Source organism: Littorina saxatilis, linkage group LG9 (assembly GCF_037325665.1).
Source record: "Littorina saxatilis isolate snail1 linkage group LG9, US_GU_Lsax_2.0, whole genome shotgun sequence".
In the NCBI taxonomy this organism is placed as follows: Eukaryota; Metazoa; Mollusca; class Gastropoda; order Littorinimorpha; family Littorinidae; genus Littorina; species Littorina saxatilis.
In genome coordinates this window covers 57,345,753-57,489,931 of record NC_090253.1, presented here as the reverse complement: position 1 = coordinate 57,489,931, position 144,179 = coordinate 57,345,753, and the positions used below count along the sequence as shown (strand labels likewise).

The 144,179-nt window shown below is 42.4% G+C and overlaps 7 protein-coding genes across 11 annotated transcripts in view; 4 read left to right on the top strand and 3 right to left on the bottom strand.

The window, feature by feature from the left end:
• Positions 1 to 7,269, top strand: part of LOC138976578 (ubiquitin-associated and SH3 domain-containing protein B-like) — a 31,076-nt gene extending 23,807 nt beyond the window's left edge. Inside the window, exons 12-13 of one of the 2 annotated variants that reach the window (XR_011459079.1) lie at positions 1 to 2,736; positions 3,151 to 7,269. The exon at positions 1 to 2,736 is cut by the window's left edge and continues 3,692 nt beyond it. The gene's annotated coding sequence lies outside the window, so the exon portion shown is untranslated. The other variant, XM_070349424.1, reaches the window with a different exon arrangement.
• Positions 7,270 to 8,463: 1,194 nt separating this feature from the next.
• Positions 8,464 to 18,063, bottom strand: LOC138976577 (uncharacterized). Of its 3 annotated transcripts, none has more exons than XM_070349422.1 (2): positions 17,873 to 18,063; positions 8,464 to 10,466 (listed from the first exon to the last, which is right to left on the bottom strand). In XM_070349422.1, the coding sequence occupies exon 2, from the start codon at positions 10,425 to 10,427 to the stop codon at positions 9,216 to 9,218; it is 1,212 nt and encodes a 403-aa protein (XP_070205523.1). In that variant the 5' UTR covers positions 10,428 to 10,466; positions 17,873 to 18,063; the 3' UTR covers positions 8,464 to 9,215. The 3 variants fall into 3 exon arrangements, with proteins under 3 accessions (XP_070205523.1, XP_070205524.1, XP_070205522.1); XM_070349423.1 differs by lacking the exon at positions 17,873 to 18,063 and adding an exon at positions 16,767 to 16,958; XM_070349421.1 differs by lacking the exon at positions 17,873 to 18,063 and adding an exon at positions 16,579 to 16,729.
• A 4,526-nt stretch (positions 18,064 to 22,589) lies between these two features.
• Positions 22,590 to 39,992, bottom strand: LOC138976575 (pescadillo homolog). The gene is made up of 17 exons (XM_070349419.1): positions 39,872 to 39,992; positions 38,522 to 38,601; positions 37,319 to 37,472; positions 36,817 to 36,926; positions 36,256 to 36,383; positions 35,671 to 35,714; positions 34,811 to 34,900; positions 33,531 to 33,647; positions 32,975 to 33,037; positions 31,581 to 31,637; positions 29,504 to 29,664; positions 28,616 to 28,741; positions 28,117 to 28,301; positions 26,303 to 26,383; positions 24,762 to 24,844; positions 24,140 to 24,301; positions 22,590 to 23,195 (listed from the first exon to the last, which is right to left on the bottom strand). Exons 1-17 carry the CDS (start codon positions 39,890 to 39,892, stop codon positions 23,112 to 23,114), a joined length of 1,746 nt encoding a protein of 581 aa, XP_070205520.1. The 5' UTR covers positions 39,893 to 39,992; the 3' UTR covers positions 22,590 to 23,111.
• A 102-nt stretch (positions 39,993 to 40,094) lies between these two features.
• On the top strand, positions 40,095 to 44,413 carry LOC138976576 (small ribosomal subunit protein mS23-like). Its single transcript, XM_070349420.1, has 5 exons — positions 40,095 to 40,242; positions 40,708 to 40,869; positions 41,434 to 41,508; positions 42,488 to 42,620; positions 44,139 to 44,413. The coding sequence occupies exons 1-5, from the start codon at positions 40,199 to 40,201 to the stop codon at positions 44,292 to 44,294; spliced, it is 570 nt and encodes a 189-aa protein (XP_070205521.1). The 5' UTR covers positions 40,095 to 40,198; the 3' UTR covers positions 44,295 to 44,413.
• Positions 44,414 to 53,677: 9,264 nt separating this feature from the next.
• LOC138976572 (uncharacterized) lies at positions 53,678 to 68,411 on the top strand. Its single transcript, XM_070349416.1, has 5 exons — positions 53,678 to 54,033; positions 56,098 to 56,273; positions 56,703 to 56,883; positions 57,619 to 57,824; positions 59,718 to 68,411. Exons 1-5 carry the CDS (start codon positions 53,730 to 53,732, stop codon positions 61,290 to 61,292), a joined length of 2,442 nt encoding a protein of 813 aa, XP_070205517.1. The 5' UTR covers positions 53,678 to 53,729; the 3' UTR covers positions 61,293 to 68,411.
• Positions 68,412 to 68,616: 205 nt separating this feature from the next.
• Positions 68,617 to 78,915, bottom strand: LOC138976574 (zinc finger SWIM domain-containing protein 7-like). Of its 2 annotated transcripts, XR_011459078.1 has the most exons (8): positions 78,732 to 78,915; positions 78,184 to 78,252; positions 77,107 to 77,128; positions 76,430 to 76,532; positions 74,258 to 74,336; positions 72,469 to 72,494; positions 70,996 to 72,115; positions 68,617 to 70,222 (listed from the first exon to the last, which is right to left on the bottom strand). XR_011459078.1 is itself a non-coding variant. In XM_070349418.1 (7 exons), the coding sequence occupies exons 1-7, from the start codon at positions 78,766 to 78,768 to the stop codon at positions 72,011 to 72,013; spliced, it is 441 nt and encodes a 146-aa protein (XP_070205519.1). In that variant the 5' UTR covers positions 78,769 to 78,915; the 3' UTR covers positions 68,617 to 72,010. The 2 variants fall into 2 exon arrangements, 1 of the variants encoding a protein (XP_070205519.1); XM_070349418.1 differs by having other exon boundaries at positions 68,617 to 72,115.
• Positions 78,916 to 79,283: 368 nt separating this feature from the next.
• Positions 79,284 to 119,497, top strand: LOC138976590 (beta-ureidopropionase-like). Its single transcript, XM_070349441.1, has 14 exons — positions 79,284 to 79,405; positions 80,166 to 80,337; positions 81,977 to 82,064; positions 83,591 to 83,685; positions 85,630 to 85,714; positions 86,877 to 86,953; positions 87,400 to 87,454; positions 88,628 to 88,742; positions 90,466 to 90,547; positions 91,362 to 91,404; positions 93,213 to 93,239; positions 95,383 to 95,423; positions 111,593 to 111,679; positions 114,034 to 119,497. The coding sequence occupies exons 1-14, from the start codon at positions 79,305 to 79,307 to the stop codon at positions 114,118 to 114,120; spliced, it is 1,155 nt and encodes a 384-aa protein (XP_070205542.1). The 5' UTR covers positions 79,284 to 79,304; the 3' UTR covers positions 114,121 to 119,497.
• Positions 119,498 to 144,179: the final 24,682 nt, after the last annotated feature.

Here is a 144,179-nt window from a genome sequence, read left to right as displayed (position 1 = left end):
TTGAAGGTGTCACCTTTCCCATTCTGTGAAAAAAGATTTGGCAGATTTGCTGTAATGAAGCCAAAGTTTTGGGCGATTTGAAAGAATGTTGGTGTTTAGCCGTTTACAACAATCCTGTGTTGAATTGTGTAAGTGTACTTGAGATATGAGTAGTTACATGCTTATTTCCACATGTATGACAGTGTTTTCTGAATGGTTTCTACAGCCATCAAGTCATTTAGATTTATGTCACGCTGTGCAATGCATTTAATGATAAACCATTTGACAACTGGCACATGCACAGCATTTGTACAGCAAAGCAAGAAACAGAAAGTGCCAATTTGTATATACATGCATCAATGCTTGCTTTAACTATTATGACTTGAGCGTTGAGAGAGAAGGAGAAGTTGCATGTTGCTTGCCAACGAAAATGCATCATAGAAAACGAGCTGTGAAATGTTCGCTTTAACTATAATGACTAGAGCGTTGAGAGAGAAGGAGAAGTTGCATGTTGCTTGCCAACGAAAATGCATCATAGAAAACGAGCTGTGAAATGTTCGCTTTAACTATAATGACTTGAGCGTTGAGAGAGAAGGAGAACTTGTATGTTGCATTGCCAACGAAAACTGAAAATGCATCATAGAAAATGAGCTGCGAACATCACCTACAAATATTACTTGTACCAATTGATTTGTAAAGATCAGCTCTTAATGTGGTTATTGAACTATTACTGGTAATTTAATCATATCCTGCATGTCAGTTTTTTTACCTTGATGAATAGGTGATGGCCCCAAAAGCCAGCGAAGAACTTTTTCTCTGTTTATGGGATGTACCTCTCATGTATGAATCCCGGACTTTCTGCTTAGAATAGAAAGAGTTAGGCACAGACTACCACTCATCAAGCTATTGCACCTGTTGTTCAAGTGGCTCTATCCCATCACCCCCCTTCCCTCCGTCGCGATATAACCTTGAACGGTTGAAAACGACGTTAAACACCAAAGAAAGAAAAGAAAGAACAGGTCTGAGGTAGATGTATTGCCAGGAACTTGTGTCATGATATTTGTCAAACTTTTGTGGATTTGTGGATGTTTGTGTCTGGCTGGCTGGCCGGCTTCAGGCTAGCTTTTTTTTATATCTTTTTTTCTTCTTTATATCTGTCTGAACGAGTGCTTGTTTTCCTGTTAATTACTGCAGCATAATGACACTGATTTGCTCATGTTTGTCTTTTTTATAATGTGTTCGCTCCCCCAGATCTGTCCTTACCCCAATGTTTTGGGTAATGTATTGATGCAAAGACAGCATAGAGTCATGTAAAAAAAAAAAAACTATGACTGCGTTCATTCAATTTTTGTTTCTTAGCAATGGGAGAAATATGTCATCCCAGGTAAAAAGTGACATATCGCTTTATATTTATCATAGTTTCTGTACAGTGTAAATAGTATGCTCAATGTACGCCCTGAGCACATTTCTGTGATTTCATCTTTCATTTAATTTGATGTTAATGAAGGTGCACATAACACCACAATAACAGTCAAAGATCTACTGGGATCTACTGCAAATTATACGAAATGGTCAGTTGTTTTTGGCATCACTTTTCCTCAACCAATGAAACAATTTTTTGTTTTAATTAGTTTTGGCGTTTCGCTAAATGTTGATACAAAACAACATTCCTGATTTAGATTCACAACCTTTATAGGTTGGCCTCAAACAATAATTCATGTGAGTACAAAAAAAACTACTCAAGCAGTAAAGTAATTTATTGCCACACTAACAAGTTGAAATGTTTGTTAATCTGAAAAGTGAGGAAAAATTTTCGATAAAAAGTGCGAAAAGATGGGTGGCCGAGTGGTAAACGCACTTGCCTCGGAAGCGAGAGGTTGCGAGTTCGACCCTGGGTCAGGGCGTTAGCAATTTTCTCCCCCCTTTCCTAACCTAGGTGGTGGGTTCAAGTGCTAGTCTTTCGGACGAGACGAAAAACCGAGGTCCCTTCGTGTACACTGCATTGGGGTGTGCACGTTAAAGATCCCACGATTGACAAAAGGGTCTTTCCTGGCAAAATTGTATAGGCATAGATAAAAATGTCCACCAAAATACACGTGTGACTTGGAATAATAGGCCGTGAAAGGTGAATGCTCGCCCTAATAGGCTTGAGGTTTGCTGGCCGATGTGAATGCGTGATACATTGTGTAAAAAATTCCATCTCACACGGCATACATAAATCCCTGCGCCTTGAATCCGTGGTTGAGATATGTGCGCGATATAAATTGCATAAAATAAAATAAAATAAAGGTGGGGCAGGAGGCGAAAATTTCAAAGAGACGTATTCTTGATCGACTCTTTGTTGTTGGATGGTGGGCGGAAGTGACCTTTTAGGACTTAGCATCTTTGGTATAGAAACGGAAACCTGGATTGGATATGGACTTTACATCTAACTTCGAGCAAACCTAGAAATTACCACCCCATCACACATTTCCGTACATAAATTCTGTATTCTATTGAATAAAGTGGCTCTGAGTAAGTATAGTGATGATTGTATATTGATCTTTTTTTAACGATGTCTGTGTTCACTGCCCATACAAAAATCTGTTGTAGATAGATCTGCATGAGAACAAAGCCATTTTTATAACTCTAATCTCATGATCATTTAGTTACACAGTGGAATCCCTGTTTAAAGACCCCATCCCCCCCCCCCCCCCCCCCCCCTCCATCCTAACCTCTGTAAACTTACCCCCATTTTAAGACTCCCTCCTTATTAAGGCATTCTTTCACTTAACAAAAGTCTTCTTTTCCACATCCTTATTTCTCTGCCCCCCGCATGTCGTAAGAGGCGACTAACGGATTCTGTTTCTCCTTTTACCCTTGTTGAGTGGTTCTTGTATAGAATATAGTCAATGTTTGTAAAGATTTTAGTCAAGCAGTATGTAAGAAATGTTAAGTCCTTTGTACTGGAAACTTGCATTCTCCCAGTAAGGTCATATATTGTACTACGTTGCAAGCCCCTGGAGCAATTTATTTTTGATCAGTGCTTTTGTGAACAAGAAACACTTAACAAGTGGCTCTATCCCATCTCCCCCCTTTCCCCTATCCCATCTCCCCCCTTTCCCTCGTCGCGATATAACCTTGAATGGTTGAAAACGACGTTAAACACCAAATAAATAAATCCTTATTAAGGCCTGATTTTCTCACATTTTGGAGGTCTTAAAAGGGGGGTTCCACTGTACTGTAGTTAATGCCTGCATGGGTCTTCAATGGAATTCATTCCATCTTGAAACTGTCTCACCGGCAACAAACTATGTGTCAGGGTTTATGTGTGTCTTGGGTCTTTGTGTGTGTATGTGTGTGTGTGTGTGTGTGACTGGGGTCTTTGTGTGTCTGTGTCTGTGCATATGTGTGTGTGTGTGTGTGTGTGTGTGTGTGTGTGTGTGTGTGTGACTGGGGTCTTTGTGTGTCTGTACATGTGTGTGTGACTGCCTCTGTCTGTGTGTGTGTGTGTGTGTGTGTGTGTGTGTGACTGGGGTCTTTGTGTGTCTGTGTCTGTGCATGTGTGTGTGACTGCCTCTGTGTGTGTGTGTGTGTGTGTGTGTGTGTGTGTGTGTGACTGCCTCTGTGTGTGTGTGTATGTGTGTGTGTGACTGCCTCTGTGTGTGTGACTGCATGTGTGTGCGTGTGTATGTGTGTGTTGTTGCATGCATGTGTGTGTGACTGCATGTGTGTGCGTGTGTATGTGTGTGTTGTTGCATGCAAGTGTGTGCATTTCTTAACGCATACTTTTGTGTTTGCCTAATGCACTTTAAAAAAAAAAATTAAATGCCAACTTGTGATATCTTTTAACAATACCATACATGTAGCACTGCTTTGACCTTTATTGTTCCTCCATCATGAAATGTCTTTGCTTGGAAGCGTTTGGTCTGTATCTTTGGAATGACGGGGTATGTTAATGGTTAAATTGTATATGTTTTGTGTGTGTGTGTTGGGGGGGGGAGGGGTTCGGAGTATTGAGTTTTGGTGAGAGAGCCCACATTTTACAATTTTTGTGGAGGAGGAGGCAAGAATTGTCTGTCTCGCATAATCTTACATTAAATAACAAAATGCATGCACTTCATATGTCACAACTTCATGAATTTCTTGAAGAGTCCTGAATTTTGGATGCAGACTGTGAATTAAATATGTTTATGATTTATTTAAAACGTTCAGGTTTGTTGTAATTCTCTTTGATTATTAATTTGTATATGTGCTTTTATTATAATCCTGGTATTTCTTGTAGCTGTAATCTCAGTACTTTCAGCAGCTACTGACTGAGCTACATCCCCGCCCTTCTCACTCACTCAACTCAATGCCCGTCACTCCTGTCAGGGTATGGGCCGCCAACAACAGCTCTCCAGAGTCCTCTGTCCTGGGCCATCTTTTCTATCTGACTCCAGGTGTAGCCCATCTTTCTGGTGTCGGCCTCCAGGTCGCGTCGCCAGGTGTTTCTTGGACGGCCTCTTTGACAGAAGGGTAGTCGGCTTTGTGGCTTCCTCTCGGCTTTCACCACACTGCGTCATAGGTCTTCTTGAAGAAGAACCTTCCTCTCCCAGGATAAAGTTTTCTGTTTCTTCTGTTGTTGACGTTTCTGTAGCGAAGTCTTTTTTACAGGGAGGGGGTGCTAACCCCACGCCCAACCCTCCTCCTTTTTCAGCCGGTCTTGGGACCGTCCTTGGCGGAGTTACCCCGCCCTTCGGGGGTCTTAAAAGGGGGGGGGGTTCCACCGTATTGTTTTCATACGATGCATTCAAAAGAAGCAACAACTAAAATCTGTTGCAATCTGCCCCAGCTATTGCTCTTGAGATCTCTTTAAATCACCCAATATCTGTGGGTGTTTTGTTTTTTTATCATAATGCTTGTATTTACATACTAAGTATGCCAAAGGAAACGTCTGTTGTTCAGTCTATTCCGTGCTTTGTTTTTTTCTCAACTTGCAAACCATAAGATGTACGTTATTCGCATAATGCTTCTAATCATGCACAGTGTACGCAAAATCAAACGCATCTGTTATAGTTAAGTCTGTCCATCCTTCCTTGCTGTAGGCAAGTATTGAAACTTTGTGATTTTATTCTAAGTCAATTTTCTGTATTTTGACAAGTATTTGACTGACATTGTTTATAGAATAATAACACAGGAGTACATACAGCCTTTACATTACCAGTCTTTCTTTTAACACCAAAGTATGCATGTCTTCATCTGTACATAATGTTACTAAATTAATGAGATTCTGTGCAAGTCTTCGGCCTGCATACAGTGGACCACCCAAAAATTGATCAAATCAGGTACCCCCCGCGGGTTAGGGGGAAGAAACCCCCCGCGGGTTAGGGGGAAGAATTTACCCCATGCTCCCCAGCATGTCGTAAGAGGCAACTAATGGATTCTGTTTCTCCTTTTACCCTTGTTAAGTGTTTCTTGTATAGAATATAGTCAGTGTTTGTAAAGATTTTAGTCAAGCAGTATGTAAGAAATGTTAAGTCCTTTGTACTGGAAACTTGCATTCTCCCAGTAAGGTAATATATTGTACTGCGTTGCAAGCCCCTGGAGCAATTTTTTGATTAGTGCTTTGGTGAACAAGAAACAATTAACAAGTGGCTCTATCCCATCTCCCCCCTTTCACCGTCGCGATATAACCTTGAACGGTTGAAAACGACGTCAAACACCAAAAAAAGAAGGATACAGGGGACCACCCAAACATTGATTAAAACAGGTCTTAAAAGGGAGGGAGACTTATAAGGCAAAAAAAAATAAATATGTGTGGTTATGGTAACATAGCCAAAAAAAATAGGGTAGGAAGGTAGGCAATCACTTTTTTTTTTTTAACTTTTTTTTCTAATGTGTACAAATTGAACCTACTTGACAGGGAAATAAGTGTGCGACTCGAGCGCTTTTGCTTTTATTGCGTTTTCTGCACTGGTTTTTGACTCACATGCGAAGCAAAAGTGAGTCTATGTACTCACCCGAGTCGTCCGTCCGTCCGTCCCCCCCGTCCGTCCGTCCGGAAAACTTTAACGTTGGATATTTCTTGGACACTATTCAGTCTATCAGTACCAAATTTGGCAAGATGGTGTATGATGACAAGGCCCCAAAAAACATACATAGCATCTTGACCTTGCTTCAAGGTCAAGGTCGCAGGGGCCATAAATGTTGTCTAAAAAACAGCTATTTTTCCCATTTTCTCTGAAGTTTTTGAGATTTAATACCTCACCTATATATGATATATAGGGCAAAGTAAGCCCCATCTTTTGATACCAGTTTGGTTTACCTTGCTTCAAGGTCAAGGTCACAGGAGCTCTTCAAAGTTGGATTGTATACATATTTTGAAGTGACCTTGACCCTGAACTATGGAAGATAACTGTTTCAAACTTAAAAATTATGTGGGGCACATGTTATGCTTTCATCATGAGACACATTTGGTCACATATGATCAAGGTCAAGGTCACTTTGACCCTTATGAAATGTGACCAAAATAAGGTAGTGAACCACTAAAAGTGACCATATCTCATGGTAGAAAGAGCCAATAAGCACCATTGTACTTCCTATGTCTTGAATTAACAGCTTTGTGTTGCATGACCTTGGATGACCTTGGGTCAAGGTCACATGTATTTTGGTAGGAAAAATGTGTAAAGCAGTTCTTAGTGTATGATGTAATTGCTAGGTTTAGCTGAAGGTCAAGGTCGTGTAAAGGTCAAGGTCAAGCATGTGAGTCGTATGGGCTTTGCCCTTCTTGGTTTTTTTGTTTTTGTTTTTTTTTGACAAATGTAATAAAAAGTTATAGGGTCGGCCCCTAAAAATAGGGTAGGTCGGGTTACCGTAACCACACCTATTTTTTTTTAGGCCTAATGGGGGTTAATTTACAGACCTTAAGAACAGAAAATCTGAGCAAACAGTCTTAAAGTGGGGCAAGTCTTAAATTTAATTGAATGATCTTGAAATGGTGGTTCAGTTGTGCAGTGGAACGCACATTTTGTTGTCCAGATTGATCTCCCTTGTCTTTGAGACCCTGCTTTCTCAGTGTTTGTAACCACTGTAAGCTTACCTAAGGTTGAACACACACACTCTGCTAAGAGCAAAGTTTCTTAGATTATTTTTAGGTCGAAAGAGGGGGGCACCTCTTTATTTGTTAGCACAGCTAGCCTGGACATAATGTTCATGTTTTATTCATTCCATCTGCCTTTGTACTTTAAAAAGCTATAATATTATTTGTGTCCCATATTGTGGTCACTGTGTTCTTCACTACTACTGTTGATAGATAAAGTAAAGTGATCATTATTGTGTTGTGTGGGATGATGTGTGTGGTGAAGATACAGGCATGTGTGTGTCTGTCAGTGCGTGTGTGGGTGTCAGTGCATGTGTGTGTCCTCTGTGTGTGTGTCAGTGTGTGTGTGTGTGTGTGTGTGTGTGTGTGTGTGTGTGTAAGGTACAGCGGATCTTTCATTGTGGCAACAGGACTTGTACAGAAAATTATTGCACAAGCATACACATACACACACACATTACAGGCACACTCAGTCAAAATCTGCAATCCTTGCAGGACAAAGTCCAGCCTTTTGTGTGTATCAAATGACACCACAAACAAACAAGCCCTGCATTCTTCATTTACAACAAACACTCAGCATTTGGCACTTTCCAAGGACATAGCTGCCAACTAGGATTCTTTTTAACTTTCAAAGTGTGCACGCACACACTCTCTGTCTCTGTCTCTCTTTCACACACATTCCCTTCCCCTTCTCTTCCCTCATTCTCTCTCTTTCCCCTGTCTCTGTCCGCCCCCCCCCCCCTCTCTGTCTCTCTCCCTCTCTCTCTCCCCCTCTCTCTCTCCTCTCTATATCCCCCTCTCTCTCTATCCCCCCCTCTCCGTCTCTCTCCCCTCTCTATATCCCCCTCTCTCTCTACCCTCCCCTCTCTCTCTCTCTCCCCTCTCTATATCCCCCTCTCTCTCTACCCTCCCCTCTCTCTCTCCCCTCTCTATATCCCCCTCTCTCTCTACCCTCCCCTCTCTCTCTACCCTCCCCTCTCTCCCCTCTCTATATCCCCCTCTCTCTCTACCCTCCCCTCTCTCTCTCTCTCTCCCCTCTCTATATCCCCCTCTCTCTCTCTCTCCTCTCTATATCCCCCTCTCTCTCTACCCTCCCCTCTCTCTCTCCTCTCTATATCCCCCTCTCTCTCTACCCTCCCCTCTCTCTCTCTCTCTCTCTCCCCTCTCTATATCCCCCTCTCTCTCTCTCTCCTCTCTATATCCCCCTCTCTCTCTACCCTCCCCTCTCTCTCTCTCTCTCCTCTCTATATCCCCCTCTCTCTCTACCCTCCCCTCTCTCTCTCTCTCTCTCCCCTCTCTATATCCCCCTCTCTCGCTATCCCCCCCCCCCTCTCTCTCTCTCTCTCTCTCTCTCTCTCATCCACACAAACCCACCCACACAGACTGCAAACACATTCAGTCAATCAATACACCAAAGTCAAATCTTCTGGCTTTTTTTCTTCCTTTATCTCAAAATGAACGAGTATTAACAAGCAGTAAATTGTAAGCAGACTGTAACAGTAAAAAAAAGAAAACTGAAAGAAAAAGAACAAAGAAAACTCTTTGACAGGCTTCAACCGCCTTACAACACAGATCTCTAAACTCCTTACATAAACCATCTCTCCTTCACATCCGGCTTCTAATAAATGCCTCACTCTCAGTCAAGCTAAAATTCAAACAACTTACAAAACCAGGGCCAGACCCAGGGGGGGGGGGGGGGGGGGTTCCAGGGGTTCCGGAACCCCACCCCTGGAAAAAGCATGTACCTTGCTTTGAGTGTTTTTTTGTTTTTTTTTTACTAGTTTTAGCACCAAAACAATGCTGCTCTTAACCCTCAAAACAAGGCCCAGAATGCACTAGATTGCACAGATTTTAACCGTTTTTAAAAAAAAATTTCGGGGGAGCATGCCCCCGGACCCCCCTAGTTCACGCGCCTGCAAATGTGGCTTCGCCACTTCGCTGATTTGCCCCCCCATAAAAGGAGGAACCCCCCCTTACAACTCATTTGGTCCGGCCCTGAAAACTGATCTTTCCAGCACACATTTCAAACATCTTACACTTACAGAAAACTGTGATCTTTACTTTACATCCTTCAAATAAACAAAACACCTCTCTCACACAAGCTTCTAACAATTACAAAACAGATCTTTCCTGCACTCATTTCCAACACCTTCCAGAAAACATCTCTCCTCATCCTTCAAATACCAGAACATTTCTGCTTGCACACATACGTCCCCCCAAACTCCAAAGCTGCTTGGGGGATTTCAGCTCGATCAACTTCCTCGAAATGAAAGTAGTTTCTTTTGTAGGCTCTGACCGAGGCAACGGCGTTATAGCTCTCAACACACGCTGGTCGGAAACCATACTTCTCTGGTCCTAGCAGACAATCGCTGAAAGACGACATGGGAGACGAAACTTTCAGCGCAAGTTTGTGGTCAACACTGGTGAGATTCAGGTTGAAAGCACCATTGCAACCGTCGTGAACGAAGGAAACCCGACTGTTGGCAGGAGTAAAATTCCAGACAATGTTCTTACCAGGGTTTCGGTAGCCGACGAGAAAAGCTGTAACATCCCGAATGAAGTGAACAATACCGCCTGACAGAGCTAAGTTGACGTTGCTTTTAGTCACACCTTGAGACCAGACCCAAGCAGTGGGGAAAGTTTCGCCCCAGTTCTTCTCCATGTGGAGGCGAGCATTTCCTCCCGATACAATCCTGCCGGAAGCAGCGTCTGTGAATTTGTACTGCGTGACGGTAGAGCGTAAACTGTAGACGAACCAGTGAAGGGGAAGGGGAAGGTGATCCAGCCAAGACTCGGGACCCTCGCCGTGCGGACCCCAGGGTACAGGGTTCGAGGCCTTGATGTAAAGCCTCACGTTTCCTATAGCAACATTCACTAACGTTCCATCCGCCGTGACCACAAAGGAGCCGTTGTTGCCCAACTTGACGGAAAAGTCCGGTGGAGATTCGTCGTCGGGGTTCTGAACGACAGGTTTGCCTCCCTGCACTGTCACAGAGTAATCCCTTGCCGGGAACGCTCCGTTGTACGACTGTAGCTTTTGGCTGACGTTGTTGTCTTGCACTAAGACACTGGCGTAAACCAAGGGTAGGCCTTGCTGCTTATGCATGGCGCAATGTTGAGATGAGAATTTGCATTTTTGAGATTCCGCTGGTGATTGAGAAGCTGACGTCCCAGCTGAAGAATTCTTGGCGGGCAAAACACGACCATGCAAGAATCCCAGACTGAACTGCTGAGCAGGGTCCATGAGACGCACGTACCAGCCTTCGAAGAAAGGCCCGTTGCTAGGATACAGATGGGGATCAAACTGGTTGCCATGGCATCCCGTTGCTAGGAGACAGAGGATAAGGAGGCAGGTGGCTGCAGGGGTACCTTGTCCTAACACCATCATCTTGGAGGGGAAGTTTTGTTGTGCAGCCGCTTTATAGACCTGAAGAAAAAAAAAGAATAGCAGCATGAAAAAGATTCAATACAGAATGTGCAGGAAAAAGCCCTTCAGCTTTAGGCCTATTATGTCCCATTCATCCCAGATTTTCTCATTTTACACTTGAAATCCACTTTTTTTAATTGTCATGAGAGGTTTTGAGGAGAAAAAAAGAACGTACATCACTTGAATTTGATTTGTACCAGGGATGTTGCTACAAATTTGTGCTGATGGGACAAATGTCCTGACTTAATCAACACGAATAGGACATTTGACCGGCTTAACAAATTTGAATAGGACATTTCAGGTGACCTACATTGTGGTCGTACACATTATCGTCTGCTATTAACTGTTCTCTCTTTATGTCGTCTTTTCTTCTCTTTTTCTCTTATTTGAGATGGCTTTGTTCCATATGATTACTTTTAAAAGAACCCCCTGCACTAAAACCAAGAAATTACTCCATACCTGAGAGAGACTGATTCTGTACCGGTGGGCTACATAAAGTGACTGGATATAATCAGGGACCTATCTATATAGGTCTATGATATAATGAACTTTTAGATACCGATGCCCTGGACCCCTTTTATCTAGCAGATGTCTTTCTCTCTCTCTCACTGTCTAACTAGCGTGTGTGTGTGTGTGTGTGTGTGTGTGTGTGTGTGTGTGTGTGTGTGTGTGTGTGTGTGTGTGTGTGTGTGTCAGTTTGGTTTGTTGCTGTGTCTGGTGGTTGTGTTGTGGAGTACACATGTTGCAGAATGATCTTGAGTACATCTACTGACCGATGCAAGCAAAATGTGATCGGACACAGTCCGTGTCGTGTTTTTCCTTTCGTCACTCTCAGTCGCAAAGGAGACACAACGATATGTGTAGGTTCTGTAGATTTATTAACAGCTGGAACAACGGTGACAATATCTCTCAGCACAGTGTAAGAAAGAACAAGTGCAAGACTGGTAAAGAACAACAATACGTGTGCGCAGCCCTACTTATATAGTTAATGGACATACGAGAATATTCGGGAAACATCGACACTAATCTGGTTAGATCTACACAGTTCCATCTGTTCGATGAGCGTCTACGCTTACGTCATGAGTGACTGCGCACTTAATCAAAGTAAGTTCCATAATGTTCTTTATCCTTCCATTCGATTCCAGTGGTATCTAGCGATCTCCACAACACCTCCCCACCTAAACTGATGCTACTCCTGAAGCATCAACAGCAAAGTCTCTCTGTGGGTTTGCGTGTTCTCTTTGACCGTCTTGGATTGTCTGGTCCATACTCTGGAACGGATGGAGTACCTTTGGGTTTGGTCTGTCTCCGAGTTTGTGGCACAGTTTCCAAGATCTCCATGGGGTGATCTGTTACAAGTTCAGAAACAGTGTCCACTTCCTCACCAGGTTCATTGTCTTCCTCAGTGGTGTAGCGTGGCTGTAGCTGTTCCCAGTGTCGTCTCCATACTGGACCATGAGGAATGACCATGACGTTGAAGCAGCGAGTACCCAGAGACTTCTTGATGACTGCTGGTACCCATCGGTGTTGTTTGTCTCGGCGAGGTCCATGGTACAGAGCATACACAGGATCTCCGGCCTTGTACTGTCTGGTTACCTTGACGACAGCTTTCAAGTCTGGAGTCATCTGAGACTTGGATGCCTCCTTGTGGATTTGGCTGTAGTTCCTTTCTGCAGCCGTGAGAGTCTTGGACACGTTGGCGATTGGGCGCTCGCTTCCATCTGGATAGCGATGAAATAGGACTGCTCCAATTCCAACGTTGGACGCGTCACAAGCTAGTCCCAAAGTCTTGTTTGGATCGAAGTGTACCAGAACTTGATCCGAGGAAAGCACATTTTTCAACTGTTCAAATGCTGCCTGTTCCTCATCTCCCCACTTCCAGGGGTTCGCCTTCTTCGTCAGGCGGTAGAGCGGCTCTGCCATGCTGGCCAGGTTAGGGATGAACTTCCCGTAAAACTGAACTGAGCCCAAGAAAGACTTCAAGCTTGAGACGTCCGTAGGGGCTGGCATTTTCAAAACTGCCTCGACCTTCGATCCTTTGGAGATCCCTTCGGCCGATAAGGTATGTCCAAGGTATTCCACACTGGCTTGTGCGAACTCGCACTTTTCACGACGACATCTGAGTCCTTTGTCGTTCAGACGAGTGAGCAAACGTTCCAGGTTGCTCAGGTGGTCGTTGGCGTCCTTCCCGCTGACGAGTATATCATCTTGGAAGACGGCAACACCAGGTAGATCACAGGTCAGGTTTTCCATGATCTCTTGAAAGTAACCAGGTGCTGACTTTATCCCGAAAGGAAGTCGTTGCTGCAGGAGTACCCCACGGTGAGTGCTGAGGGCTAGCCTGCGTTGACTCTCTGGTGCCAGCTTGATCTGGTTGTAGGCATCAGCAAGATCGATCTTGGTGTATCCGAATCCACCTCCTAGCTTCTGCATCAGTTCCTCTGGGAGTGGCATTGGATGACGGTGATCTTCAAGCTGATCATTGATGCCCACTGAGTAGTCACCACAGATCCGTAACTTGGGCTTCAGGGTGCCCGAGGTTTGTGCCTTACGAATTGGTACCGCTGGCGTTCCGTATTCGTTGAACTGGACTGGCTTCCAGACTCCTTTGGCGATGCCTTCTTCGTAGCCTTTGGCGAGGTCATCACGAAGAGCGAAAGGTACCGGACGTGCCTTGTGAAAAACCGGCTTCGCATCAGACTTGAACTTCACGTCCAGTTCGAAGTCCTTGAGACATCCCAATTCTTGTTTGAAGAGATTTGGGAATTTATCAGACAGTCTGTGACAATCTCGTTGCAGGGCAGCATAAGGCGCGTTGGAGGTCGCTGGATGCGTAGGTTTTGCACCCTCACTCTTAGCGTGACTCTCTATGCTCCTCAGTCCTAGAGCATTGTCCACAGAAATTCCCAGAGTCTGGATTGCGTTGCGTCCTAGCAGATTCAGATGAGGGATCTTGGTGACGATGTACGGAATTGAGCTTTGCTTACCAGTCACTGGATCCTTGGTTTGGCCCATGAAAGTTCCCAGCACGGGCAGGTCGTGCTTGCTGGCAGATTCGTAACGATGTGTGACGTCATCCAGCTTCGGTTTTCCTAGTTGTCTCCAGACCGGAAGAGAAACAAAATTTCCCGTAGTTGCGGTGTCCAGTTCCATGGTGAACTGTCGGTCCTGGATTGTTATGGGTACATCCAACCTAGGAGTATCTTGGGGAACTTCACCGAGGATCGCGTTGACAAGCTCTGCTTTCGTGACTCTCTTCACGGAAGCCTGGGAATGTCGTTCCCGATTCTGATGTTGCTTTTTTCTACAGACAGCTTCCAAATGTCCTGTGACGTCACAGTATCGGCATTTGGCGTCTTTGTAGGGGCAGTCTGTTGCTTTGTGGGCCTTTCCACATCGGTAGCACTTCCTGTCTGTGGAATTAGACTGCTTGTGGTTCTTTCGTGGACCCGTAGTCTTGTTCTGGTGGACCTTGTTGACTGGCATGGTCTTGGAACCGTAGACAGTTTCCTTGGCAACCTTCGCTGCGTCTTCAGTCTCAATCGCGACTTGGACAGCACGTGCGAAATCCAGCTCTGTGTCCTTGATCTTGAATAGAGCCTTTAAGACAGCCTCATTGTTGACAGAACATATGAATCTCTGTCTCAGAGCTTCGTCTTGTGGGTTTTTGATCGAAGGAAAGTCACAGGTAGCGGCGTCTTGGCGTATGCGCGCTGCTAACTCCTGGAGAGTTTCGCCTGGCTTCCGTTTCATGTCACTCCAGAACTTGAAACGTTCTCGCACTATGAAGAGTTTCGGGTCGAACTGTTCTTTCATGAATTTGACAATCTCGTCCATTGTCAAACTGTTGATGTCCTTGGGCGGATTTTGCTGAGTAGCCAGATTTGCCAGTTGTTTGTAGACCGTAGCAGTCTGATTCGTCAAGAAAACTTGAGCCTTGCGCTGCTCCGGTACGGAGTTGGCGACCACAAACGTGCAAAATCTTGACCAGTAGTCAGGCCACAGTTCCGATGTTGCATCAAACGCAACAAAAGATGGGATTGCAGCTGCCTGTGTAGTAATGGGAAAACGTAGATTCGAAGCACTCGGATCGTCGTAGCTTTCCTCCCTGGCAGAAGCTGCGGCACCACTGAACACTTTCATCATCAACTCCATCTGGTGCATGTGTTGCTCCATATCTTCCTTGTGCTGGCGTTGCTGTTGCTCCAACTGCTCCCTTAGAAGCGTTATCAGCTGCTCTGTTTCCGTCATTTTGCAGTAATAAGTCACTCCGAATAGACAAGGGAAGTAACTGTCGGCGACGCCAGTTGTCGTGTTTTTCCTTTCGTCACTCTCAGTCGCAAAGGAGACACAACGATATGTGTAGGTTCTGTAGATTTATTAACAGCTGGAACAACGGTGACAATATCTCTCAGCACAGTGTAAGAAAGAACAAGTGCAAGACTGGTAAAGAACAACAATACGTGTGCGCAGCCCTACTTATATAGTTAATGGACATACGAGAATATTCGGGAAACATCGACACTAATCTGGTTAGATCTACACAGTTCCATCTGTTCGATGAGCGTCTACGCTTACGTCATGAGTGACTGCGCACTTAATCAAAGTAAGTTCCATAATGTTCTTTATCCTTCCATTCGATTCCAGTGGTATCTAGCGATCTCCACAACAGTCCGCCTTCTACAAAGTATTATAGGACATCTGACCGAGACCTGATGATATGAATCGGACAGTTGAGGCACTTAATCGGTCTAAGACCGATGTCCGACGCCTAACGACATCCCTGTGTACGTTCAAGTCAAATAATAGACTTTAAATCATCATAGCATCTTGGCTGAAGTGAAGAATGTTAATTTCAAATCCAACTTTTGGAGGCTTGTATTATAAACAGAATATTAACAACACAAAACATGTAGAAACAAATCACATGAGAGCTATAAAAGAAGAAGCAAACCTTCAGACCAAATGGTTATTGAAACTTCTATTCTCTATTCTATTCTATTCTCGCTGTAATAGGAAAAAGGGGCTATCTCACTTTCTCAGCCGACACCAGAAAGATGGGCTACACCTGGAGTCAGATAGAAAAGATGGCCCATGACAGAGGACTCTGGAGAGCTGTTGTTGGCGGCCCATACCCTGACAGGAGTGACGGGCATTGAGTTGAGTTGAGTGAGTCACTTTCTCACTTAGGTAATTTTATTCCATGGGAGAACAATCATTCTGGTCTTCAAGGTGACTTCTCCTCCCCCCCTTCAGATATTATGCAAGTGATAGCTATGGCAAGCACTGGAGTGGACTCTCTGCTGGGAAAATTGCCTAACGAGTTATGATCATGGCATTGAGGCTTACTATCACTATCAGCTCTTATATGACCTGCCTCATACTTATACACGTGTCCATATTGCCTTTCAAACATTTTTCGACCTGTGTGTGAGTGTGTGTATGTGTGTGTGCCTGTGTGTGTGTGTGTGTGTGTGTGCAGGGGAGGATTGGGGGGGGGGGGGTTATAGACCCCCCCCCCCCCCCCGGCTGTCAAAAAAAAATTATTACTAACTTTAAAAGAAATAATGAGTGGCTGCTGACACCAGTTGATCATGTTTAAAATCAAGGATAAGCCATAAAATAGCTAAAACTCTTCAGCTTCTGGCCCCCCAGACCCCCCAACGGGTCCTTGCCCAAGTACCCCACAAGGGGTCTACCCCTGGACCCCAAGTTGTAACCCCCCCCCCCCCCCTGGCTTAACTGCTCCGCCCCTGGTGTGTGTGTGCACGGTGTATGTGTGTGTGTGTGTGTGCACGGTGTGTGTGTGTGTTTGTGTCTGCGTGTGTCTGTCTGTGTGTGTGTGTGTGTGTGTGTGTGTGTGTGTGTGTGTGTGTGTGTGTGTGTGTGTGTGAAGAAAAGAGAGAGAGAACCGAACTTTATCTTATAAGGATTGATGTCTCCCTGTCGATGTCTTTCTGTGGATGGACAATTAATTAAAGACTTTGATTGTGTGTGACAGTATTTCCACACACAATATGAACACGCACACACACACATAACACACACACACACACACACACACACACACTCACAAATAATGTGAAGAATAGTAGCCTGCAACATCACTTACCCTTTTAAATCTGAACCTCCTTTGTACCATGAGCATTGTTCACAGCAAAATTATTTTACCGCAGGAAGAACAATTAAGTATATTGTCTCTCTAACACATCATTCTTCAACAACTGCCTCACGCACAATAAAATCTTGCACATGAACGATGAATGTTAGACGCCAGTAAATACAGCACCCAATACTCACGTGACATGTAAAATTAACTTCAGACTGGCTGTTTCACCACCAATTTCAAGCGGTACAATTATCTTGAGGGAGAAAATCATGGCAAGATCTTGCAACTGAAGCAGATTTGTGATGTAATTCGATCGATTTTACCCGAAATTTGATTTATTAGAAAACGCACCAAGCGGTTACGTCCCTTGAATAAGAACAGAACTATTTTGCGTTGAAGCTAATTTCAAAGTCAAAATACCATTTGAGACAGTGACAAAAGGTCAGGTGTCATGTCTACTGTCCCGAATGACACACGGTTGCTGACATTTCACCATTGCCAACAGAATAAACAAATAAGAAATAGGTAGAAAATGAATGTGAAAACTGACTTTGATTGTTGATCAATATTTTCTATACCACTAACAAATAATCTACTTACACATAGCTGTTTGGCAAATGTATGTTGCATGGGACACACTGACATGAAAGTGGAAGATGTTTTCCCCTCTAGAGAAACTACATATCAAGTTACACTTTTTGTGCTCTTCCATTCCAGTTGGCAATCAATTGTTAACGCATGTTATTAGAAAAAATAGAACGAAAAAAGATTAGATAGAATGAAAAATGTACTGGTGATGTCATTTGGGACATACTGACATGAAAACGTCACCTTTTGTCATTGTCTCATTTATCATCACAAACAAGAATCCAGGGGGGGGGGGGGGGATACAAGGTCCAAAGTTTGATCAGCAGCACTGCTCGGTGCGTTTTCGAATAAATGGAATTTGGGGGATAGTCACAAACATGTCACGTAAGTAGCTCAAGGCCTTGGCATTATACAATGGAACCTCCTATTAAGACCTTCAAGAAAATAAAAATAAATCAGGTCTTGAAAAGAAGGGAGTTTTAATTAAAGTGGGGGTAATTTTAAAAATGTTATAAACAGACAATCTCGAAAACGAGGGTTTCAAAAGGGGCAAATCTTAAATCGGCGGGGAGGGAAGGAGGGGGGGGGGGAGTAAGAGGGGGACGGGTTCCACTGTACATAAATTGTCATTGAGAGGAAATCCGGCAGGCGCGTGCACAGGACAAGGACGAGGGAGAGATAAGAGACTGAGAGAGACAAAGTGACTGACCTCATAGCACACAGTCCGCTGAATTAATAACACTTGAAACACAGATATGAGTCATGTTGATGGTGTGTCGAAAGCTCATTTCAGACTGTCATTATGTCATCCGTCGTGAAATCATTTTCACATTGGGGGCATCCCCTGTTCTTGCGAGTTACACAACTTTGCATTGTTGTTGTTTTCGAGCGAAAGAAGGGAGGCAAGTCTCAAAATAGTGGACATATAAAGACTACGCTGATTATGTCCCTTGTTTTGACAAAAACGTACCCATTTATAGTGCGTTAGTGTAATTTTGGCTGGGTGTGTGCGTGAGTGTACATGTGTGTTGGTTTTAATGCTTTGTGTTTACTTGTGTGTGTGTGTGGGGGGTACATGTGTGTTGGTTTTAATGCTTTGTGTTTACTTGTGTGTGTGTGTGGGGGGTACATGTGTGTTGGTTTTAATGCTTTGTGTTTACTTGTGTGTGTGTGTGTGGGGGGGGTACATGTATGTGGGTATTAATGGTTTGTGTTTACTTGTGTGTGTGTGGGGGGGTACATGTGTGTTGGTTTTAATGCTTTGTGTTTACTTGTGTGTGTGTGGGGGGGTACATGTGTGTTGGTTTTAATGCTTTGTGTTTACTTGTGTGTGTGTGGGGGGGTACATGTATGTAGGTGTTAATGGTTTGTGTTTACATGTGTGTGTGTGTGTGGGGGGGGGTACATGTGTGTTGGTTTTAATGCTTTGTGTTTACTTGTGTGTGTGTGTGTGGGGGGGGGTACATGTGTGTTGGTTTTAATGCTTTGTGTTTACTTGTGTGTGTGTGTGGGGGGGGGGTGTACATGTGTGTTGGTTTTAATGATTTGTGTTTACTTGTGTGTGTGTGTGGGGGGGGGTGTACATGTGTGTTGGTTTTAATGCTTTGTGTTTACTTGTGTGTGTGTGGGGGGGGGGGGTACATGTGTGTTGGTTTTAATGCTTTGTGTTTACTTGTGTGTGTGTGTGTGTGGGGGGGGGGTACATGTGTGTTGGTTTTAATGCTTTGTGTTTACATGTGTGTGTGTGTGTGGGGGGGGGGGTACATGTGTGTTGGTTTTAATGCTTTGTGTTTACATGTGTGTGTGTGTGTGGGGGGGGTACATGTATGTGGGTATTAAAGGTTTGTGTTTACATGTGTGTGTGTGTGGGGGGGGTACATGTATGTGGGTATTAATGGTTTGTGTTTACATGTGTGTGTGTGTGTGTGTGGGGGGGACATATATGTGGGTATTAATGGTTTGTGTTTACATGTGTGTGTGTGTGTGGGGGGGGGGTACATGTATGTGGGTATTAATGGTTTGTGTTTACATGTGTGTGTGTGTGTGTGTGGGGGGGGGACATGTATGTGGGTATTAATGGTTTGTGTTTACATGTGTGTGTGTGTGTGTGGGGGGGGGGTGTACATGTATGTGGGTGTTAATGGTTTGTGTTTACATGTGTGTGTGGGGGGTACATGTATGTCGGTATTAATGGTTTGTGTTTACATGTGTGTGTGTGTGTGGGGGGTACATGTAAGTGGGTATTAATGGTTTGTGTTTACATGTGTGTGTGTGTGTGTGGGGGGGGGGTTACATGTATGTGGGTATTAATGATTTGTGTTTACATGTGTGTGTGTGTGTGTGGGGGGGGTACATGTATGTGGGTATTAATGGTTTGTGTTTACATGTGTGTGCGTGTGTGTGTGGGGGGGTACATGTATGTGGGTATTAATGGTTTGTGTTTACATGTGTGTGTGGGGGGGGTACATGTATGTGGGTATTAATGGTTTGTGTTAACATGTGAGTGTGTGTGTGGGGGGGGGGGGTACATGTATGTGGGTATTAATGGTTTGTGTTTACATGTGTGTGTGTGTGTGTGGGGGGGGGGGTACATGTATGTGGGTATTAATGGTTTGTGTTTACATGTGTGTGTGTGTGTGGGGGGGGGGGACATGTATGTGGGTATTAATGGTTTGTGTTTACATGTGTGTGTGTGTGTGGGGGGGGGGGTGTACATGTATGTGGGTGTTAATGGTTTGTGTTTACATGTGTGTGTGGGGGGTACATGTATGTCGGTATTAATGGTTTATGTTTACATGTGTGTGTGTGTGGGGGGTACATGTATGTGGGTGTTAATGGTTTGTGTTTACATATGTGTGTGTGTGTGGGGGGGGGGGGTACATGTATGTGGGTATTAATGATTTGTGTTTACATGTGTGTGTGTGTGTGTGGGGGGGGTACATGTATGTGGGTATTAATGGTTTGTGTTTACATGTGTGTGCGTGTGTGTGTGGGGGGGTACATGTATGTGGGTATTAATGGTTTGTGTTTACATGTGTGTGTGGGGGGGGGTACATGTATGTGGGTATTAATGGTTTGTGTTAACATGTGAGTGTGTGTGTGGGGGGGGGGTACATGTATGTGGGTATTAATGGTTTGTGTTTACATGTGTGTGTGAGTGTGTGTGTGGGGGGGTACATGACATGTATGTGGGTATTAATGGTTTGTGTTAACATGTGAGTGTGTGTGTGGGGGGGGTACATGTATGTGGGTATTAATGGTTTGTGTTTACATGTGTGTGTGTGTGTGTGGGGGGTACATGTATGTGGGTATTAATGGTTTGTGTTTACATGTGTGTGAGTGTGGGTGGGGTACATGTATGTGGGTATTAATGGTTTGTGTTTACATGTGTGTGTGTGGGGGGGGGGTACATGTATGTGGGTATTAATGGTTTGTGTTTACATGTGTGTGTGTGTGGGGGGGGGTACATGTATGTGGGTATTAATGGTTTGTGTTTACATGTATGTGTGTGGGGGGGGTACATGTAAGTGGGTTTTAATGCTTTGTGTTTACTTGTGTGTGTGTGTGGAGGGGGGTACATGTATGTGGGTATTATTGGTTTGTGTTTACATGTGTGTGTGTGTGGGGGGGGGGGGGGTACATATATGTGGGTATTAATGGTTTGTGTTTACATGTGTGTGTGTGTGTGTCGGGGGGGGGGGTACATGAATGTGGGTGTTAATGGTTTGTGTTTACATGTGTGTGTGTGTGTGTGTCGGGGGGGGGGGGGGGTACATGTATGTGGGTGTTAATGGTTTGTGTTTACATGTGTGTGTGTGTGTGGGGGGGGGGGGGTACATGTATGTGGGTATTAATGGTTTGTGTTTACATGTGTGTGTGTGTGTGGGGGGGTACATGTATGTGGGTATTAATGGTTTGTGTTTACATGTGTGTATGTGTACATGTGTGTACATGTGTGTGTGTGAGCACTTTAGTTTGAGCATGCGTGCTTGTTGTGAGTATCAGTATGTGTTTGTTTGCGTGTTTTGACCGTGTACTGTGGTGCACTGTTAAACAATTTGATTCTTAGTATTATGCATGCATGCATGTATGTGTGCTCTTTGATGAGTATTTTCCCTTTTTATTTGAGACCAATTAATTGTATTAATTGTATATATCGTGCTGTGTTTTGATTGAACTTGTAAAGCGCTTCGAGCTGTGGAGAAGACTGAAGTGCTCTATAAATGTTCCATGATGATTATTATATTATTATTTCCTGGGACAGTAGGGGCGACCACCCCCAACCAGGCGCGTTCACAGGTGGCGGATAGTGTGATGGCCTTCAGATATGGAGGTTAGCTGCGAAATAAGCCAGGCTTGCCAGGACGAATAAGCAGTCGCGGACCAACTGGCGGTGCTTCCAACAGGATGGGGCGAGGTAACAGGTGGCACTGTTACACTCAAGAAATACCCCAGGTGTCCAATGACGGGAGCATCATGCGAACAAGAGCCGCATTTTAAGTTCTAGCCCTGGGGAAGGTCACCTCAGATAAACAAACCAGCCAGCTATGGCCAAATAGCCGGGTAGACTGGACTCGACAGCCCTGTAAAGCCACCAGTCTAGGAGAAGGATCACTCCGATATAAAAACACGCTGAAGCCGGATGAGCTGGGCCATGTATGGCGCATAACGACAGCTCAACGCGTCAACGCTCATATGACAGACGACATATTATTATTTGTGTGTGCGTGCGAGTGAGCTTTGTCGTTTTTTTACGCCGTTGTGCACTAATGGTTGAAATACACTATTGAAGATATTAACGTGTGACATGTCAAAGAGAAACCTAATTAGAAGGGTTCATTGCTCTTATATGTTTATGTATTTTATATTTTGTAAGCGCCTAGGGCTATATTTAGATTAGGCGCACAAATGTTCATAATAATAATAATAATAATGTTTCAATGAGGGAAACTGGCGGGGATGTAGGTCAGTCGGTAGCGCGCTGGATTTGTATCCAGTTGGCCGCTGTCAGCGTGAGTTCGTCCCCACGTTCGGCGAGAGATTTATTTCTGAGTCAACTTTGTATGCAGACTCTCCTCGGTGTCCGAACACCCCCGTGTGTACACGCAAGCACAAGACCAAGTGCGCACGAAAAAGATCCTGTAATCCATGTCAGAGTTCGGTGGGTTATAGAAACACGAAAATACCCAGCATGCTTCCTCCGAAAGCGGCATATGGCTGCCTAAATGGCGGGGTAAAAAACGGTCATACACGTAAAAGCCGTGGGAGTTTCAGCCCATGAACGAACAAACAAAATGACAGAAACTGAGAAATGTATTTGTTTTGTCTTCTTTTGTTTCTGCGTGTCAATGACACTGAAACCACCAAATACAAAATGTGTCCTTTCATCTCAAACCTCACATGAAAAAATAAACAGAGAACAAAAGCATGTTTAAATATTTGGATGTTTATTTTACATCATCTCTTACATCATTTCATGCTCACAGGGTGTTGTATTTACATGGGTGAAACTGATCAGAAATGAAAATGAGGCCGGGATCCAGGGGCCACCTAGGCCCTGGTGGGGTGCAGGGGCAACGCCCTGCCAGGGGGCCCAGGGGGGCAAAGCCCCCCGGAAGAAAAAAAATCAGGCTTTTAAGGGTAAAAGTAGGCCTCTCCTGGTATCTCAAACACACAAATTTGCACATTAAGCAATGGTAACAAATGCCAAGCTTTAGTCCGATAATTCGCGCGCTCAGTGAAACAAAGACTCAGCGATGTCCGGTCACTGTGTTAGAGAAAATACGGATCGGATCGCCTGAGAAAAAAAAAGAAAGTTTTTTTAACTTTTTTTTTAAAGATTTTTAAAATAAGGAATTCCTTATTTGACCAATTTCATTTGGCGGATTTCCGCTCTGACGCGGAAAAGTTTCACCCATGTATTTATCGTTCTTTTCATGTAGTTCATTTCAAACAGACAGTTTTTTTTGTTTCCTTTTCTGCAGCTTGCTTGCTTTGTCGATGGCTTCTCTCTTTTCTGTCAGGGCCTTGGCCTAAAGTGAAATGGAGGAAAACATACATTAAAAACAGCCTGCTTGGCAAAAAAAACAACAAACAGCCTGCAATCAACAATTTTACTTCGTAATGTAAAACTTTACTGAGGCGCCTGAATAATCTAAGAGATATGAATTCACACCTGCATGGTGCACATGCAAGAGCATTTTAAGCACACGCACAAACACATAAACATAATACAGAAACAGACCAGGACTGATGTGCAACGAGTTTTAGCCAAGCACCACAACAGTTATACATATTCAAAGACAACTTCAACATAAAATCAGAATAAAAAAACAAGAATGGTAATTTATTGGAATATTTAAATTATGACAAAACAAAACATTACACTCACGGTATTTCGACCCAAGTGTCTCTAAATGGACACACAGACAAACACTGATGAGTGTAAGGTTCTTTTTGTTCAGAAATTAAATGTTCCAATCACTTTCCATTCTTGTTTTTTGATTCTGAAGTTTGGAACGTTAGCAGTCCATCTGTTTTGGGATGTTTACATAAAATCCATCCATCCATCCATCCATCCATCCATCCATCCATCCACCCACCCACCCATCCATCCATCCATCCATCGTTCGTCCATCCATCCATCGTTCGTCCATCCATCCATCCATCCATCCATCGTTCGTCCATCCATACATCCACCCACCCATCCATCCATCCATCCATCCATCAATCAATCCATCCATCCATCCATCCATCAATCGATCCATCAATCAATCAATCAATGAATCAATCAATCAAGCAAGCAATCCATCAATCTTTCAATCAAATAACAATCAATCCATCCATCAATCCATCCATCCATCCATCAATCTTTCAATCAAATAACAATCAATCAATCAATTCATCCATCAATCAAGCAAGCAATCCATCAATCTTTCAATCAAATAACAATCAAGTTACAACAGCAGCAACCCACCTCCTGAGAGATCTTCTTCTTCTTGTAGTTAATCTTGTGATAGAGGCGGCGGTTTTTCTTGGGAATCATCAGCTCTGCCAGACGTTTCTCCTCCGCCTGTTGCCGTGCCAACTGTTTGGTGACGTCCACTTTCTCTGCCTTGCCCGCCTCCACCATCTCAGGCTGAAAAAAGGAAGACAAATTACATATGTTTTTTTGGAACATACAGGACTTACATTAATAGTAGGAGTAAAAAAAATCAGGACTGAAAATTTGATATAAACATAATTAGGTTTATTATAAAATTCCGGTCTCGATTTTGTTGCTCCTATTTGTTTCCTACTGTTTATTGTCTTCTTCCCGACTCTCCATTTCTTATTCGTCCGTATATGTTGCAGATTTGCCACAATATTTAAAAGCGCTGATTTTTTTGCAACTGGTTCCTTGTGTGTTTATGCCAGAGTACAAGCCTGAATCTGCTTTCCTTCACCTCCTTAAAGACCAACCCTTATTGTCAAAAACTAAATAGCCTACCTTTAACTAAAGTGCATGCATACACAGACACACACACATCAACACATTCAGACACATGCACACACGCACGCGCACACACATTATGCGCACACACACACACTTCATGTACCTTCATCTTCTTTCCTGAAGCAGCAGGTTCTTCTTTCATCTTCCGTTTCTTCTGCTTTGGTGGCTGTTTGGAAGTTGCCTCCCCTGCACACGGACAACCAACGTTACATATAACAGCAAAAAGAGGGGAGATAAAGCAAACCAAACAACCCTTCTCAGTATGAAGAAAAAGCACACACAGCAAAAAGCCTATCCAACCCTCGTCTCCAAATAGCAAACCATATCATGAAACAATTGATTTTCTTTTTGTGTCAGTAGCTCAAGACTGTCTGAATAGTGAACCCAATGACTGTTTAGTTCTTTTCATGTACTTCCTCAAAATACTTCCTCTCATTTGCATTCAAGCTTGACATTTTGAACTCAAAGCCATGATGTTCCCTACACAAGGCTTTGATAACGAACGGATAAGGGGCGTAACTCCTTAGTCATATTACAGTTCAAAATTCAAAGCGGGCCGGCTTCACTCAATTTCTTGGCATCTTTGAATGAATCGAAACGCACGAGACTTACCACTCGTGCGTTTCGATTCATTCAAAGATGCAAAGATTTTCGTTCTTGATACAAAGGGACTTGACGCTCACTTTCTGCACGCTGAGAACGCCACTTCCTACAGTGACGCTGAGAACGTTCAAAAATACCATCAAAATATTAATTCTGCCCTACAGCGTTTTAGTTGGTCCATTATGGGTCCAACCATTTGTTTTCCTAATTTATGTCAAGCCTCTGATGCCAAGAAATTGAGTGAAGCCGACCCGCTTTGAATTTTGAACTTTAATATGACTAAGGAGTTACGCCCCTTATCCGTTCGTTATCAAAGCCTTGTGTAGGGAACGTCATGGCTTTGAGTTCAAAATGTCAAGCTGCATATCTGATGCCCTGGGTAGAAAGTTTCAAAAGTGGAAGGCCACAGAGCTTCACTGTGCTGTGTCAGTTACACCGCATATGGTGCTGATATCATGGAACTGATATCAATTTGTCGAGCCCCTATACCAGTGGATGTTGGCCTTTTAATACTATATCAAACCATAGACCATTTATCCTGGACCGCCAACTAGCTCTCTCTCCGCTCTTTCTCTCTATTACGAGGTAGCGGCCTCTCGCATTTAGGAACCTACGCCTACATGGCCTTTCAGAAATCAGGGGGATGTCATATCCGGTGTCGATTGTAAACAAGGACGAAGTTGCCGAGGTAAGTTCTGAAAATGCTAAAATAAACTCAGCTAAAGTGCATATAGAACATGTTTTTCGATGAGTTTTGTTAAGTTTAGTTTGGAGTTTTGGAAAATCCAGTTCATTGTCACCTCCCATTGTCACAAATAACTGGAGCGTGCTTTCTTTTCACTGTCTTCGAATCGCTGGCCTTTCAAACCGGACGCTAAGCGCCCCTGAAAGTCGAGCGTCGTAACCTCGAAGGGTCACGTGACGAGTTGGCGGTTCAGGCTATTTGGTGTATGATCAAACGCAAACAAAGCAGTAGTAAAGTATGCGAATGCAGTTCTACTTTGAAACTGTGTATTTTTTTCCAGGGACAGACAGACTCACCTTCTTCTTCCTCTGAAGATTCATCTTCAAGCTCATCTTCTTCTTCACTTTCTTCCTCTTCCTCCTCTGGTACGTCTTCCTCTGAAAGCACAAATTCACATCAACATTACACACTAATCTTCACCAGCCACACAAAAAGTGTTTGCTTTTCATTCTGGGCAAAGTACTCCTTTTTACATTTAGTCAAGTTTTGACTAAATGTTTTAACATAGAGGGGGAATCGAGACGAGGGTCGTGGTGTATGTGTGTGTGTCTGTCTGTGCGTGTGTGTGTGTAGAGCGATTCAGACCGAACTACTGGACCGATCTTTATGAAATTTGACATGAAAGTTCCTGGGAATGATTTCCCCGGACGTTGTTTTCTTTTTTTCGATAAATACCTTTGATGACGTCATATCCGGCTTTTTGTAAAAGTTGAGGCGGCACTGTCACAGCCTCATTTTTCAATCAAATTAATTGAAATTTTTGTAAAGTAATCTTCGACGAAGGCGGGATTTAAGTGTTGCATTTCAGCTTGGTGACTTAAAAATTAATTAATGACTTTGGACATTAAAAATCTGAAAATTGTTTGTTTGTTTGTTTGTTTATTTGTTGCTTAACGTCCAGCCGACTACGCAGAGCCATATCAGGACGAGGAAGGGGGGGATGAAGGGGGCCACTTGTCAAGCGATTCCTGTTTACAAATGCACTAACCCATTACTTGTGTCCCAGCAGGCTTTAGTAAAACTAAATTAATACCTACTGGAAGATTACCAGTTTCCAGTATGTTAAAATAGGCTTAACCTATCTACTGCTGGACTTACATCAGAACACTAATAGATTAAACTATACATGAATCGCGAGACAAGCGGCAAGAGAAGAGATTTTTGGAAAAAATACAGGTGAATGAGCAAGAAGGCAGAAAAAAGAAAAGAATTCATGAAGAAAAAGAGAGCATGACAGGAAAGAGGAACCAAAATTCTACCTAACAGCAAACTAGAAAGCTCCTGCGGTTCCAAAAACAGGAGGGGCCTTTAATTTCATAACCGCAGTGCCCCACTGCGGGACTGAAAATTGTAATAATTTTTTTTTATGTATAAAACGATCCAAATTTACGTTCATCTTATTCTACATCATTTCCAGATTCCAAAAACATATAATTATGTCATATTTGGATTAAAAACAAGCTCTGAAAATTAAAAATATAAAAATTATGATCAAAATTAAATTTCCGAAATCGATTTAAAAACAATTTCATCTTATTCCTTGTTGGTTCCTGATTCCAAAAACATATAGATATATGTTTGGATTAAAAACACGCTCAGAAAGTTAAAACGAAGAGAGGTACAGAAAAGCGTACTATGCAGCACAGCAAAACCACTACCGCGCTGAACAGGCTCGTCAGTTTCACTCCGTTTTGCACAAGCGGCGAACTACGGTCATTGTGAAAAAATGCAGTGCGTTCAGTTTCATTCTGTGAGTTCCACAGCTTGACTAAATGTAGTAATTTCGCCTTACGCGACTTGTTCTTAATATGTCCTGAGTTTCATTGTGTGTGTCTGTGTCTATTCTTATTCATGCATGAAAGTGTGCACGCCTGTGTGTGTGTTTTGCTATAATACATTGCCGTAAGCTCTTGCGAGAAGGGGCGATTATTTCGTGTTCATAAATTATTAAGAGTGTGGGGGAACGAAATTCAGATGTGGATGGAGCAGTGAGTGCAGGGACGGGGCGGTGTGAGAGCACACCAGGACAAGAAACAGGTGTTAAGACAGCAACAACAACAAAATAAAAGAAAATAAATAAAAAAATAAAAAATTCAACGCCTCCTCATACCTCCATCCTGCTCCTGCAGTCTTCTGAGCAGTTTGACTTTCTCCGGGGGAACGTAGTCTCCCTCCTGCTCCTCCACGAAGGGGGAGAGGTGAGGGGGGAGAACGGCGCCCACGAAATAGTCCTTGGCGGGGAGCAGCTTTCGGGCGTTGACGCTGTCTAGAACCCATTGTGGCTGCACGTAACACCTGTAATGTCACAGGTAATTACATTCAAGTTGCAGTCAGAAGTTGTGACACTGAAATACCTGAAGAAGAAAAAGAAGACGAAGACGAAGAAGAAGAAGAAGAAAAAAAAGAAGAAACGGCAAAACATACTCACATACACACACACAAACACACACACAAACACACACTCGCTCTCACACACACACACACACACACACACACACACACACACAAACAGGAGTAAAAGGAGGAGGAGGAGGTGGTAACAGAAGGACGTATGAAGAAAGGAACGAGGAAGAAGACGAAGACACGCCACGCTGTAGCTAGGTACTCACCTGGAGAAGCGCTGTGTCGCCAACTTGGGTCGGTCCACAACCTGATGCGTGATGCTTTCGTCCGATTCCTGGTAGGTGGCGCCAGGGCACACACTCTCGTCCCAAGACACTTCACCTCCACATGACCTTTAAACACAAGCACAGCAATCTGTCAAATCATGTGCAAAAAATACTAATAAAATGTTGAATTCAGTTGCAAGCAGAACTCCGGAAATAACTCTGTTGGGTTTGTATGGGTTGTAAAAACGTGAATACGCCTGCTTTTCTTGACGCAAACTTTCAAACATGCTCCTTGTATGCTTCTCGCTAGTGACTGGCCTAAAATGTCACGTGGGAAAGTTTGCCTCAATAAAAGCGAAAGTATTTACTCTTTCACAATCCACACAAACCCGACTGAGTTATATCAGAACATCGTTTAGTTTGAATAATGTCAGCTGCAGGAACAAAGGTATGACTGACTGGTTGACAGTTTCATGTCCAGTATTTTTACATCTCAACCAGTGAAATACAAAAAATGTCTGGTTAATGTGAACTGAACCGAAGAAAGGTCCTCATTCTTCTTCTTCTGCGTTGATGGGTTAAAACTTCCACGATCAACCGTGTTTTTGTACGACTGGGCTTTTAAGTAAGTGTATGACCATTTACACCCCACCATTCAGGCAGCCAATGCATATATATATACTCCGATTTTGGGTGAAACTGAAACCCTGGCCCCTACCAGATGATGCTGGGGTATTTGACGGTTTATACCCCGTCATATAGGCAGCCATATTGGGATTTTCGGGGGAAAGCCTGGCCCCTACCTGATGATGCAGGGGTATCTGACGGTTTATACCCCGTCATATAGGCAGCCATATTGGGATTTTCGGGGGAAAGCCTGGCCCCTACCTGATGATGAAGGTGAAGCACTCCCGGGGCACCTCGCGACTGAGGAAGAACTTGCAGCCCTTGAAGAGACCCTGCAGCTGCTTCATCTGCTGCATCTCCACCTTAGCCTGCTCCACCCGGTCCGGGTTGTCGGGGTTTTCAAACACATCCGGCTCTGCATCCTGCAAAACAAGGACAATACAGTAAGTCTGTGTCTTCTTCTTCTTCTTCTGCGTTCGATGCAAAGATAATTGTACGGCCATATTATCGTGGAAGCGTAGACAGCCGATTTTCTCCCCACGCCAAGTTGGCTGCTGTCTTCCGTCTTCGGTGGTTGAGGTTCTTACTCAGGGTTGCCTCCTCCCCAAGAGTAGCTGCCTTGCTGGGCTGTCGAGTCCACTCTACCCGGGTTTGTTGTCGAAGTTTTCCTTCTCGTAGTCTTTGCCTTTCCCAAGGCGCACACAAGGCAGTGCGGGTTTTGAAATCGGAGTTGTCCTTCTCCTAGATGAGCGACCATCCAAGGTTGACAAGCCCCATCTGCCCGAAGCAGCTGGTTTTAAGGCGCGAGGGACCCGCCTGCATCCCTTCTCCTGTTAGTCGAAGACAGGGCCCGCCACGTGAAGGCCAGGAGCTGGATTTGACTGTCAGAGGTGTTTGGAGACACGAAGCCATATGGAGCATTTCTTGGGAAGTAGGCGCTTATCTCTACTTCCACCCCGTCATAACAGTCCTTGGGCCCCAAGTCTGTGTCTAAATACGATTACAAGTTTGACTGTCTGTATTCATATATGATCACATGTTTGTCATGGCTGGCACTGCATTTTAGCGTGATTTAAAAATAGTCAAGGCAGAGGCTACTAACAGCTGCAGCCAGCACAGTGTGAAGCTTGCTTGCTTGTTTTACCCAAATGCTTCCAAGCTACACCGAAAGATGGTACTTATCAGTGTATAGGTCTGAGCAAGCCAGCACTGCTGTGCAGAGCGGCGGTGAAAAGTATGCTCAAAATAGCGCAGCCTGCCTGCAGCTAAGGAGGCAGAAATGAATCATTAGGAACAGCCGTGTTGTCTAACCGTATCCATATACGATAAGGCAACAACAAAAAAAGTCTGTTTACGGTAACCCGACCGACCCTATTTTTTCGCGCGACCCTAGACTTTTTTTTGGCATTTGGGGAGAAAAAAAAAACAAAAACTTTTGGGTTTTTTTTTGCAAAATAACGTACAAATATTGTTTTTCGGAAGAAAAAAAATAAAAAAAGAAAAAAATCCCGACCTACCGACCCTATTTTTTTGGCCTATGTTACCGTAAACAGACCTCTTTTTTTTTTTTGCCTAACATGTTTGTCTGTCTGTGTCCATATCCAGAGATGGCCAAATCTCAAATTTGTAACTCGCCAGCTGGGCGAGTAACTTTAAGAAATTCACTAGCCCGCCATAAATGTTGCGGGCTCGGTACATACAACTACATGCCTTTTTTAGCAGTTCATAAAACACAATATTACAACCAAAAGTGTTGCATTGGACCAAAATGTTCACTGGCCAGCCGGGCAAGTCACCAAGCGGTTTCTACTAGCCCGGCAGATTTAATACTCGTCCCTGGCGATTAGGTGGACGATTTGGCCATCCTTGATATCTATGCTTAGATTTTTCTTGTCAGAGACTGGAGGAAAAAGAAACTCTTTCTAAGCTAAGTTTATCATCTGTGTCTTAAGTGTTCATCTGTCTGTCCACTCTACAGGCCTTTGGGTCGAGTTACCTGTGATTGTAATGTTTTGTTTTGTCATAAATTATACGTGCCAATAACATACCATTCTTGTTTTTTGAGAGAGATAGACAGACCTGAAAGTGGAGAGTATTTTACTCGCCATGGCGAGTAGAAACATGTAAATGGCGAGTAGAAATGTTAATCTACCCACCAAATGCGAGTTAAGTTCCTGAAACAAATGGTTGGTTTGGCGAGTTAAATTTGCTCTCTGGATAGTAAATTATGAGAAGTACTAGCCAAAGACCAGTGCCCCATTTTCTGGACTTTCAGCGCTGACAGAGAGATGTAAAGAGAGAAAAAGAAAGAATGAGAGGGGGAACTAATAACACTTACTTCATCCACCACCTCTCCACCGGAAGTCATCAGTGTGTGAGTCAAGGCTTCCACTCTCTGTAACAGTTCAACATCATATAAACTCAGAGAAACAAAGGGAAGTCATCAGTGTGTGAGTCAAGGCTTCCACTCTCTGTAACAGTTCAACATCATATAAACTCTGAGAAACAAAGGGAAGTCATCAGTGTGTGAGTCAAGGCTTCCACTCTCTGTAACAGTTCAACATCATATAAACTCTGAGAAACAAAGGGAAGTCATCAGTGTGTGAGTCAAGGCTTCCACTCTCTGTAACAGTTCAACATCATATAAACTCACAGAAACAAAGGGAAGTAAGCGCTCTAAATGCATACAGCGTGTGTAACAAAAGTGAACAAGAGGCGAAGCCTTCAAGGCTCACGTAAGAAATCGACAAACAGTAACACAAACTCAATCACTCCGTCACACATACACACACACAGTAAGCATAGGTGAAACTGTGCAAGAAAGCGAGACACTGGATCTGCCAACTAGTCTCGGCCCGCTCACAATAACAATGACCGAGACTTTCAGTAATTCCTTTGCGTGACGTCTAACCCTCTTACGTCATAATGTGACGTCTTCAAATAGTTTCTATCACACACGTCAAACACTTTTGACCGAGACGTAATCTTCTTATGCGAGCTTTTTCCATAGACTCGGAAATGTTAAAGTTTCTATCACACACACACGCACAGACAGACAAAGTTTATCATCGCATAGGCTACACTTACGTGAGCCAAAAATATGCGAAACCAATCTCCTGGCACTTGAGAGAATAACAAGCATTGAAATGAACAAGCGACTTTCACGCTCAAAATGATAAGCACCTGCAATTAGTAGGTCTACTTCAAATACCCACTGGCTTCAATGGAAACAACCAAGTCAAGGTTGAAGAGAATGTGAACAAAGCCAACAACAATGCAGAAACGGTAGCGGCCAACACAAGGTGTTCTCTGATTATGATCTACTTGTTCTTCACATTAACTGCTCACATGCTATTGTTTGCTGATTTTTTTTTTTAAATCAGGTGGTTATAACTTATAGGTACAAAGAAAGTGATGTTGGCCAAACAAATACAGATGATAATGCATTGCTTCCTCCGAAAGCGGTGTATGGCTGCCTAAACGGCGGGGTAAAAACGGTCATACACGTAAAAATTTGTACGTGGGAGTTTCAGCCCACGAACGCAGAAGAAGAAGACGCATTGCTTGGGTCGAAAAAGAGTTGTTGGTACATGTACTTAGCAACGCCATACACGTAAAAATTTGTACGGGGGAGTTTCAGCCCACGAACGCAGAAGAAGAAGACACATTGCTTGGGTCGAAAAAGAGTTGTTGGTACATGTACTTAGCAACGTTATACGTTTTGCTGCTTACCTCATCTGTCTCGTCTTTTGTCAACCTTTCTTCATCGCCATCCTCATCCAGTTTCACAGTCAACTAAAAGGACATAAAGGAAATAAATAAACGAACAAACAAAGAAATCAATCATTCAATCAATTATTTTTTTGCATTCGTCATCTCTTGCTATACTATGTTCTTTAACATCAAACAGCAAGGCACGGCCTCAGTAAAAGAAGGTTATCTTCATTTTTCTATGAGTGTATGTGGGGTCCAAAACCTCTGGCAGAACTTTTGCTTGGTCCTTGTTTTACACTGCCTCTCGGATCATCTATCACAAAGATGGAATCCCTGCTTACAGCATAGCCACAGTCACACATGCGTTTTGAGGGCATACCAAGTTACATCACTTTGTGTCACTTCAGGAATATAATTTAACAAAACAAAAACCACACACACACACGCATACACACTTAAACGCACGCACACACTCACACTAACACACACACACACAACACACCCTTGCGCACACACCAACACATACACACACGCAAACGCGCACACACACAACAGAAAACAAGCAATGACAGACCTTGGGAGGGTAGTGAAGATTGAGACTGGAGTAGAGTCTGTAGTTGATGAAGCTGAGCAAGGTGACGTAGAACTCGATGAACGTTGCCATGATCCTGTAGTCCACGTCCGATGGATGCTGCAAGCAAAACGGAAGAAAAATAAGCGTTGAAGAAAACACCCGTTAGTGGTGGTAGAAGGTCTCCATTTGTGTAAAACAGGTTTAGGCATGTGAAAATGTACACTTTTCCCTCAGCAAACAGTACACCAGCCAGAAGCCCAATAAAGAATTGGACAACGTTTTGTCTTAAAAAGGAGGGAGTCTTAACATCTACAGATATAAACAGAAAATCTGAAAAAGCAAGTTCTTAAAACAGAAGGGGGGGGCTGTCTTAAAAGAAGAGGGGGGGGGGGGTCCCTGTACCTCTCTCAGTGTAACAATCTCTCGCTTTGTGTGTTTGGGCATTTCAAATTAACATATTTTCTTCAACAACAACAATTTTCCTCCCACAAGTTGCACATGCAATGAAGCAGTATACACAGGTTCCTCAACCCTTTTCAAGACATAGTCTCCTCCAGACAGACAGATTCTGCACATGTAACTTGAATGACACAAAATAACAGAAAAAAAGTCAGAAATGAAAACACACCGAAATGATGGTAACGAAACTTAAAGAACAGACAACATGAGCATCACCGGCATCTTGCATGCCAGATACACAGACAATTATGAGATGAGTTCATTACTTGTACCATAAGTATTTGTCTGTATGTCTGTTTAAAAGACCACTGTGTCGACGTAGTGTAAATGCAAAGTTTTGTTTTGTCAACAATTACATCTGTTTGTTTGTTTGTTTGCTTAACGCCCAGCCGACCATGCAAAGGGCCATATCAGGGCGGTGCTGCTTTGACATATAATGTGCGCCACACACAAGACCGAAGTCGCAGCACAGTCACCCAGTCACATTATTCTGACACCGGACCAACCAGTCCTAGCACTAACCCCATAATGCCAGACGCCAGGCGGAGCAGCCACTAGATTGCCAATTTTAAAGTCTTAGGTATGACCCGGCCGGGGTTCGAACCCACGACCTCCCGATCACGGGGCGGACGCCTTACCACTAGGCCAACCGTGCCGGTCAACAATTACATTCCAATAACCTACAATTTTTTTTCTTCTGAATTTCGGAACATTACCAGACTATCTGTTTTTGAATGTATGAACAACAAACATCAAATGAACAAGAAAAGAATGAACATGAAGACGAAGAAGTGCAAACGGATAGGAAGTCAGCTACTCACATCATGTCCAAATTTGTGTGGGACAATCCAGGTCACTGTTTCCCCGGCAACATCAGCCTGGTAGTAAATGCCTTTTATGGAGTAAAACACCTGAAAAAAAAGTAAACAAAATAAAGTTGCTACAGTCAACCATATCAATAACGACCACCGAAGGGATCAACCAAAAATGGCCGAAAGGTGGATTATCTTGAAAACAAATTCATTGGGATCCTTTGGGATGGAGGCTGCGAGCAGGTGGTCGTTATCAAGAGGTGGTCGCCAGGGCCAAGGTGCACTACAGTTACAAACTGGTAAGGAGCCAGCCGCGGTGTTTGATATTGAGATGTGTTGTGATTTCCACGAATCAGACGCCGCGGTTTGTTCTCTCCTGTTTGAGTGGCACCCACTTTCGGTTCATGCATCTTAGCCCTGGACCGGTTTGACTGCATTAGGCCAAAAAAACAAAATAGTCTGTTTACGGTAACCCGACCGACCCTATTTTTTTCGCGCGACCCGAGACTTTTTTTTGGCATTTGGGGGAAAAAAAAACAAAAAACTTTTGGGTTTTTTTTGCAAAATAACGTAAAAATATGGTTTTTTGGAGAAAAAAAATTAAAAAATCCCGACCTACCGACCCTATTTTTTTGGCCTATGTTACCGTAAACAGACCTTTTTTTTTTTTGCCTTACCCTTCTGTGGCAGGAGAATTGAAAGTTTACACACCAAGGTACAAAACAACGTGTGTCTTTTATTTCTAAGAATGTCAAAGTGTCCACCCGCTGGAGCGATCAAACATGGGCACTGGTATGCTTTGATTCAGTAAATTAGCAGGTAAATCGTTACAGTCACTGGATGCCACTTACAACTCAAAGTATTCCTACCTTTTTGAGTGAGTGAGAAGCGATGACAAAGTGCTGAAACTCCACTGAAACACAAAAATCAAAATCAGAAATATTAATTGAAACACGATAAAACTGAGCAATCAAGTATATCAAAAAAGAATGGGGACTGATGAGCTGTCAGTGTCACAACTACCTCACAATAACAAGCAGGATGAAGATTTTGTTGTTACTTCTTCTTAACAATTTCCACGTTTCAACACACCCTACGTACAATGTGTCAGGGAACACCTCCAGGCAGAGGGGTTTTGCTGCCAACTCAGTAAAGAGAAAGAGGGAAATTTTTCTCCGGCTCGCGCGGCAGCAAGCACCATGTCTCTATACTGAACATGAGCTTCTGAAGTCCAAAGAGGGTAAGAGCAAGGTGGTGGGAGTGAGGGAGGCAGCAACACACTGACAGAACTAACAACATCTGTAAAGACCCTCCCATTTAAAACGGTTCCCCCTTTTTAACTTAAGACTTTGCATTTCAGATTTTCTGTTCACAACAGCTGTAAATTTACTACCATTTGGGGGAAGAGGTTTTTTTTTCTTCCTGCTTCCGTGGACACTTGATCAGCTGCTTACCTGTGAGTCGACGACATTCCTGAATCAGGTTAACCTGTGTTCGTTTTGTGGCGGGGAAATTGGCAAAGGTGAAACACAAGGTCAAGCAGTCGTCCAAGTCTCTCACCGCATCGGAGAAATTTGGGTACCTGAAGCAGAAAAAGACAAATGTTTTATTATCTTAAAGAACTACCAGTCATCGAACTCCAAGTCATTCAAAAATGACTAACAACCTGTGACATAGGTAAAAAGAATAATAATGGTCTTTAAAACAATCTTGTAAATACTTACAAGGAGAAAAAAATCACAGTTTTGAAACAGAAGCATCATTATGTTTATTTTTTATATTCAGTCTTTACACATTATGCTTGCATCAGGTTTTTTGGGGAAACCAGGTTGTTTTTACAGTCCACAACCTGTCAAACCTACAGGCTGATATGTCTGCACCAATAAATACTATCACAACTTGCTTTGACTTGGCAGATTGCCAAAAGTTCATGAGCTAAGATTTGTTTTTGGTCAGAAATAATCATTTGAAATAGCTAGCTTGACTGTCACACATTTTAGAGCAGTTGTGCTTACCTTTCTTTGACGATTTTGTCCAGTGTGTATGTTGGTCTGTTACCCCTGACTCGCTCTGCAGCATTCTTGTTTCTTTTGGCGATGGCCTTCTTCAAACGTCGGTTGAAATGCTGTTGATAAAATAAAAATTCAGTTTAAACATCCATATTGCTTGATTGTGGGTTTTTTTTTATGTGTGTGAGTACTGTGTGTTGTTGGTTGTTGTGCTCACATCTGCTTATTTGTTGTTGACAAACTACAGAATAATCGTCCATAATCATGATAATTTAACCCTGTTGTTTCAAGTGGTTGGATCCATTTTGGTTGGTTTGATGTAACTTTTTTGTATGCTTTAAGTTTAAACACGAGAAAAAAATGAATAAATCATACAATCTCTTTGAGTCCAATACAGCACTTAGATGCCAATTTTTTTTAGTGAAAACAGACAATTGCACCTGTAAATTTCTTATATTTTCAATCATGCCGAAAAGTTGACTAAAACTAAGACAATCAATCCTCTTGCCTTGAACTCTCTGAACTTGATGATGAGCGGCTCGTGGAGGAGAAACTGGATGTCCTTGACATGGTAGTATGTCTTGGGCGCCGTGCTGCCTCTGCCCACTTTCTTCTTGTGCAGCGGCTCCTGTGGGTAGATCCCTTTCAGGATGCATAGACGCCTGAAAGTGAAAGTAAAAATTAGAACTCATTAGTAATAACATTTTATGATACAGTGACAGTGGAACTTACCTTTTGACCCCCCCCCCCCCCCCCCCCCCCAACCTAAGCAAATTTACCCTCATTTTACGACTCCCTCTTTTAGGCCATAAAGAAAAATATGTCTGTTTCCGGTAACATCGCCCAAAAATATAGGGTGGGTCGGTCGTTTTTATCTTTTTAAATTTTTTTCTTAACCTTTTTCTTACGTTTTGTTAACATCTTTTTACGTGTTTTTTTCCCCCCGGCGTCATTGGCCGCCATGTTTTTTTCGCGTGATGACGGAAACGGGAGGTAAGTCTCTTCGATTGTAAAGTCTCATCGACCGATTACCTCCCTCTTTTTTTGGGGGGTGGGGGGGATGCAAAAAGCGAGAAAAAAAACTTTAGGGTCGGTCGGGTTACCGGAAACAGACATATTTGTCTTTTTGACTGTATAAGACCTGGATTTTTTTTTTTAGAATTTGGAGGTCCCAAAAGAGGGTTGAGTTCCACTGTATACAATGTATGCTGTTTAAAATTAATATTATGACAAAACATTTATTTTTAAATCACTCTTGAAATACATTTAATATTGTCCCCAGATTGAGAGGAAAAAAAGGTCAGTTGGACCTGGATTTAAAAATAAATGTAGGTACAAATCAAAATTAAAATGAACGGGCTATAATACAGTATAAAAGCAAATTCCTTCATGTCTAAACAATGAGACGGTCACCTTGCCACGGGTCAGAACAAAACACCAGATCAAAAAAGTATACATGTGCATGTGACTGAAGACCGAGACCTTAAAATAGCACTCATTTACATTGAATCATATTTTTTCCCCATTCATTTGCAAATGATTTATTTATGATTTATGTATTTACGACAGCAAACTCACATGTCCAATTTCTACATTAGCATTCCAGCATCACACACCTGAACATTATCCACCTCACCTTTGATACAGACAAAATTGACTTCTTAGCTTCAGGCTTAATGCAGCTATTGTACTGAAATAAACTTGTCTTTACCTGAAATCAGCAAGCGTGAGCTGTAGTTTCCTGATGGCCTTGTTTCTGGAAATGTATGTTGTGGCTGCTCCACTCTCATACTGTCAACATCAACATTTGTAAGTGTAAATGTAAGCATAAGGCAAAAAAAAAAATTAGGTCTGTTTACGGTAACATAGGCCCAAAAAATAGGGTCGGAGGTCGGGATTTTTTTTTCTTTTTTTTTCTCTCCAAAAAACCATATTTTTACGTTATTTTGCAAAAAAACCAAGATTTTTGTAAAAAAAAAAAAATTTTCCCCAAATGCCAAAAAAAAAGTCTAGGGTCGCGCGAAAAAAATAGGGTCGGTCGGGTTACCGTAAACAGACCTATTTTTTTTTTTGGCCTAATAAAAATGAACATAACTTCAATTGCATCACTAACTTGTATAATCTCTATCACAATCGTCCCAATCAAATTATGAACTGGTGCTGTGTCTTCAGAAGCGGAAGCCAAACATTAAGCTTGTAATATCAATGTATCAAAAGTAGTTAAACGTGCAACGGCGATTAACAAAACTTGAACTTGAACTTGAAATGTTTAAGGCCTTAGGCCTGTTCATCGATCCTGTCGAATAGTACTCCAATAACACTTTTTTGGTGGCATGCGCGGGCAGTTATTGGTAGCACGTTGGCGAGAATTTCTCTGGTCTGTCTGCCCAGAAATTGTCCAGCCTTCCTTTGAAACTGTTCACTGATGGTGCTGTCACAACTGTTTCTGGCAGACTGTTCCAGTGAGGAATCACCCTTTCTGCGAAGAAGCAGCTCCGAACGTTCAGCCTACAAAATGGTTTATACAACTTGAGGCTGTTTCCTCTAGTGTCTTTGGTTTCGGCCAGCTGGAATTTCGGGTTGCCTGTGTCGTAGATCCCATGCATGTACTTGTAGAGGTCGATCATGTCACCTCGGAGACGCCTGTTTTCGAGACTGGGTAGTTTGAGTATAGCTAGTCGTTCTGGGTAAGTTTTCTCACTGAGAGCCGATATCAGTTTGGTAGCCCTTCTCTGCACGTCCTCTATTTCCTTGCACAGCAGTTTCTGTGGTTGCCATACTGAATGTCCATATTCAAGGATTGGCCTGGCAAGACTCTTGTAGAGTTGTACAAACACCTCCCTATCCAGATGCTCAAACGATCTCCTGATGATGCCTATGGTTTTGTTTGCCTTCGCAGTTGCTTGTGCAACATGTCCCTTGAAACTCAGGCGATTGTCTACAAGTACACCAAGGTCTTTCTCCGTTTGTATGCGGAACAAGACATCATTATCCACGATCCGAAAGTAGATTTATGCAGAAAAAAATGCTACCTATCGGTTGTTTTGAAATTATGTCATACCTTCTTTTTCATTCGCCCCATACTGATGTAGATTTAGATATTCGTCAATAAGCATACACACGTGCTTCTTCCTCTCCTTTGGTAAATTTTGCAAGGGACAGCACTCTTCTGCAATTTCCGGTTGAGTCTATTTACCATTATATTACCAAATTATTGAAAACTAATGCATACTTTCGAATGGAATGAGAACTCGCGCTTTTTCCAATTCTTTCATCGAATGATTTCTCATGTTAAAAGCATTTGTGATGTTTCTTTTCTCGTTCAAGTGTAAGTAAGTTTCTTCAGATTTAGTTTATTGGGGTAAACAGACGAATTTGCACACTCAAAATGGCAGGCAGCAGGTTGGAAAAGTTTGGAACCATCTACAAAAGGTACGCGTTTTACACATTTTACGCCTTTATGTTGGAACCTTCTATTGATTTGCTCTCCTTACATTGGTTTGTTGAGACTGTTGGTATTGTGTACACCCATCACGCCTTTCAGTCGTGTTTCTGTGATGTGCAGCATGCCAAATACAGTGAAGCAGACGACCTTCACGAATTCAACTGCCAGGAATAGTTACGAGATGCTCTTCCTTAGCACACCCAATATCAGATTTTAATGTTATGGAGTCACTGCGCTTAAATAAGAAAGACTCACCGTTTACGACAGAATTGTCAGATATTGGCTGCAGCAGAAGAAAAGGGTAATGTTGAGCTTTAGCTATGTAATTTCATAGCTCTGGTACAGTGGCATTATTGTGTGGTGGGTTGGGGATGGGGGCTCTTTATATGTGAATGTTTGTGTTGTTGTGCACAATGCACATTTTTCATTATGTACATGTGTACATTTTACAGAGTACAGGGTTTGCTGCGCTCAGGGGCATTGAAGGAAGCTGATAAACCCCTCTGGTGTGAAGTGTACGAAGCCTTTCCACCCAGGGATCCACCAATCTATGAGCGAGAGAAACCGACTGGAGTGGTTCCCAAAATATTGTACCCAGAAGATATCATTAGAGCGTAAGCATACATGATTTTCTTTCGCCGTGTCTGTTGATCTCTCCCTCTGTCACTGTGGCTCTCTCTTTATCTCTAAAAGCACTTTTGGAAAATACCTGCACGCAGACCACAAGAAATGTTGCCATGTTTCAGTTGAATAAAAGGTATGATTGCTCAATTGGACATTGTTAAAGGAAGCCTTTTTGAAATTACGTTACCACACACACACACACACACACACACACACACACACACACACACACACACACACACACACACACACACACACACACACACACACCAATGCTTGTGTATGGGCTGGTGGCCTCACAAATAAAGCATGTGTTAATGTCTCTTTCTTTATCTCCAAGTTGATTTGTCTGTTAAATATGCATGTGCCAGTCTATTTTTAAATGTCCCTGATTGTATTTAATTTGTATCTGCAGACGACTGTGTGTGTGTGCTTGCATGTTTGTGAATGTGAGTGCATGGGCACAGGCACAGATATATATGTGTGTGTGTGTGTGTTTGATGGGGAGAGAGAATGAGCCAATGGTGTGACTTTGCACCATTTTCATGTTTCAGGCAATTTTACAAGACCTATGGCAATCCTGATGTGGTTGACTTTAGAAACGAAAGGGTGAAAACCACTTGTCAAAGGTAAAATTAAACGCCCATCTTTAGTTAATTTTTGTTTTTACTTCTACTTCTAGCAGTGTTCTTTAAGATCAGTCTCTTAAACAATTCAACTGTCACACAGTTTCAGTGTCTGACATGCTTTTTGGCAGAATTACTGTATTTTATGGCCTACAGGGCAATAGAGCACATAAGGCACACCCCAGTTTTTTAGAGAAAAAAGTATTTTATTCATGCAAAAAGCTCAGTCAGCGGATTAGCCGCACAATATTTGTTGCTCAAACAAAGAATTAGGGGTGCCAAAAAATATGAGCGCGACGGAGAAGTTTTTTATTCACGAAAAAGGCTTTGACAGCTGATTAGCCGCACACATATTTTCGTTCAAAAAACGAATTAGGGGTGAGAAAAATACGAGAGCAGAGGACTGTATTGTAAAATTGGTGTTGCGGGTTGGATGGGATTGTGAAAAGACAAGGACAAAGCAGATGCAGGCGGGTGGAGAGTTTGTGGGAGGCTGATGCAGAAATGTAGAGAATAAATGGTTGAGAAATAGAAGGTACTCCAACAATCCTTTCATCACTGTTAGTTTGGGGCTGGGGCAGTCGAATGATGCAGGGGAATGTACTATCCACAGAAAAGGAGATACAGTAAAACATCTTGTTTCAGACATCTAGAGACTGAGAAAATTAGGCCATATTATTAAAACTAAGATGCAGGTTAAGACATGTCCAGGAGAAATGTGAATTGAAATGTCTGAACAGAAGGGGAGTCCTAAAAGGGAGTCCTGAACAGGAGTCTTAAAAGGGAGTCCTAAAAGGGAGTCTTAAAAGGGAGTCCTAAAAGGGAGTCAGTCCTAAAAGGGAGTCTTAAAAGGGATTAATAGAAATAACATTGTAATAATATATGGAAAGTTCAGCATCTTATGCATGCAATTGTACTTATGCTATGGTTGTGAAGGTTGTTGTTGTTATTTTCTTTGTTGACAATATATGTCATTTTTCAGATTTGTGGATAAGTATTTAGAGCTCCTGCAGTCAGAGATGTCCAAGGAAAACCTTTTTGAATCTACAGTAACAGCCCTTAAAGAAGAGGGATTCCGGCTTCGTGCTGCTGAAGAGGTGGAAGAATTTGTCAAGGTACAGTTAAATTTTTGTTTTTAACTTTTGTCCCTGCTCTTGTACAAGCACAAACAAAGCGTGTATGGTAATGGTATCTGTTAACAATAAATTTGTAAATACAGTACCAGTAAATATACAGTTTGATTTTAATTGTTAATTGCATGTTGTCATATTTTAGCTTTAAGCAAAGATCTGCATGAAGACATTTGTTAGTGTAAAACAGTGCATGTATACCAGTAACACATTTTTTGTTTGGGCATGATTTTAACAATTTTTTCTCCCTGATCAAATCAATCTCTTTCATTTTTGAATAGGGGTGTTGGCTGTGTAATTCTTCTTCTTCTTGTCGTTCGCTGTTAGATCGTCAGTCCGGACTGACGTGCATTTCGGACTGTCGACATTTCATTTTGCGTTTTTGCGTGGATCTGTGGTTGGTTAAGGTACGCCTATTGGCCCAGATCCTCCGACTTCAGCCCTTAGGTTTCTTTCGGGGTTACCCCGCCCTTAGTTCCTGGCTCAAAAACCTAACCCTGGGAACACATGGGGGATTTCTTACCGGGGGTCCCACCCCGGGGCTAGAGCTTTTAATGCGGCTCTTACCCGCGCGCATGGTGTAACCGTCATCGGACACGTAGGGCATTTATAGGGTAGTCAGTGCCATCTGCCAACCCACCCCGTCCTGGTAGAGACACCGCTAGTTGGTCCGGGACTGCTTATTCTATATTCGCAGCTGGCCCCCATATCTGGGGGCCGTTCCCCTATCCGCCACCTGGGGACCCGCCGGGTTGAGGATAGTCGCCCCCCTACTGAATTGGAAGTAGTCTGTTCCCGGGCTGTGTAATTGATTTGCTGTTGCCTTGGAGATGTGTGAAAAATTAAGCCAAAGATTTTCTTTTAAGTAAGCAAAGGGATAAAGGAAAATCAAAGATAAAAGAAGAATTCACAAAAAAAGGGAAAGAAACTGATGACAATAAGCATTTATAATAATGGGGTTTTACCAAATGTATTCATCAACAACTATGCACAGAGAGCACCTAAACTGTTTATTTTTGGTATGTACTCAAGTCAGGGGAAAGTCGTATGGATATATACCATGTAAAAACCTACCAGATCAAAGGCAAAAAAAAAAAGGTCTGTTTACGGTAACATAGGCCCAAAAAATAGGGTCGGTAGGTCGGGATTTTTTTTTTTTTTTCCCCAAAAAACCATTTTTTTACGTTATTTTGCCAAAAAAACAAGATTTTTTTTTTTTTTCTCCCCCAAATGCCAAAAAAAAAGTCTAGGGTCGCGCAAAAAAAATAGGGTCGGTCGGGTTACCGTAAACAGACTATTTTTTGGGGGGGCCTGAGATAGTGAGCCAAACAATTTTCACAAGAAGGAGTGCATGTGCCTTAAAGTGCCAAACTTCTTATTCATAGGGTATGGTTGGAATGGTGGATGGCTTCATTGACTTTATTCAGATCAATTTAGATGACATTAATTGACCATATGTTGTCTATATATTTTTTTATTTTGACATCTTTTTTTCTTCGGCAGACAGCAGAGGCGAAATCTCCAGGACCACCACCCAGACTTCAGCAGCAGACTCTGTCTGTGGCCAGCATCTTTGGGGAAGACACAGTACGGGGCAAGAACACAGAGGAAGAAGACTTTATCATGGAGAGTGACGATGGCAAAACCACCAAGTTGTAGTCTACGTGTGTGACTGGTGTGTCTGTTGAGGGATGTGTGTATGTACTTGCGTGCGTGTGTATGTGTATATTATGCAGGTGTGCTGTAAAGTGATCTGTACGAATAAACTTTGATATGTATTTTATGATTTTAGTTTCTTTTGTCCTCTCTGTCTGTCTTGCCTGTTGGGGGGGGGGGGGGTCCTCAAAGCAGGAGATCCTAAAAGGGGTTCCACCATACCAAATGTATTTTCTAAACCAATGTTCTACAGCAGCTCCATAAGGCCTGCTGCACCTTTGTCCTATTTGAACAGAGTTTTTGAGGCAACAAAACACAGGAAAAAATTAAAGCTGCAGTGCCGCAAACTGCTAAGCTGAGTCTTCACTTCCAAGTCGGCAACATAGTTTTAACATTTGGTCATACCTGGAACTCCTGCATTTGTGTTTAGTGCGTGAGTACCTTCATGTTTGTGTGGGTGCATGAGTGCCTATGCCAGTGTGTGTGCGTGCGAGTGTGTGTGTGTGTGTGTGTGTGCGAGTGTGTGTGTGTGTGTGTGTGTGTGTGTGTGTGTGTGCGAGTGTGTGTGTGTGTGTGCGAGTGTGTGTGTGTGTGTGTGAGTGTGTGTGTGTGTGTGAGTGTGTGTGTGTGTGTGTGTGTGAGTGTGTGTGTGTGTGTGTGTGTGTGTGTGTGTGTGTGTGAGTGTGTGTGAGTGTGTGTGTGAGTGTGAGTGTGTGTGTGTGTGTGTGTGTGTACGTGTGTGTGTGTGTGTGTGTGAGCACTGAGATCTGTGTGACTCAGACTGTCTTGTGTCTGTTTTCAATCTTCACACTGCTGTGCTTGCAACACACTCGTGTACATCACTCATCAGTTTCAAACAAACTCACAGACTCCCTCTCTCTCTCTCTCTCTCTCTCTCTCTCTCTCTCTCTCTCTCTCTCTCTCTCTCTCTCTCTCTCTCTCTCTCTCTCTCTCTCTCTCTCAATAAGATAAGTAGATTCATGCAGAATGGCACCTTTCTGTAGATAGAAACAAGTCGCGTAAGGCGAAAATACTACATTTAGTCAAGTAGCTGTCGAACTCACAGAATGAAACTGAACGCAATGCAATGTTTCAGCAAGACCGTAGCATCGTCAGTCCACCGCTCATGGCGAAGGCAGTGAAATTGACAAGAAGAGCGGGGTAGTAGTTGCGCTGAGAAGGATAGCACGCTTTTCTGTACCTCTCTTCGTTTTAACTTTCTGAGCGTGTTTTGAATCCAAAAATATCATATCTATATGTTTTTGGAATTAGGAACCGACAAGGAATAAGATGAAAGTGTTTTTAATTTGATTTCGAAAAAAAATGTTGATAATAATTTTTATATTTTTAATTTTTAGAGCTTGTTTTTAATCCAAATATAACATATGTATATGTTTTTGGAATCAGAAAATGATGGAGAATAAGATGAACGTAAATTTGGATCGTTTCATAATTTGTTTTGTTTTTTTTACAATTTTCAGATTTTTAATGACCAAAGTAATTAATTAATTTTTAAGCCACCAAGCTGAAATGCAATACCGAAGTCCGGGCTTCGTCGAAGATTACTTGACCAAAATTTCAACCAATTTGGTTGAAAAATGAGAGCGTGACAGTGCCGCCTCAACTTTCACGAAAAGCCGGATATGACGTCATCAAAGACATTTATCGAAAAAATGAAAAAAACGTCTGGGGATTTCATACCCAGGAACTCTCATGTCAAATTTCATAAAGATCGGTCCAGTAGTTTTCTCTGAATCGCTCTACACACACACACACAGACACACATACACCATATGACCCTCGTCTCGATTCCCCCCTCTACGTTAATACATAAACAAGTCGCGTAAGGCGAAAATACAACATTTAGTCAAGCTGTCGAACTCACAGAATAAGACTGAACGCAATGCCATTTTTCAGCAAGACCGTATACTCGTAGCATCGTCAGTCCACCGCTCATGGCAAAGGCAGTGAAATTGACAAGAAGAGCGGGGTAGTAGTTGCGCTAAGAAGGATAGCACGCTTTTCTGTACCTCTCTTTGTTTTAACTTTCTGAGCGTGTTTTTAATCCAAACATATCATATCTATATGTTTTTGGAATCAGGAACCGACAAGGAATAAGATGAAAGTGTTTTTAAATTGATTTGGACAATTTAATTTTGATAATAATTTTTATATATTTAATTTTCAGAGCTTGTTTTTAATCCGAATATAACATATTTATATGTTTTTGGAATCATCAAATGATGGAGAATAAGATAAACGTAAATTTGGATCGTTTTATAAATTTTTATTTTTTTTTACAATTTTCCGATTTTTAATGACCAAAGTCATTAATTAATTTTTAAGCCACCAAGCTGAAATGCAATACCGAACCCCGGGCTTCGTCGAAGATTACTTGACCAAAATTTCAACCAATTTGGTTGAAAAATGAGGGCGTGACAGTGCCGCCTCAACTTTCACGAAAAGCCGGATATGACGTCATCAAAGACATTTATCAAAAAAATGAAAAAAACGTTCGGGGATTTCATACCCAGGAACTCTCATGTCAAATTTCATAAAGATCGGTCCAGTAGTTTAGTCTGAATCGCTCTACACACACACACACACACACACGCACGCACACACGCACATACACCACGACCCTCGTTTCGATTCCCCCTCTACGTTAATACATAAAAAATTAGCAAGGACTACTACTTGTAGTAGTCCTTGACATTTAGTCAAAACTTGACTAAATGTAAAAAGAATAATTTATTGCAGAGTGGCTGTATTTTGTGGATGGAGAACAGCAGAATGCGTGCAGAGTGGTGGTAATCTGAAGATAGAGAAATGCAGAATTAGTACCATCATGCTAAAATTGTCATGTTTAAAGGTATCTCATATGTGTGCCTATTTATATCAATATCTATACCCAGCCCAAACTGCCCTCTCATGAGTCAAATCGTATTGACTAGCAGATGGACTTTTGCCCACGTGTTTCGTCATCGAATACTTTGTGAAGTTCCAGGGGCGCGAACGAGGGGGGGTATGATATCCCCAGATGTTTTTTTCTTTTTTTTCGATAAATGTCTTTGATGACGTCATATCCGGCTTTTTGTAAAAGTTGAGGCGGCACTGTCACACCTTCATTTTTCAATCAAATTGATTGAAATTTTGGCCAAGCAATCTTCGACGAAGGCCGGACTTCGGTATTGCATTTAAGCATGGAGGCTTAAAAATTAATTAATGACTTTGGTCATTAAAAATCTGAAAATTGTAATTAAAATTATTTTTTTATAAAATGATCCAAAATTACTTTTATTTTATTCTTTATTAATATGTTCTGATTCCAAAAACATATAAATATGTTATATTTGGATTAAAAACAAGCTCTGAAAATTAAAAATATAAAAATCATGATCCTTGTCGGTTCCTGATTCCAAAAACAAAATAGATATGATATGTTTGGATTAAAAACACGCTCAGAAAGTTAAAACGAAGAGAGGTACAGAAAAGCGTGCTATGCAGCACAGCGAAACCACTACCACGCTGAACAGGCTCGTCAGTTTCACTCCGTTATGCACAAGCGGCGGACTACGGTCATTGTGAAAAATAGCAGTGCGTTCAGTTTCATTCTGTGAGTTCCACAGCTTGACTAAATGTAGTAATCTCGCCTTACGCGACTTGTTTTTTTGATGTTTTGAGAAAAACGCAAAAAACTTTCTTTGGTTTCTGAACAATCTGCCTATCTCATTACATTTAGTCAAGTTTTGACTAAATGTTTTAACATAGAGGGGGAATCGAGACGAGGGTCGTTGTGTGTGTGTGTGTGTGTGTGTGTGTGTGTGTGTGTGTGTGTGTGTGTGTGTGTATGTCTGTGCGTGTGTGTGTGTAAAGCGATTCAGACCAAACTACTGGACCGATCTTTATGAAATTTTACATGAGAGTTCCTGGGAATGATATCCCCGGACATTTTTTTCATTTTTTTGATAAATACCTTTGATGACGTCATATCCGGCTTTTTGTAAAAGTTGAGGCGGCACTGTCACACCCTCATTTTTCAATCAAATTGATGGACATTTTGGTCAAGCAATTTTCGACGAAGGCCGGACTTTGGTATTGCATTTCAGCTTGGAGGCTTAAAAATTAATTAATGACTTTGGTCATTAAAAATCTAAAAATTGTAATTAGAGTAATTTGTTTTTAAAACGATCCAAATTTACGTTCATCTTATTCTTCATAATTTTCTGATTCCAAAAACATATAAATATGTTATATTTGGATTAAAAACAAGCTCTGAAAATTAAAAATATAAAAATTATTATCAAAATTAAAGTTTCGAAATCAATTTAAAAACACTTTCATCTTATTCCTTGTCGGTTCCTGATTCCAAAAACATATAGGTATGATATGTTTGGATTAAAAACACGCTCAGAAAGTTAAAACGAAGAGAGGTACAGAAAAGCGTGCTATCCTTCTCAGCGCAACTACTACCCCGCTCTTCTTGTCAATCATAGTTTCACTGCCTTTGCCACGAGCGGTGGACTGACGATGCTACGAGTATACGCTCTTGCTGAAAAATTGCATTCCCTTCAGTTTCATTCTGTTAGTTCGACAGCTTGACTAAATGTTGTATTTTCGCCTTACGCGACTTGTTTTAGTAATAAGTTGCAAACTGCCTATCTCGAGCTGGATAAACGTGAGATAAGCTGACAGCAACATTTTCAATCAGCAAAACTGCATAACAACCCACAAAGAGCTTTTGCATCCTTTCACATTCTCAAAACAAGTCTTCCTGTCTCATAAAGAAACAAGTCGCGTAAGGCGAAATTACTACATTTAGTCAAGCTGTGGAACTCACAGAATGAAACTGAGCGTAGTCCGCCGCAGTGACGAGCCTGTTTGGCGCGGTAGCGTTTGCGCTGTGTTTCATAGCACGCTTTACTGTACCTCTCTTCGTTTTAACTTTCTGAGCGTGTTTTTAATCCAAACATATCATATCTATATGTTTTTGGAATCAGGAACCGACAAGGAATAAGATGAAAGTGTTTCTAAATTGATTTCGAAAATTTAATTTTGATCATAATTTTTATATTTTTAATTTCCAAAGCTTGTTTTTAATCCAAATATAACATATTTATATGTTTTTGAAATCAGGAAAGGATGAAGAATAAGAGGAACGTAAATTTGAATCAATTTATAAAAATGTGTTGTTTTTTTTTACAATTTTCAGATTTTTAATGACCAAAGTCATTAATTAATTTTTAAGCCACCAAGCTGAAATGCAATACCGAAGTCCGGCCTTCGTCGAAGATTGCTTGGCCAAAATGTCCATCAATTTGATTGAAAAATGAGGGTGTGACAGTGCCGCCTCAACTTTTACAAAAAGGCCGGATATGAAGTCATCAAAGACATTTATCGAAAAAAAGAAAAAAAATGTCCGGGGATATCATTCCCAGGAACTCTCATGTAAAATTTCATAAAGATCGGTCCAGTAGTTTAGTCTGAATCGCTCTACACACACACACGCACAGACAGACAGACAGACACACACACATACACCACGACCCTCGTCTCGATTCCCCCTCTACGTTAAAACGTGCCTTACTCAAGAAACGAGATCGGCAGTTTTGTTTGCGTTACCGTGGCAATAGTTTCCGATGGTCTGAGAGTTTGTACTCTCTTACACATGATAGATACCCTTCCAGTAGCTTCCCCTGTAGTTTCACTACAAAAATGCCTATTAAACACTGAGATAAGGAATTTTTTTATGAGTGTGACGACATGTACCATTAAAAATTGTTAATTGCACGTAAATGTACAAAGAAAGACCTAGAAAATAGTGGCAGCCGTCCCCAGGACTGCTGGGAACGGCGGAAGCTAGAACAGATGTGTGGAATGTGGGTATGACAACTCAGTGTGTGAGAGCGCTACCGTTGCGTGGCTATTTGGTCTATGGTTACACGGTTGTTTTAAGTTCCTTTAACGATCCAAGCGTTCCGTTACCGATGGGTTAAGGTTCCATTACCGTGCCGTTCATTCTGATCGGGAGGGGCCGAACGGCTAAAATTTTGAACATGCAGCCCAAACTCAACCGTCCCTACTGTCAAAGCAGTTCCGTTAACGACTGATCATTTACGTTCCATCGCGGTTCCCTCCCGATCCCTCCCGTGCCCGCACCGTTCCTTGCGGTCGTCCCGTACGGGAACGGGACCTAGAACGGTTGTGTGGAATGGGGGTATAACTCTGACATGATCCATAAGTTATGTTATGCAGCGTGCGCTCAATATGATACCCTTTTCTTCAGTGTGAAAATATGCACATCGGAGCTTCGCTTCGCCGCCGATTGCTTGCTGATCGATTACTGGAAGTGTTCGCTAAGCGGCACGTGTGTTCAGTTCCCACAACTCATCGCGTGACCTCAAGCGGCCAAACCCTCTTCAGTGACCGCGATCAAAACACGTCACAGTCTGATACATCACAACGAATCGTGGACTCCGATGATTCTTTTTTTTTTCTCGAAAGAAAGGAGTATCATTGGATTGGATTGGATTGGATAAGATTTACAGTCCAGTGAGGTTACCCTCATGGAAATTCGGGCTGCTTTATCCCCGGGGAAAGCGAGCTGCCATACATACGGCGCTACCCATATATATATTTTTTTTTCCTGCATGCGTGTATTCATGTTTCCTGAGACTTAATGCCGTGTGACATGGAATTTTTTTTACTTTATTCCAAGTCCCACGGGTATTTGATGGACATTTTTATCTATGCCTATACAATTTTGCCAGGAAAGACCCTTTTGTCAATCGTGGGATCTTTAACGTGCACACCCCAATGTAGTGTACACGAAGGGACCTCGGTTTTTCGTCTCATCCGAAAGACTAGCACTTGAACCCACCACCTAGGTTAGGAAAGGGGGGAGAAAATTGCGGCCTGACCCAGGCCTGAACACGCAACCTCTCGCTTCCGAGCGCAAGTGCGTTACCACTCGGCCACCCAGTCCCATCATATTGAGGGTTCTCTGCATAAAGACACACCAGAGTTAGTTGTAAGTCCCAATCACAGGGTTAAACTGGTCGATTGGCAGTGTCAGTTATACTTGCTTCGTCTCGTTTTTATATTTAGTCAAGTTTTGACTAAATATTTTAACATCGAGGGGGAATCGAAACGAGGGTCGTGGTGTATGTGCGTGCGTGTGTGTGTGTGTGTGTGTGTGTGCGTGTGTGTGTGTGTGTGTGTGTAGAGCGATTCAGACTAAACTACTGGACCGATCTTTATGAAATTTGACATGAGAGTTCCTGGGTATGAAATCCCCGAACATCTTTTTCATTTTTTTGATAAATGTCTTTGATGACGTCATATCCGGCTTTTCGTGAAAGTTGAGGCGGCACTGTCACGCCCTCATTTTTCAACCAAATTGGTTGAAATTTTGGTCAAGTAATCTTCGACGAAGCCCGGGGTTCGGTATTGCATTTCAGCGTGGTGGCTTAAAAATTAATTAATGACTTTGGTCATTAAAAATCTGAAAATTGTAAAAAAAAAATAAAAATTTATAAAACGATCCAAATTTACGTTTATCTTATTTTCCATCAATTGCTGATTCCAAAAACATATAAATATGTTATATTCGGATTAAAAACAAGCTCTAAAAATTAAATATATAAAAATTATTATCAATTTTTTTTTTCGAAATCAATTTAAAAACACTTTCATCTTATTCCTTGTCGGTTCCTGATTCCAAAAATATATAGATATGATATGTTTGGATTAAAAACACGCTCAGAAAGTTAAAACGAAGAGATGTACAGAAAAGCGTGCTATCCTTCTCAGCGCAACGAATACCCCGCTCTTCTTGTCAATTCCACGGGCACTGCCTTTGCCACGGGCGGTGGAGTGACGATGCTACGAGTATACGGTCTTGCTGCGTTCAGTTTCATTCTGTGAGTTCGACAGCTACTTGACTAAATATTGTATTTTCGCCTTACGCGACTTGTTAAAAGCTTGACCCCGTAGAAAAGCAACTTACTGAATACTGTACACGAACGCTGATAAACAAGTTGAGGTATTTCCGAACATCGTCTAATTTGAAACAATGTTATTAAAGTTGAGCCGATCGTATGTGTTTGTCAACTTGCCCGTTACATTCACAACACTGAGTCCTATTGCTTCGTTACATACCTCCCCCTTTTTTCTCGTGTAGAACAAAAACAAAAATTAAATAATATAAAAATACACATGACCGGCGTATGAAACAGCTGGCGCAATGTCTTAAAAACTGAATTATCAAAACATGTCAGTACATGTAGTAATAACTCCAACACTGTCAAAATGGACACAATTAAACACCGTCATTGAATACTACAGCGCATGTCAGTGTGTGAGTGTATGCGCGCGCGCGTGTGTGTGACTTCAAGGCGAAGGGCTCAAACAACATAAATGAATGTCACTTGTATCATTAATAGTGCATCATACATTTAAAACGTGAACCAGTACTTTACATTACAAATTAAAAATAACTATTGCCGTAACAACGAGACATCCACACACACTAGGCCTACACACAGTGACACTGACACACACACACACACACGCACACAGGGCACAAACACACACGCACACACACACACAAACACACACGAGAAAAATAAACTATAATTCCGATCCTCTTTGCTAAATAAAAGTGTAACGGTATATAAAAAAAATATCTCTTCCGTCGGCTCAGATTTCCTTATGAGCATTCGGCAACAATGGCGGGCGTGTAAAGGGAGAGAGAAAATTCTTTACTTCTAACCGAGGCTTTCTTTTTTACAGAGTATTTCCTATCCGGATAATTCTAAGTTGAAAGGAAAGGAGACATTTGGCCCTGAAATAAAAAGTCCACTCCACACACACACACTCTCTACACTGCACACACAGTGACACACACACACACACACGCTATAATTATGCCTCCGTGAATCACATGTATATCTGAATCAGCCCAGTACCTTGATCTTGATTACGCGAAATGATTATAATGAAACTAAAAGTACTGCAATGAATTAAATCAATGAACATTTCCAGCCGCGTGAAAAAAAAGAGATCAGTCTAGCTTATGCTAATTTTTACGTCTGTCACAGCACGCTCAAAACGCATTATCTTTGCGCGTACGCTTTGAGGTGGAAACGACATTCTGATCATTTATTTTGGTTCGGAATTAGGATAGGTTCCCACCACGCAATGGTTATTTTTGTATGTTTTGAACGCTCCTGTGGTTTTGAATGACATGTTCAATGTGCATCCATTTTTACCTCTGACGTAAAGCGCTGACGGTCGGCCAATCAGCCAATCAGAACACTTGTACCATAAATAGTAAAATGAACTAGGTCAGTAACAATGCAGCCAATAGCAGCGCAGATATAATTCCGTTGAATACGCCGTCCATGTCGGACGGGCAGCTTCTACCGATTAACAAAAATGACCAGCCACAGGATCGGCGTGAACCTGCGGGTGTCGGGAAATTGTGATCAAGGGGGTAGGAAATACATGGAAGATTACCATGCGATCAAGTTTGTCAAAAAAGATGATCGCGATTACGAGTTTGCATACTTCGGAGTATTCGATGGTCATGGCGGTTCTGAAGCCTCAAGATTCGCTCGGGACAACTTGCTGAATGAGATTACAAAATATGATCAGTTTTGGACGGATAATGATGAAGATATCTTATTTGCCATTCGATCTGGATTCTTGGACACCCACCAAGCGATGTGGAAGGAACTAGGTGAGAGTCTGTCCTTTCTTTTTCATTGACTTGTATTTTTTTCTGCAGCAGAAGAAGAGGTCACGGCGGTTGTCTGCTTGCGATGTGTGTGGCGGTTGGCAGGGTTTCTATTTTCACAATCAAGAATCCGCACTATTTTGCTTAATCAGTAAGATTGTTCAGATATTCACGCATACCGTAGAGCAAAACTGGTGGACATGTATTATTTCAGGCAGTTTCCCTCGTTGACATAACATTCAAATCACAAATCGCGCGCCTTTCCCTAGCTCAAAATGATTAGTCGGTGATTGACCTTTGGCACGAGAAATCCCGTTGAAACTGCCCCTTCTAAATCATTTCAAACTGTTCGTTTGTTAGTAAGCTTCATTTTTAACTATTCTAAATGATTACAGTTGAAAATAGCCGGGCAATCGGCTTACATCACACGACTAGTAATCGATGCATGTGTGTGGTATTTAGTACTGCGCGCTTCGCGGAGCTTGTAGTTGTAGGTGAAGGTCATTCTGGCGAGCATCGACATGTTGGTGCTTGACAATGGGAACAGCTGATCGCGTTCAGGTATTGACGATTCTTTCCTATAAAAGAGTCTTGTCACAGGGTGTGTGGCAGTCTTCTGCTCTGATCATCCAGCAAAACGTCATGCCATCATGAAAAGCTCTTCGCAAATTCATTTTATTCACACGTTCGTTTGCATTGCAACCTTTATTACTTTAACTTCTTTTCTTTTAGTTTTACCACAGGCACTTGATGCTGGTCTTTCGTTTTTTATTTGAAGAACCACAATCAGTGAGTATAAACCAAAGAATGTGTCGGCGTTGGACTGAGATGGCATGTAATTTATTAATTACGCTTTACAAAGTATTATTTTATATTCGCGATCCAGGTCAATACATTCTAATGGTCACTAAGGCACGGAGTAATTCTGTTTGACAATACGAAGTTTACATCACAACTAAAATTTCCGTGCAGGCAAAGGGAAAGAGGGACATTTTTCTTGGGCTCGCGAGGCTAGCAACACTTTGTCTCTATACTGAATTCAGAAATCACATGCGTGTGTACACACATTTTTCTGCTTTTATGTAAAAACAAAAATCCTCTTCTGTGATAAGGCACACGCTTCCTTTGTGCAAGCCGTTCTAGAATATTCTTTAAAAAAAAAAAAGGACAAAACTGACTCTTTTGTTACTTGTTAGTGTTTAAGCTATGACTGGGCTCAGGCTCACGTTCTTCCGACAAGGGTTGCATCAGGTCCAAGTTTGGCTCAGTCTGGTGGCTTTTTAATTAACTTCTGCACTGAACCAAAGGAAAGGGAGGGACTGGATGATTGTATCAGCCCAGGTGCTTTGGGTGTGGACATGCTTATTAATGGCTGTGTCCAGCTGAAAGGCTGGCCTGAAGTCCCTTATCAAGTCACACTCCAGTGGACCCCTGGGGGGAGACCAGATATGTTGGATGGCCTGGACACAGAGTTACAAATGACTGACCAGTGTTGTTAGTGTTACCATGCTTCAGTCATTGGTAATGGTACATACGTTTTTCATCTGCTGCATTGATTGGACCCCTGGTTAGAGTTTGGCTTATCTGTCAAAATCACGTTTGAGATATCCGTGTTTGAGTTAGCTATTTTTGGACAGAGTTTCGCTTATCCGAATTAGAAATAGTCGTAGAAAGAGGGGGTTCTGGCGGGGAATTGGTTTTGGTTTCAAATATATCCAAGTTTTTTGCTTAAGCGTGTTTCGTTTACGCGAGTGCGGCTGTATTGGACTTTCAGGGCTGTACTGCTTTGACATGATTGTGTGTGTGTGTGTGTGTGAACTGTGAGTGTGAGGGGGAAAAAAAAGTTGGTTTAGGGTAACACGACCGACTCTATTTTTTCCCGCCGACCCTAAAACTTTAGTTCATTTAAAAAAAAAATCCAACTTTTGGCACATTTTGGGAACCATACCGCGACTAAGAGAAGTAACCTCCTACAAACTCGACTAAATTATAAAAAAACAAAACAAAAAACTACCTACCAACCCAATTTTTGTGTGTGGCCTGATCACTGATGCTGTGTTGTTACAGACAAATGGCCGCGTACAGTGAGCGGACTGCCCTCCACGTCAGGTACGACTGCCAGCATCGCCATCATCAAGAAGGGCAGGCTGTACATCGGCCATGTGGGCGATTCCGGCATCGTCCTGGGCTGCGACGAAGGGCCTCGCAACGCCATCTTCATGAAACCAAAATGTCTCACAAAAGTAGGAATGACTTGAAAGACTGTTGCATGGTTTGGTTCTTGTGGAGTAAAACTATTAGTCTTGTGGAGTAAAACTTAAAGCTAACGAGTGGGAAACAAGCTCTTTTTCTTCAAGATCGCATTCTGCTGGTGGCATCAAAGGGGTTTGCAAGCTGCTGGTGGCATGAATTGAAGAAAGGGATTGTTCAGAAAATCCATTGAATAGCGTATTGTATACTTATTTGCTAAGTTCCTTGTGTCCCACATTTGATCATAGTTTACTTCTCTTTTTGTTTTACCCCAGCCCAGGGTGCGTTTTTGTAAGTGTGGTCTTGAGGATGGTGTGTGTTTGATGCCTTGTGTTATGCACATTTTTAGGGCTAATTTACTCATCTCTTGTCTTTTCTTTCTTGTTCTGGACACTTTTTCTACATTTATTTCTTTTCCTCAGGATCACAAGCCAGACAACCCAGAGGAGAAGGAGAGGATAGAGAAGAGCGGGGGCTCTGTGGTAGCCAAGGCGGGCGTGCAGCGAGTGGTATGGAGCAGGCCAAAGGTCAACCACAAGGGACCCGTCAGGCGTAGCACGCAGATCGACAAAATCCCTTTCCTGGCTGTCGCTCGATCTCTAGGTTAGGATGCTGGATTGCTCAATGCTGTGGTTATTGTGACAGGAATTCAATTATCATGTGAATAGTAAGGTTCTGACTAAGTTACACTTTGGAGACATCCACCGGTGCATATGATTTGCATCATGTGCATCTTTTCATGGCTGCTTTGTTTTGTTTCTGGTTTTGAACAGTGAATGAAATCCCACCAGGCAGGCAGGCACCTTATCATTTAATTCTTTGCCTCCTGTGACATGGGAAGTAACTCTGACAATTTCCAACTTTATAAAATTGTAGCAAAGTGACCGCAGCGAGTTAACCAAAACTGCTAACACTCAAACCTCGAAGGAAGTGGGCAGAAACGAAAAACACAACGTAAAATACGGAAACATGGTGTATAGCGGGCGTTTGCAGGATCTACATATGAGTTTTTTAGTGTGTGATATTTGGAGGTGTTGCGTTAATGCCTTTAATAGATAACTTTGTGAGTTCCCACATCATCAAGTGCAGCTTTGTAAAAGGCACCTTCCCTCCTGTTTAAGTTTTGTAACTGTAAAGTGGTCATGGGCTGGCTCACCATTCGCTCCATTCATAATAGAGTTTGTCGCTGTGGCCTTATTTTATTTTGGACTGTTATAATAATAGGGTGACATCGCAAGAGAAACCACTCTTCAAGAGCATAACGACAAAAACAACTTTTCAAAATGATTATCAAGAATGAAGTTGTTTGATCAACAATAAAACTAAATTGTTTTGCAGGTGATCTATGGAGCTATGACTACTACAAGGGGCAGTTTGTGGTGTCGCCTGATCCTGACGTCAGTGTGATGAAGATCGAGCCAGGTTCTCACCGATGCCTCGTCTTCGGCTCAGACGGCCTGTGGAACATGCTGTCGCCTGCAGAGGCCGTCTCCGTGGTTACTGACTTGGAGATGCACTTTGAGGACCGGGTTATTCATGATCCTGTGAGTTATTCTTTTAAGTTGGATTTGGAAGAATGCAGAATAGGATCTTCAACTTGAGACTCCTAGCTGTGCTTTTGGGTTATTCCTAAGTGTTGATACAGGCGTCCAGAAATTAGGTGATGGAGCTGAGTAATTTATGAGGTTTTATGGTTCAGCAGCCCTGAAAGTGGCGAGTATTTTACTCGCATTTGGCGAGTAGGAGCATGTAACTGCAGGCATGAAAACTTTCTCTTTTCAGCGGAATTTCCGCCGTTTTTTTGTCACACTTTCGCTTTTTTTTTTTAATTTCCGCCGGAAAAAAAAGAAGACCCCCCAAAGAAAGAGGCAAAACGAAAGACGTGGCAAGCGTTACCCCCGCCACTGCTCAACAGACAATTCGATAAACCGTAAATTGCCGAGTCCGCAAACGGATCGATTCGAGCCTTTCTTCACTTCCTGCCGCGCTTGAACAAATTTTTCTCTTGGAAATTCGGAGGTTTCCAAAGTTTGCGATGACCCTCTAACAGATGAAATGTGGCGATTTCAACAGCGTGGGGCCGCGAATCGGATCATAGAAGGACTGAAGAACGATTGGAGGTGGAACTGGCTTGACCGAGAATACGATGGCTGTCGTATTGGCGACGTTATCAGCCATAATCAGGAAAGTGGAGGTGAGAGGCAAGGCATTCTGTGTCGCATATATGTACGAAGACATTGAAGTACGGCAGTCGTGGGTTCGTGGCACTTCAGGCACACCTTGACACTAGTGCCACACGCGGAACTTCCTTGCATTGTACATTTACTAGACTGGATGAAACTTTTGAAAATAGCCTGATTTCTACCCTGGATCAATTGGACTGAGGATATGAAAGTGAGGATATATTAAGCTACAAGGGAGCTAGCTGCATTGTGCAAAGTAAATTGCATGATTATATGTGTTGTCATCACTGTTTGTGTGTTAAAAGTACTAACAATCGTGTGTATGTTATGACAGACATGAACAACAAAATGCTATGTTTGAGCATGTCTTTGTCTTGCTTAAATTTCTGTGAGAATTGTGTGTCAATAATACTGATATTCTTTATAATCTTTTTAGATTCCAATTTAGTGTTAAAGTTTTCAAAGGGGTCCTCATACAAGCTAACAATTTAATACTCATTTCAATATTTTGAAAAGCTAGAGCCCCTATATTTTCAAGGGCCCCATGCAAGCTTGTTCGTATGTAAGGTTATTTAATGCCAATTTCAGATTTTGAAATGCCTACAGCCCCTTCAGTTTCAGGGGGCCTTATAAAGCTTGTGTATATATAAATATGCCCATTTTAAGGCTCAGAAATGCTGAAACCCCTTCAGCTTCAGGGGGCAAAGCCCCCTGACCCCCACAAGGGGCGTTGCCCCTCGACCCCACTGGGGGCCTGCTGCGGCCCCCAGGCCCCCACTTTATTTTCCTCTTTTTTCACCTCCGGTTGTTTTCATGCCTGAACTGGCGAGTAGAAATGTTCACCTGCTCGCCAAATGCGAGTAAATATGTTGAAACAAATTGTTGGTTTGGCTAGTAGTAGTAAAATTTTCTCTTTGGCTAGTATATTTTTAGAATCACTAGCCAAATGCTAGTGCAAGAATTTTTTTAACTTTCAGGGCTGTGAAGTATGTTGTCTGCCAGCTCTTGCTGGATTTTGAAGCAGTTTAGTTTTTCAGCACCCAGATCTTTACTAGCATCCCAGTCTGTCCTCGCTTTAGGTGTGTTCAGTGTAAGAAAGTCTGTTAAACTTTAAGCAAGTCCAGAAAAATATGCAAGACTGCGTAGCTGGCAGGCCAATTGTTTGATTGACAATTTCTTTTGTGGTGTTAGACTTTCTTTTCATTTCTCTTGTGCTTTTCGTGTTTGACAAAGACTATCCATACCTGTGTGCAGACGGTGTCAGTCAGCTACTGGATCAACCCGGCAGAGAAGCTGGTAACGCGAGCACTCAACAAGTGGCGGTCGAAGATGATGAAAGCCGACAACATCTCCTGCATCGTCGTCCTCATCGACCCCCTGGGGCCCTCCAAACTGACCATCCTCCGCAAGCGTCGGGAGGACCACTTCTTGAAACTGCAGGAGGCTAAAGCCTTGGCCAATGCCTCAAGGTCCAACAACGCGTCTCAAAGCTCCCCCTCCACTTCTGCTCTCCCCCCCTCCAAGTTCAACCACAACCAGAACAACCTGGTGGGGAGAGAGAACCACGGGGAGGGGGGAGCGGGGGGCGGACGTGAGGAGGCAGAGGAGGGAAACGTAGAGAACAAGACCAGCAGCAAAGGGGGTGAACACAAGGCCAAGAAGTCTGGAGGGGAGGAAAGTGACAGTGTTGCCGTCCGTTCTGACAGTGGTTTCACCGGTCGGGACATCACGGCATCCAGTAACCAGCCTCACAGAGGTCACTCACTGCGCTCAGCCTCCCACTCCCCGGAAGCTGGGACAAAGTCTCTTCAGAAAGTGGCGTCCGTTTCCAAAGTTGGACAGTCTATTAAAGGTGTGCACCAGGCCGACACTACCATCCGTTACCCACTCTTGCCTCGTAGACTGTCCCATCCGTCGCTGACTTCCAGGCTGGTTGATATTATGGACGACAGTGTTCAGGCCTCTTCAGCTCTGGTCGTCAGCCCGGCTTTTGCTTCCACCCTCTCGCCCACCTCAGAAGACCCTCGGTTTCCTGGGTCAGCTGACGACAGTGAGGTGGGGTCCCCAGCTCACACTCTTCCCCCTCACATGTCCATGTCAGAATCTCTCTTCAAACTCATGAACTTGGACGCGGTCAAAGCATCGTCAGACCCTGTGCCCAAACCCAGCGCTGTGTCGGTGTTGAACCAGGCTGGGAAAGGGTCAGAGGTCAAAGATCCCAGAAGACAACGAAGGAGCGCGATCGGAGTGCTTCAGAACTGTGCGCTACCTCAGCAGCACACGTCGCTGCTTTCGGCCCCTTCTCGGCAGCACACTTCCCTGATCTCTTCCTCGGCCGTGGACGTGAACCAGACGCTGCCCCCTACCTCTAGCACCCTGGGCAAGCCCTTCCACTCTACCCGCTCATTGGACAACACCTTTCACTCCACACGGTCGCTGGACAAACACGCCGCCTCCTCCAGCAGGATTCTTCGCCTGGCCACAGCTCAGAGCAGCAGCACTAAGCCAGACAAAACTCAATCGCAAGCATCTCACAAAGATGGATTGATGCCAGGAAAATCGCTGAAGATGTCGGGGTTGGTTCATACTCCTGGGGGAACCCTCATCAGGAAGGCGAAAAGAAGGCGGGATTTTGGGCTCCTGCATCGGACTCGAACCACACTACGACGGGCCCGCAAAGCTGCCTGTAAAGCTTTTTGTCCAGAAAACAGGCCGTTCCTGAAGCAGCTTCCGGGGTCGAAGCGGAAACGTGATGAAAAACTCCCTGCACCAGATACACCGTCAACTAAAAGGTTAAGACGGAGTGATGGGCTACGTTGTTCCGTGTAGCTCTTGTTTTGACTGATCTTCGTTATTTTATCACTTTTATTTTTCTATGACCAAGTCTGGCAGTTTGAATTGTGAACGTAGAACATTCTTGCCACTCACTTTGTTTGTGGTTCGACATCTATCAAGTCAAGTGCGCTCTTTTATAGACTTTAAGACTGACGTGTGTTAGAATCTTTTAGATCCGTAGTGCTCTCGTCTTGTAGATTGTACATTTTGCATCGTCGAAACAGAAATGTGGATCAAATTTACTTGATTCACCATGCTGTGCAAAAGAATCAACTGGAGTGATCAGGAAAGTTTTACACCATAAATTCTTTTTATTTAAATGTAAATTTTTATAATTAACTGTTCAGGAAATCAACTTCTCTCTTAGGACTAGGGATGGAGAAATGAATGAAGAGAGCTGGTGTGACTGATTTTAGCACTTATATTTTCTTTGTTGTGTAACTGTAAACTGTAATTTTATCTGTCCTCACTTGTTTTTTAATGCAAACTTTTTAACATTCATTTCAAATTTTAACTGTTGAATTTGAAGAGAAAACACTAGTTAAGAACATATATGACAGTCTACGCCTGCACTAAGCAAGTCTTTTGGCGACTGATATCTTGCTCTCAAACAAGATGGCAACGACTTGAACGTTTCAAATTCCAAAAAGTCAGTTTTGCAGCTCAAACTTTCAGACCTGGTCAAATTTCTAGTAGGCAAGCGACAGACACCCGACTGATGACATAACTGACGTTGGAATCATACATGATTAAGAACAACTTGTACCTTGTTGCATGATAAATGAATTTTCTAAATAAAAGAGAGCAATATACATTCAAAAGGCAGCAACCTCTTTTATTTATTTGACATGTTTGTATTTAAGTATGTACTATGTTTGTCTTTACCTGGGCAGTTTTGTACTGATAGTGTCTTTTAGGTGTACAAAAGTCTTGTCCTTGAAAGCCTGTTGCTGTATTTATGATGTTCGTACATGTTCCACAGAAAAATGCCGTCGCCTTTTATGGTTATTATATTTAATGACCGTTATTATCATGTGAATGAGCCCTATTCTCTGCTTATCCTGAAAGGTGGGTCGCATGTTACAATTTGCCGCTGATTCGAATTTTTGGCTTAAAAAAAAATCTATTCCCCAAAAACCTAGAGACCCACTTGGCAAGCATATAGATTGTTTAGACATGTTCTTTTTCTTTAGACACAAGTTAACATATTAATTAACAAGTTAATTGTCGTTTCTGCTCTGTATCTTTTGTCTTGAGAGAAATTGTTGTGTGCCTTTGTGGAGGATTGGTCGATAGAATCTGTTTCTGTTTTGTGTGTTTTTGTGTTGTTGTTATTTCTCCCCGCCCAACTCATCTCTCCACCCTCCCTTTCTAATGAAAAACAAACTATTTATGAGTACAGCTGTTAATATGAAGTGTAAATTATCACCTTAGAACATTAGCAGCAAGTGTTTGAGACCAGTTTTGTGGCATTTGATTAGTTCATACTGCAATAAATGCGTGTTTATTTTGATCAGAAGCAAAAAAACAATTGATTTGGTAAAACAAAAATGAAAATACAGATTCTATGAGACTTTCTATCCTTAGCGATACTTTGGCGGGTGATGACATTATTCAGAAATGCTGCAGAAAAACTGGGTTTTTTTCTGCAGCATTTCTGGGGTTTTTCTGCAGAACAACTGAATAAAGTCATAATTCGCTATGGATAATTTTGTTCAGATATTCCCACCCAACAGCCCTTAACTAATTTTGATTTCTTTTCAGCAGGATTGGTGTCAGGGGTTTGCTCGGTCTCTCTGCTCTGTGCTTAGGCCCCCCAAAAAATAGGTCTGTTTACGGTAACATAGGCCAAGAAAATAGGGTCGGTAGGTCGGGATTTTTAATTTTTTTTCCTTCCAAAAAAACATATTTTTACGTTATTTTCCAAAAAACCAATTTTTTTCTTTTCCCCCAAATGCCAAAAAAAAGTCTAGGTTCGCGCGAAAAAAATAGGGTCGGTCGGGTTACCGTAAACAGACTATTTTTTTTTGTTGGCCTTATCACTATCAGCATATGTGACCCTCCACCACGGAATGAGTCGCATGTCACCTTTGCATGATTTTTATATTTTTACATTTTCTTAGCGGCACGGTTGGCCTAGTGGTTAGGCGTCCGCACCGTGATCGGGAGGTCGTGGGTTCGAACCCCGGCCAGGTCATACCTAAGACTTTAAAATTGGCAATCTAGTGGCTGCTCCGTCTGGCGTCTGGCATTATGGGGTTAGTGCTAGGACTGGTTGGTCCGGTGTCAGAATAATGTGACTGTGCTGTGACTTCTGTCTTGTGTGTGGCGCACGTTATATGTCAAAGCAGCACCGCCCTGACATGGCCCTTCGTGGTCGGCTGGGCGTTAAGCAAACAAGCAAACAAACAAAACATTTTGTTAGAGAGCTTTTAATGCTCTATCCAGTGGTGTAAACCGTTTTAGAAAAGAGTGAAAACTGTTCGAGTTATAAGCCTGTGACTAAGGTGACTGATACCTGACATCCCCGGACGTGTATTAGGCCAAGCGCAAAACCGCGCTAGGTGACATCCGACTCATTCAGTGATGGAGGGTCACATATTGTGTCATTGGTGTGTTATGAACCACATGTACTTGCTGCAAATCCTCTCATCTAAGATAGTTTAGATAGGCAAAGAGAATTTATTCATTGTTGAGTGAATTCTTTGCTTATCAAACTCGCTTGTTTGTGAATTATTTTAATAAGGGATCATTTTCAAACCTGAGTGCTCTATTTTAATGAATTGCAAGGGCACTGCCACTGAATATGTTGAATTTGATCAGATTTTTTAACACCTGCAGCATTTGAAAGATTATTGGGTTTAACTCACACTCGTACACTACAGTGGAACCCCCCTTTTAAGACCTTGTTTTCTCAGACTTTCTGTTCATAACCTCTGTAAAATTACCCCCATTTTAAGACTCCCTCCTTTTTAAGACCTTGTTTTCTCAGACTTTCTGTTCATAACCTCTGTAAAATTACCCCCATTTTAAGACTCCCTCCTTTTTATATTTAGTCAAGTTTTGACTAAATATTTTAACATCGAGGGGGAATCGAAACGAGGGTCGTGGTGTATGTGCGTGCGTGTGTGTGTGCGTGCGTGTGTGTGTGTGTGTGTGTAGAGCGATTCAGACTAAACTACTGGACCGATCTTTATGAAATTTGACATGAGAGTTCCTGGGTATGAAATCCCCGAACGTTTTTTTCATTTTTTTGATAAATGTCTTTCATGACGTCATATCCGGCTTTTCGTGAAAGTTGAGGCGGCACTGTCACGCCCTCATTTTTCAACCAAATTGGTTGAAATTTTGGTCAAGTAATCTTCGACGAAGCCCGGGGTTCGGTATTGCATTTCAGCTTGGTGGCTTAAAAATTAATTAATGACTTTGGTCATTAAAAATCGGAAAATTGTAAAAAAAAATAAAAATTTATAAAACGATCCAAATTTACGTTTATCTTATTTTCCATCATTTGCTGATTCCAAAAACATATAAATATGTTATATTCGGATTAAAAACAAGCTCTGAAAATTAAATATATAAAAATTATTATCAAAATTAAATTGTCCAAATCAATTTAAAAACACTTTCATCTTATTCCTTGTCGGTTCCTCATTCCAAAAACATATAGATATGATATGTTTGGATTAAAAACACGCTCAGAAAGTTAAAACAAAGAGAGGTACAGAAAAGCGTGCTATCCTTCTTAGCGCAACTACTACCCCGCTCTTCTTGTCAATTTCACTGCCTATGCCGTGAGCGGTGGACTGCGAGTATACGGTCTTGCTGCGTTGCATTGCCGTTCAGTTTCATTCTGTGAGTTCGACAGCTACTTGACTAAATATTGTATTTTCGCCTTACGCGACTTGTTAAGACCCTGTTTTCTCAGACTTTCTGTTCATAACCTCTGTAAAATTACCCCCATTTTAAGACTCCCTCCTTTTTAAGACCTGATTTTTTCAGATGTTTGGAGGTCTTAAAATGGGGGTTCCACTGTATTAAGATTTTCTCAGGGTTTACACGAGGAAGCTTATTTTAGTATTTTTACATCTTTGTTTTGGGAACAAACTTATGTATTGCAAGTTGGAAGACACAGTTGTGTGCAATGTTAAGATACATTATTCTTGTCATTGTTTTGCCCTCATTATTTCACTTACAGCTTTTAGAATATAGTTGGGAACACAAAGCCTTCTGGATATAAAGACCTGTCGAGTTTTTCTGGTCAAGCAATTCTTGTTACCTAGCAACCAAATTTTACCCAGCAACCAACCAAATGAAATCTGCTAACCTGGAAACCAACTCTGGTTACCTAACTGCACCTAGTGACTCGCCAGCATTTATAGTTAGAACTTGCACACATGCAGTAAGTCACATTAGGCATACTTATTCCTTATTCACCTTTTCTTGCCGATGAGAGGGTCAAATTAAATGGATGGATCTGTTCCTACTACAGGCATAGATCTGTATTTGCAGTTTGCTTCATAAAATAACCAAATCAGGGATAAAATAGGTTTGCTGATTCTATTGTTTTCAGACGTATCAGTCCTGTTTTTGTTTTGTTTTTCCTCCAAACGTTGGACTTTGTGTGCTCTGCAGACCAGAAAAAAAAATGTGGACATGTATGTTTATTCTGGAGTACAAGAGATGAAATAGTGTATCAAAGTGTACAAAGAAGTTGAATAATTTATTCCAACTGGCATTAGTTTGCCAGTGTGTTACAGAAGCATTTCTCTGTCAAGCTGCTGTTTCCTCTTCTCCTCTGTAAAATTGTACATACTGTTTGATCGAGGGACAAGTGATGAAATATTCTACTGTTGTTGGCGGTTAGTTGAGGTCTGTGTCCCTTTTCCTTCACATTGCAATCACTAAAGGAAAGCAAATGAAACTAATACAATCTAAATTGATAGACTGTTAATGTTCAAAAGGGAGAAAAAAACTCATTGATGTTAGTGTGTGGAACGTGAAATCATTGGCAAAGCAAGAGCGTGTTGTTTTGCCTATAGTTACTCCTGCCATGAACTGTTGCTTAATTTTTTTCTTGTTTCGTTCTTGCAATTAGTAAAACTGATTAGTATCTTTTCCACAACAATTTTGAGGAAAACTTGAAATGTTGATGTATAGAATCTGAATGTGTCAAGGAAAACACTAAAGCAAGCTCAAAGGTTCCAACATTAATATTTCTTTAGACAAGACAACATCATTATTATGGGTCTTGTGTTCATGAGTTGTGTTGGAACTTTCCGTCTGTTTTGTCATAATGATGAACAAGTTCTAGTCCAGGGAAGCATAATTGATTAACCATGGTAATGTATTATAACTTATTCAGAGTCTGTTGTCCAAGGCTTCATTATGTCTGGACTATGTTTTCCAGCTGCTAATTCTCTAGCATGAAAATAGTACAAAATGGTTCATGATCTGTTGTAAGGACGGAACAGTTTACAATTTGATATCGTAGGGCTTAGTTTTATCTATAAATGTTGTCATCTCATTCACAAATATTTTCAGTGGCAAAATTACTGAACATATCATCTGACATTAGTGTTAAAATTTGAATACCTTTCAAACATTGAACAGATACCTTTAAAAACTTCCAATAGTCTAATCTGGGTTAATGACCCAGCGTGGTTCTCGCCGGAAATCTGGGTTTTGAAAACTTTTAAAACTGGAAAATCCAGTTTCTTAAAGTGAAACTTAAGTTTTTGGTTTGGAGGGTTGATGGAGACAAAAGGTGTATTATTTTATCATTTATTAACATACATTTTGGTACCAGGAGAGGCTGTTCTTTGCCCCTGCCGCTGTGGACCCTAGCCTTTCAGGTTTTTTACTTTTTTTTGGTGTTCGCCCTGATTTTATTTTTATTTATTTGGTGTTTAACGTCGTTTTCAACCACGAAGGGTTATATCGCGACGGGGAAAGGGGGAAGATGGGATAGAGCCACTTGTCAATTGTTTCTTGTTCACAAAAGCACTAATCAAAAATTTGCTCCAGGGGCTTGCAACGTAGTACAATATATTACCTTACTGGGAGAATGCAAGTTTCCAGTACAAAGGACTTAACATTTCTTACATACTGCTTGACTAAAATCTTTACAAAAATTGACTATATTCTATACAAGAAACACTTAACAAGGGTAAAAGGAGAACCCAACCCAACCAATATGGAATTCCCCCTAGCCCGCGGGGGGTGTTCGCCCTGATGACCTGTTGGGAAAAAGCTGTTTCATTTTAGCAGTGCAGAATGCTTTTTTCGCACAACTTGAAAGCATTCTGCAGCATGTTTCATCGCTGTTTCGGGAAGACGTGATTTGTTTTGTCTTGTTGGCCTGTGTGGATATTGTTACTTGCACTGTGAAAAGGCCACTTTTCTTTCAATGCTTGTAGTTTTGTTTTCATTTTGTGATTCGACCTTCACAGTCACTGATACACGTTTTCTTCTCGTTCGTCCAAAACGTTTGTATAGATCTCTTCACGTGATGTTGAACTAGTTTGAATAGCAAGTATACATAAATGGAATTGCATTTGCTATGTAAATTGACTTTATATCGTGAAATTTTAAAGCAGCAGTATTTCAAATTTTCATGCGGTCTTCAAATTGTTGGTCAGGCAAGAACTTCTTCTCCCTCCATTCCTGTCTATGCAATGTCTTGGGCAGCCACTGATTCCTTTGATACATTTTTACGTGTCTGCCACTGCAAAATCAAAGGGGTTAATTTTCAAATTTGACAGCAAAAAAAAGATTGCCGCTTCATTGGGGGAGGGGAATGGTTAGATCATGAGTGGTTTTTTTACTCGATTGTCGTCAATAAATTAAAAATTCAGCTGTAAAATGTTCTTATGGCAGTGTTGAAGTTGTTCAATAAAAAGCAGCCTTACGACATATACACATATGTATATATTAACTCTCACTTGTACATGGTTTGCTGGAAGGTGGCCAAGTTTTTTAGCGTTATTTATTATTCTCTTGTGCAGCGCGGGCATTGCTCCTCAGTATGGTTATTTTATTTACCCTGGCACTATCTTTATTATGAAATACATTTGAACAAACAGGTTTAATAAAAAACAAAAATTCGTATGATCTTTGTGTTGTGCAACATGTTTTGTTTTGTCTGACTGCAAAGTGTGTAAGCCTGTCTGTGCAAGGGTGCTTGCATGTACATGTACTTTTTTTTTTTCGTTCATGGGCTGAAACTCCCACGGCTTTTACGTGTATGACCGTTTTTACCCCGCCAGTTAGGCAGCCATACGCCGCTTTCGGAGGAAGCATGCTGGGTATTCTCGTGTTTCTATAACCCACCGAACTCTGACATGGATTACAGGATCTTTTTCGTGCGCACTTGGTCTTGTGCTTGTGTGTACACACGGGGGTGTTCGGACACCGAGGAGAGTCTGCACACAAAGTTGACTCTGAGAAATAAATCTCTCGCCGAACGTGGGGACGAACTCGCGCTGACAGCGGCCAACTGGATACAAATCCAGCGCGCTACCGACTGAGCTACATGTACTAAACCTGTTCATATGTTTACACACACACACATTCTCTTACTCTCGCTCTCAAAGAAACAGATGGATTTTCACTCATCTCTTCACCATTCTCACGATTCTTAAACTCTTTGTCGAAGCACTCTTCAGGGCTATCATGCTATTCTGTGACACAGGATTTTTAGCATTTTTTTTTTTTAAATGCCAAAAATACATGATCAAGATGTCATAAAACATTTGACGTGTTTTGTAAACTTCAGTGTTTACTCTTTTATACAATAAATAAACAGTATTTAATTTCATCATATCTTAGTTTTACTAAGAAAGCAGCAGTCTCAGGGGTCTTGAAAAAGTTTTACAGAGATCACATTCAAGTTCAATGCAGTATACATACATATATATATATATACCAGTTCATATACATGTATTGTCTGCCCATGGGAAACTCACTGGCGCAAAAATAAAATCTGCCCACACAATCCAAACAGCCATTGATTTACACCAAATGAAAATGAAAACGATGAGTTCAGTAAAGCCAAGGGCATGCCTCATGGAGGTTGACATCTTGGCAGGTCATATGCAAAACTTTGAGCTAGGAGATACTTGCAAAAAAACAAGGCACACAAACCAATTCATGCCTGAATGTTTAACTTTTTGACGATAATTTATATAGGGTGTCTAAAAAATAAGTACCCCAAAAGACATTAACAGCTATTGTGTTTTCAGCGTATCAATAGGGTCCGATGTTTAGACGAGACAAGTATAATGCCGACGAGTCGAAGACCTTGATTTGTTGTTCCAAACTTACAAAATGACAGTTTTTGCGTCGATGCGTTGATCTCAGGGTTTGATAGCAGACGCCGTTTCTTATGCGCATTAGTTTTGCGCAGGCGCCACACTGACTTTGGAAAAAAACTCGATTTAACAACACAGCTGTTAAACAGCTTTTTATTAGTTCATTCGTATACAACAAAAAGAAGTTTGAGTTTTTTTAATTTTAAACAAGACTACTTATGAAGAAGACCAAAACACAACATCAACGGAAAACTAGAAACAACTGAAGAACAAGGATGCAACAAGGGGAGGAGAAGAGAACAGCTAATCCGTACAACGCGAGCAGACGACATGCAGCTTTTCTTTCTTTATTTATTTGGTGTTTAACGTCGTTTTCAACCGTTCAAGGTTATATCGCGACGGGGAAAGGGGGGGAATGGGATAGAGCCACTTGTTAATTGTTTCTTGTTCACAAAAGCACTAATCAAAAAATTGCTCCAGGGGCTTGCAACGTAGTACAATGTATGACCTTACTGGGAGAATGCAAGTTTCCAGTACAAAGGACTTAACATTTCTTACATACTGCTTGACTAAAATCTTTACAAACATTGACTATATTCTATACAAGAAACACTTAACAAGGGTAAAAGGAGAAACAGAATCCGTTAGTCGCCTCTTACGACATGCTGGGGAGCATCGGGTAAATTCTTCCCCCTAACCCGCGCGGGGGGGGGGGGGGACTTTGAAAACAGAGCTAGGAGATACTTGCAAATAAATAAGGCACACAAACCAATTCATGCCTGAATGTTTAACTTTTTTGACGATATAGGGTGTCTAAAAAAAAAGTACCCAAAAAGACACTGAAACATCAGTACCGAGAAATGGAAAAACTAATATGTAAGCTAATACACTATTATGTACCCCAGACCAAGAAACCTACAACAACTAAAGGCAAACATTCTCAGAGAAATCCAGAACATCCCACAGGAAACATTTTGCAGTCTGTCATTGGAAAACGGGGTGGCTACATTGATCACGTGGTGTGAAGAAACAGACGATCTCAACTGAAAGCTGTGAACTGGGGACGAAACTTCCATGAACTGACTACAATATCACGGCAAAATGATTTCAATAAAGTTACTGACTTGTCTGTAGTATTGAAAGAAAATCGGGTACTTTTTTTTGAGACACCCTGTATATGTTGTTTCCCTTTGACTGTTAGTTTCAGTGTGAAAATTCAGTGACATATTGCTGACGTGTCAAGGGAATGGTTGCCATCAGCGATATATCAGTGACATGTCTGAAAAGAATTCAAGAACTAGGTACATAAACAAAATGCAAGTCCGAACTTGAAGTCCGGAATATCTTTAAGGCACAAGATGCTTGTTTTTGAGAGATGACAGGACCTTAACCCTTACACTGGTGCAATTATGTAACACATGTTACATAGCCACTGGTGAATTAACAGAGAGAAAAATAAAGAAAAACGGTCATATAGGTTTTCGCATCCATGGGAGGTAATCGGAACCGACCAAACAGACTGAGCCAGTAGCGCGACATATGTCGTGACAACCAGGTGACAGTATACGTAAAGTAGCGCGACATATGTCGCGACAACCAGCCTAAGGGTTAATTTCATAAGTAGTCAGGTGCGGGAAAAAGAAAATCAGTGACAGTGTAGCATTCACATTTTTACAGATTATGAAACGTGCCAAGTTTCACCCCAGGATATGTGATTAGGCAGCCGTCATCAGTTGTTCACAGGCTGAAAAAGTCTCACCCAAGCTGAATATATATATATATGTTTGAAAGGGTCGAAGGTGTCTGTTCCAATTGTCTGTACCTTGTTTGCTTTTAAGCTGTCACACATAGTGTGTCAGCAAGTGTGTTCCAGACGGATAGGTCTTCTTCTTCTTCTTCAGCGTTCCAGAATTGTCTGGTTACGTGTGAGCTCGTTTGCCCATTTGGGTTCCCCACACTATACTCTGAGAGCATAGTCAGCTTCACTCCGATTTCGTTGGGTAGGCATGCTGGGTATTTTCGTGTTTCCATAACCCACCGAACTCTGACATGGATTACAGGATCTGTTCCGTGCGCACTTGGTCTTGTGCTTGCGTGTACACACGAAGGGGGTTAAGTCACTAGCAGGTCTGCACATAAGTTGACCTGGGAGATCGGAAAAATCTCCACTCTTAACCCACCAGGCGGCAGCGACCGGGATTCGAACTCACGACCTCCCGATTAGGAGGCCGACGTCTTACCACCACGCCACTGCGCCCGTCACGGATAGGTTGAGTATGTCTGGATTATCCTCCTTGACCATGGGTGGCAGAAACGGCCTGTCTGCCAGTCTCTCTGACAGATTTCAGCAGGTTGAAATCAAACAAAAAACATCACTCAGAATAAAGAGTTGATCAGCTGTCATTCGATCATGGCCAGCATGTCAGCTAACTGCTGGTCCGTTACATTCAGTGTCTTGGTCTTTCCTGTCATGTTGGATAGCTCCACTGCCAGATGGTGCTTGCACTGAAAAAAGGAAAACGGCATTAAAACAGCCATTTCTAATTTCTCATTTCTCTGGCACTTGCCAACAGTACACAGAACCAGTAACAATCAGGTATGGTGGGATGATATATTAAAATTGTCAAGAAAAGAAAAGAAAAAAGGCTCAACGCTATAATAAGCTGGAGTTGTTTTTTGCAAAAATGATGCAATGCAATCTGGATGCAATCAGTGCAGCAACAACAAAGTGTCTTCTAGAGCTTTGGAAATCTGTCAAATGCCGGAAAAATCTCACGTCTAATATAGGAACTCTGAGATGATAGGATGTTGTAGAGTAAGATTTCAGATGATCGGAAAGTTATCAGAAACAAACTTACCATCATATGGTCTTCCTTGTGAAGAACTGAAAGAAAAGGCAGATGCTGTTTTGAAATACTGACAAAAGACACATATTGATAGTTGATTGACATTCATAAACATGTATTGATATGAGGATACAAACTCATAGATTGCCAAGAAGAATCCTCAGAGCAAGACATCCACATCAAAATTGCAAACACACACACACACACACACACACAGAAGCACACGCACACACATGGCACATTTGCATGCACACAAACACACATACCAGGGATGGCCAAAACCACCGCTCGGCGGTCACCAGGGGCGAGTAAAAAATCCGCCGGGCTAGTAGAAACCGTCTGGCAGCTTGCCAGGCTGGCTAGTGAAAATTCTGGTTAGGCCAAAAAAAAAAAATTGTCTGTTTCTGGTCACCCGACCGACCCTAAATTTCGGCGCCGACCCTAAACTTTTTTTTCCAAACTCAAAAATTTTTATTTATTTTTTGGTGGTAAAGGGCAGTGTGAGAAAATGAACAACAAAAACGTGTGAAAACGAAAGTCCGCTGACGATTTGTAAATGTGTTGAGTGTCTTGTCTCTATGTATAGTGAATCCAGTCTCTTTGCGCGATTTTTAAAGTTAGTTTTATTGGTCTACATTTGGGGAAAAAAAAAAAAAAAAAAAAAAAAAATCCCGACCTACCGACCCTATTTTTTTTAGCCATGTTACCAGAAACAGACAATTTTTTTTTTTTTTGGCCTTAAATGCAAAGCAACTTTTGGTTTTGCAATTGAGTTTCATTTTCAAAAGCCAAATAAACACTGCACATGCTGAAACTTCTGTTCCATTGTTTGTTTAGTATTTACCGGGCTTGTGAAACTTCTGGCGGGCTAGTGACTTTCTTGGAGTTGCTCGCCCGGCTGGTGAGTTACATTTGTGGGATTTGGCCATCCCTGCATATGCACGCAAACATACATACAACACACACACTCCACATATGCCTGTACACACACACACACTCCACATATGCCTGTACACACACACACTCCACATATGCCTGTACACACACACACACTCCACATATGCCTGTACACACACACATACTCCACATATGCCTGTACACACACACTCCACATAAGCCTGTACACACACACACTCCACATATGCCTGTACACACACACACTCCACATATGCCTGTACACACACTCCACCAATGCCTGTACACACACACACACTCCACATATGCCTGTACACACACATACTCCACATATGCCTGTACACACACACACACACTCCACATAAGCCTGTACACACACACACTCCACATATGCCTGTACACACACACACTCCACATATGCCTGTACACACACACTCCACATATGCCTGTACACACACACACTCCACATATGCCTGTACACACACACTCCACATATGCCTGTACACACACACTCCACATATGCCTGTACACACACACACACTCCACATATGCCTGTACACACACACACTCCACATATGCCTGTACACACACACACTCCAAATATGCCTGTACACACACACACACACACTCCACATATGCCTGTACACACACACACACTCCACATACGCCTGTACACACACACACTCCACATATGCCTGTACACACACACACACTCCACATATGCCTGTACACACACTCCACATATGCCTGTACACACACACACTCCACATATGCCTGTACACACACACATACTCCACATATGCCTGTACACACACACACACTCCACATATGCCTGTACACACACACACCACATATGCCTGTACACACACACGTACACTGTACCTACCAGAGTAGGTGAAGGCCGGGCAGGAGCAGTAGTGACTGGTCTTAAAACAGGTGTAAGGGGTACCGGAACTTCCAATCACCTGAAAGAAAGAGCAGAGATGTGGGATATATATAAGGCCAAAAAAAAAAAAAAGGTGTGGTTACGGTAACCCGACCTACCCTATTTTTAGGGGCCGACCCTATAACTTTTTATTACATTTGTAAAAAAAAAAAAAAAAAAAAAAAAAAATGAAAACAAGAAAACGAGTGCACAAAACGCAATGAAAGCAAAAGTGCTCGAGTCGCCATGCAGACGACAGACGATGCAAGGGAAATAACTCCTTCTACTAAAAAGGCCTAACAGACGCTTGCCATGACAAAAATGGCGGCATCTTCTTCGGTTGCGAGTGCTACACGCTTGGTTGCTCTGCAATAATAGAGGGAAAAAAAAAAGAAAAAAAAAAGAGATTGCCTACCTTCCTACCCTATTTTTTATGGCTATGTTACCTTAACCACACTTTTTTGTTGTTGGCCTAACAGAAAGGGAAAAAGGATCTTTCTTGAATTTTACACATATTTTCCTGAAAGATCAGAAATGATGGATCACTTTAAATACAACAAGACTCGTATTATATGTAATTGTTGTTTGTTTTGACTTATAAGTCTGCAGTAGCTTGTGACATTTGAAAGTCTCTTTTCAAGAAAGTATGTACTGCAAGACAGATTGGAAAGCTCAACATAAAGTATAGCTAACAAGCTTCTTCTTCTTCTTCTGCGTTCGTGGGCTGAAACTCCCACGTACACTCGTGTTTTTGCACGAGTGGAATTTTACGTGTATGACCATTTTTACCCCGCCATTTAGACAGCCAGGCAGCCATACACCGCTTTCGGAGGAAGCATGCTGGGTATTTTTGTGTTTATATATAACCCACCGAACTCTGACATGGATTACAGGATCTTTTCCGTGCGCACTTGGTCTTGTGCTTGCGTGTACACACGAAGGGGGATAAGCCACTAGCAGGTCTGCACATAAGTTGACCTGGGAGATCGGAAACATCTCCACACTAATTATCCCACCAGGTGACCGCGGCCGGGATTCGAACCCTCCACCTTCCGATTAAGAGGCCGACGTCTTACCACCCCGCCACAGCGCCCTCAATACCTAACAAGCAAAGTACTGACAGGGCCACATGCATCACACACACATGGATTTACTGTGGAACCCCCCTTTTAAAGGCTGACATATAGTCCTATTTAATTAGTTTAATTACTTTCAGGGCTTTTCCCATCGTTGCGGGGATGTATAAATTAAGCTTCCTGCAAAGTTTTAGGTTTGAAGTCCTTATTTAATTACGAGAAATAATTAATTCTTTATGGCTATGTTTAGCAACAGTTCTCCAGGACTTGGGCTACTTTTAGACCGTCAACACAGACAGTACAGCTTCGTCAATCCCCGCGTGAAGGAAATCGCTCACCTTCCACATGCAAAACATAGTGATATTGACACGCCAGATTAGCGCGGCAGCGTATTGTGCTAAGCAGGAAAGCGCGCTTTTCTGTATTCTTGTTAACTTCGCAATTTCCGGAAAACATCCACTTTCACTTTGAGACTGTTCTGTTTACATTCGACACTATCAACACCACTTTGCAATACTGAAATAATTTTTTCTGTGTTCGAAAGCTACAGCCAATCGTTATTATATCCCCTTAGGTAAAGATTTATAACATTATTGGCACATGTAAACAATATGAATTAATTAATGAACGCTAGGTATATGGCAGCCTTTAAGACTCCGAGCCCCCCAACGTAAGTATTCCCCTTTTTTATCCCCGAGTACGCTAGTACTAGGGCTCAGCAGACTTTTTCAGACTTTCTGTTCAAAGCCCCTGTAAATTTACCTCCATTGGAAGACTCCCTCCTTTTTGAGACCTGTTTTTACCCTAGATTTTTTGGAGTCTTACATGGGGGGTTCCACTGTAACAGTCAAGAATGTTGTTTGGCATTGACAGTCGGCAAAAAGGTGACAGGTCTTTGCCACTATTTCAGCAGACCTGTCAAACTTTTTTGTTCAAGGGGAGGAAAAGGTGAAGCCAAGAGTTGCCTAATAACTTCCAAAAATTGCCAAAAATGTGCCTAAGAAAATGAATCCTAGCAGCCATCCTGTTACTGCAGCATGTATAGCCACAGTCTCACCTGATACACAGAACGACCAGATGCAGACACCACTTGCGTCACTGCAGCCTTGTCAACCAGTTCCAGGGCAGACTGAAGCGATGCATGATACACAAAGTGAAGTCTGCAAACAGATTCTTTACAGGATAAGATTTTTGACGACAACATTTTGAGGGTAACTAAAAAATCTTTCTGTCTCAAGATACTTCTTCTTCTTCTTCTGCGTTCATGGGCTTAAACTCCCATGTACACTCATGTTTTTCACGAGTGGATTCTTACTTGTATGACTATTTTTACCCCGCCATTTAGGCAGCTTTCCGCCGCTTTCGGCCGGTAAGATACTATCCAAGCAGTTGTGTCCAAGCAGTCTATTTAAGCACTCATGTTAAGAAGTTCTAAATTCATAATTTTCTTCCATTAGGAAGACGGCTGTATCAGCAGGAATTATCTACCCAAAAACGAAGAGCTTCACCGAGTCTCCATCTCTGCTAAAAAAGAATGTACATGTATTTCATAACACATTCTGCACTATTACAATGAATGAAAAGACAAAAGTTGCATGACGATGCCTTTGTTTACACTCATACACAATATTACATATTTTTAGCAAACATCCACATGGTTCTGAATAAACTACATATTTACTAGACATGAAGCTGGCAGAGAGGAACAAAATGAGAAGGAAAAGATCTACTTACGCTGATAGGATTTCATCTGTCACTGGAATTTAAAGGTATTGTACATTTAGTATACTTCTTTATGTGTAAAGCACATGATTTTTTTTAGACAGTAAAAGTTTCAGCAGGGTAGAACTAACACTCACATGCATACACACATACACAAGCACACACACACACTGGCAGACAAACACACACACATTAGTATACATGTGCACAAATACAATGCACACACACATACTGGCAGACAAACACACACACATTAGTATACATGTGCACAAATACAATGCACACACACACACTGGCAGACAAACACACACACATTAGTATACATGTGCACAAATACAATGCACACACACATAGCTGAGCTGCATCCGCAGGGCTCCCCATGGACCCCCCCCCCCCCTCCTAGTGCGTCCCGAGACCCCCACTTTGAAATTGTAGAGGGTCCATGGACCCCCACTGCAGTATTTTAGAGGGTCCCAAGGGTCCAAAAGCCGAAAAGTCCCAGTGTACTTATAAAACATTGTGGTTACGTATAAAGTACTGCGAAGTGACAATTGCAGTCTGAAAATGGAAATTTACGGTACGCACGATAAAGGACATTTAGTGCGTCCTAGGACCTGCTCTTTTAAAATCTAGTGCGTCCAGGGACCCCCTCCATATATTTCTAGTACGTGTTTTCGGCTTCTAGTGCGTATAGGACGCAGGGACGCGCGCTATGGGGAGCCCTGATCCCAAACCTCATAATGTGATGCAGCTGATGACACAAAGAGAGGAAATGAACGTAGAGAACAAAGTCACAGTGCAATGCTACACTGTGGACAAACGTTTTATTGGAATCCGGCAAGACACTTAGTTTCCATTTTTATTGTTGTGTTCGACTTCAAGCTGGCAGCAACTTGAATCAACAACAGCAACATTGTAACTGGCCTACAGACCCTAATTTTGTTAGCCTTTTTGTTTGAAACAAATATTTGTGTGTGCCTTATTTCTCAAGAACATAAGGCACAACATAGTAAATGTACAACATGTGCAGACCTCAATATATATCAACACACACACAAATAAAACATAAAAATAAAAAGCCAGCATTACATCTTCCTTGGTCTTGGTATATCTTGGCAGCCTCCTTCAAAAGACTTTTGCCAACATCAGCAACTTGTTCTGAAATAAGATGTACAAAACAATGAAGGTGCTACACATAATAATATACATCATCATATTGCATGAGCTTCTCTTTCGTCTATATATCAAGCTGTGGTGTGTATACTGTATATACTAAATATATTGCTCATAATTATTTGTTATGATACGGAAAAGTTGAACAACCTCTTTCATTGAGACTGAAAATAAAAACTCCTCTTGATGACTGTACGCTTTACCATACAACAGTGTGTGTGTGTGTGTTTTACTATACTGTATTGGTGGGTATGTGTGGGGAAGCTTATGCAAAATGATCCAGTAAGAAGAGGGACTTGGAAGGTGTGTGTATGTGTTGGGGGGGGGGGGGGGCTATGCTGAGCGGTGGTATGCATGGATGAGTGATTGCCGAATTCCCACGCAGATTTCCTGGTGTAATTAGCAACACTTGGCTCAATACAATCTTGTGCCATTTGTGGTCTTTATAATAGATCTATACATACGTTTTGCGCTGTCTGGCGAGGTCTTAGAATCTGACATGCTAGCGTCTTGATGTCAGCTGCTCAAAAACTGCGCTGTATCCTGTTTACGTCATTTAAGACACACTTCGGTTGCCACACTCTTCGTTTGCAGCTTACAATCAAACACACATGTTTTGAGCAGACAACAGGAAGTTGATTTCTGCCCGCCATTCGTAGACGATCCAATCACGGACTTGCATGCAGATCCATCATCCAATCCAATGCCTGCAGAACGTTATCTGTCGATTATATGAGTACACTTGCACCGAACACTGTGCGCGCCAGACTGGGGCGAACCCATTCCTCCCGAATGGTAGGTTTTCTCTATGTGTTCCTCGTCTTAAAATCACTTGCTCATTATTAACGACTTGATTTACATTCAGTTTGCTGCAGAAGCCTTTAAAGTTATTTTATTATGTCAAATTAGTAATAAAATTCAATAGAAATGATACTGTTTTTGACGTAACTCGCATGAAAAAAAAGTTATACCCCCTGTCAACTTGATTTTAACTCTGCGACCTTTCACCCAGACCTTTGAAGGTCATAGCCGAAAAGATGGCAGGTCAGGTTGAGAATGTTGAGCAAATCCTGGACAAATATATTCCCCCTGAAGAACTAGCGACCGTGAAACGACTGCTGTATGGGAAGGAATTGAGGTATGCTTTTAATCTGAAATGCTTGCCTTTTCTTTTTCTCGTTTATTTAAGATGTTGGCATTGCATTGTGGAACTATATGTCTATGTTGTAGCAGACGACCGTCCCGTGTCCTAGTTTCAATTCCAGTGCCCACATTGCATGATTGTAGTATACATATGTTGTACAGTACTGGAATACTTATAGGTCATAATTACCTGATTTCATTTGTACTGAAGTCAGTGACAACGGCACAGCAATGCAGTGATTATGCAGAGTGTACACATGCATTTGAGCGTAAACGTCTGAACACAGTGGGCGTATCATATTTTATACAACTCAGCTGTAGGCATGGTTTTAATGGTTGTCTCCTGACGAGGCTACCCATCAGTTTCTCCATGATCCTTTATTAAGCAATGAGCCCTACATCTGTAAACTGTATAAATATTGCCGAAAATCGTCACCCTTTTGCTATTTTTGTGTGATGACATATAGTACATGGGGCAAGGATCGAGGTTCTTCGGGATCTCTGGGCTGCCTACTGCATTTGCCGGATTTGGCAGACCCTTGACCTATTCTCCACCGGCTGCCTATCCAGAATAAAAATGTAGGGGGTAAAGGTCAACTTATACAGATGCCTGTGTCGGTGGGTTACTTGGGATATATCACTCTCTGCAGAGAAGGTGCCCCATGGAGGAAATTATATGGGGGAATTTGGTGTGCTGTATTCATGTTGTAGCAGGAGGGCCAGTATGCATAACAACTTTCTTTGTCTTGTATCAGAAAACTTGAAATTCCTGCGAGTGCCCAGGTTCTAGCCAAGGAAAAAGACTTTGAGCTGCAAGGCTATGGATTCGACGCAAAATTGGAAAGCACTCGCTCTCCTCGCGTCATTCGTGTGGGAGCCATCCAGAATCGCATTGTGGAACCAACATCAGCACCTATACAAGAACAGGTATGTGCGTGGAGTGTTAACACATCAGGGCTCCCCAAAGTGTGTGTCCATGCGTCTTATCAATCAATCAATCAATCAATCAATCAATCAATCAATGAGTCTTATATCGCGCATATTCCGTGGGTACAGTTCTAGGCGCTCTGCAGTGATGCCGTGTGAGATGAAATTTTATACGGCCAGTAGATTGCAGCCATTTCGGCGCATATTTACCTTTCACGGCCTATTATTCCAAGTCACACGGGTATAGGTAGACAATTATTAACTGTGCCTAAGCAATTTTGCCAGGAAAGACCCTTTTGTCAATCGTGGGATCTTTAACGTGCACACCCAATGTAGTGTACACGGGGGGAGGTTCGGACACCGAAGAGAGTCTGCACACAAAGTTGACTCTGTGAAATAAATTTCCGCCGAACCTGGGATCGAACTCACGCTGACAGCGGCCAACTGAATACAAATCCAGCGCGCTACCAACTGAGCTATATCCCTGCCCAGGGCTATATCCCCATCCTATACGCACTAGAAGCCAAAATCACGTACTAGAAATGCATGGAAGGGGGTCCCGGGACGCATTTACTTTTAAAAGAGCGGGTCCTGTGACGCACTAAATTTCCTTTATCGTGCATACCACAGATTCTATTTCGGACTGCAGTTCTACGCTATTGTACACAATAAACTATGTGTGACTATAATGTTTTATAAGAACAGCGGGACATTTAGGCTTTTGACCCCTTGGGTCCCTGTACAATTTTGCACTTGGAGGGGGGGGGGGGGGTCCATGGGCCCTCTAAAAATGGAAAGAGGGGGTCCCGAGACCCTCTAGGAGGGAGACCGGCAGGGTGCCCTAGTGGTAAGGCGTCTGCCTCGTGATCGGGAGGTCGTGGGTTCGAACCCCGGCCGGGTCATACCTAAGACTTTAAAATTGGCAATCTAGTGGCTGCTCCGCCTGGCGTCTGGCATTATGGGGTTAGTGCTAGGACTGGTTGGTCCGGTGTCAGAATAATGTGACTGGGTGAGACATGAAGCCTGTGCTGCGACTTCTGTCTTGTGTGTGGCGCACGTTATATGTCAAAGCAGCACCACCCTGATATGGCCCTTCGTGGTCGGCTGGGCGTTAAACAAACAAACAAACAAAACCCTCTAGGGGGGCCTTCCGTGGTAAGCCCTGCACATGTACAAGTAAATCGCATCATAGTTACTCAGCACATGCAACACTTATTAAGTAATTGTTTTCTTCGTGGTTTGCTCATTTTAGATTGTGTTTGGAGTGTTCTCACATAGCTTTTACACCTTTTTTTCCCAAAAATCTTTGAACAGAGAAAGACTTGTCTCCGTTTGTCAAAAGGCAGGCAAATGTCTCTGGGTTCACGGACATTGAAAATGGTTTTTTTACAGTTGAGCTGAAGAACTTTGGACATGAAAAGTTTTGAATCAAGAGACATGGCTAAATGAGTAAGCAGTGTAGCCCTAACAGTTTAATGCTGAATAACCCAGTAGTTAATAAATATGTTATTCTTCAGTAAAACAAGCAAACGGTCAACCAACTAATCAACCATTCAATTAATCATCATCATCATGGCCGTGAGGCTTTCTCTTTGTCCCTCCTGCCTATACCTAATAGTTTAACACTGTAATTGTGCAGCGGGAGGCTTTGCACAAGAGGATCGGAGAGATGACAGAGGCGGCCGCCTTGTGTGGAGTCAACATTCTGTGTTTCCAGGAAGCATGGAGTAAGTCAATCAATCACTCAATCAATATGAAGCTTATATCGCGCGTATTCCGTGGGTACAGTTCTAAGCGCAGGGATTTATTTATTTTATTTTTATTTTTATGCAATTTATATCGCGCACATATCTCAACACACGAATTCAAGGCGCAGGGATTTATTTATGCCGTGTGAGGTGGAATTTGTTTACACAATACATCACGCATTCACATCGGCCAGCAGATCGCAGCCATTTCGGCGCATATCCTACTTTTCACGGCCTATTATTCCAAGTTACACGGATATTTTGGTGGACATTTTTTATCTATGCCTATACACTTTTGCCAGGAAAGACCCTTTTGTCAATCGTGGGATCTTTTAACGTGCACACCCCAATGTAGTGTACACGAAGGGACCTCGGTTTTTTCGTCTCATCCGAAAGACTAGCACTTGAACCCACCACCCAGGTTAGGAAAGGGGGGAGAAAATTGCTAACGCCCTGACCCAGGGTCGAACTCGCAACCTCTCGCTTCCGAGCGCAAGTGCGTTACCACTCGGCCACCCAGTGGTATGTGTCCCAATGGACACTTGCTTGGGACCTTTGCCCCCAGCCATTGACGGCGTTTCTCTGTTGCACTCTGGGCTTTTCTCTTCCTCTTCCAAGTGCGTTACCACTCGGCCACCCAGACAGTGGCACCCCCCCTTTAAATCCCTCCACAAATCTGAGAAAATCATGTCTTACAAGGTATAGGGAGTCTTAAATTGAAGTTAGGGCGGGGATGTAGCTCAGTCGGTAGCGTGCTGGATTTGTATCCAGTTGGCCGCTGTCAGCGTGAGTTCGTCCCCATGTTCGGCGAGAGATTTATTTCTCAGAGTCAACTTTGTGTGCAGACTCTCCTCGGTGTCCGAACACCCCCGTGTGTACACGCAAGCACAAGACCAAGTGCGCACGAAAAAGATCCTGTAATCCATGTCAGAGTTCGGTGGGTTATAGAAACACGAAAATATCCAGCATGCTTCCTCCGAAAACGGCGTATGACTGCCTAAATGGCGGGGGAAAAAACGGTCATACACGTAAAATTCCACTCGTGCAAAAAACACGAGTGTACATGGGAGTTTCAGCCCACGAACGCAGAAGAAGAAGAAGAAATTGAAGTTAAATTTACAGATGTTATGAACAAAAATCTGAAAAAAGCAAGGCTTTAAGGGAGGTTCCCCTGTACCTGTTCCATAATTTATGGTAAGGCATTACAGCGCATCAGCGTGCATGTTCCTTTAACTTTTTTTTTCGGACAATAAATTCCAAAAGGATACAAGCCAAATATTATGGAAACTTTGGGGGGAAAGTTGGTAGCAGATTGTACCTGAATGTTTTGTGTGTAGGGAGGAGTGCAAGAATGAAGGACACTTTCTTCAGCTGTACACAAAAACCTGCATGCATGTTTATACTTCTTAGTTTAAATGGAACTTTTTTCATTACTCGGTGTGGAAAAAAACAACTTGTAGGAGAGGTGCAAGTATGTTAAACAGTTTACTTTTGATCTTTTCCAGCCATGCCGTTTGCGTTTTGCACCCGTGAGAAGTTCCCCTGGTGTCAGTTCGCTGAGTCAGCGGAGGACGGTCCCACAACCAAACTACTTCAGGGGGTATGTTGCACATTGTCAACTTGCCACAATTAATATTTTGTGGATCTGCATCTGGGTGTAGTTCGTGGGGATTTCATCACAGGAGCCGACATCGGCTATTTGTGAATATAATGTTTGCTAATTTACTGATTTTAATTTCACAATAGCAGAAAAAGAATTGTCAAATGGTTACAGGGGTATGCAGAAGGTAAAAACAAAAATCCATTAATCTGTTAGTTTGTGAAATTTACTAGCCCACAGAAATGTTGAAAGCCCAAAACGTTTTTGACATTTTCACCAATGTTTTAGAAAGGTACCGTACTTTCCGGGTGACAAGGCGCTTCGTTATACAAGACGCACCCCCTTCTTTTTAAAAAAAAATGTAATCCAGTCACCCATTGGACGCAGGGGGCCGATAGGGCGCACCAAAATGACCCAGTTTTTGAGTCACTTGAGAAAAAGTGACTCTATGTAATCGGTCAGCGTTAGTCTGTCCGGCCGGCCGTCCGGCCGGCCGGCCGTAGACACCACCTTAACGTTGGACTTTTCTCGGAAACTATCAAAGCGATCGGGCTCATATTTTGTTTAGTCGTGACCTCCAATGACCTCTACACTTTAACGATGGTTTCGTTGACCTTTGACCTTTTTCAAGGTCACAGGTCAGCGTCAAAGGAAAAATTAGACATTTTATATCTTTGACAAAGTTCATCGGATGTGATTGAAACTTTGTAGGATTATTCTTTACATCAAAGTATTTACATCTGTAGCCTTTTACGAACGTTATCAGAAAAACAAGGGAGATAACTAGCCTTTTCTGTTCGGCAACACACAACTTAACGTTGGGCTTTTCTCGGAAACTATAAAAGTGACCGGGCTCAAATTTTATGTGAACGTGACTCATTGTGTTGTGAATAGCAATTTCTTCCTGTCCATCTGATGCCTCATATAATATTCAGAACTGCGAAAGTGACTCGATCGAGCGTTTGCTCTTCTTGTTGCCATGAGAGGTGGTTCCCCTGTCATATCTGAGAGAGGAAACACTTCCTGCACCGGGGTCAGTGACCGTCAGTGACCGAGTTTAACAGAGTGGAAATCTGTGTGTGCGGCCAGATCAAAGGCAGAGCAGTACCTAGTAGCTGAAACATGCATTATCACAAGTTGTTTGACTGGTACTCAAGCGGTCTCTTTGATTTTTTTCGTATTTCATACACGGATTAGGCGCTTCGTTATACAAGACGCAGGGGTCGAACTCGAGGAAAAAAGTCGCGCCTTGTCACCCGGAAAGTACGGTAGTCAAATAATCTGAGCTGTATAATCACAGTGAAACTTCTAAGGATTGAGAAAAAAACCACGTGTATGGTACAGTGGGACCCCCCCCCCCCCCCCCCTCCTCTAAGACCTTGAAATATCTGAGAAAATCAGGTCTTAAAAAAGGGAGTCTTAAAATGGAGGTAAATTTACAGAGGTTATGAACAGAAATCTGGAAACGTTAGTTTCAAAAGAGAGGAGGTCTTCAATTGAAGGGTCTTGAAAGGAGGTTGCACAACAACCAATGTGATAAGTAGGCAAATAACAATCAATCAATATGAGGCTTATATCGCGCGTATTCCGTGGGTACAGTTCTAAGCGCAGGGATTTTTATTTTATTTTTAATTTTAATTTTATGCAATTTAAATCGCGCACATATTCAAGGCGCAGGGATTTATTTATGCCGTGTGAGATGGAATTTTTTTTACACAATACATCACGCATTCACATCGGCCAGCAGATCGCAGCCATTTCGGCGCATATCCTACTTTTCACAGCCTATTATTCCAAGTCACACGGGTATTTTGGTGGACATTTTTATCTATGCCTATACAATTTTGCCAGGAAAGACCCTTTTGTCAATCGTGGGATCTTTAATGTGCACACCCCAATGTAGTGTACAACAGTCATTGGCACAGATGTACTTTGCATTTGCAGATGGCTCGCGAGCACAACATGGTGATTATCTCCTCTATATTGGAGCGCGATGAACTGCATGGAGATGTGTTGGCCAACACAGCAGGTTTGTATTGTTACTATTGGTTACAGTAGTTTCTCTTTCTCTTTCCCTCTCTCTGTCTGCTTGTCTTTCTCTCTCTCTGTCTGTCTGTTTTTCTCTCTCTGTCTTTCTTTCTCCCTCTCTGTGTTTCTCTCTGTCTGTCTGTCTCTGTCTGTTTCTCTCTATCTCTGTCTGTCTATCTATGTCTCTCTCTTTCTATCTTTTTCTTTTCTCTCCCCCAGGTTTTACATGGGAAGTTTGCAAGGGAACGCAGACTTGGATTGCTGTATTTGTTTCTGCTGTTGGTTATCAAGAAGGAGGAGAAATCTAGCTGCTAAGAAATTATTCGGCTCAAAATGGTTCTTGGATTGATCAAATGGACTGATGTTTCCTCCAAATGAAAGATATCTGACTGGTTAGCTGTGAATTTTTTTTCTTTTTTTTCTGTCTTTTTCTTAATTGATTTGTTTCTTGAATCACAATTGACTTACTTTCAGCATGCAGAAAATAGTGTTACACCAGCTTTATCTCAGAATTCATAATTCCTGAGCAATTATGTAAAAACTTGATTAAAGGTAAAGCTAGATTTTCCTTGACGACTTGTGTGTACAGTCGATCCTGTCCATAACAACCTCCCAAGAGACGACCACAAGTGGTTGTTATCGACGACGGGCGCTGTGGCGGGGTGGTAAGACGTCGGCCTCTTAATCGGAAGGTCGAAGGTTCGAATCCCGGTCGCGGCTGCCTGGTGGGTTAAGTGTGGAGATTTTTCCGATCTCCCAGGTCAACTTATGTGTACACGCAAGCACAAGACCAAGTGCGCACGGAAAAGATCCTGTAATCCATGTCAGAGTTCGGTGGGTTATAAAAACACGAAAATACCCAGCATGCTTCCTCCGAAAGCGGCGTATGGCTGCCTAAATGGCGGGGTAAAAACGGTCATACACGTAAAATTCCACTCGTGCAAAAAACAGGAGTGTACGTGGGAGTTTCAGCCCACGAACGTAGAAGAAGAAGAAGAAGGTTATCGACAGATGGTTACTATGGAAAGGTGAATTATACAGGGGGAAAAATCCTCATCCGGGATTCTTTGTGGTGGTTGTAATGGGAAGATAATTGTTAACGAAAGGATGTCGCTAGGACATGTTTGACTGCACATAAAAAAAGTAACATTTGTACTTTTCAGTGGTGATTTCTAACACTGGAACTGTGCTGGGAAAATCCCGCAAAAACCACATCCCCAGAACCGCAGACTTCAATGAGGTTAGTAGTTTAAGTTACAGCTTTTAGTCGTATAACTTTGGTTTAGTCTGCAGTGAAGATAACTGCAGCGTGTGCATGCAGTCCGTTCTCAGCAAACAAAATGCTGTCGGGCCCTTGACTTTAACAGGGAACGTGTTGATGCACAGTACAGGGTAGAAAGAAAAAACTGTCAATTTAAAAAAAACTAAAGGTCGCATCAACGAACACTTTCAACCCCATCCGTTTTTATTGAAGTATTTTACATGTAAAACCAACCCCACCAAATCTGTCTTTCAATCTTCAGCTGCTTACATCTTTTGAACCAATGAACCAGTTGACTTTATTTTAATTAATTTAATTTTTTTTTAATGATGCTGGTGAGGCAAGTTTTTGAAAGAAAACGAGTGATTTTAGTTTATGCTACGCTAACGTATGAAGTCCCATTTGTTGCTTGGGTGTGTTTGCAGTCCACATATTACATGGAGGGTGACACTGGGCACCGAGTTTTTCAGACACAGTTTGGTGAGTGAATCATATTTTGTCATCTCAAAAACAATTATTTTTATCTTCAATCAATCAATCAATATGAGGCTTATATCGCGCGTATTCCGTGGGTACAGTTCTAAGCGCAGGGATTTATTTTATGCAATTTATATCGCCCACATATTCAAGGCGCAGGGATTTATTTATGCCGTGTCACGGTGTGAGATGGAATTTTGTTTTTTTACACAATACATCACGCATTCACACCGGCCAGCAGATCGCAGCCATTTCGGCGCATATCCTACTTTTCACGGCCTATTATTCCAAGTCACACGGGTATTTTGGTGGACATTTTTATCTATGCCTATACAATTTTGCCAGGAAAGACCCTTTTGTCAATCGTGGGATCTTTAACGTGCACACCCCAATGTAGTGTACACGAAGGGACCTCGGTTTTTCGTCTCATCCGAAAGACTAGCACTTGAACCCACCACCTAGGTTAGTAAAGGGGGGAGAAAATTGCTAACGCCCTGACCCAGGGTCGAACTCGCAACCTCTCGCTTCCGAGCGCAAGTGCGTTACCACTCGGCCACCCAGTCTTCAAAGTGATACAGTACGTGGAACCCCCCTTTAAGACACTAGGCCCCCCCCCCTTTTTTGTGTGGGAAATATTTGAACAGAATTAAAATGAAATAAAAATAAAACTTAAAAAATGCAGGCAGTGGTTTTGTAAAGGGGGATAACTATGTAGTGTTTCTGTGATTCTGATAAACAAATGTTCTGTGAGCTGTTAATCGTCCATGCTAAAAATAGTAAATACAAATTAGACAAGTTGCGCTCTTGGTTTTTTCATTCTAGAATACATTAGCTTAGCTACAGAACTCTCTTATTTTGAATGAAAAGCCAGTAACTCTTTCTGTTCTTCTCTCGGTTTTGATCATTTTTGTGGGATGGCGTACATGTTTGTTTTTTCTTAATGCATCTCAGATTTTCTTGCCAGTGTTAGTTTCTGAAACACACAGCTTGCACTCAGCAGCACAATACATTTTTTTTTAATGTATTATTTATATGATAAATATATAAATTGAGGATGTTTGCGTGTAAGAGCATTCAACAGCTCCTTTTTTAGATTCAGAATAATGTATTACAACACAATATTTTTTATGTATAATTTATATGAGAAATACATAGATAGAGAATGTTTGTGTGCAGGAAAGATTGGAATCAACATTTGCTATGGTCGCCATCACCCGCTAAACTGGACAATGTATGGGGTGAACGGTGCAGAAATTGTCTTTAACCCATCGGCGACCGTGGCAACACTCAGGTACTGTAGAGGCTACAAAAACAGATTCAGTAGAACCCCCCCCCTTTTTAGACCCCTGACTTAAGACTCCTCCCTTTTAAGACCTTGTTTTCTCAGAGTATCTGCTCATAATCTCTGTAGTAAATTAACCCCCATTTTAAGACTCCATCCGACGGGCGCAGTGGCGTGGTGGTTAAGACGTCGGCCTCCTAATCGGGAGGTCGTGAGGTCGAATCCCGGTCGCTGCCGCCTGGTGGGTTAAGAGTGGAGATTTTTTCGATCTCCCAGGTCAACTTATGTGCAGACCTGCTCGAGACTTAACCCCCTTCGTTTGTACACGCAAGCACAAGACCAAGTGCGCACGGAAAAGATCCTGTAATCCATGTCAGAGTTCAGTGGGTTATAGAAACACGAAAATACCCAGCATGCCTCCCCCGAAATCGGCGTATGCTGCCTGAATGGCGGGGTAAAAACGGTCATACACGTAAAAATCCACTCGTGCTAAAAACATGAGTGAACGTGGGTGTCTAAGCCCATGAACAAAGAAGAATTAAAGAAGAAGAAGACTCCATCCTTTTTGAACCCTAATTTTCTCCGACTGTCACTGGTCTTATGAGGGAGGTTCCACTGTAGGTGACTGACATCCCTAAATCTAGAATCAAATAACAAAATAGGTTGATAGATGGAACATTTAATGAAAATATAAAAAACGCTGGCGCTGGACCTGAGTACTCTTCAGACTGGCTCGCTCCCCCAGTATGAAAGTTTTTGTCTTGTGCACGTGGATTTAAAAAAAAAAAAAAAAATTTTTTTTTTTATTTTACACAATTAAAAAAATTATTACAGTAAAATAAAACATTAAAACGTTCATAATAAACAATAGTAAACAAGAATTAAAAAAAAAAAAAAAAAAATGTGACCGCCCATGCCGGGAATCGAAACCGGATCACTTTGGCCATAGACTCTCTCGTGCTCTCTGTCTCTCTTTCACCGAGACCAAACCCTGCATTGTAATTTCTTTGCCGAGACCATTTCCCCACCCGTTGTCTGGCTTGCACTGAAATCATGCTTTTCTCATCACTGCGTGACGTGTTCGCCGCTCAAGTCTCCCCTTTAGTTCAGGCTGTTCGCAAAGCGACCAGCCTCCCACCGCAAAAACTCCCACCGTTAAGAGTGGCTTTTGTGATTTATTTCGCATTTAGGTCCCAGGTAACATGAAGTTTTAATACGATCAATCGGACCTATTATCAAGTTAGTGTATCAACTTTTGAACGAACTGCGCCCAGTAGTTTCCCAGCAATAAGCCGTTAAGTCGAGACAGACAGACACACACACACACACACACACACACAGACACACAATTAAAGTCTGCTGGACCCTCCTACTGCGTACTCGGGGAAAATGACGTATTCACAAGCACCTCAACCTATCTGACTTCAAAATGAATGCACAAGATATGCAACAGACAAGTGCAAATAAAAACAGAATTCTGCTTTGTTGACAGTTGGTATATAATTAATTCAAGCTTGCTCAAAATGTAACTGAAATTACTCCGTGATTATGTAGCGTGAGCATATTATACAAGTTAACTTTGTATCCACCAGAATAGTCGATTCATTTGTAAGTTCTAATCTTGTCGTAATCCTTTGTTGTATGATAAATTCGATGGGCTTGTAAACATGTATTTGAATAAACACTGTTAAAACCAATAGTCAGTTAATCCTAACAGATTTTTTTTTTCCAGCGAGTCATTCTGGCCAATTGAAGCGCGCTGTGCTGCCATAGCAAACACCTACTTCACTGTCGCTATCAACCGAGTCGGCACGGTAAGGTTTGCCGTTGTTTCCTTTTCAGTGTGAAGATTTTGTTTGCAATGGATTTTTGTTATCCTTAGCATTGCTTTGCATCATAATAAAAAATGTTCAGAACTAACTCTGTTGGGTTTGTGTTGGTTGTGTAAGAGTGAATACTCTTGCTGTTGGTGAGGCAAACTTTCCACACGGGCTCCGTGTCCACATGATTTAGACCGAGCCGGAAAATGTTGAAAAAAAGGATGCAAAATGGTGCAATCTGGTGCATTCTGAGGATGATCATTACCAGTTTCAGGCAGCAGATTTTGTCACTGATTAATACCCCACTAATGTCACGTGGGAGAGTTTGCTTCAATAAAACAAGAGTATTCACTCTTCCACAACCAATACTAACACGACAGAGTTATTGTCAAACATCTATTGACGCTTTTGAGGATCCACTGCTCTCCCTTTGGAACCACGCACGTTTGCTTGTGGGGAGGGGTTTGTGGGCGTAAGCGAGTGTGTCGGTGGGCGAGTTAGGCGGAGGGGAGAAAGTAAAAAAGAATATAAAAAAGAGTTCATGCAATTTTTGATGTGTATTTTAATCAGCTAATTGTGTGCATCTTTTCCACTGAGTCGTATTTTTTTCATTTGATATGTCCGTTAACTTTGAATGTATTTCTTTAAGAACATTAATGAATGCTAGGTGCAAGTTTAAACACCATGAGTGTTAGGTTTTATTTGTAGAAGGGAATATGTGTGGTTGTGTGTGTGTGTGTGTGTGTGTGTGTATCACACACACAAATAAATAAATGCATGACAGTGATCGGATCTTCTTTGTCGACAGGAATACTTTGAAAATGAATTTACGTCAGGTGATGGAAAACCAGGTAAGATTTCAATGTATACAGAGCAACAAAAGAAACGCTAAAAAATTCTGCAATGTTTGATTAACAAAATCTCGAACAATTATGGAATTAGAATTATCAAACCACAAAATTTTCATGAAGGCATGTTTGACCTAGCTGTTGCATGATTATTTTGATGCTGCGACTGTTTTAATACACGGGACAAGTAGGTTTAACGTTAACCAAGTTTTGGAGGTCTCGCTCAGTCAGCCTTCATCGCGCTCTCTGGCCACTGATCGGACACTGGTTGCTTCGAATGATGTTCCTGGTAGTGTCAGCGGCTGAATTGAATCGATGTCGAAGACGTTTTGGCAGGAAATTGCGATCTTGTCTTATTGGGGAAATGCGGAAAAATCCACTGCGTTGCATAACTGCAGTGCTTCCAATGTCACGAGAACATTGCAGAAGGTGATAAACTGTTGGAATATGCACGTTTAAAGCACATGCCAGCGCTTCTGGATCACCACCAGCTTTAAATCGACCTGGCATTTTGGTGGTGTTAATCTTGGCATCCTGGCTGGTTCAAAAGTGAGACTGGCAGCAAGCGTGCCATGGTCTCTTTTGATTGCTAATGCATTAGTGAACACATCTCACACATCAGATTTCTCCTGCTCTACTTGTACATGCTGCGAGCGCGCATTATGTGTTTAACGATAAACCTGCTTGTCTCGTGTGTTAAAACAGTCACAGCATCAAAATAATCACACAAAAGTAAGGTCAAACATGCCTTCATTAAACTTTTGTGGTTTAATAATTCTAACTCTATAATTGTTGGAGATTTTGTCAATCAAACAATGACGAATTTTTTCGTGTTTCTTTTTTTGCTCGGTATATATCAAGAACACATTTCCTTTTCAATGTTTTTTTTCTTCTAATACTCTAAAGCTATTTGTTTGTTTCTTACACGCCTTTCCTCATTAATTTGTGCATGCAAGTAATTATAATTTAAACAGACGAGAGACTGCCAGTTTACTCTTTTAGTTTCAGCAGTTCTCACAACGTGGTTATCTCCCTTGTCTCAGTCCCTTGTCCCCCTAATGAGTCTCTTTTCAAAGACCCTGTTTTCTTAAATTTTCTGTTCATTACCTCAGTAAATATACCCCAGTTTTATAAGACTCCCTTTTTGGCTCACGTAAGTGTAGCCTATGCGATGATAAACTTTGTCTGTCTGTGCGTGCGTGCGTGCGTGCGTGCGTGTGTGTGTGTGTGTGTGTGTGTGTGTGTGTGTGTGTGTGTGTGTGTGTGTGTGTGTGTGTGTGTGTGTGTGTGTGTGTGTGATAGAAACTTTAACATTTCCGAGTCTATGGATAAAGCTCGCATAAGAAGATTACGTCTCGGTCAAAAGTGTTTGACGTGTGTGATAGAAACTATTTGAAGACGTCACATTATGACGTAAGAGGGTTAGACGTCACGCAAAGGAATTACTGAAAGTCTCGGTCATTGTTATTGTGAGCGGGCCGAGACTAGTTGGCAGATCCAGGGTCTCGCTTTCTTGCACAGTTTCACCTATGCTTACTGTGTGTGTGTGTGTGTGTGTGTGTGTGTGTGTATGTGTGACGGAGTGATTGAGTTTGTGTTACTGTTTGTCGATTTCTTACGTGAGCCTTGAAGGCTTCACCTCTTGTTTTTTAAGACTTGATTTTTCACGATTTTTTTTTAGGTCTTTTAAGTGGGGGGGAGGGGGAACATGAAGACACTGTATGTGCTGAATGTTAATTACAGTATGCTTGCAGTCGACTTTAGTAGCTTGGTAACTGTGTCATAACAAATGTTTGTGAATTGTTTTTCAGCACACAAGGACTTTGGGCATTTTTATGGTAAGTGCTTTATGTCATTAAAATGTGTACAATAGATAGGCACTCACAAACACAGACAGACAGACAGACAGACACACACACACACGCACACACACACACACACACACACAGAAATACACACATACACACACACACACGCACGCACACACACACACAAACAAACATACACACACACACACACACACACACATAAACAAAGAGAACAGAGTTTGCATATTCAACTGTCAAAATGTGTGATTTTGTTCATGTGAATGTTGAACAACTGCGTTTTCATGCAGTTGAGTCTTGTTTATTAGATCTATAATGGATATTATTTAAATCATTCAGTTCTCAGTTTAGCAGGAGTTTTTTGTGCAAGGACGGAAAGGCGGTGGTGGTGGGGGAAGGGAGAGAATAGGAAGGCAGTTGGAACAAAGCATTAGTCTTTTAAGTACGCCACTGTATTCAATTTTGCAGATCGCCACAATAGTTTGTTTGTTTGTTTGCTTAACGCCCAGCCGACCACAAAGGGCCATACCAGGGCGGTGCTGCTTTGACATATAACGTGCGCCACACACAAGACAGAAGTCGCAGCACAGGCTTCATGTCTCACCCAGTCACATTATTCTGACACCGGACCAACCAGTCCTAGCACTAACCCCATAATGCCAGACGCCAGGCGGAGCAGCCACTAGATTGCCAATTTTAAAGTCTTAGGTATGACCCGGCCGGGGTTCGAACCCACGACCTCCCGATCAGGGGGCGGACACCTTACCACTAGGCCAACCGTGCCAGTCGCCACAATAGTGTCAGTTGTGAAATTGATTCAGCTGAAAAAACACGCTCTGCACAGAAAGCAGGTGGACTGTTGATTGTTGGTATGTGTCTCAATGGACACTTGCTTGGGACCTCTCCCCCCAGCCATTGACGGCGTTTCTCTGTTGCACTCTGGGCTTTTCTCTTCCTCTCTAACCAGCTGTTGCCTCGCCTCTTTAGTTCTGCCTCTGTGTCACCTATGTGATGATGTTTGGAAGATTTTCTGTTTATAGCGTCTGAAAATGTACCCTCATCTCTCCTTGATTTTCTAAGATTTGTTTGAGGACTTAAAGCCATATGTACTCGATGACTATACACGCTAATTGCTTTACCAACAGTTGGAGACATGCTAAATTAAGTTCCCTGCAAAATATTGTGGTCTAGGACCCCTTCAATGTTGAGATATGTTAATTTTCATTTTGATCTGGATCGTCCTATTTATAGATTTGCCAACAGAGGTAGCGTTGACGCAAGGGAAATAACTCCGCGTCTTTGTTTACATCCAAAGTTTTTGAGACTCTAAAACAAGCTGTAATGCATGTATATGGTCCGCGCATGGCGACATATCGTCATTACATGGTCTTATGGTGCGTTTGACATCGATTATGGGCAAACTACACTTTGTAAACACGGGAGCGCGTACATATGCCTTTAAAGGCATAGTAAGCCTCCCGTAAACCATCACAGATACTGTTAGGCTTTTACACACAGTACAAACACCCTTTCATTTAAACACTCACCGCTTGAGAACGAACGTCCTAGGTGCCCTCCGTAAAGAGCGAGCAATTTTCAAAGAATTTATTTTTGCGTAGTTTATCGTACCCCTGAGCCATTGTGAACCCGTGTGATCCAGTTTCTCTTTTTCACAATGTTGTCGTCAGTTTGTAATTCGCTGTGAGCTTATCTGCAATAGCACGTTATTATGTACCTCTGACTATGCACGAAACAAACGGCTGTGGTTCACAAGAACTCTAGCGATGGCTTTTGACTGTTCAGAGGAACTGGCGATGGGCATAAACACAGTCTGCTACGAGAACCACGACCTTGCGTGACCCTGCTTCCGGGCTTTTCTTTTTTCAAACTTTCAAAACTTCGAATTGTACTGATCTTGTCTTGATGAAAAAAGAATTCTTTTATGATTCAAGAATGTTTGTGTAACCAGCTGTCAATTTATTATTTAGATTTTAAAAGTTAGGTCTAGCGCCAAAACGCACCACGGTCCGATTGTGTGAGGAGGGGGTTTCCACTTTATTTGAGATGTAACTATTTTTTTAAAATTCCATTCATGTTTTTTTGGTATTTTTGTGTGTAGTATGTGTATCTCTTTTTCCATTGTTTTTCCATGTAGGCTCCAGCTATGTGACTGGTCCTGATGGCAGCAGAACACCAGTGAGTGCATATTTTATTGTCTGTTCTCTGCTCTCTGCTCTCTGCTCTCCCTCTCTCTCTCTCTCTCTGTCACTGCAGGCATGAAAATTCTCTGTATTTTCCGTATTTTTGAAAAAAATAAACAGTATTTTTTTTTATTTTCCGTATTTTTCCTTTTTTTTTTTTTAAATTTTTTTTTTTTTTTTTTTTTCCTAGTCATAGTTATAGTAAAATAGTTTTGGGACCATGTTTGAATCCAATTTTAAGGCTCAGATAGCCCCAGATTGCACCAAATTGCACCCTTGAAAAAAAAAAAATTCGGGGGGGCATGCCCCCGGACTTCCCTAGAAGTCTTGGCGCTTCGCGCCTGCGAAACTTGGTGCTACGCGCCTGCGAAACTTGGCACTACGCGCCTTCGAATTTTGTTTTCAGTATTTTTTTTTCTCAGTTTTCATGCCTGCACTGTCTCTCTCTCTCTCTGTCACTCTCTGTCACTCTCTCTCTCGCTCTCTCTCTCTCTCTCTCTCTCTCTCTCTCTCTCTCTCTCTCTCTCTCTCGCTCTCTCTCTCTCTCTCTCTCTCTCTCTCTCTCTCTCTCTCTCTCTCTCTCTCTCTCTCTCTCTCTCTCTCTCTCTCTCTCTCTCTCTCTTTCTCTCTCTCTCTCTCTCTCTCGCTCTCTGTCTCTCTCTCTCTGTCTCTGTCTCTCTCTGTCTCTCTCTCTCTCTCTCTCTCTCTCTCTCTCTCTCTCTCTCTCTCTCTCTCTCTCGCGCTCTCTCTCTCTCTCTCTCTCTCACTCTCTCTCTCTCTCTCTCTCTCTCTCTCTCTCTCTCTCTCTCTCTCTCTCGCTCTCTCTCTCTCTCTCTCTCTCTCACTCTCTCTCTCTCTCTCTCTCTCTCTCTCTCTCTCTCTCTCTCTCTCTCTCTCTTTCTCTCTCTCTCTCTCTCTCTCGCTCTCTCTCTCTCTCTCTCTCACTCTCTCTCTCTCTCTCTCTCTCTCTCTCTCTCTCTCTCTCTCTCTCTCTCTCTCTCTCTCTCTCTCTCTCTCTCTCTCTCGTGTGTGTCTCTGTCTCTCTCTCTCTATCTCTCTCTCTCTCTCTCTCTCTCTCTCTCTCTCTCTCTCTCTCTCTCTCTCTCTCTCTCTCTCTCTCTCTCTCTCTCTTTCTTTCTCTCTGACATGCACTCGATCTACCTTGTGTGTTCTCAGGCTTCAACTTTCTCTTGCACTCCTTTCTCCCCCCTTTACCCAGACCTGATTTTCTTAGATTCTTGGAGGTCTTTGAAGGGAGGTTCCACTGTTTGTGTGTGTCAAATAAAGCATGGGTAAAGGGGTGTACAGAAGTACAGTGCAACCTTCCTAACACTTTCTACCCCAGCTATGTTGACCAAGGTTTTTTTAGCCGAGACCAGCTGTGCTGCAGCAGGTCACTCAGAATTGCAGTAACTGTGTAGGAACTATGTATCAACACGCTGGAATGCAGGCGTTGGATCGACGTTACAGGAAGCGACTGAAGCTAACAGTCTGAGCGGATATATATCCGTACCTGGTCAGGTAGAGCCATATGAGTGGGTACGGATATATTCGTGCCTGGGAGACAATGAGTTAAGACCCAGTTTTTCTCATATTTTTTGTTCATGAATACAAAACACAGTTGCTTACTTTGATTTGACAAACAGCTGTGTTCAGACCGATACAGTGGAACCCCCTTTTAAGACCTCAAAAACTCTTAAGAAAATCAGGTCTTAAAAAGGAGGCAGTCTTAAAATGGGGGTGAATTTACAGATGTTTTGAACAGAAAATCTGAAAAATCATGCTCTTAAAAAGGGAGATGTTTTAAATTGGGGGGGGGGGGGGGGGGGGCTTAACAGGGGGTTCCACTGTATTACGCCAGTACTATGACACCAGTACTATGACACCAGTACTATGACACCAGTACTATGACACCAGTACTATTACGCCAGTACTATGACACAGACACTGTGAAGTGCTCAGTGATTCATCAGTATTGAAGTCTCTGGTAAGAACCTTGGCTGAGAATCAAATATCAATTATATCAAGAAATGGTACAGTGTATTCCAAAATGAAGTGTGGTTCTACTACTGCTCTGTGTCTCTGACACAAACAGCTACCACAGCTCTAGTGATAAGGCCAAAAAAAAAATAGGTCTGTTTACGGTAACCCGACCGACCCTAGTTTTTTCGCGCGACCCTAGACTTTTTTTTTGGCATTTGGGGAAAAAAAAAAAAAAAAAAATCTTGTTTTTTTTGGCAAAATAACGTAAAAACATGGTTTTTTTTTGGGGAAAAAAAACCCCACAAATCCCGACCTACCGACCCTATTTTTTTGGCCTATGTTACCGTAAACAGACCTTCTTTTTTTTTTTTGCCTAACCTGTGTTGTTAACACTTGAACATTTGGTCATAAGCACACACACACACACACACACATATCACCATGCAAGCAAGCAGCATACATAGTGTTGAAATGGGTTCCAAGGAAATGCCCTTTGGGCAGGTTTGCTATTAGAATTGAATGATTCTGCTAGCTTGTTATTGCTTCAGGAACTGGTTTGATCCCAACCATGCACTCATTCACTCACACTCATTCACTCACACACACATACACACACTCACTCACTTACTCACTCACTCACTTACTCACTTACTCACCCACTCATTCTCTCTCTCTCACACACACACACACACCGCCCAAAACACACACACACCACCCAAAACACACACACCACCCAAAACACATACACGCATGCACACACACATACACACACCACCCAAAACACACACATACACACACCACCCAAAACACACACATACACACACCACCCAAAACTTGAACACATACACGCATGCACGCATGCACACACACACGCATGCACACACACATACACACACCACCCAAAACACATACAAGTACATGCATGCACACACACATACACACACCACCCAAAACACACACATGCACACACCACCAAAAACACATACACGCATGTACACACACATACACACACCACCCAAAACACACACATACACACACCACCCAAAACACACACACACGCATGCACACACACACCGTACATACACAAATACACACACACCGTACATACACAAATACACACACACCGTACATACACAAATACACACACACCGTACATACACAAATACACACACACCGTACATACACACAAATACACACACACCGTACATACACAAATACACACACACCGGACCCTTTTCTCTAAAGTGAACCCAGACTCTGCCCAGACCTACCTACTTCTACCCACTTTACTTCATGCGTCACCTGACTTCTTTCAACACGGATTTGTAGTCGATGATCGCTCTCCACATAGCCAGTGGTGTACTCTCTGTCTGGGAACTAGTTCACGGACGACCTCACTGTGAGTCGTTGGGGGGTCAGGTAACCGCGCCTGTCCGCGAACCGGGCTAGCAGTCTAGAAATTGGGACACGGCAGAGTGCATTGCTTTCCCGCAGAGGAGGCACGGTCACCGAGTGTCAGAAATGGAGTCCAAAAAGCTCTCCAACCCCTTCTTCGCAGTCCTAATTGTCCAAGATATGGGGCGGTGGTCCTTATTCTGGACCCACCTTTGACGCACGGGGAGAGGTTGAGGTTGAGAGGTAATTACGGGGGAGGGTGAACAAGTTCAGTGGGGAGGGGATTGGGGGTATGTGGCCGCAGGGGAGTTAGAGCAAAGTCTTTAATAAAGAGAGCCTCCGCGAAGTAAGAAGCTCTTTGGTTAGATGAGTTGTTGGATTCTTGAATCCTCAAGTTATGCTTGTAACATTGAGTTTCAGTCTCTGTCTGTCTGTTTGTTTGTCTGCATGTCTCTGTCTGTCTCAGTCAGTCACACACACACACACACACACACACACACACACACACACACACACACACACACACACACTCACACACTCACACACACAGACACTCACACACAGACACACACATACACACACATACACACACACACACACTCACACACACACAGACACACACTCACACACACACACACACACTCACACACACACACACACACACACACACACTCACACACACACACACACACACACACACACACACACTCACACACACACACTCACACACACACACACACACACACTTTCAATTAAGACTTCAAGAGCGCCGACAAAGAAGAGTAAGAAGAAAGTACACAATTTCTGGCACCTATGCTCTCACCGTCTCCGAGAAGTACTGGTGAGCTTTCTGCATGGAGAGGCTAGGGGGGGGGGGGGGGGGGGGGGATTAAATCCACGCTAGCTGCATCTTCCGACCCATGCAGAAGGCACAGTGGAACCTCCATTTAAAACCCTTCAAAAATATGAAAAAGTCACACTTGACAGAATTGAACACATTTTGAACACATGTCTGTAACACGTTTTGAACACTTTGTGACATAGTATTAAGTTCAATTAGTGAAAGAAGCACACATAACAAACACATAGTGTTCAAATCAACACTTGTGAACACTATGTGATTATCATCTGAACACTATAGTGGACACCATGTGTGCAACTTTTGCCAGCAGAACTACAAACAATGTCACAACGTGTTCAAACTGTGTTCAATTCTGTTTAGAGTGCCGGTGTCACGAACTGAAACTGAAACCTCTGCTGAACAATCCTTCTCATTGCAGTCAGTGTGCATACGCCAATCTTGGACTTAAAAAATGCGACCCTTTGACCGAACGAACCATGGATTAGGGTAAGGGTTAGGGTAAGGGTTAAGGTTAGGATTAGGTTGTTCACGACCTGATTGATCTCCCCATGTTAGCGCATGCGCAATGAGAAGGATTGTTCAGGCAGAGTTTTTAGTTCGTGACACCGGTCTTAAAAAGGAGGGAGTCTTAAAATGGGGCAAATTTACAGAGATTATGAATGCAAGATCTGAAAAACGATCTTAAAATCAGTGGAGCAATGGTGGGATGGTAGGGTGTCTTAAAGAGGGTTCCACTGAAACAATAGTGTTCTACAGTGCATTAACCAACAACTGACATTTTGAATTCATCGGAAAACAAGTCATTTGATACACCTGAAAGTTTCAACAAGTCGAGTTTTTACTTCTTTGCCACGGAAATATTACAGTATTTGTGTGGATTTTTTCTTTAATCTTCGCGCACACTAGATATCTCAAACAGGGCGGGGATGTAGCTCAGTCAGGGCGGGGATGTAGCTCAGTCAGGGCGGGGATGTAGCTCAGTCAGGGCGGGGATGTAGCTCAGTGAGGGCGAGGATGTAGCTCAGTCAGGGTGGGGATGTAGCTCAGTCAGGGCGGGGATGTAGCTCAGTCAGGGCGGGGATGTAGCTCAGTCGGTAGCGCGCTGGATTTGTATCCAGTTGGCCGCTGTCAGCATGAGTTCGTCCCCACGTTCGGCGAGAGATTTATTTCTCAGAGTCAACTTTGTGTGCAGACTCTCCTCGGTGTCCGAACACCCCCGTGTGTACACGCAAGCACAAGACCAAGTGCGCACGAAAAAGATCCTGTAATCCATGTCAGAGTTCGGTGGGTTATAGAAACACGAAAATACCCAGCATGCTTCCTCCGAAAACGGCGTATGGCTGCCTAAATGGCGGGGTAAAAAGCGGTCATACACGTAAAATTCCACTCGTGCAAAAAAACACGAGTGTACGTGGGAGTTTCAGCCCACGAACGCAGAAGAAGAAGAAGAAGAAGAAGACATCTCAAACGATCTCACAGACGCATTTAACAAGTATGCAAGCTGCCAAGCTGCCGCAAAGGTGCCACGCATCAGCGATTCTGACAATGACGTGATGGTTCTTTATTTTAACGAGGGTACGATAATGTGCATAAATATATGCCTTTTTGCATCTGGCTCTTGCCTTATTTACTAAAAAAAAAAAAAAAAAAGGTTTACAAGACAAGAAAATATAGTGTGGTGAGAAAGAAGACTAAAAATAATGAGCTGTAACTCTTTGTTTGGGTTATGTGTATTGATGTGTACTTTTATGTGTCTATACGTTCTGAGAGTGTGTTTTTATGTGAAGTTACTTCGTTCACGAGCCAGAAGACAAATTTCTGTTTGTTGCATTCAGACAATAAAGTTTTATTGAATTGAATTGAATTGACTGTCACGTGCCTTTGCTTTGCCTCCATGCATGGCTGGTGAGGTCACAGAGAGGGTGAGGTCAATCGGCAGAGGTATTCTACACCACCAGAAGAAGACGGTCGCGGCTCGGCTCTGTATGGACTCCGTCCCGGATGCTGGACACTATTAGCGTGTGTCCTGAATGTTGGCCAGCAGTTGTCCAGTAAACCGGTCAGCGTACTACTCGCTGGACCCTTGATCGTAAACGGTTGAATAACCCGCGACCCCCTGCGCGGCGGCCGACTCAGGTGCGAGAGAATTGTAGAGCGGAACCCCCCCCCCCCCCCCAAATCGGCGCATGCTGCCTGAATGGTGGGGTAAAAACGGCCATACACGTAACAATCCACTTGTGCAGGGACCTATAGGTCTATGACTCGTGCAAAAGCATGAGTGAACGTGGGAGTTTCATTCAGCTCATGATCAAAGAAAGAGAAGTACGGTGGACCCCCCCCCCCCCCCACCTCAGTGTAAGTCCTAAATAAAATCTGAAAAATCGTGTCTTAAAAAGGAAGGAGTCTGAAAATAGGGGGACATTTGCAGAGGTTATTGACAGACTGGAGTCTTACAAAAGCTAGGGAAGACCGGCACGGTTGGCCTAGTGGTAAGGCGTCCGCCCCGTGATCGGGAGGTCGTGGGTTCGAACCCCGGCCGGGTCATACCTAAGACTTTAACATTGGCAATCTAGTGGCTGCTCCGCCTGGCGTCTGGCATTATGGGGTTAGTGCTAGGACTGGTTGGTCCGGTGTCAGAATAATGTGACTGGGTGAGACATGAAGCCTGTGCTGCGACTTCTGTCTTGTGTGTGGCGCACGTTATATGTCAAAGCAGCACCGCCCTGATATGGCCCTTCGTGGTCGGCTGGGCGTTAAGCAAACAAACAAACAAAAAATACAATTGGGGTACATTTGCAGAGGTTATTGACAGACTGGAGTGGTAACGCACTTGCGCTCGGAAGCGAGAGGTTGCGAGTTCGACCCTTTCCTAACCTAGGTGGTGCGTTCAAGTGCTAGTATTTCGGATGAGACGAAAAACCAATGTCCCTTCATGTACACTACATTGGGGTGTGCACGTTAAAGATCCCACGATTGACAAAAGGGTCTTTCCTGGCAAAATTGTATAGGCATAGATAAAAATGTTCACCAAAATACCCGTGTGACTTGGAATAATAGGCCGTGAAAAGTAGGATATGCGCCAAAATGGCTGCAATCTGCTGGCTGATGTGAATGCGATGTGAATGCGTGATGTATTGAGTAAAAAAAAAAAAAAAAAAATTCCATCTCACACGGCATAAATAAATCCCTGCGCCTTGAATATGTGCGCGATATAAATTGCATCAAATAAAAAAATATACAAAAATATAAATCCCTGCGCTTGGAACTGTACCCACGGAATACGCGCGTTATAAGCCTCATATTGATAGATTGATTGATTTGCAGAGTTGAAAAATGGAGAAAACAGGGTCTGAAAAGAGGGGCAGTCTTAAAACAGGGGGTTGGAGGATGGGGTCTTAAATGAGGGGTTCCACTGTATTGCGTCAGTGAGTTGTCCACACAGAGATACAGAGTTAGCTCTAAATACAGAGATAAACAAGAAATTCCTCCGAGGTAGGAAAAACACCCCCGTTGGTCAAAGGGAAATAACCATTCTCACTGCCACCAACTGAGAAGGTTATTTCCCTTTGACCATTAATATGTCCCTCTATAAGTCCTTGTAGAATCTTAATCCACCAATAACTCCCTAACCGTGTGTTTGACTGGTCCCAATTTTTGTAAGGACCGTCTCAGGAATGTATAGAACCTGTTCACCAAGTTTGGTGACGATCGGTCCGTTCATTCTTGAGATCTATATATGCGAACACAAACACACACACAAACAAACAAACACATCGACCAAATCCTATACACACCCCTATACCGGGGGTGTAAATACAGAGTTATCTCTGTGGGCGCACTGCAGTAACAAGTGTTGATCCGTACAATGCAGGTTGTCGACCTGTCTTGGTCAACATAAAAGACAAATAAGGGACAGACAGCAGGTGTCCTTTCAAGGGAGGTGTCCTCTCGTCGGAGAGGCTTCACAGGCTGTGACATCTTTACAGGTACCACTGTACGCGTGTCTCTAAAGTGGGTGTCAGATCTAGACTGGTGTAACAGAATTAGACTGCTGGTAAATAATGGTGTTTTTAACAATTTTGTGGGGCAGTAGGGCACACCTTTGGTGGGGTTTAAGACGAAGGAAAGAGTGTCCAATTACTGAGTATGGCAATCTTGTTCAAGCCTGTCTATATGGGGGTGGGGTGAGTAGGGGGAGGAGGAGGGGGTAGTGCTGCAATGAAATTTGCTGAGGTGACAATTTAAATTAGTGACTGGTGTAACTTAAATGCTACAAGCACAGTCAGTGTGTGTGAGTGTTGGATAGAGATCGAGACTGAGATGGGGAGAGAAAGGGGGGAAGAGAGAACATGAATGTGTGTGAATGGGTGTTGTTTGTGTTATTTACTCAAGTTGCGAGAGAGAGAGAGAGAGAGAGAGAGAGAGAGAGAGAGAGAGAGAGAGAGATTTAAGAGGACTGTGGCATATTCATACAAGCAACCTTTTTTTCAATTTTTAACCAGCCCTCGCCCGGGGAGCGAATAGTCAATACTCTGAATCGCACAATATATACATAGACATTGTACGCACGTACACGCAAAATGGAAAAAATAATAATTATACGGATATGTACACAAGAATGCTAAGAACTTACATGTGTGTGAATGAGAGTTTGTTTGTGCTATTTATCTGAGAGAGAGAGAGAGAGAGAGAGAGAGAGAGAGAGAGAGCTTGAGTTTTGTTTGAAGTGCACCGGTAGTTTTGCAGACATACAGTATGTTGAAACTGAGGCACATCGTCGTGAAAAGCGAATACTGTTGACTTGAAATTACATGGCAGAATGTTGACGAAGAGAGTGTATTTATCTGTTTTTAGACTTAGATTACAACAGGGCGCTGACAATGCAAAATTTTCACTGTGCGGGAAGTACGATGTAACCAGAGGATACATTGACACAGCTCTAGCAGACGACGGAAGTTTGGGTCAAGGCCAGCGGAAGGTCATTAATGAGCGTGGGGTAAAATGGCGGCGATTCATTGAGGAAAGAGTTTTCTCCGGTTGTAAACTGCTCTTGAGGTTTTGCGATTGGAATAATCGTATCCACAAAGAAATCTTGTGTGTAGCGAATTCAGCGCTCATTGTGTGCACTTGTTTAACGAGTTGCTTTTGCAGACATTTGTGATTCAGCTGCAAGTATAGTGCGCGTCTTTGTTGTGAGCACCGGACAACAACTGAACAAGAATTTGACAGTTTTATTGCACGGTGGAACAGTGTTCCGGGGATATCATAGGTGAAAATGAGTTACGCAACAAGAAGACGCAGACACGATCTTACACTGGCAGACAAGAAGGAGATAATTCGGCTGATTGACAATCGTACGTCACAGACTGATGTGGCAAAGATCTACAACTGCTCCCAGTCCCAGATTTCGCGGATTGTGAGCAGACGAGAGGACATCGACGCGGAATGGGAGGCTTGTGATGACCCAGAACAGAAGAAGCGCCGCATCACCACAGAGACTGATGAAAGCTCACAAGTGGCAATGAAAGATGAAGACTTATCACAGAGCATGGACCAGTCAAGAAGCCCTTATCCACCCTCGGAAAGCACTTTTGATGGGTCTTCTGGGCAGGCCCAAACGCAGACTAATGACAACGGCTGGCTTGAGTATTGGAAGAACCATTCCTCTACTTTTGGACGGCGGTCCTACAGGGACATGGATCCCGATTTCTCTCCCTGGTCTCGCCACTTAGGACCAGGGTCAGCCGGGAAGAAGCTGCAGGGGTCTGGTGGACGGGGCAGACCCAAGGCCTTGTTCAAGAAAGAGAGTCGCATTTCCAACCAGCTGCTGGACATTTTGAAGAACTATGACCTGAGTGACGTGTACTGTGCTGACGAACTGGCCCTTCATTATGACGCCATGCCGAACATGGACGGCACAGAGCCTGAGGATGGGGAGGAGGGAGAAGGGGAGGGGGACAGTGACAAGAAAGAGAAGATGTCCGAGACCAACAACAAGCAGATCACTGTTCTCCTAACCTGCAACGTAACTGGCGCAGACAAACGAGACTTTCTGATCATCGAAGACTCCAAGAAGTCTGAGTCAGAAACGGCACCATCGATCCCAGGGTGTCACCGGGCCAAAGCCCCGCACGCTTGGATGACCTCGGACGTGTACAGGGAATTCCTTACGGCACTGGACTACTCCATGCGCAAACAGCGACGTTACATCCTCCTGCTCGTCGACAATGCCCCGCCCCACATCCCTGAAGCTGGGAAAAGTTTGGAGCATGTCCGCGTCCTGTACATACGATCCTACACCACTCCTTTTTTCCATGGCATTTTCTACAGCATGCGTTCCCACTACCGCAAGCAGATCCTCCTGAAACTCTTTGCCAAAAACCCTGAGCTCTTCGCTAACGGCAAGCCTGACGGCAACGCCACCAAGGAGAAGGGTGCTCCGGAATGGGCTGTGAACGTTGACTTTGAAGACGCTGTGAGCATGCTGAAGCAGGCGTGGACGAGCGTCTGTCCCCAGGACATCGTGCAGTGTTTCAGCAAGTCTGGCATCTGTGCCCCGCACATTCACGGCCTACCCGAGACCTCGGACGACAGCTTGCCCGAACTGCCCGAAGGCTTCATCTCGGACGAGCAGTTTGAGGAGTACATCAACATAGACGTGGATGCAGAGTGTTCTGCTGATTCCGACCTCCTCAGCGCTGAGTGCAGGATTCTCTCCGATCTTCGTCAGCAAGGTTTCACTGACGTCGGGCTGGAGCCGAGTGATGACGTGTCCATGGACAACAGTGGTCTTAACTTTGCTGCGCTGTCCAACACTTCAGTGGAGAACACTCCCAGTGTGGCTGGTCCAAAGGGGGACTTGCCGGAGGATAGTAGCGAGGTTCATGGCGCGCTGGTGGCGGTACGGAACTTTTTGACGAGGCACGACCTGCACCTTAACAATCTGCACGCCCTAGAGGAGCAGATTTTCTCCTGCGACTCTGGTGGCCCTAAGTGATGAGGCCCTTCAGTCTTTACTGGTTCTAGGATTTGTAGTATTATACAGTCAACTCTGCAGGATTTGTTGTGCGTGTGTGTGTGTAATTTAGTAAGCACTGTAATTCCAGTTTTGTAAAAAAAAAAGATAAAAAAAAAGAGCATGTTGTCTCAAACTTGGGGTCAAAGTATAGTTGATATTTCTGTGTCTGTAATTGTAAAGTTTTCTGTAGTGTAAGTGGTTACTATCATTTCGATGGTACCTCAGACCTGTTTACCCTTACGATTTTGGCGTAATTTATTACGATTTTCTGAAAAAAAATACGCCATTCCGCTATCCGTGTCAAGACTACGAATACGATTTTCATAAATAAAAAAATTAAAAAAAAAAAATTTTATTTTTTATTTTTATTTATTTTTTATCTATTCACATGTTTGGCATTGTTTTTTTCAATGGCAAAATGGGGTGAAAAAGCACAGGACTGACCAGAGATCATGTCTGTCTGATGAGACGCTGGAGAGCCTTATTCTAGTGGTGAAGTCTCGCCCTCACTCATTCGGCAAGCGCAAGTACAGTAGAGAAGCGCTTGACACACTGAAAAAGGCCTACTACGAGCAAAAGAAAAAGAATCAGTGATGCATGTGCTTTTGATGTGATCTTTGAAATTATGATGACTACAAACACTGACTGATGTGTGAATGATGGATATATATATGTGCATGATGGCGTTTCGCAGACACAGTTGTCATGTGCGTTGTAATTGGCGACGAATGCTGGATGATTACTATTTTTGTGCCAGGATTACTATTTTTGGGGCTGAGCATTACTCCAAAACACTTATGGGGGTAAACAGGTCTGGTACCTGCATATTTTTAATTATAACTAGAAGTATAAGCTGTGCAATTTTTTTGGTCTTCAAATTGTTGTCATTGTGCAGAAATGTTCATTATATATTTGTTAATTGCAAAGTAGGAAGTAGTAGTTTTCTACAACTGGAGGTATAATTTGCATATTGATCCATTGTTGCATAGTCTTGCAAGTTGTGTGAGCGCTTTTTTCCCAGCAGTAACAGTTTAAAAAAAATTAAAAAAAAGCTGTGTAACAAACTAACATCGCTTTCGAGAGGTGGTGCTATGGAAAGTTCATTTGTACGTATCGTAGATCTGACAAATTATAACAGGCAACATCTGTTCAAATTTCTGGTAGGTGAGTTGTTCAGTTAGCATACAACTAGTCAAAGTACTCGTTTGCAGACAAATTAGCTGCAATTGAAAAAAAAATTGTGTTGCTACTGCTTGTTGCATCAAAATTATTGTTTCAATTTTTGTGTCTTTTTGTTGTTACTCTTACACTGTCAGTGTCACTGAATGATAAAACCTAGGCCAACAAAAAAAAAGTCTGTTTACGGTATCCCGACCGACCCTATTTTTCGCGCGACCCTAGACTTTTTTTGGCATCTGGGGAGAGAAAAAAAAAGTCTGTTTTTTGGCAAAATAACTTAAAAATATGTTTTTGGGGAGAAAAAAAAAGAACAAAAAAAATCCCGACCTACCGACACTATTTTTTTTGCCTATGTTACCGTAAACAGACTTTTTATTTTTGCCTTATAAAAAAGATTATGAGCAGTAATTGTGAATGCATACATCTGTGTGTCTTGGTTGGTAACTTATTTCAAGATGATTTTCAATGGCTTTCAAATAGCATTTCCTTTGTCTTTGATGCACTTTCTTTGAAATTGGTCAGATTTGCTGTGAACTTTTCAGTGTAAAGAATGTAGTCTGTAGGCCTTTACAGTTTACTGTTGCAGGAACGAGTGTTTATTTCGATTTACTTTTAGTTAAAATTACATGTGATTAACTAAAAATTGATTAGTGCTTTTGTGAACAAGAAACAATTAACAAGTGGCTCTATCCTATCTCTCCCCTTTCCCCGTCGCGATATAACCTTGAACGGTTGAAAACGACGTTAAACACCAAATAAAGAAAGAAAAGAAAGAAATAAATTAATTCCTAATAATTGAATTGTTGGTCCAGGAAAATCTGCTGCTGCATTATTTATTTAAGTAAACATGTATGGCCAGCCTCATGGACAAGTTTTTGCAGAAGAATTGCTTTATAAATAATAAATTCAATTTTACTTAAAGTTAAAATTGTTAACACAGTGATGTACCGCGATGTAGGTTTTTTTGGTTTTCATTTGCTGAAATAGCTTTTTTTTTGTGTGCGTCCCCCCCCCCCCCCCCCTAACATTAAAGAGAAAGGTTGTTACCATAGACCAGGCCAAAGTTAATTGATGTAGGTAGGTGGGTAGATCTTGAATTTTAAACAATTTTTTTACTCAGGCTTATATGAATTTTCATTTGGGAGGAGATGTAGCTCAGTCGGTAGCGCGCTGGATTTGGATCCAGTTGGCCGCTGTCAGCGTGAGTTCGTCCCCACATTCGGCGAGAGATTTATTTCTCAGAGTCAACTTTGTGTGCAGACTCTCCTCGGTGTCCGAACACCCCCGTGTGTACACGCAAGCACAAGACCAAGTGCGCACAAAAAAGATCCTGTAATCCATGTCAGAGTTCGGTGGGTTATAGAAACACGAATATACCCAGCATGCTTCCTCCGTAAACAACGTATGGCTGCCTAAATGGCGGGGTAAAAAACGGTCATACACGTAAAATTCCACTCGTGCAAAAAACACGAGTGTACGTGGGAGTTTCAGCCCACGAACGCAGAAGAAGAAGAAGAAGAAGAATGTTAATTTGCTTGAAATTGAAGCTTGTGCCGACAGTGTCCCCTGGGTGTCCGAGAAGAGTACTGTTCCTTCTGTTGTCTTCAAATCAGGTTGTTGTTCAAGGCTAAAAGAAATATAATTTACAAAAAATTCCCAGTGTGGGGAGGAAAAATAGGGTCAGCCATTAGAACTGGAAACACTAAAATTATTTGTAATGCAAAATTACTTTGAATAAGATAAATGTACAGTTTTCACATTAAAATGTTTCTTCATTTAGTGTACGTTGTACAGTATATGATATGTTACTATAACCTGTATTAAATTTTTGACAGACGTGTTATCTGTGACGTTTTGAGTCAGATCATAATCATAATCATTTTGAATAAAACTTACTATTACATTACATGTCCAGTTTTGACTTCTGAGATGTCACTTTATTGAATGAATGTATTGTATATACGGTAGTATCTGTTGTTATGCCCTGTATCAATCCTGTGTGTCTCTTTTCTCCTCTACTTTCTTTCTTTCTTTCTTACTCTCTTTGGCTGTATATATCCAGTGGATCTCTTGTGTGTGTGCGTGTGTGTGTCCACAAATTGCTTTTACACTCTGATGGTAAAGCACATCTGCAGTTCATGTAATGATGTATTCAACAAAACTTTTAGAGCCATACACACACTGCATTGTCAATGACTCATTTAGTGGATCTGTACCTTCTTGAAGTTGTTCAAAAAGATGTACACACATACACTGACTTTCTAATATACACACATACACAAACACACACACATTGATTTCAAATTCAGCTATGACTTGCAAATATCGACTTATCAATCAATGAGTCTTATATCGCGCATATTCCGTGGGTACAGTTCTAGGCGCTCTGCAGTGATGCCGTGTGAGATGAAATTTTATACGGCCAGTAGATTGCAGCCATTTCGGCGCATATTTACCTTTCACAGCCTATTATTCCAAGTCACACGGGTATAGGTAGCCTAAGCAATTTTGCCAGGAAAGACCCTTTTGTCAATCGTGGGATCTTTAACGTGCACACCCAATGTATGGCGTTATGCACACACACACGCAGAAACGCTCACATCGAGTCCAAATTCAGCCATGTCTTTGCGATACCCTTTGCGGTCAAGTTTTGCAATCCCTTATCCTGCTGATTGCAAGCATGTACTGTATGATGTCCTTGAGAGGCCACACGTACAAATAGTTCTTTGAATTTCATCATTCTGACAATCGTTCAAAAATCCAAAGCTTCTTCAACTACAAGGAAGAAAATCATTTAGGGTTCTAGGAATGATATATTCCATAAACATCTTAACTATTTTCTCTGATATTAGAAAGAAAGCAGCTACTGTATTTTCTTTATTTCCTGCAGGAATCATTTGAGGCTTGTTTTTTGAGTCACTTGAGAAAATGTGACTCTATGTAATCGGTCAGTGTTAGTCTGTCCGGCCGTCCGTAGACACCACCTTAACGTTGGACTTTTCTCGGAAACTATCAAAGCGATCGGGCTCATATTTTGTTTAGTCGTGACCTCCAATGACCTCTACACTTTAACGATGGTTTCGTTGACCTTTGACCTTTTTCAAGGTCACAGGTCAGCGTCAAAGGAAAAATTAGACATTTTATATCTTTGACAAAGTTCATCGGATGTGATTGAAACTTTGTAGGATTATTCTTTACATCAAAGTATTTACATCTGTAGCCTTTTACGAACGTTATCAGAAAAACAAGGGAGATAACTAGCCTTTTCTGTTCGGCAACACACAACTTAACGTTGGGCTTTTCTCGGAAACTATAAAAGTGACCGGGCTCAAATTTTATGTGAACGTGACTCATTGTGTTGTGAATAGCAATTTCTTCCTGTCCATCTGATGCCTCATATAATATTCAGAACTGCGAAAGTGACTCGATCGAGCGTTTGCTCTTCTTGTTATTTTTTTGTGGTCACACACTGACTCGACTGAGCAGGGATTATTTTTTTTAACAATGCTTGTATGCCTAATCAGACAATATATTAGGCATAGATTTAACTTGGAAAAGAAAATACGAATTGTGGTTTTATTCCAGTGATTAGGAATGAGCAGAGTTCGCCATAGACAATGCCAGAGCTCAATATAACTGATTTTATTATTTGCATTACGAATCATAATTTCCCTCTTCCCCCCCCCCTTATGTTAATGACAACTTTCATGTTTGCGTTATTTTGCAGGCCCTGTCTCGTACTCGGGATGGTCTGCTTGTGACAGAGATGGATCTCAACCTCATCAGGCAGGTCAACGACAACTGGAACTTCAGGGTAAGAGTTTTGCAAACTTTAAGATACATGTACGTACTGAAAATCACTTTATTTTGAAGTTTGACGGAAGTTTTGTTGTTGTTTATATCTCTGCCGGATGAGTGAATACTCTTGGAAAATATGAAGAATGATTTCTCGCCTGACATAGGCCAATCTTCTTCTGTCTTCTTCTGCGTTCGTGGGCTTAAACTCCCACGTACACTCGTGTTTTTTGCACGAGTGGAATTTTACGTGTATGACCGTTTTTTACCCCGCCATTTAGGCAGCCATACGCCGTTTTCGGAGGAAGCGTGCTGAGTATTTTCGTGTTTCTATAACCCACCGAACTCTGAGATGGATTACAGGATCTTTTTCGTGCGCACTTGGTCTCGTGCTTGCGTGTACACACGGGGGTGTTCGCGGACACCGAGGAGAGTCTGCACACAAAGTTGACTGAGAAATAAATCTCTCGCCGAACGTGGGGACGAACTCACGCTGACAGCGGCCAACTGGATACAAATCCAGCGCGCTACCGACTGAGCTACATCCCCGCCTAACACAGGCCAATCACTTGTGAGCAGCCTGCCTCCACATGTGAACAAAGACACACCTCTCTCTAGTGAATAAATCCCTGCGCCTTGAATATGTGCGCAATATAAATTGCATAAAAAAAAAAAAAAATTTTAAAAATAAAAAATAAATATAAAAAATCCCTGCGCTTAGAACTGTACCCACGGATATAAGCGATATAAGCCTCATATTGATATTGATTGATCTAGTGATTGGCCTATAATGTCGCGCAGCAAAGCGTTCCTCATATTTTCTAAGTGTATTCAGTCTTTCACAGCACATACAAACCCGACAGAGTTATTTCCAAACATCGTCTAGTGTCTCTGATTTTGTTTGTGAACATTTTGAATTTTTGCCAACTGTATCCAGGTTTCCCAATTGCTTCGTTTCCGGCCGATTTATGTGGAGCACGTGATGCGCAAAAAAAATATTGGCGGTCTAGAAGTGTGGTCTGTGCAATGATCGTGGCGGCGCGGTTTTCTTGACAACCAAGGACGACCGCGCACGTTGTGATACGTCATTCGTTAGACCTCAATTGGAAGGCTTTTAAACCCTTACAGAGAGAGAGAATTCTCAGTGTCAGCCCTGACATCACTTGTTTACATGCCAAATGAAAGCATAGCTTTTGAGCTTTCATCTGAAATAGAAAGCAAGTCAATTGCTCGATTGGTTCAGAAGATGAAAGCAGTTGAAGACCGAAACTGAGATTTTACAGTGGCTGGTCCCAGCTTGAAAGTCTGCAGCAATGTAGAAGCAGAACGGATGGGCTGAAAGGCTTATGATATTTTACCCCCAAAAAGTTTAATTTGTAAAGGCAATTTTAGGCAACGACTTTGTTATACAGTAGAGACCCCATTTTAAGACCTCGAAAATCAGATAAAATCCGGTCTGAGAAAAAAGGGAGTCTTCAAAATGGAGGTACATTTACACAGCTGATGAACAGAAAGTCTGAGAAAGCAGGGTCTTTCAAGGGAGAACGACGGGCGCAGTGGCGTGGTGGTACAACGTCGGCCTCCTAATTGGGAGGTCGTGAGTTCGAATCCCGGTCGCTGCCGCCTGGTGGGTTAAGAGTGGAGATTTTTTCGATCTCCCAGGTCAACTTATGTACAGACCTGCTTAGTGACTTAACCCCCTTCGTGTGTACACGCAAGCACAAGACCAAGTGCGCACGGAAAAGATCCTGTAATCCATGTCAGAGTTCGGTGGGTTATAGAAACACGAAAATCCCCAGCATGCCTCCCCCGAAATCGACGTATGGCTGCCTGAATGGCGGGGTAAAAACGGTCATACACGTAAAAATCCACTCGTTCTGAAAACATGAGTGAACGTGGGAGTCTTAAGCCCATGAACGAAGAAGAAGAAGAAGAAAAGGGAGAAGCCTTAACTTAGGGGGTCTTAAAAGGGGGGTTCCACTGTATATAAAATGTGCATGTGAAATTGTATTTGTCTGTTCCAGATGATGAAGCTTCATCAGCATATCACATAACTTTTGTGGCCTGACTAAAAACTCTGTCTTTCACCATTCCAGACGACGCATTATCTTTTTTCGTTCTTCAGACGGTAGCGCCCGTTTCCTGAGCGGTAGTGTACCGCAGGTCCTCCAGACTGCCGTAGAGTTTTTGGGCCACAGGGGTGGGGTCTGTCCAGTTCCTCTTTCTGAGCGACGTATCTGACTTCAATCTCTGTTCCATATGACGCATCCTCTGACAACATTTATCTTCCCGTTTCTGTTCCATATGACGCAATTATTTTTATCTCTTTTCCAGATAGTGCAGCGCTTGATTTAAATCTTTTGTGTGTTCCAGATGACCCAGCGTCTGGATATGTACGCCAAAGAGTTCACTGAAGCAGTAAAGCCAGACTACAAGCCACCCGTCGTGAAGGAAAAATGAAATCCGCTTCTCTTTGCTCCCAATCTAGATGTAGGTGTAGAGCTCCCCACTAGTGATTCCGTCTTTTCTGAAGGGAATCACAGTTGGTAATTTCTTGAGGGCGTGAGTACACTGCGTCATTTGTGTTATCTTTTTTTCATACTAATCTTGTATGCAATTTTTATAATATAGGGACCATTTGTATTATGTCATTTTTTTTAGATAACTTATCTCATATACACAGGTTATGGACATTTATGTTATCTTTTTCTTTGTTAATGAATCCTATATTCCTAAACAATCCGAAGATGAAGTTATCTGGGAATGGTTGCCGTGAAGCTTGAATAATGGTGAACCTAGTCTTGCATATTCCCATAATAATTTGTTTTTAATACATGTCATGATCTTTTTGACTGCTGATCTGTGATTCTTTCCTGAGGGAAAGAGTGAAGTGTGTCGGGTCTGATTTTCTGGAGCTCATGACTACATTTGTAATAGTGGTCTTATTTCACGGAATGCATCCCTGCCAAGAAACATGCCGTCTCTTACGCAGTTTACATGAGAATTAACTGAACGATCTAATGAAGCAAGGTTTGCTCTCGTCATCTCTCAGCACGAAAAGGGGAAAGCGATTTTGCAGTTGGTTGATGCGGCCATTACAACTACAAGATCTGTAATATGTATGGATTATGTTATATAGCGGGCGATATCGGGCATTCTGGTGGGCATTTAGTTAAATTACTGACTTCATTTTGTGGTTTTAATTCTGTGATAATATAAGAAAGATTTGTTTGAAAAAATATATTTGCATACTTTTTTTTTGTTAACGATGATATTGAGGTGCTAGCGACTGAGATACTATATTTTAGTGATATGAATGTACTTCTGATGTTTGTCAGTCTTAAGTAATTAATGGTTTAAGTATGAACTGGGAACTCGTGGATTATTTTGAATGATGGGAACAAACGTAAGCCACAATTGCACTAAACAGGGTGGAACGCGCCACATTGAAAACATGGTGTTGTAGTTTCGGATTTTTCCATTGCATGGGTGAAGATCATACTCCAACATGGCTTTTATTGCGAGAACATACCAGGGGCTCACATCCACGTCGGACATCGGACATACATGGATATTTTTTCCAAATGTCCCGTACATTTTTCATGCAAGAGGACATATGTCCTATTGTTTTTGTCACAAAGTGGTCATTGTCCGATTATGCTTTCATTTGATCCGGACATTGTCAATACTTTCCAATTTACAGTAGTTTGATTTGCTATTTTATCGATGTTTTGCGAAGCGATGTGTCTCTCCAAGCAGACTGTATGTGCTTTTTATAGAGAGCTTCAAAGGGTTGCAACTCTGAATGCTCCAAGCCGGTTGACAGTTCGCGATTTTTTTCTCTGAACAAAAATTGGTGCCAGAAAAAATATGTCCCATTGATTTATTTTTGTTCAGGACAAAATTTTAATGTCCTATCACTTTTGCATTGTCCCGGACAATTGTCCTATGCCACCTCTCATGGATGTGAGCCCCTGACATACATATGACTCTCAATCAAAGTCCTGCTGGAGTATGGTGTTCACCCATGCAAATTGTTGACGGCGCTTTGCATACGTATTACTATTTCAGTCTAGACACCAAGTGTTACTGTTACTGTCTGGCATCTGCCTTGCAAGCCGGAAAAAAATGTCCCTCTTTCTTTTTGCTGCGATGCCCGTAGAATCCCTCCGCACTGTGGTGCTCTCAGACACCTCATATGTAGGCCGTATTGGATGTTCTCTGAACAGCTTCAGATTTTTCTTTTGTTTTGGTTACCTCCCCTGATGTGTTCTGTGTACACCCATAATTTGACCTATGAAAGATAATCTCAGGAGGGTACTGTATGTATTTGGTAGTAAGGTATGTGTTGTCCACCTAATTTTTAAGAAAACCAGGAAAAAAGTGTAAGTGGTAATGTGGCCGTATACAATGTGTAGAAAACAAGAAAAATAAATGTGTGCTTAAAGCCATATGTACTTGATGACTATACACGCTAATTGCTTTACCAACAGCTGGAAACATGCTAAATTAAGTTCCCTGCAAAATATTGTGGTCTAGGACCCCTTCAATGTTGAGATATTTGAATTTTTATTTTGATCTAGATCGTCCTATTTATAGATTTGCCAACAGAGGTAGCGTTGACGCAAGGGAAATAACTCCGCGTCTTTGTTGACATAGAACAAGCTGTAATGCATGTATATGGTCCGCGCATTGCGACATGATGCATTTGACATCGATTGTGGGCAAACTACACATCGTAAACACGGGAGCGAGTTAGTAAGCCTTTAAAGTGGCCTTATATGATGTGTATCAGTCGGCACAGTTCTGGAACAGATCTGTAAATCTGTAATTTGTGTATGTTGTTCAGTTTTGCTTTTCTTCAAGAGTCTTTTCTAGTGGTTACTCAAATTTTGCTTTACTGCCAATGACAGTACTGTATTTGATTGTTGTCATCTTGCCTTTTTTCTGAGGTCAGTTAATGGATGGATTTGTGATTGATATCTGTCAGTATCCCCATGATTTGGGTTTTTTCATAGAGTGACTATGCATTTTGACATCATCATGGAATTTTGGCGTAACTCAATCTTGACAGCTTTTCAGGAGAAGGCCAAAACTGATTATTTTTATTATGAAATATGGTTTATATTTGTAACTGGTATGGATAGAAAGAAAAAAGAATTTTAAATCATGTATTGTCCATCGTGTATTGTCCATCATGTATTGTCCATCATGTATTGTCCATCATTTATTGTCCATCATGTATTGTCAATCGCTTTTGAGAGAATATTTCTCATGCAGAACGATTTACTTAGTCTAAAGCACAAAAACATCAAAATCGCCAAGAATCGAGTTACCCCAAAATTCCATGATGACGTCAATTTATTCTTCTTCATTCCATTCAATCTTACAGAGATGACCTTTATAAAAAGCCAAGATGATGGATTATAATCATTAATGTATTTTTCTTAAAGGATCACTCCACCTCGTTAAACAGTTCACCTCAGATCAGACTTTCAGGCCTGCATCTCAGATCTGGCAAAAGGGCGGGGATGTAGCTCAGTTGGTGGCGCGCTGGATTTGTATCCAGTTGGCCGCTGTCAGCGTGAGTTCGTCCCCACGTTCGGCGAGAGATTTATTTCTCAGAGTCAACTTTGTGTGCTCACTCAGCGTGAGTTCGTCCCCACGTTCGGCGAGAGATTTATTTCTCAGAGTCAACTTTGTGTGCAGACTTTCCTCGGTGTCCGAACACCCCCGTCTGTACACGCAAGCACAAGACCAAGTGCGCACGAAAAAGATCCTGTAATCCATGTCAGAGTTCGGTGGGTTATAGAAACACAAAAATACCCAGCATGCTTCCTCCGAAAACGGCGTATGGCTGCCTAAATGGCGGGGTAAAAAAACGGTCATACACGTAAAATTCCACTCATGCAAAAAAACACGAGTGTACTTGGGAGTTTTAGCCCACGAATGCAGAAGAAGAAGAAGAAGATCTGGCAAAGCTTTTCCATCGTATAAGACCACCCTTCCACTTGGTCACATACCAACAGTCAACAGCTTAGGTGCCCTATGTGCACTCTGGTGTTTTTGTTCAAAGAATTTATTTTGCAAAAGGCACCAGTGCCTTTTCCGGAAATTAATTCATCAAAAAATTCCAACTCACCACAGCAAGCAGTCAGGCTGTTGCTTTTTGGTAGGTGACCAAGTGGAGGGTTGGTCTTTTTCCATGTTCTTCTTCTTCAGCGTTCCAGAATATTCTGGTTACGTGTGAGCTCGTTTTGCCCATTTTGGGTTCCCCAAACTATATTCTGAGAGCATAGTCGGCTCCACTCTGCTTTCGTTGAGTAGGCATGCTGGGTATTTTCGTGTTTCCATAACCCACCGAACTCGGACATGGATGACAGGATATTTTCCGTGCGCACTTGGTCTTGTGCTTGCGTGTACACACAAAGGGGGTTAAATCACTATAGCAGGTCTGCACATAAGTTGACCTGGGAGATCAGAAAAATCTCCACTCTTAACCCGCCAGGCGGCAGCGACCAAGATTCGAACACACGACCTCCCAATTAGGAGGCCGACGTCTTACCACGACGCCACTGTGCCCGTCGATTTTCCCATGGAAAAGCTTTGTCAGATCTGAACCAAACTGTTTTCATGAGGCGGAGTGGGCCTTTAACTACGAAAGTTTATGGCCAAGAGAAGGAACATGAATGTGACTGTCTCCTTTAATATGTGATTGATCGAAATGAACGTTTGATGCATGCTTGGTTCCACACCAGGACAAATACCAATGGCTTGTATGCTATATAAGGACTGGGTGGCCGAGTGGTAACACACTTGCGCTCGGAAGCGAGAGGTTGCGAGTTCGACCCTGGGTCAGGGCGTTAGCAATTTTCTCCCCCCTTTCCTAACCTAGGTGGTGGGTTCAAGTGCTAGTCTTTCGGATGAGACGAAAAACCGAGGTCCCTTCGTGTACACTACATTGGGGGTGTGCACGTTAAAGATCCCACGATTGACAAAATTGTATAGGCATAGATAAAAATGTCCACCAAAATACCCGTGTGACTTGGAATAATAGGCCGTGAAAAGTAGGATATGCGCCGAAATGGCTGCAATCTGCTGGCCGATGTGAATGCGTGATGTATTGTGTAAAAAAAATTCCATCTCACACGGCATAAATAAATCCCTGCGCCTTGAATATGTGCGCGATATAAATTGCATAAAATAACAATAAAAAAATAAATCCCTGCGCTTAGAACTGTACCCACGGAATACGCGCGATATAAGCCTCATATTGATTGATTGATTGATCAGGGGATTAAATTCTTGTTCTCTTTCGGGGGGCCCGGGTAGCCCAGGTGGTAGAGCACTGGACTTGTGATCGAAAGGTTGCTGGTTCGAATCCGGGCCGGGACGGACACGGGTCAACTTTATGTGCAGACCCAGAGACGGTATCCATCTCCCACCCCCGTGTCACCACAGTGGCACGTAAAAGACCTCTGTCATACTACCATAAGTGCAGATGGCTGATGCCACCTAAACACACATACACTTGTGTATGTCATCTAAAGTCAAGTCGGGGTAAAACCCGGGAACATGCCCATAATGGCTTTGCCGTGAGGGTGTAAAACTTGAATTTCTCTCTCTCTTGTTCTCTTTTATGTATTCTTAATTTTATGTAAATCTGTTAACTTTCTTATGCAGATAATAATCAACTTCTCAGGTGCATGTAAGTAAGCTGTATTAGAAAATGAAAGCTGTAATTCAATTCTTTGATATTTTGAATGGACACACATAACCAGTTTCTTTTGTGGTACAGGTAAACTGTTGATATGAAGAATAAAAGATATAAAGTTGAGTGCTTGTTCTTTTGTTCTGAGGCGTTTGTAAAATGCAGTGACAATAATTCTCAGGGGACCGGCACGGTTGGCCTAGTGGTAAGGCGTCCGCCCCGTGATCGGGAGGTCGTGGGTTCGAACCTCGGCCGGGTCATACCTAAGACTTGAACTTTGGCAATCTAGTGGCTGCTCCGCCTGGCATCTGGCATTATGGGGTTAGTGCTAGGACTGGTTGGTCCGGTGTCAGAATAATGTGACTGGGTGAGACATGAAGCCTGTGCTGCGACTTCTGTCTTGTGTGTGGCGCACGTTATAATGTCAAAGCAGCACCGCCCTGATATGGCCCTTCGTGGTCGGCTGGGCGTTAAACAAACAAACAAAAAATTCTCAGGGATGTTTAGTGAAGGGAAGTAACTTTTGCAGCATTTTATTGACAAGAGGCAGTTTTTACTTGTGAGCTTGTATTTTGCTTTATATTCAATTTTAAGTGATAATTCTGTAGTGGTTGCAACATTTTTTTCCGCAATAGCAAACCTGAAGTGGTGGCTCTGGGAGGTGGATGCAAATGAACACAAAGAGAGTGAAGGGTGTGTAGCCTAGTGGTTAGGACGCCGGGCCTTTAGTGTGGAAGGCTCGGGGTTCAAATCCCGGTGTGCTTTTGATACATGTAAGAAGTTTTCCTCTCCCAACAAATAATTCAAAATTGGTTGTCAAGGTTTAAAATTAATAGATCTGTTATGCATCCTGTGAATAACTCTTGTAGTCTTCCACATGCTTTAATATTAATTGTGTGTGTGTGTGCGTGGCTTGCGTGCATGTGTATGCTTGCGTCCGTGTGTGTAGTTTGTGTGTGTGTGCATGCGTGTGGTGTGTGTACATGTGTGTGTGTTTGTGTTGTTATTCTGTAACAAAAAAATATAGTCTAGTACCACCCAGATCGTGACAACCAGCCGCAAGTAAAACTGAAATTCCAGGATGCAGACTGGAGCAACGGGACATACCTTTCGAGTGCTTTTCATGCTTGTTAATTCCCTTTTCCTCTTGTTTGTTTGTGGGGTTTTTTTTTAGGGGGGGAGGGGGTATGAAAGTCACAAACATCATCTCCATCTCTCCCACCCCCAACCCCTCATCGAACACAAACAGGGCCAATGCAATCTGGTGTTTTCTCAGAAAAACGGAATGCCCTGGAGACAAAAATAAAGGTGAAGCAACGCGCCTAAACCAAGCTACGTGTGCGAAGACATAACTGAAGTGATCGATAGTACCAGTAGCTTCACCCCTCTTCGGCAATAAATATGGACTATGCCATTGCCGAAGGTTGAACATGAACTTGAAAGCTTGTTGACCTTTTTTTTTGCACGCGCGGGGGCGTGGGGAAAGCAAGGAAGCGAACGAGATTCGATCTGTTGCACGTCACACTGATGAGACGCACCCTTCCTTCCCCTCTCTCCGCTTTTGGACTCGCCCAAGTTGACCTGCTTTGTTCCCAGTGAAGAGTACGCGAGTTGACCTGGGTTGACCTCACGAGCTGGGGAGAGAGGGGTGGGTAACCGGGGACGTAAGGTCGAGAGGGTCATATGAGATGGTCGGTCCCCTCCACAGCCATGGCTGATGTCACGGTGAATACGGAGTCTGCGCGACTTCCAGGCCTGAAGTTCACAGGCACTGGAAAATTGTGTTTTGTGTTTCTGATCATGCAGAGAGAGGGAGAGAGAGAGACTTGAAAATTGTGTGTTTCTGATCATGCAGAGCGAGAGAGAGAGAGAGAGAGAGAGACTCAGAGAGAGAGACTGACACTTGTTTTATTGGTAGATGACGACCCATACAAACGCAAATAGGTTGAACAAAAGTGGACGTGATACAAACAAGAGAGAGATAGATAGATTGCAGGTTTCGACATTCATGTTGGGAGTCTTTTCTCATTTTTGAATAGCACAGAATTGGAAAAGCAATATAAAAGGGAGACAAAATATTAATGCAGAAAAGAGAAAAAGTAAGCTTACATCAGCAGGGCCGGACCAAATGAGTTGTAAGGGGGGGGTTCCTCCTTTTGGGGGGGGGGGGGGGGGAAATCAGCGAAGTGGCGAAGCCACAAGCGCGCGCGTGCGAACTAGGGGGGTCCGGGGGCATGCTCCCCCGGAAAAATTTTGAAAAACGGTTAAAATCTGTGCAATCTGGTGCATTCTGGGCCTTGTTTTGAGGGTTAAGAGCAGCATTTTTTGGTGCTAAAACTAGTAAAAAAATAAACCACTCAAAGCAAGGTACATGCTTTTTCCAGGGGTGGGGTTCCGGAACCCCTGGAACCCCCCTCTGGGTCCGGCCCTGATCAGTCATTATGTTTGAGAGGGAGAGGGTTTTCCTCATGTAGCGAAAAAGGAGAAAACTTAGTGCGAGTCAATTAAATGTGTGTGTGAGAGAGAGAGAGAGAGAGATAATTAATATGCAAAACACAGATTTCCATGGCCTGTCTTTTTCTAGGTCTGCCGAGCTTTGCACTTCGACGATGCACGCAAGGGCTAAAAGAGCAAAACAATTTAATCCAAGCTTTTTATTCCATCAGGTGTTGTGAAAATAGGTGAACTACTTTACATCTGACATTGACAAGATAAAGGAATATTCAAGTCTTTCTCATAAAAAACTGTACGTGAAAGGGTGACTAAAGATGTGTGTCAGTTGTGCGGCCGTTGTGTGTGCAATGTGTGTGTGTTGCAGAGATAGAGAGAGAATGTGTGTGTGTGTCAGAGAGAGAGAGACTGAGAACTTTGTGTGCGTGTGTGGCACAGACAGAGAGAGAGAGAATGTGTGTGTGTGTCTGTGGCACAGAGAGAGGGAGAGAGAATGTGTGTGTGTGTGTGACACAGAGAGAGAGGGAGAGAGAGAATATGTGTGTATGGCAGAAAAACCGTGAGAGGGACATTGTGTGTGTCAGAGAGAGAGAGGGGGGAGGGGGGGAAGAGAGAATCTGTTTGTGATCCAGCATAAATACTGCGTTTGAAATAAATACCAATAAACAATAGTTCGGTGTTGTTTTGTTAACGCGTCAAGCAAAATGTCACCACACACTCAAGCCACAGTTTTGTGACACAGACAGACAGATGTGACCCTCACTGTGACATTTCTAACGATGCCCCGAGCCAAGCCCCTTCCATTAACCGACTTTACTCAGGCCACCACTTCTTTTTATTTTAAGACAGGTCTCACCTCCGGTAAGAGAACAGTCCAAGAGAACCCAGTAGTTCCAGTCTGACTTTCCGGGTTGTATATAACCCAGAGTTCAATAGGACACGGAATAAAAGAACTGTCTCGGGCCTGCTCCACAATCACAGAAAGTTCTATGACCTGCTCATTAGGAACAGAACCGTTTGGCCCGGGTTTTACGCAAAGACACCGTCTCCGTCCGGAGGTCAAAGTCGGGACGTGGGTCAACAATGGGTGCCGCATAACTTGGACTCGGCCGCTGGGACAGAGGACAAAGCAGGTCACTTCGGCAGCGGCTGGGTCCCAGTCACCAAGTCGCACTCGCACTCTCGCAGGACACAACACTCTACAAGTGCACGCGCCCGCCAGCGCACGTTGACCGCGTTTGACCCCGCCTTATGGTACGCGTGCACTTTCCCATAGTTCGTGCATCGCGGTGGAGTGGAAGAGAACTGATGATGCGGGTTAATTAATATCGCCCGAGAGCTGCACTGCTGTTATGTGTGTCGTTAGCGAGCAGTTTTCCGCTCGCAGGAAGTAAGCTGCATGTGGAAATTGTTGGGTGTAGGTTGTTATTTTTTGTCTCTCAGAGATGGGTTGGTCCATTTACTCAGAGTGGTGTGGATGGGTTGTGAATTTAGGAACTGAACACCCCACCCCCCAGCTTATATATGGGTCCGCCCACTTAATTTTGTGGGGATGGGTGGTGTTGGTTATTGTAGTGTAGTGTGGGTGTGATAGTGGTGGTGATGTTGGTGGTGGTGAACGTGATGGTGGTGGTGGTGGTGGTGTGTGTGTGTGTTTGTGTGTGTGTGTTCCACACTTTAGCACACTGGCATTGCGTTTTTATATTTAGTCAAGTTTTGACTAAATATTTTAACATCGAGGGGGAATCGAAACGAGGGTCGTGGTGTATGTGCGTGTGTGTGTCTGTGTGTGTCTGTGCTTGTGTGTGTGTGTGTGTGTAGAGCGATTCAGACTAAACTACTGGACCGATCTTTATGAAATTTTACATGAGAGTTCCTGGGTATGAAATCCCCGAACGTTTTTTTCATTTTTTTGATAAATGTCTTTGATGACGTCATATCCGGCTTTTCGTGAAAGTTGAGGCGGCACTGTCACGCCCTCATTTTTCAACCAAATTGGTTGCAATTTTGGTCAAGTAATCTTCGACGAAGCCCGGACTTCGGTATTGCATTTCAGCTTGGTGGCTTAAAAATTAATTAATGACTTTGGTCATTAAAAATCTGAAAATTGTAAAAAAAAATAAAAATTTATAAAACGATCCAAATTTACGTTTATCTTATTCTCCATCATTTGCTGATTCCAAAAACATATAAATATGTTATATTCGGATTAAAAACAAGCTCTGAAAATTAAATATATAAAAATTATTATCAAAATTAAATTGTCGAAATCAATTTAAAAACACTTTCATCTTATTCCTTGTCGGTTCCTGATTCCAAAAACATATAGATATGATATGTTTGGATTAAAAACACGCTCAGAAAGTTAAAACAAAGAGAGGTACAGAAAAGCGTGCTATCCTTCTTAGCGCAACTACTATCCCGCTCTTCTTGTCAATTTCACTGCCTTTGCCATGAGCGGTGGACTGACGATGCTACGAGTATACGGTCTTGCTGAAAAATGGCATTGCGTTCAGTTTCATTCTGTGAGTTCGACAGCTACTTGACTAAATATTGTATTTTCGCCTTACGCGACTTGTTATATTTAGTCAAGTTTTGACTAAATATTTTAACATCGAGGGGGAATCGAAACGAGGGTATGGTGTATGTGCGTGTGTCTGTGTGTGTGTGTGTGTAGAGCGATTCAGACTAAACTACTGGACCGATCTTTATGAAATTTGACATGAGAGTTCCTGGGTATGAAATCCCCGAACGTTTTTTTCATTTTTTTGATAAATGTCTTTGATGACGTCATATCCGGCTTTTCGTGAAAGTTGAGGCGGCACTGTCACGCCCTCATTTTTCAACCAAATTGGTTGAAATTTTGGTCAAGTAATCTTCGACGAAGCCCGGGGTTCGGTATTGCATTTCAGCTTGGTGGCTTAAAAATTAATTAATGACTTTGGTCATTAAATATCTGAAAATTGTAAAAAAAAATAAAAATTCATAAAACGATCCAAATTTACGTTTATCTTATTTTCCATCATTTGCTGATTCCAAAAACATATAAATATGTTATATTCGGATTAAAAACAAGCTCTGAAAATTAAATATATAAAAATTATTATCAAAATTTTTTTTCGAAATCAATTTAAAAACACTTTCATCTTATTCCTTGTCGGTTCCTGATTCCAAAAACATATAGATATGATATGTTTGGATTAAAAACACGCTCAGAAAGTTAAAACAAAGAGAGGTACAGAAAAGCGTGCTATCCTTCTTAGCGCAACTACTACCCCGCTCTTCTTGTCAATTTCACTGCCTTTGCCATGAGCGGTGGCCTGACGATGATACGAGTAAAATGGCATTGCGTTCAGTTTCATTCTGTGAGTTCGACAGCTACTTGACTAAATATTGTATTTTCGCCTTACGCGACTTGTTATTGTTTCAGACGAAGCTGTGACTGTGCAGCATGTGAAACCAAGTTGTTCAAAATTATGTCTTGCGGGGGTAGGCCGTGTGTCAGTGTGTGTGTGTGTGTGAGTGTGTCAGGTGTGTGTGTGTGTGTGTGTGTGTTTGTGGTGAGTGTGTGTGTGTGTGTGTGTGAGTGTGTGTGAGTGTGTGTGTGTGAGTGTGTGTGTGAGAGTGTGTACGCAACTTCAATAGATTTTCAGTGTTGTGTATTCGCTCCCACTTCTATCCTTATTCCAACCTTGTGCTGAAAGACTGTTGTCGTCATATGATCAGTCATTCGCCGTGTTCGATTTTAATGCTTGAACGAGAAACAAAACAAAAACCACTTGGCAGACGTCTGTGTTTGTCAAGGTAGTAATATTTCATCGCCTAGCCACAGGCAATGGAATCAATTTACTGTCTTCGAACTCTGACTACTGTGTGCATGAGGTCAGTGGCGGCTGCTAAAAAAAATCCCCCCCCCCCCCCCAACAACAACAACAACAAAACACACACAAAAACCTACAAAACCAACAACAAAACAACAACAAAACGCACACAAAGACACTTTTTAAAGCGTAGAATTTTGCCCTCACCGTAATAAATATTTTAGAAGGCTAAAACACACAACAAAACGTAATTTTAAAACCACAAAAAAAGTAATTCATTTCTTGTGCCTCTGGTAATGCCAAGCGTAAAGTCAAGACTGTCTGTAAAACAAAATTTAATTTTTTTTATAGTTTTGTTAGAGGTCACCTCTGACGTTTGATTCTGTGGATGTCCGGCTACGACGTTTCATAGGCGCTTGATGTGACTACTTGAATCATTCATAACTGAGTTCTCTTTGTTTTAAAGTCATCTTTCTTTACTGAGCAAATTCATTTCACGAATCAAAGTTTTGGTCTTGAAATTCAAACTGAAACACACACACACACACACACACACACACACACACACACACACACACACACACACACACACACACCCTCCCTCTCACACATACAGCACTGACACACACATACGGCACACATACGGCACACGCACACACACACACGCACACACACACACACTTATACATGTACACACACACACTTACACATATACACACAAACGCACGCACACACACACACACACACACACACACACACACACACACACACACACACACACACACACAAATTTACAACCACCAGCCATAGTGTTAGTGTATACCTGTTGAATTAACAGAAGCCAGATAGACTTTTTATCATGCGAAGCATTCCAAATAAGAACAAGAAGAGTGAAATAGAACACTTAAGAAAACAAATATTAAAAAACAAACAGTAAATGGAGGCGCTTAGTTAAGGGCAAAATACATCTGCGCAGTCACCACGGCGCTGCATGCTGCGATAGGGATTATGACGAGTACTTGGCCTGTTTTCTTTTCACGCAACGTGTAGCGGGCTGGGGAAAAAAAAGAATCACCTCTGATCGGCGCTGCATAGTCCTACACACAAATATGACCCGTTCTCACCAACCGATGGATACGTTGACTTTTAACATCCTGTAATATGTATATGCTAAGAAAGTACCGAAGTCCCTCTTTAAGATGATGTAAGTTGCAAGTGAGTGCCCGGTAAACAAAATGATTTTGTTACATTAGTTTAAAGCTACTTACCAGCATGTCAGTCGGCCATTTTGAAAAATCACTGTTGAAGTTGTCACACTGAAAACAGGTATTTTTCCCTAGCAACCTAGGTAATACATGCTTCGTAGCTTATGAAATGGTGAGAAAAAGTATATAAGAGCATAGAAATGAGACCAGAAAGAGTTTTTATGTTTTTGCCGTTACAGCCGTTATGGTATGATTGGGTTTCTGTGAAAGTCTTGGTGCACTAGATAAAAAATTTGTCTTTGACCTTTGCAACTCGGAAAATTAATATAATAAGCGAGAGTTCTGCAAATAATCAGTTTGACAATGTGGCCTTGTGTGGTCTTTGTTTACAAGAAAGGGACGCTACGGATTTAGAGCAGGTATCAATAAAATCAAATTTAACACATTTTTTGGATTATTTTGACTAAATACAGGCAGTTTTAAAGGCAGATGAAGCATAGTTCTCTCTGAAACAGCAAAAAGGTGAACTGATTTCAACCATATTGACCCTCACCACCTTATTCTGTTCACCGTAAGCAGCTGGCCGCCAGCGACTTATCTATCATTTTGTGAGAACGAGTCACAAATATGCATTTTCAGTTTGCAGCTATTATAGCAGCCCCTCTGCACTGTGGAAAGGATAACAGCTTTTCAGCTTTTCACCTATGTAACTGCAGCAGGACAGACGACGCACTGCAGATTATCCCAGCCCGCTACACGTTGCGTGAAAGGAAAACAGGCCAAGTACTCGTCATAATCCCTATCACGGCATAAATAATAGGCAGTGCGTCGTCTGTGCCGCTGAAACTGCGCAGGTATATTCTGGCCATAAGGGGCTCCGCTCACATAGGTAACTTCAGCAGGACCGACGACGCACTGCAGATTATCCCAGCCCGCCACATGTTTCATGAAACGAAAACAGGCCAAGTACTCGTCATAATCCCTATGGCAGCATCAATAATATGCAGTGCGTCGTCTGTGCCGCTGAAACTGCGCAGGTATATTCTGCCCTTAAACGTGCGTGCAAAACGGTCACAACGCGGGTAGCGCTGCAGATACAGTCATTCACAAATATAGATTTTCAATTTGCAGCTTTTATAAGCAGCCTCTCTGCACTTTACAGCACTTGACAAATCCAAATAGAACTAGGACGCGACCGGCCTTTTTATGCTTCCGCGTAAAATTGAGTGTCACGATTGAAAAATCGTTGCCACACGTCGACGACCAAACGAGGTCAGTAGGTTTCGCTGGGGAGACCGAGAACCAATTGCTTTATAGTTACACCCCCGGTATAGGGGTGTGTATAGGTTTCACTCGATGTGTTTGTGTTCGCAAGTAGATCTCAAGAATGAACGGACCGATCGTCACCAAACTTGGTGAACAGGTTCTATACATTCCTGAGACGGTCCTTACAAAAATTGGGACCAGTCAAACACACGGTTAGGGAGTTATTGGTGGATTAAAATTATACAAGGCCTGGTATAGACGGACACCCCCGTTGGTCAAAGGGAAATAACCATTCTCACTGCCACCAACTGAGAAGGTTATTTCCCTTTGACGGGGGTGTAGTTCCTATCGGAGGAATTTCTTGTTTGTTTAAAAATGCAATGATTCCTTCTCGTGAGAGCAATTATGTTCACAAACACAGACCTTTTTTTTAACGAGATTAAAGGCACACTCAGCTTCCCGTAAACCATCAGTTTCTGGTTACAGACAGTGTCATGGACAAACACCCTTTTGTTTAAACACTCACCGCTTGAGAACATCATGCCAATGTGCCCTCCGTAAAGAGCGAGCATTTTTCAAAGAATTTATTTTTGCGTGGCCAGCCGGATTGTCTGTACCACAATCGGACGCCTCGTTTAATTGGCGCTAGAACTAACTTTTAAAATCTAAATAATTAATGATTGACAGTTTGTAACACAAACATTCTTAAATCATAAAAAAAAATTTCTCATCAAGACAAGATCAATACAATATGAAGTTTTGAAAGTTTAAAAAAAGGGTAGCCCGGAAGCAGCTGCTAGGTCATGCAAGGTCGTGTTGCAGACGAATGTTCTGCATAAGTTCTTGCTCTTTGAAGCTAACCGCCGCCGATAAGTTCGTGTGACTCGCCGCCGTTTGTTGCGTTTTAGATTCAGAGGTACACAATAGCGTGCTATAGCAGATACAACAAGTCGCATCGAAATCACAAACTGACGACTAAATTGTGAAAAAAAGGAAAGTGGATTACACGGGTTCACGATGTCTCAGGGGTTAGATAAACCACGAAATCTGGTGTGTGGTTTGCGCAAGCGAAATAGCCGTTAAAACGAACTGTGTCATTTAATGCTATCAAATGCTATTGCAAGTGTGTTCCATAAGGTTATAACTGCTTTTTATCGTGAGAAGATTTAAATCGTTCTGTAAACCATTTGAGGCAGACTGGGCCTTTAAGGCATCCTCTAACTTAGGCTAGTGGCATCATGTAACAATCTGGGAGAGTGGGAACTATTGGTTGGGCTATTGTTCCTCCGAAAGCGGCGTTTGGCTGCCTAAATGGCGGGGTAAAAACGGTCATACACGTAAAAATCCACGAAGAAGAAGAAGAAGGTTGGGCTATTGCGTAAGCGACACCTGCGCAATCTGCTACCATCCAATCAGCTAAAACATCCCACCGGTGGTAGAGCACTGGACTTGTGATCGAAAGGTCGCTGGTTTGAATCCGGGGACGGTCACGGGTCAACTTTATGTGCAGACCCAGAGACGGTATCCATCTTTCATCCCCGTGCCGGCGAAGCCGGCGAAGCCGGCGAAGCCGGCGACACCCGGCAGAGCCGGGTCCCAGGCGCAGCCTGGTATTCGGCTCTACTTCTTCCCGGCGAAGCCGGTACCTGGCGAAGCGGGTAATCATCTAGTATACTATATATATGTCAAGGACGAACTTTACCCCATCACAGTTAGTACAGCGCACCTATGATTGCTGCTTACTTGATGCTCACAATAATGACCATAGAATTGATTTATATCACAATGCACAGTACCAACCAAGAAAAAACACATAATTTTTATGAAAAGTCCCGGTGAGAAACTGGAACAATTAATTTTTTTTCGGGCTTTTTCGATATTTAAAAAAAAAAAATGCCAAAGAAATTAGCAACTTCTTGGACAAAAACGAGAACCCTATCATGCTGCATATCAAATGAAAGGGCTTGAGCTGAATAACAAGAATATTAAGCTAAAATCCATTTCCGGTCAAATGCTGATGAAATATTCAGTAAGAAAGTTATTTCCCGCGGTAACGGTGATCACACCTGATGACGAAAAGCATCATAACAAAGAAAATCCCTTACATGATGCATAATTCAACCTAGATACCTATCTGACTCTATTTCTACAGTCCTAGTGACTCCTACCTCAAATATTAGTCTCCTCCTCCTCTTCATCCATGGGAAGCATCGAATTGAGGCAACTTATTCCACGGCACTGTCCACAGACAGTTGTGCAGCGAAGGCCGACCTTCCGGCAACTACAGCGTTGTGAGGAACAGTCAGTAGTGCAACCACATCTGATGATGTTCATTAACTCCTCAGGGGCTGGAGGAATGTCAGTGTGAACAGGAAGCAGCTGTCCCCGCTGAAGCTGAAACCCCCATTCTTCAGGCATGAGCTCCAGATTGGTACCCAAACAAGCCCACTCCTGAACCTGGTAAAAGACCCTGTAGGAGTGGTACTTGGCTGCAGCTGAAGTAGGAGGCAGGACTTTTGGCTGAACTTGCTTAGAGCCGGTGAACACTTTCTCGTGGTACTTTACCAGCCGAAGCTTGTCAAGAGTGTCACCATCATTTCCTTTGTAGATGTCGACTAACAGTTTCTCTCCTGTCTCTGCAATCATCTGGTGATCCGAATTAGTCTGCAGTAAAACCTTAGCACTATTTTCAAACAGTTTGTTCTTTTTTTGCAGTCTCTTCACTGGGACACATTTTCCGACACTGAAAGGCCGAGAAGTTGTGTCACAGCCACTAAATGCATGCGCGAATAAGATATTCTTGCACACATTGGGGCCAAGACGGCTCTGCGTTGATCTGATGTCCCAAATTCTTGTTGTACTTGCCCTGCTTGAGGAGAAGAACACATCCTTCATGTCTGACTTGACATGAAACAGAAGAAGAATGAGTAGGTCTGTGTCTTCCCCAACAACATATGTAGTGTATTCTACGGCAGACTGAAGTGCGACCTGAACTATGACACAGTCAGCATCCCCCTGAGCATGCTGCACCGGAATCCCATTCTCCTCAAAGCAATTGCCAACAAGATGAATGAACCGCTGTTTGTTGGTGGTGTTGGAGAGGAACTCCTCCTTCTTCTCTGAGAGCAACATGTCAGGAGTGAACTGCACATCACGGCCAGGCAGGGTGCGTCTTTGAACATGGGCCATGTCTTTGGTCGAAGGGCCCCCAAAATACCCATCAAAGACGACTGTTGCATGAGGGTATGAGTTCTTCACATACTCAACATACCTCTCAGCCAAGTGCGTGTAGGATGTGCCTCTCAGCCAAGACAGTTGATGAATTAAAGAACATTTCCTGCTTGCAGCCTTCACTGGCATCCCACAAGTGCTTTGCCAAGAGGTGTTTGCTGGATTCTTGCATGAACCCGCTGTCGTCAAACAAGGATGAGGGCAGGGCTGTCAGTTCATGCTGGAAAATGTCTTGGAGCTTGGACAAGTCGCCACCAGCAACATGAAGAAGGCGCTGGAAAAGCAGCTGTGGATCTATGCTGACTCGCTCACCTCCAATCTTGACAGTGGGTTTGGTGCTCATGGTCACAGCCTCCTCCTTTTTCTTGAAACTGACCGCTGACACTGCTTGGCCTGTCATTGTCTGGAGAATTCGATGCCCAATCACTTTGGCACTGTCCACGTTAGCAGATGTGTCTGATGTCAGGCCAGTTGCTATGCAGACAAGTTGGTGTCCCTCCGTCTCAAAAGGGTTTCTTTGTAGAACGTATGTAACTATAGTGCTGGTGTCCTTGTCATCTTTCCGCTGTCTTGCCTCCGTGAGAAATTGCTCAGTTGCTAGCTGCGCTGGCTTCAAAACCAGTTAGCACCTTCAGTGTGGGTTTGATCCCCACGTTCTGCTAGGGATTTATTTCCCAGAGTCAACTTTGTTTGGGTACCAGTCTGGAGCTCATGCCTGAAGAATGGGGGTTTCAGCTTCAGCGGGGACAGCTGCTTCCTGTTCACACTGACATTCCTCCAGCCCCTGAGGAGTTAATGAGCATCATCAGATGTGGTTGCACTACTGACTGTTCCTCACAACGCTGTAGTTGCCGGAAGGTCGGCCTTAGCTGCACAACTGCACAAGGACTGGGTGGCCGAGTGGTAACGCACTTGCGCTCGGAAGCGAGAGGTTGCGAGTTCGACCCTGGGTCAGGGCGTTAGCAATTTTCTCCCCCCCTTTCCTAACCTAGGTGGTGGGTTCAAGTGCTAGTCTTTCGGATGAGACGAAAAACCGAGGTCCTTTCGTGTACACTACATTGTGGTGTGCACGTTAAAGATCCCACGATTGACAAAAGGTTCTTTCTTGGCAAAATTGTATAGGCATAGATACAAAATGTCCACCAAAATACCCGTGTGACTTGGAATAATAGGCCGTGAAAAGTAGGATATGCGCCGAAATGGCTGCGATCTGCTGGTCGATGTGAATGCGTGATGTATTGTGTAAGAAATTCCATCTCACACGGCATAAATAGATCCCTGCGGCTTGAGTCCGAGTCTGGAGATACGCGCGCGATATAAGATTTCATATAACATAACTGCCTGTGGACAGTGCCGTGGAATAAGTTGCCTCAATTCGATGCTTCCCATGGATGAAGAGGAGGAGGAGACTAATATTTGAGGTAGGAGTCACTAGGACTGTAGAAATAGAGTCATATAGGTATCTATGTTGAATTATGCATCATGTAAGGGATTTTCTTTGTTATGATGCTTTTCGTCATCAGGTATGATCACCGTTACCGCGGGAAATAACGTCCTTACTGAATATTTCATCAGCATTTGACCGGAAATGGATTTTAGCTTCATATTCTTGTTATTCAGCTCAAGCCCTTTCATTTGATATGCAGCATGATAGGGTTCTCATTTTTTTTTCCAAGAAATTGCTAATTTCTTTGGCATTTTTTTTTTAAATATCGAAAAAGCCCGAAAAAAAATTATTGTTCCAATTTCTCATCGGGACTTTTCATATGTGTTTTTTCTTGGTTGGTACTGTGCATTGTGATATAAATCAATTCTATGGTCATTATTGTGAGGTGAAATCATAAGTGGCCTAGACTAAGTTTTAATCGCCGCACTAACGATTAATAAACTCTCTCTCTCTCTCTCTCTCTCTCTCTCTCTCTCTCTCTCTCTCTCTCTCTCTCTCTCTCTCTCTCTCTCTCTGTACGTGTTCCCTTTTTACATTTAGTCAAGTTTTGACTAAATGTTTTAACGTTGACCGGGCATCGAGATGGGATCTGGTGTACGTGTGTATGTTTGTATGTATGAGTATGTGTGTGTGTAGAGTGATTCAGAGAAAACTACTGGACCGATTTTCATGAAACTTCACATGTGAGTTCATGAGTATGATATCCCCAGACGTGTTTTTTTCGTTTTTTTATTTTTTTTTTATAAATGTCTTTGATGACGTGATATCCGGCTTTTTGTGGAAGTTGAGGCGGCACTGTCACGCTCTCATTTTCCAACTAATTTTGTTGATATTTTGGTCAAGTAATCTTCAACGAAGGCCGGACTTTGGTATTGCATTTCAATTTGGAGGCTTACAAATTAATTAATGAGTTTGCTCATTAAAGTTGTCATGAAAATGAAATTTTCGCAAACAGATTCAAAATTGATTGCATCGTATTCCTCATCAAATTCTGAATCTAAAAATATATACATATGTTATGTTTATTCTAGAAATGTGATCGCAATTAACGATCAAAGGTTAATTAGGTACTACGATTATAATTTTAGAAATGAGTTACTAAACAGCTTGACTAAATGTAGTAATTTCGCCTTACGCGACGTGTTATCTTTGACATGACATATTTTGCCCACCCTTCGAGGGCCGTCAGCGAATCAATGTTCACGTTTTAGCACTGGTCTGCACCGAGACAGCCGCGGTCGCGGACTGGGGGCCTATCTCCTTTGCACTCATTCGCACGGGTTCCGGGTCAGAGCGAGCAGCCACCCAACCTCTGCGTACTTGCTCACACTCAGATGCCTCGCTTGCACTATACTGGCCGAGGGCACCGCCGAGGTTTCAACGATATGAACCGTTTTTACTGCAGTGCACTGGCGTGACTCAATAGGAGACGGGTGACACAGACTCTTTGCTGAAACAGGACAACGGAAATCATGTCGCCATGATAACTTGACTGTCATTGTTGTCCACGACCTAGCCCCCCACTGCACACCCTGAGCACTGTGATTTTCAGGGCTTAGTGCACGTACACGACTCAGTGGTTGCATGCGTGCAGTGCTTTTGTACGGCGAGAGTAAATTATCTGAGGATAATTGCTGGTTTTCTTTTTTAATTTAAATGTTCAAATCTGCTTTTGTTCTATTGCCAAGATCGTTAATAACTTGAGGAGATGATAAACTGCGAATAGTGTCTATACTAAAGAAATGATTAAGCCGCGATGTTCGGAAATAACTCAGTCGGGGTTGTGTGGCTTGTCGCGGCAGGAGTGACTACTCTGGTTTCTATGCCAGGAGGCAAACCGACTTGCCCACGTGATATTCACAGGCGAGTCATAGCTAGCGATCGAGGCGTGTGTCTGAAACATGTGGTGGCCCGGATCAGGAGCACGTATGGAAAGTTTGCCTCAATAAAAGTAAGGGTATTCACTCTTTCACAAACCTCATACCTGACATAGGTGTTTCCGGATCAGTTCCTCAACTTAGGTCAGCAGATTCAGTTGGAAAGCCTAACCACATTAGCGTTTATTTATTAATTAATAAAAATAATACTCTATTATTTATTTATATAATTTTGGTAGTACACCTAGCTGTATCTGGTCCAGGTCACCTTGAACTTTAGCGTTGGCGTTGTAAATTCAGGGAAGTTTTCTGCTGCAATCTACGCGGCTTTGAATTTGCATAACTTTATTTGAATTGCCATTCGAGTTACCGAATGAACTGTACAGATGACTTTTGTGGGGTTTTTTTTAACGTGTGTCCCCGGACATTTACTTATAATCATGGTGATCAGTCGATGACCCACAGAGACTTATTTCTGCGCAGCAAAAGCTGCAGCAACAGCACTAATATTCGTATCGTTTAAAATCATAGTACATGTGACCAGCAAAGGCTTGTGCATGTTTTTTTAAATGAATTTATTTAAAGACTACACCCGGACAGTAACATAAAGCTTACGTGACGTTTTTGAACGTATAATGTATTGGTGTGCAGCAGCCCGGTTAGCGCCATACTTACACTGACATACCGCTGACAATAAAACAACTAGTCCACTTGGCACTGGGGTGTGTGTTCTCAATTTGCAACACCGCTCAAATTCAAGCGTGGCCTGTGGGTCCATTCTGTCGTTATATATATACTGAAAGGCATAAATTCTGCAAATAGTGCATTGAACGATTTTGCTTTCAAACGAAAATCAGATTGAACCTGTAATTTGTAGTTGACATCTTGAGTGTCGGAGCAAATGTTTCACGCTGTCAGCGTGCGCTTTGCAGTATTGCTGATCCAGCCACAGCTCACTGTGCTAATAAAGACAATGGGCTGAACGGGAGACAATAACGTAAAAAAGATAGTGTATGGCCCTATAAAATGCAACTGGCTGTTTGGCTGTATCAGATATCGCAATCATGCCACGACTTGATGAAGGAGAGAGACAGCAAGCGATTGGGATGCTTAGAGCTGGCCAAAGCATTGAACGTGATGAACACTGAACGTTTTCCGAAATCATTGCGCTTGGACTCAGTCACTTTTTTTGAAAAATTGTCATTTCATGATGTTCTATTCAAAATCAATAAAGCGAAGGTTTATAAACACTAAAATGGCCAATAAATAAAATATTCAAACATTGAAAACATTCACCACTGAGTTGATTTTTGTGATTTTTTAAAGTTCAGTTTGCGGAATTTATGCCTCTCGGTATAATTTATATCCCCTACCCTGTATTTTAAATGTGTGTGTGTGTGTGTGTGTGTGTGTGTGTGTGTGTGTGTGTGTGTATGTGTGTGTGTGAGTGTGTTTCAAGTGTGTGTTTGTGTGTGTGTGTGTGTGTGTGAGTGTGTTTCAATTGTGTGTGTGTGTGTCCGTGTGCATGTGCGAACTACTATCCAATGTGCAAAAAAAAATAAAAAAATGATTCGAGCACCTGAACGAGTCAGTCAGTCTCGCAGCACGTCACACAACAACGAATCTATGACACAAACCGGTTATGCAAATTGAAATGTCCTATTGTAATCTGATAAAGAATATAAAAATATACTCCACGGCACTTTGAGAGTGTCAACCCGGTGCACGTGCACAAACATCGTTCTGACCCAAATAATCATTTTCTTCTCAACAGCTGCGGGGACATTGCATGCTCGTTTGGCTTTAAAACTGTTTGCACTGATAGAGGGGACACTTTGTAACACATGCCAAAAATGGTGTCACATGTCGACCTGCCCTGCTCCGGTTCATAATTTTCCTTGATCAACCCAATACATCTGTCAAAAAAGAAAAAGGAAGAAAACAGAAGAAATTTTTTTTCACAGGCGCATGGAATACATACATTTGTTACCCTCCACCACGAAATGAGTCACATGTCACCTTTGCATGATTTTCATATTTTTTACATTTTCCTAACGAGTTTTTTATGCTCTATCCAGTGGTGAAAACCGTTTTAGAAAAGAACGAAAACTGGTTGAGTTATAAGCCTGTGACTAAGGTGACCCTCACACTGTTACCATACACTCCCCGGACTTATATTAAACCTTGCGCAGAACCGCGCGAGGTGACATGCGACTCATTTCGTGGTGGAGGGTCACATTTTAAGATAACACGGGAGAACATAAATCGGTAAGCACACAGACAGACATACTGACACACACACACACGTACGCACACACACACACGCACACAGACACTAACACACACACACACACAAACACTGACACACACACACACACACACGCGCGCACCCACACGCGCGCACCCACACAATCATACACACACACACACGACACACGCCTACACACTGACACACACACACCCGTAACACACACACACACACGTACACACACACACACACACACACACATGTTGGAAGAACACTAGTCACAATTTAAAAGACACCGCATAACAGAATCTCAATTTCATAACTGCAGAGCCTGAAAGAGATCCGAGTGCCTATGTATCGATTCCGCATGCAACCCTTAGGAAAACGAATCACTCATTTCAACAAGAGCGGCAGGCAGGATCAAATGAAGTGGGACATTTTCCACTGGAATCCGGATATATCGCAAAGTCGTATCTCGCCATTCTGGGAAATCAAACACTGGCGCACTGATAACCTGTGCAAGCAGCTTCGAGTACTAACTCGGTCAATCAATATAGCTGACTTAATTCTTGCTCAAGCGAAGGTCATGTTTTTTTGATATGTGAAGAGGGGACACGTTTCGGGCGAGAATCGTGTCAAATGCCGACCCACACCAGTGACAATTTAACCAAAAATATTTAACATATATTTTTAAATATTTATTATCATTTTTTTAATTTTCTTATTTTATAAATAACGACTAATATTTTCATAAAGGCCGCAAGGTCGAGGTTCATGTGAAGGAGTTGTTTTGTCCTGAAATAAATGTTCCAAAGGTGCAACCTTTCTTGTTTTTAGTTGTTTTTTTTCTATTCAGGACTGGGAGTAAAAGTTCACTCACAGGCGGAAGAACGGTGCACAGTTTGACATGTCTAGCAGTTTTATCAGCCCATAGATACAAGATGCAAGATACAAGATACAAGAAGTTGTATTGTCCTCATCAATACAAGGAAATTTGGCATGTGTGTGGCAAGATATGATACACTGATACATAGACATTTACAAAACACAACTGAAGTTCAATAGTCTTGGGTATTTCTCTGGGATCTTGTGTAACGTACACAAGGGTTGAGCCACACGCACCAGAGTGGGACATTAATGCTATATAAGGCTTTATTGCATACAGGAAAAGTTCTTTTCACGACACTGGCCGTATTTATAGAACCACAGGCACAAGGAGAAACACATTTCCTACCAAACTGACTGTGGCGTAACAGGTTCTGAAACATTGCTATGTAATTATAAACGAATTTGACAACAAACAGGATGGTTTAAAAATAAAAGGAACGTTAAAAGAATGAATAATAATTAGTATAATGACAATGATGATAATCACGCCTCTTTCTAGTTCTCCGCAGAGTTCACGGCATTTTACAACAACTACAACAAAATAATGACAACAACAACAACACCAATTAAAAATAAATAAATAAAAGTCTGTACATACAAAAAATGACAACAACAACAACAACAACAACAACATAAATTAAAAATAAATAAATACAAGTCTGTAAATAAAAAAATTGACAACAACAACAACAACATAAATTAAAAATAAATAGATACAAGTCTGTACATACAAAACAACAACAACAACAACAATTAAACAACAACAACAACAACAACAATTAAAGATGAATAAGTACAAGTCTGCACATACAAAATATGACGGTGGGAAACAAACAAACAAACAAACAAACAAACACAAAACGTATAATAAATTGAAACAAAAGGGATGTAATTCCAGATGGCGCGCCGCTTACACATACACTGGCAACTATCACCCAGAATAATGAAAATACACTGGCGTTCGGTTCACCGGTTTAGTCCACTTAGAATGCAAATTCTCACAGCAGTTGTCGATTGACATCAGCTACTAACCGATGCCCGGTGATTATGACCTTTGAGAGAACATTTGCACCGCATCAGAACGTTGTGTCAGGGGTTCGTACATACACTGAAATATATTTCGGTAACTCGATCAATTACAGAAAAGATCCGCCTTTTTTTAAGAGAGAGGCACATGCACAAGTTCAATATTTGGATTATTTATGTTGCTCGGATAAACGCCACACAGAAACAAAAACAATTTATCCCCCAAAAAGCCGATATAATGCGCCTGTGCCGTCCTCTGACGTGGTCAGTCGATACATACAGTCCAGTCTATTTTTTTTATCCTACAGGGGCGTCAGTAGTACGAAGCCGACAAAGCTTTCATTCTTTGAAGAAGGGCAGCCGGGCGAGTCCATTACTGAAACTACCTCAGAAATCTCGTGTGCATTCATTCGTGTGGCGCGCGCGCTCTGTGCTATGGACTTCTCCGCGTCTGCGCACTTCTGGAAACCTGTCTAGAGTGCTCGTACTTCGGTAAAAGTGCAGTGTCTGAACTCTTGTGTCGGAATTGTAGTACTTCACGTGTCTCGTAAAGTTCAGCCGACGGGGATTTGTTTGGCGTGTACTTTCCACACAAAGTATTCAACGAAATTGAGCGAACTAAAACTAAAGTGTGTCGACAGCCGTAAGCGCGAGATTATTTATTTATCTGATAGCCGGGTCTATTTTACTCAACAGTTGCGACGACCTGACCGAGTTCTGTGGGATTTTTTGTTTTGTTATTGAGGTTATTGAAGCTTCTTCGATGCGGGTTATTTCTATTTTTAAGAGAGTGTATGTGAGAGAGAGAGAGAGAGAGAGAGAGAGCTGCTGAACTGAAGTGAACTGTATTTTACAAGGATGAAGACTGATGCATAGTAAGGCTTGGCCTTTCCTTACAATCTGTCCTTTGGACGAACACACACACACACACACACACACACACACACACACACACACATCCATTCCCCCCAGGTTTCCCTAGCCTAAAAAAATAAAAAATAAAATAGAAATAAAAAAATTAAAATTTGAAAATAAAGAAAAACTGATGGCTCAGATTGCTCCATTTTCCTTGATTTTTTACGTCCCACCCCATGAGCCGGCATTTGTCTTCTAAGTGACGGTTTCGGAAAGTAGTTGGGTAATTTGTTGACTCATGCAGGTTGCACCAGATCGGTCATTTATCTTTGTTTTGATCCAAATTTGGCTTCTTTAATTTACCTTTTGGAAGGTGTTTTAGAGGAAGTTTCTTGGCTCAGATTGCTCAATTTTTCTTGTTTTTATCAACATTTTTCGGGGGCGAGGGGGGGGGGGGGGGGGCATGCCCCAGGACCCACCTAGCAGGTTCGAACACGTCTCTCAACTAAACGCTTCGCGTCGTCGGATTATCCCCCAAATAAATTTGGAACCCCCCCCCCCCCTTTAAAAATGATGTGATCCGCCCCTGCCCCCCCCCCCCTCCCCCGCACACACACACACATACACAAACACAGGCACACACATACACAAACACACACACACACACACACACCATGCTGTGCAAACCAACAATATCAATTTATACTCAAACAGAGACACAAAAGAAGTAACAATTTAAACACAAACACCACTGTAGACACAGGCACAGATGATGAGTGACCGTGACGATGATGATGATGATGACGATAATGATGATGATGACGATGATGATGATACCGCCATTAGCTACACAAAGTACATAATATGGAAAAAATTAAACATACATATAAGCTAGGCACGATGGAGAAGAGAAGCATAACTCTGCGAATACAAGTGAGTTCAAAATGGATGCACCGACCCAAAAAAGGCAAGACTGGTCTGTTCGTGGAATTGATGGGACTGAAGTTGGAAGATCCATATTTGTTGGTAGCTCTCCTAAATTATGATGAACTATATAGAGAGTTGTAACCTCAAACGGGTGGCCATTGTGGGCTGGACAGCAACAACACCAACAACAACTTGACACACACACAGACACACACCCACACACACAGACACACACCCACACACACTCGCACACACACACACACTCGCACACACACACACACACACACACACCCACCCACACACACACACACACGCACACACACACTCGCACACACACACACACACACACACACACACACACACACACACACACACACACACTTCAAGTGTAACCTTTTTATTAATCATTTAACCCCCTGCTGTTGAAACAACGAGGATATATAACTGCTATAACTCAACCACACAAAAAAAAAGAAAACCGAGCACAACTTTTCCTAACACTCAAATTTTAATTCGTAAAATAAAGAATGAAATTAAACCATTCCAAAATTAATTTGAATTTTGCGAATTGAAGTTGTGATAATTTTGCCTCCAGAATTCAAAATTACACAGAGAAAATAGATTGAAAAAACATATATTTATTTGGAATAAACTTTGACCGATCATCACTGAATTTTGGACATTCAAACGCAAAACGAACTTCATCGCCTAATGCTTTCATATCGCAACATTTGCATTAATAATAATAATAATAATAATAAATGAGCATTTATATAGCGCAACATCATAACTTTACAATTATGCTCGTTGCGCTTGACACATTTAAAATTAAAACACAGTTATACAAGCATTTACATCTACATTCATAGTCAACAACGCTTAATTAAAAGCATACACCATCAAAGATACATTACAAAAGATTCTTCCACTAACTAAATAATAAAAACATGAATAAAAATAGGTAGTGAAAAATCACTAAAACAACAAATAACACTAAAATTAAAACACAGTTATACAAGCATTTACATCTACATTCATAGTCAACAACGCTTAATTAAAAGCATACACCTTCAAACATACATTACAAAAGATTCTTCCACTAACTAAGTAATAAAAACATGAATAAAATAGGTTGTGAAAAATCACTAAAACAACAAATAACACTACATTGCCTATTTTTTACGATAAACACCATTTCTTCTCCCTGATTCAAGTTGTTTGCGACGGCTACGTCTGAATTTGAAAAATGCAAGTAGATGTAATTCTGCTAACTTAGATGATCACACACACACACACACACACACACACACACACACACACACACACACACACACACACACACACATACACACACACACACTGTGACACACACACACACACACACACACAGAGTGACATCCCCCCGCGGGTTAGGGGGAAGAATTTACCTGATGCTCCCCAGCATGTCGTAAGAGGCGACTAACGGATTCTGTTTCTCCTTTTACCCTTGTTAAGTGTTTCTTGTATAGAATATAGTCAATTTTTGTAAAGATTTTAGTCAAGCAGTATGTAAGAAATGTTAAATCCTTTGTACTGGAAACTTGCATTCTCCCAGTAAGGTAATCTATTGTACTACGTTGCAAGCCCCTGGAGCAAATTTTTGATTAGTGCTTTTGTGAACAAGAAACAATTGACAAGTGGCTCTATCCCATCTCCCCCCTTTCCCCGTCGCGATATAACCTTCGTGGTTGTAAACGACGTTAAACACCAAATAAAGATAATAACACTGTGACACACACACACACACTCACACACACACACATACACACACACTGTGACACACACACACAAACACACTCACAAACACACACACACAAACACACACACAAACACACACACACACACACACACTGAAATACTTAAAAAGACGGACGATGCACTCTAATGACAGAACAAAAACTTGAGTGTCTGTAATTTTGTTCCATAACAAAATGCACTCGGTCTATCAATGTTATAATAATAATGGTTTAACAACAGTCCTCGTATTCCATGTGCATGTATTCTGTGAAAAAGTGTATAATTATGCGTCTTGTTCTTTTCACTTCTTGTCTGTAGTTTAAGTACACATGTACTAACATACGGTGTATTTATAGCGTACCAGATGTATATCTTTAATACAGTGGTACCTGCGATGAAAGGACACCCTTGGGACAAGTTAGAAATGTTCAAAAAGATCAAGTCAAATTTTTTAAAGGCACAAAAGTGTCTACCATATTAAGGTTAATTGATGATGTAAGCTAATCTTCTTCTTCTTCAGCGTTCCAGAAATTGCTGGTTACGAGTGAGCTCGTTTTTCCATTTGGGTTCCCCACACTATACTCTGAGAGCATAGTCAGCTTCACTCCGCTTTCGTTGAGTAGGCATGCTGGGTATTTTCGTGTTTCCATAACCCACCGAACTCCGACATGGATTACAGGATCTTTTCCGTGCGCACTTGGTCTTGTGCATGTGTGTACACACGAAGGGGGTTAAGTCACCTCCCGATTAGGAGGCCGACGTCTTACAACCACGCCACTGCGCCTGTCGATGATGTAATCGAACAGTCACACGAGTTAAATCAACCTGGTCTATTGGTCGCAGTTGACTGTGTTCAAGCTTACCATAGTATTTCGAAAGAGTTTATTATAAAAGCTTTTCAAAAATTCGGGTTTGGGACAGAATTTGTTCAATGAATGTGTTGAAGAACGACACGGTTAGCTCTGTGCAGAATTGTGGATGGTTGTCTGATTTTTTTTTTTATGTGAAAGCCGGGATTCGTAGTGGAGGAGTGGAAGGCTGTAAGAACGAAGCGGCCCAAGTCCAAGCGTCTTGTTTCAACTTTTTATTCGTTGTACAAAAAAACAATGCAAGCAAACGTAGAGGCCGAAGGCAAAACCCGTAGACAGAGAAACAAAGGTAGTAAGGTGTTCAGCTGCTATGAGCGAATGAATGCTTATGCTGATAAAAATGATACGTCACTCTGTAAAAACATTGGTGATATAATTTGTCTTAGATTAAAAACACACACAGGCGCGCACACAAACTTTCCCTTTATGTACAGTGGTTCACCACCCTCCCACATTCCCTCGCTCATCTAATTAAAAGTGGTAATACGAGATACTTGGATATAAAAGGGTATTATGCCGGTGGTTCGGCCTATACTTATAGCCCAGACGCGGACTGCGTAGAAAGCACCGCCGTCCGGCAGTGGGGATGAAAATCGTCCTGAATACGGCCAGAAACACGGAATCTGTGTTTTGTATACTAGCTTTACCCTCAGTTATTTAAACAACTACATAACCAATCCTAACAAACAATACATCAAATTAAAGCTACCACGTTTAACTTTCCATTGCAATAATAACATTACGTAAAAACTTATATTTATTTAGTGCGATACAAAAAGGAAGGCACTGAACCAACTTCAGTGCAGAAAATTACAAAACTCTCTAAACTGGGATAATGGACAAATTCATAAATCATACACATAAAAAGTAGAACCCTAGACAAACATTATGATATGCGTTACATGGGGGGAAATTATACAG

Bases quoted from the DNA above. Each gene is read 5' to 3' on its own strand.
- LOC138976577 (XM_070349421.1), bottom strand. From the start codon at position 16,614: ATGCTCATGGTACAAAGGAGGTTCAGATTTAAAAGG. The intron at 10,467-16,578 runs GTAAGTGATGTT...TTTTTTCTTCAG, and splicing joins GGAGGTTCAGATTTAAAAGG to GTCTATAAAGCGGCTGCACA.
- LOC138976575 (XM_070349419.1), bottom strand. From the start codon at position 39,892: ATGGGGCGAATGAAAAAGAAG. The intron at 28,742-29,503 runs GTAGGGGCCAGG...TTGTGTTTAAAG, and splicing joins TGCTTCACCTTCATCATCAG to GTCATGTGGAGGTGAAGTGT. The intron at 24,302-24,761 runs GTACATGAAGTG...TCCTTTTTTCAG, and splicing joins CTTCAGGAAAGAAGATGAAG to CCTGAGATGGTGGAGGCGGG.
- LOC138976576 (XM_070349420.1), top strand. From the start codon at position 40,199: ATGGCAGGCAGCAGGTTGGAAAAGTTTGGAACCATCTACAAAAG. The intron at 40,243-40,707 runs GTACGCGTTTTA...TACATTTTACAG, and splicing joins TTTGGAACCATCTACAAAAG to AGTACAGGGTTTGCTGCGCT. The intron at 41,509-42,487 runs GTAAAATTAAAC...GTCATTTTTCAG, and splicing joins GTGAAAACCACTTGTCAAAG to ATTTGTGGATAAGTATTTAG.
- LOC138976572 (XM_070349416.1), top strand. From the start codon at position 53,730: ATGACCAGCCACAGGATCGGCGTGAACCTGCGGGTGTCGGGAAATTGT. The intron at 54,034-56,097 runs GTGAGAGTCTGT...GTGTTGTTACAG, and splicing joins AGCGATGTGGAAGGAACTAG to ACAAATGGCCGCGTACAGTG. The intron at 57,825-59,717 runs GTGAGTTATTCT...ACCTGTGTGCAG, and splicing joins ACCGGGTTATTCATGATCCT to ACGGTGTCAGTCAGCTACTG.
- LOC138976574 (XM_070349418.1), bottom strand. From the start codon at position 78,768: ATGTCAGATTCTAAGACCTCGCCAGACAGCGCAAAAC. The intron at 74,337-76,429 runs GTGAGACTGTGG...TCTTTCTTTCAG, and splicing joins CTGGTCGTTCTGTGTATCAG to GTGATTGGAAGTTCCGGTAC. The intron at 72,116-72,468 runs GTAAGTTTGTTT...TCCTTTTTTCAG, and splicing joins ACAAGGAAGACCATATGATG to TGCAAGCACCATCTGGCAGT.
- LOC138976590 (XM_070349441.1), top strand. From the start codon at position 79,305: ATGGCAGGTCAGGTTGAGAATGTTGAGCAAATCCTGGACAAATATATT. The intron at 87,455-88,627 runs GTGAGTGAATCA...GTTTGTGTGCAG, and splicing joins AGTTTTTCAGACACAGTTTG to GAAAGATTGGAATCAACATT. The intron at 95,424-111,592 runs GTGAGTGCATAT...GTTATTTTGCAG, and splicing joins CTGATGGCAGCAGAACACCA to GCCCTGTCTCGTACTCGGGA.